The sequence below is a fragment of the Schistocerca piceifrons genome, chromosome 1 (assembly GCF_021461385.2).
Source record: "Schistocerca piceifrons isolate TAMUIC-IGC-003096 chromosome 1, iqSchPice1.1, whole genome shotgun sequence".
Taxonomy (NCBI): Eukaryota; Metazoa; Arthropoda; class Insecta; order Orthoptera; family Acrididae; genus Schistocerca; species Schistocerca piceifrons.
The window spans coordinates 441,433,670-441,577,848 of NC_060138.1; the positions used below are offsets into that span (position 1 = coordinate 441,433,670).

Consider the following 144,179-nt stretch of genomic DNA (forward strand, 5'->3'; position numbering starts at 1 on the left):
AAATTCTCCATCATGCCAAAAGCTTCATCAGCCAGTATGACGTATGGCAAAACCGTTTGCCTATTTTGTATTAACAATGCCTTTGGCTCAGGGTGGTCTAATGGGCTTTCTGTCAGGTTCTTGTACAATGAAGAATTCTTGAATATACCTGAGTCACTGTTTTTACTTTAGGCACCTATGTCAACCCATACAAAACAATAGTTTGCATCCGCTAGCGCCAGTAAAACTAACGAAAAATAATTTTTGTAGTTATAGTACACCAAACCAGTGTGTTCAGGCTGGATTTACCGTATATGTTTCCCATCCAAGGTTCCCAAACAATTTGGAAACTTTGAGTTCATTTCAAATATCGTTGATATTTCATACCACTTTTCTTTCTTTGGTTCACTAATAACAATGGGTCTCGATTTTCTCCAAATAGTTTCACATACATGTGGTATTATAGTTGCTGCAGTAAATTTGTCAATTCTATAATCGTAGCTTAATGGCCCAAGTGAACATCCTGTGGTCAAATATCTGAAAAAATAAAACATTAATATAAATATTTGAACAGAAGCTAAGAGGGTAGTCTATTAATACTCTTTTTTTTTTTTTTTTTTTTTTTTTTTTTTTTTTTTTTTTTTTTTTCAACATGACCCCCGCAAAAGAAATGGAAGAGCTTACGAGATAATTGTATGAGAGAGGTTAGGAAAATGAAGACTGTTAAATCTGGATCAGGAGCTTCGAAAAATTCGTCACATATTCATTATAATAAATTACGATTTCTACTGGCATCTATAACCAAGAAAGATACAGAATCTAGTTTCGATGAAGATAACGCATCAGCTTCGTCAGAAGTTGCTGATGTAGAAGTAAGTCCTGCCTCTAAAAAGATTCCTAAATCTACTCCAAGAAAAAAACAAAAAATAAGTTCTGCTGACGAAAGATTTGCAAGCATATAGAGCAAAGTTTAGCACAAAAAAATGTTTCGGAACCAAAAGAAGATGACGACGAAGACAAGCTGTTTTGTTTGTCACTCGTTTAAAGAGATTAAAAAATCCCAGAATATAGACGACTTCATACTAAAATTAGAATTTATAATTTAATCTTGCAGAACCAAATTTTCCTTCAATTACCACAACATCAGTCATTTGAAAATCAAGATTATCATAACCCTTTACCATAATGAAGAAATTATTTGGCACAAGAGCAGCTTAGTCAAGCTTCTGTCGAAGGCTTTCAATATCATGATTACAGATCACAGCAGTCTTAGTGTACCAAATAGTTTAGCACATTATGGTTATACTACAGCAATGGGACCTCTACCGCCAGTAACACACACTCCATCGCCAGCACCAACCAATGCCAGCAATGAATCGGAGTTACAGTTATTCTGCGAATAACAAAACGTTCTTTTTATCTTTAAATTTTCTTCCCTAAACAAGTATTGATTTATAAATGTGTTGGTTAATTAAAAAAACTTACCTCAATGTACCTGCGAGTTTTTTCTTCTGGTGAAATACAAGGTGTTTATAAATGAATATCAGGAGTTTAACACTTTATAATATTTATTATATTAAATGTACAGTTATAAATGATATGTCAAATGAAAGAGCAACTCAAACAGTTTTACCAAGAATCTTATAAATGTTCAATGTGAGCACCATTTGTCACATGGTACACATCAAGTCCATAGCCGAGTTCTTCTCAAACGTTGATAAGTATGTCTTTAGTCATTGCAGCAACAGCTGCTTCAATCCGGTTTCTTAATTCAGGGAGGTCTGCTGGCAGCGGAGGCACGTACACAAGACCTTGATGAAGCCCCAAAGGAAAAAATCGCATGGCGTTAGGTCGGGTGAACGTGGAGGGCATGCAAAGCAAGCCCCATCATTGGGCCTCTTGCGGTCTATCCAGCGCTTGGGAAGAACTCGGCTATAGACTTGATGTGTGCCTTGTGACAAATGGTGCTTACATCGACTAAACAAAAATTTTGTGCCCGTTCCGTTGATGCTGAACGTATACAGTGAAGGTCAGCAAGAATGGTCACAGGTTTGTTTCACACACGCGAAAGTGTTGAAAGTTGAAAACACTGAACTAGCAGATACTTGAAGATAGGCGGATATTATCCCGAGAAATCCTATTTACAAAGTTTCAAGAACCAGCATTAAATGACGAACTCTAGGAATATTTTAACAACACCCTACATATCGCTCCCAACGGGACCGTGAAGATTAGATTAATTGTAGCTTATACAGGCCACTTAAAACCATTATTCCCGCGCTAAAAACGCGAAGAGAACGGGAAACGATCTTTACATCTGATATAATGGGGCATACTCTCCACCATGAACTTCGTAGTGGTTTGCAGAATACAGTTGTAAACAACTATACCTGTACTGCATATGGCAGCAAAATGAACAACAAAAACGTATGCTATTAAGAAAAATAAATGGAAAATTGCGAATAAAGAAGCAAACCTGTGGTTGTCCACGGCAGAATCCTTTGACAGGGTATTTTATTTGCTCTTGATCAAAAAGCTCTTGATCGAACGACCCATGCCATGTGAGCTCATTATCGACTACACGGCACACGTTAGTGACGTCACTCAACGCACGAGGCTGGCGTTTCTCTGAATTCTGTCGGTTGCAATGTTTTTTTCAGTGAAGTTATGGACGATTGTCTGAAACGCCTTGAAAGGCGCTTCTTGAACATGTATCCACTTAAGTTACTTTCACCTGATGTTGTAAGTGTGCTGTTTGGAAATCACCTGTAAACTGTCATATTTAAAGGAATGTATCACTGATGTGTACTTTATGTTTATATATGAAAAATAAACATGTAATTATATAGTTAAACTTGTTTCTTCTTCAGCTTGTGTGAATTATTAACTTTTTGTCCGTAATATGTTTACAAAAATGTGGTCCTGAAGAAAAATATAAGCTTTTCTACAGCATGTTATTACTATATGTACATCATAATATTTGCGGAAACTGATGGACAAGGGCGTTCGTTTTAGGATGCGATCATAGAAAAAGCCAATGAGATGGGTTCTGATTGGCAGAAGGATATTATTAACAGTACGGTGAAACATCCACTTAATATGAAGCACGAGATTGACCCGAAATATGAACACGCGTTCCTCAAGCTGTTTATATCAAGGGTAAGACTTCCAACATAGACAGGTAAACAGACGTGACATGAGATCGGAGCCGTGTATTTAGAATGTGTGCAAACCTGGCACTGACTGTGCAACGAAAAGGTGAATCTGTTTATGAACCAGACCTATGTTTAAGAGTTGATAACTTTGCACCAGAGTTTATGGATTTTTGATTGAGCTAAAACGAATGATAACGAATATTGCCCTCATTGATACATTGGAGTACTATGGACATATGTAAAAGGTAGGAAATTGTCTTCTGGTGTCCACTTACTGTTATTACAAAATAAACATTTCCATATTAGGTACGTTCATGGATTTATTTGAAATGAATTTTGCACTTTTACAAATTAGTAGTTGTAGATTGATAACAGTAAACATTGTTGTATATCCCATTTTCAGGGAAGATATTAAGGACGTTGCATTAATTTAAAATATAAATTACGATGGTGATGAATCATAATGCATCTGTTAATACACTAGTAGCTATCATTAAAGGCAAATGACCGGTGTTATGCCAAAGATAATTGGGCTAAGTAATCAGCAGAAAATCCCACTGCTATCAGAAGAGCTTCTGAACAGTTTGAGAACATTGATTGATGTTTAAGAAAAAAGTTAGCCTATTATGTAGTGCACAATACTGTAGCAATCTGTTTGCAATAAAGGCTGTTTTGTCAGTACATACAAGGAATTACAAAGCACAGATCAGTATCTTCAGATAATTTGTGTACGAAGTGGCTAATCTTGAGAGAGAGAGATATTCGTAAAAGTGTTCCAGCCAACAACATGGTGCGTACAGAAACCCAAGGGAGCTTCATTGCATTCGTATGGACTGAAAATCTTTAGTGGTACTTTAACAACCTTAGCATCTAGCTTACATATCTTTGAAACTTCCTGGCAGATTAAAACTGTGTGCCCGACCAAGACTCGAACTCGGGACCTTTGCCTTTTGCGGGCAAGTGCTCTACCATCTGAGCTACCGAAGCACGACTCACGCCCGGTACTCACAGCCTTACTTCTGCCAGTACCTCGTCTCCTACCTTCCAAACTTTACAGAAGCTCTCCTGCGAACCTTGCAGAACTAGCACTCCTGAAAGAAAGGATATTGCGGAGACATGGCTTAGCCACAGCCTGGGGGATGTTTCCATGTCTTTGATTATGCTAGTATTGCAGTTCAGGATAATGTTTTATCTTGTGTGTTCTGGTTGTGTGTTTGAGGGGATCCATGATTTCTGGTGCCTAATCCTGTCACCAAATTGTTATTTGGAATGAGAAGTCAATTATTTCCCCTAAATATGTTCTTGTATAAGAGGTTAGCACTTACTTTTAATATCTATTAATTGTCTTACCTTTAGATTCTTTTACTTTATGAACATATGCTTTTGTTGAAAATATATTTCTTAGGGTGAGATTTTCTGTTTTGTACATATGAAATTTAGGTCATATGTAGAGAGAAATGTTGCAGCAACTCTAAATCAAAGGGGAATTTACATTCCACTTTGTAAAATTTTTGAGATTATGGGTTTTGTAGTATATGTCTACCTTTTATTGTTCCTTTGTGCTGTTTCAAACTTAACAGTTCCATACATGACATGTATTTCTGTAGGAAAACCTACTGCTTTCTCCTCTATGGATATCACCCACATCTGACCCTGCTATCTTGACAAGCATGTGTTTCTTTGCATTGCCTGATTAATGGAGAAATACACATATTTGTAATGCTCGAAGATGCTATTTCATCTTTGTGTAAAACTGTCATCTGTAACTATCACACATTTTACTAGCTTCCAAATGGAAGTGACTGGCACAGCTTTGGCAGAGAGAAATTCAAAAACCCATCTAGGCCTATATATTGAAAAAGTTTCATGGAGAGAAAGATAGAAAGGATAAGATGCACGTGTTACCTCTCTGACTCAGCAGAAAAATGTTTCTTCAAATGAAACCCTTGGGAAAAAAAAAAAATCGTTGGCATTTTATTTGTGTGAATGTTTGCCATGGTCTACCAGTTCCTGTTTTTCACATACTAGGCATACTCCGTAAGGGGAACATAGTGACCAGCTTCCAAACAAAATTATTTTATTGTGCTTTTCAGCCTTGGGATACACAAATAGGATCATACCTGGTTTCTACTACTTGGAAAGTCAATATATGTGATTTGTGTAAAGATAGATAAAAAATAACAGACAAAAATACTAGGAAACTAAATCACAAAATCAAACGAGCCCCTGTACACAATTGCATGCACTTGGATATTTGCCGTAACACAGTAACTCAACCTATTGAGACGAAATAGTGTTTGCACCTTGTATAATACTCTTTACGTAATGTTTTGACTTCATTTCTTTTCATGAGCAGCAATGTGTCAGACATTTGCAGCACAAATTGTTGCCATTACTCAGTCCTGAAACCACCACATTATAGTGCTTTAATTCAGGATCTCAAAAAGGAGTAGTTCTTCCTGCGTTCTTGATGTTTGAGTTTTTTTTAAGCTGGTATGTAGGTTCATAAAAAAATGCTCTATCTACACCCCATGAATTGCTAAATGCACAAACTGTGAATGAATTGGTTCCCTGCACGTCCTAGACCACTTTAGCAGGTAGAGTAATGCTTCCTGCATCTGTAGTATTTGATATGCTACATTTCTCTAGGGGTCATAACAACCAGTTAGCAGTTCAGAGAGAGCAGTTTCCAGTATTTTATAATATTTTAACTGAGCACCAGAACTATATTGTGTATACAAGGTGTACATTTTAACTGAAGACTGAAATGTCACAAAAACTACACATCGCATCAAAAAAGTTAAGATTCCTATTTGTTTGTCTCGGGGGGGGGGGGGGGGGGGGGACACATCCAGTGACAGCATAATCAACCAACCACCCCATCCCGTGCGAGGGTGGTGATGACCAACTTTGAAATCTTCAATGGGAACCCTTAATTTTTATTGCAGATTACGATTCTATGGCAAAATCTACATACATTTTGTCTGAAGCATTTTCCTAGTTTCACCACAGAAGGCGCCGTTATCGGCGGAATAGAAATAGGACATACTTGTAATTTATGACATGTTACTCAATGGCTCTTGAATATCCAATGGCTTATGGGATGCCACCTCCATGCTGTGATGGTAGGACAGAACACTATTTCATAACTTCTAATTGGAAACACCATTCGCAGCATTGTAATCCTCTGACATCGAACAGGGGACTACCCGACTTGCCACTATGGCCGTGTAGCGAACTATGACATACACTGTGGCTGGAGCTCACGTATCGTGCAGACATAGAATGGATAGCAGTTCTGAACAGTACAACACTTGTGCAGTGTTTGCGCACCTACCTATCATTTTGGAAAACAGACGTGCAAGTGGATGATGAATGTGGCAACCACAGAAGAAAAAATTGAAATGATCCTGCTTTGCATAGACTTTAGGAGAAATGCCGAAGCTGCAAACCATGGATAAGTGCCTGGCCATTATGCCATGTGGCTGGTATGTCCATAGGTAGTACTGTAACAATACTGCATTGTCATAAGTATTATCCATATACTGTGTGTCCCTGGATCAAAAATTTCATTATGCTGACTTCCATAACCTGGTAGTGTTTTGTGAATATGCACATCAACATATGCAAACGACCTCCACATTCTTTACTGAGCTACGATTCACCGATGAATGTACATTCACAAACCATAGTAGCGTTAACCGGCATAACTTAAATTACTGGATGGTAGACAATCCCCACTGGTTATGGCAAGTTGATCATCAATGTCCTTGATTGGTTAGCGTATGGTGTGACATCATGGGGAACAAACTTATCAGTCTGTATTTTATCAGTGGCACAGTGAATGGATGCAAATAACAGATGTTTTTGGAACAATAATTGCTGGTACTATTGCAGGATGTTGTCGTGGACATTCGACAATTTACGTGGTTTCAGAATGACGGTTGCCCACCTCATTACACAATTTAAGCACGGAAGTATTAGACCATGTTCACACTGGTTGGTGGATCGGCAGAGGGTCCCAATTAATTGGCCCACTAGGTCATTGTCTTGGGACACACAGCTTCTTTGTTAGACAAGTGGACTAACCACTATACGGTGCTTGCAATGCTTGCTGCTCTGTACAATATGTTTGTTGCCAAGAGGGCAAAAGTAGTTTTCAGATTGTTAGTAAGGATACTTCGTATATTCAAGGTGGTTGGGTTACCCATTTGTTTATGAAGTGCTCCATTGTCTGATCAGGCATTGAAAGCCCAACGGTACCAACCGGCCACCATGTCATCCTCAGCCCTTAGGCGTCACTAGACGCGGATTGAAGGGTCACGTGGTTGGCACACAGTGCTGCTGGCCATTGTCAGTTTTCATGACCAGTGCCACTACTTCTCAGTCAAGTAGTTCCTCACTTGGCCTCACAAGGGTTGAGTGCACCCCACTTGCCAGCAGCACTCGGCAGACCTTGGTGGTGAAACATCCTGGTGCTAGTCAAGCCCGGCAGCACTTCACTTCTGTGATCTGACAGGAACCGATGTTACCACTGTGGCAAGACTGTTGGCATATTGTGTGCACAGTAGCTGAAAATTTCTTTAGGAAAGCACTCTTCTCATTAATGAGGGGAAAACCATGCTATGTGGAAAGAAAAGTAGTAACAAATGGCAAGGTGTGACCACATATCTAGCTACTTTACCAATGAGCAAATCCTCCTAAATTCAGAGATGGAAGGAAGTGACTCTGACCTGATTTTGAGGCCTTTGTCCTGTGACACGCAGCTTCTTTGTTAGACAAGAGGACCAACCGTTATGCGGTGCTTGCAATACGTGCTTCTCTGTACAGTATGTTTGTTGCCAGGAGGCAACTCTCATATATTAGGTTGACATGCCATCAATTTCATCTGATGACGGAATGCAAAGATTGTGTTGGACAGGCAGCCTTCCTGAATAATTAGCAGAAAATTTTGACTTAATAGTCCTAAAAATATTAAATTCCTAAAATTGTAGTGTGGGTGCAAACGAACTTTGCAGTATTCTGCATAAAAAAAAAAAAAAATTATTCACCACCAAATTTTGATGGTATAATTAACCGAAATAATCATAGGGTGGTATTATTATTATTATTATTATTATTATTATTATTATTATTATTATTATTGCTTCCCAATGCATTAAAAAGAAGCTGGAACAGTCTTTCTATTTTAAAAAGTGTGAATGAAATTATGCAACATATTCTCATTTGTCAGATGCATGCTGGATTCAGACTTACTATTTGACCATGGAAGTAAACACTGGCTGTAAAATCTTGCGGTGTATGAAAAGTTTTACTTCCCTGTCAACATAGTGACAAACCTGTATGATCAAAATGTTATGAGCTTAGATTACTAAGTAGCTGATCAAAAATAATGGTTGCTCGGGCTCTCTAAGAATAAGTATATAAAGATGCCTCTAATTTGCAGCTTATTAATCTCCCATTTCCTGCAGTCATTGTCAACGGTGACCTGGAGTTGCTTAAGACTGGTTTTTGAAACATTTAAAGCTAAACAGTTTGGCATGACCAATTTTGTACTTGTTTTCTAATTGGTTTGGTTATACCTAGAATTGTAACGGGTTGGTATGGTATATACAAAACTATTACAGAGTGTCTCAGAGAAAATAAATGGGAAATATTGGAAGAAAGTCAAAAAAGACTGTGGAAGAGTTATACAGTCTCCTTCACGTATTTTGTCTAGCGATCTTGAGAATAGATTAAGAGAAATTAGGATGCAGAGAGGGGCAGACCTGCACTCATTTTTCCCTTACTGCAGGTGGCATCATTGTATTTAACCATGAACGGCACCTGTGCAAGTATCAGCCATAGTCAGATCAGTGTTCTGTGTATTTGTGGGTGCAGTATGTTGGAGCTAAGTGAATTCAAAAGTGAGCAAATTGTTGGTGGTTGTATGGTGGGTGCTTCTGTAACAAAGATAGCCAAAGTGTTTGGTGCTTCAAGAAGCACAATAAAAAGATTTATTCTGCACACAGGGAAAGTGGGAAAACATCACCTGCTAAGTTACAACATGGACAAAACTGTGTGTTCAGTGATTGTGAGAGACAGTCATTGAAAAGAGGCTGACAGCTGCAAAAGTCACTGCAGACCTGATAGTAGCACTTGCAAATCATGTCAGCACCAAAAACAACATGGATTGCCATCAGCACAGAATTGCAGGGCAAGCTCGAATTCCAAAACCACTCATTAGTGATGCAAGTGCCCTTAACAGGAAGTTGTCATGTAGAAATTATTTTAATTTGTTTGCTTATTTGCCAGCACGTTTAATTCACAAAGGAAATGGTCAAATGTTTTTTAAAATTTTTTTATGGCCGGATACTTCTTTCTGTGCAAGAGTAATGTTAAGTTGTAGGTAATTGAGGCTATTTTTGTTCCTAGTGTTATACTTGTGAATGCTGCTGCTATTTTCAAATAGTATCTGGGTCTTCACAACAAATGTTACAAGAAATTAAGTGCATTGTGAAAGCTTTGTTAAAATGCCTATTTTTTTAAACAATTGCCTGTGTGAAGTTTGTGGTTGAATGCCAGATTATTATTCTTGTAGTGCATCTCTGTACAATGTGTGGAATTGCCCCATGAAATTATTCCATATGGCATCAGTGGATAGAAATGTGGAAAGTAAGCTAATTCTCCAATGCTTTAGTTCTGCAAGGTTCGCAGGAGAACTTCTGTAAAGTTTGGAAGGTAGGAGACGAGATACTGGCGGAAGTAAAGCTGTGAGGACGGGGCGTGAGTCGTGCTTGGGTAGATCAGTTGGTAGAGCACTTGCCCACAAAAGGCAAAGGTCCTGAGTTCGAGTCTCGGTCCGGCACACAGTTTTAATCTGCCAGGAAGTTTCATATCAGTGCACACTCCACTGTAGAGTGAAAATCTCATTCTGGAAACAAAACTAACACTTACACATAGAGCAAATGTTACTCAGCTCTGAGCATTTCAGAACATCTGTAATATATGATTTTCAGTTCAAATTCTGATCAACATGCACATTCAGGAATTTTGAGCAATAAGTTTGAGATATTGCCTTTCTCCATGCTGTATTATTATTGATGATGATGATGAATCTTGCCTAGTGCAGATTGAATGAACTGTGTTGTCTACATTACATGATACTTCTGTTGTTGCATCTTTGTTGGGTTTGATTATGGCTGCTTCACCAGTAAAGATCACTATTTGTGCTTTATCGGTGTATAATGGAAGGTCATTTATATGCAGCAAGAATAGTAGTGGTCCCTGAATTAAGGTCTGTGGAATGAGTAGTAAAGGGGACTCACTCAGAAGATTCATCACGAGAATTGTGTGAGCTACATAATGTGATCCCTTGGTTTTTTATCAGTTAAATATGAAGTGAACCACTTACTCATTGTACCTTGGAAGCATAAATTAAGTTTCTCTAAAATAAAGTTGCCATTTACAGAGTCAAAGGCTAGCGTATGAATCCAAAGATCTGGAGTTCAAACTCCTGTCAGTTGTAAGATTTTTGTCTATTGCTCATCACTTTGTACGTCTTTGGCAGTGTTTATTAATGTGAAAAATGCAGAGATGCACCATGTTTCACTGTCAACAGCTCTTTTATGGTTAGAAAGCCTTAGATAGAACTTCACTTGTAGATTTTAGTTGAAAATATCATAGTCATGGTGTAAGTCATCTCCACTTTATCCATCAAATTTTTATTTATTTTCTTTCAGTGTTTTGGTATTCACTTGTTTCACATTGATATTGTACTTCAACATCCCATCCCATGGCTCATTTTTTCCCCTTGATCTCATGCCCTGAGAGAGAGATTTTTATTGTAACTCTGCAAGCTTTCTGTTTCTACTTTGTTTTCTATAGGTTCAAAAGAGGGAATCCTTATCCTGTAAGCTTGATTTTCATGTCAACAGCGGATTAAAACTGTGCTGCATTATGTTTAATTATGTAATAAGTTTCTCAGCAAAAAATAACACGCATTAATAACAACATTTAGTGGGAGGGTAGGTAGTTTGTTTTGCATCCACTGAAAAAAATCCAGGATCAAGAATAAATGTTTTTAGTGAACCTTAAATCTTAGGACGCTCAGTTGTCCAGCCATGTCACGTCATAAGTTCTCCGCAATATTTTGGCAAATAGACTTGCTACTATCCTTAGCTGGTTCTTGATGAAAATGTGCTAGAAAAATACCAGATGTAAAATGACTGAGGAGCAGAAAATTCAACAAAGAGCTAGTGTCATTAATATCAGGTATGTAGTTCCATGCACCATGTCTAAGGAACAATGAAATGATGTAGGTGACAGCTTATTAGACATTCCATGCTTAATTTTAGTACACTTGATTTACAATGGTGTCCAAAATTAAAGCAACAAACTGCTATTTCCCTGTCCTGTGTCTAATTCCTGCTATAACTATACAAACTGTCAACCAGATGTATGTAAGTATGTGTTCTCTACGGAAGATGGCATTCTGGTCAGAGGACACAATTCCAACGATGACGTCAGGGAACCTACAAAACAAGTACTGTTTACCGGGTAGCCCCACAACCATAATTGCTTTGTATGCAGTTAGACAGTGCATTATGGCACAGAGAAGGTGCCTACCAGACTCTTTGTAGTGGAGGGCCATAGAAATAAAGGAAGCAGGACAGTCGCAAACTGATTTGGCCTGATGGCTTAATGTGAACTGTTCTGTTGTTTCTTGGATGTGGCAACAGTTTAGAGAGACCAAAACTGTTTCCTGAAGACCAGGGCAGGGCCAACCATGTGTGACTTCAGAAGAGAGGACCATAATTTGGCATGACATTACCGTCTTCTTGCTGCACAACAACTGGCATGTGAGCTCACAGCATCCACTGGATTTGTTGTAACAAGGCAAGTGGTGTGCAGAAGGCTACGGCAGAGTGGCCGTTTATGTCGGAGACACGCTGTATGTCTACCTCTGACATGTCTTCACAGAAGGGAGCATCTAGAGTGGAGTCATCAACATGCCACCTGGACAGTCGAACAGTGGGCAAATGTTGTTTTTATAGATGTGTTTCGATTTAGTCTGGAGGGTGATTCTCAATGGATTTGAATCTGGACAGAATGTGGAACATGATTTCGGAACCCATGTATTGTGGAAAGTGTGGGCAGGGATTGTGTTTACAACTCAAACCCTTCTTCATGAAATTGTGTGGGTGAATCAGCAACACGTAACTGCTGTCAGGTTTCATGATGAGATCTTGGGATTTCATTTGTGGTTGTTGCAAGGTGATGTGGGCCCAGACGTCATATTGATGGATGATAATGCTCAATCTAACTTAAGCTGGCTTAGCAGTCCCTGTTAAGATATTCATCTATAGAGTCAAAGGAGGTGCCCATCAGAAAATCTTTCAAACCCTGTTTGAACCATGTGTTATCCGAAACCAAGTTTTTAATGGATGCTGGCAATTTATTGAAAATGTGTGTTCCTGAATATTGGACCCCTTTTTGGACCAAGGTAAGTGATTTTAGGTCTTTATGTAGATTGTTCTTATTCCTAGTATTGACTATGTATTGAGCTATTGGTTGGAAATAAAGATATATTACTTGCAACAAATGTCAATAAGGAATAAATATACTGAGATGCAGTGGTTAGAATACCAAGTTCCTTGAACAGGTTTCTACAAGATGTTCTTGAGTTTACATGACAAATGATTCTTATCACGCCCCTTTTTGTGCCCTAAAAACTTTTGCTTGTTTTGATGAGTTACTCCAGAATATGATCCCGTACGACATAATAGAATATTTATATCTCCTACGTCTGACATCTTTCTCACTTTAAATACAGACTTGTTTATGCACTTAAGCAATTCTGTGGTATGCCCTTACCAACTGAATTTATTATCAAGTTGTAATCCCAGAAATTTAACACTGTCAGCGTCTTTCATCTGCATGTTTTCATTTTATACACATGCTGGAAGGAAATCTCTAACAGGTTCTGAACTGCATATAATGAGTCTTCTCAAAGTTCAATGACTGTGAATTAGCTTTAAACCATTTATTAATGTCAGTGAAAATTTGATTAGTAGCTATTTCTTAAGTCTGTACTTGACTTGCTACTTATTGCAATATTTGTATCATCTGCAAACAGAGCAACTTAGCATCTGGAAATATAACAGATGAGAGGTCATTAATCTGCACAAGAAAAAGCGGTGGACTCAAAATGGAACCTTCAGGAATACTGCATGTAATTAATTCCCAATCAGATGAAGACTGACTGCTTACTGCACAGGTATTTTGCAATAACACTCTTTGCTTCCTGTTCGATAAGACTCAAACCATGTTGCAGTATTGCTGGTGACACCATAATATTCTTATTTACGTAAGAGAATGCTGTGGTTCACTCAGTCAAAGGCTTTAACAGGTCACAGAAAATGTCATTAGCCTTTAATTTATTATTTAATGAATTAAGTACATTCTCACTGTAAGTGTAAATAGCTTTCTCTATATCAGAATCCTTAAGAAATCCAAACTGCGACTTGGACAATATATTACATGCAGAGTCAGATGCTTAAGGAGACGCTTGAACATAACCTTTTCAAATATTTTTGAGAAAGCCAGCAAAAATGAAATTTGGAAATTGGTTGATAGTTGGATGGTATCTCTTTATCCCGCTTCTTGTAGAGAGGCTTAACTTAACATATTTTAACCAGTCTGGAAATGTTCTGTTGATAAGAGCACTCGAATGATTAACTTCATTGATATGTTATCATACCCACTGGAATACTATATTTTTAAAGGTTTTATGATGGATGTTACTTCTGTGCAAGACATGAATGTCATTTCCATTTTACTGAAGTTATTTTTAAAGACTGGTCTCAGATACTCCTGATAACTCCAAGCTGTCAGTAACAGAAATGAAGTACCTGTTTAAGAGGTTTGCAACACTACATGCATTTGATACCAAAGTCTCATTTATTTTTACATCTACATCTACATGACTACTCTGCAATTCACATTTAAGTGCTTGGCAGAGGGTTTGTCAAACCACAATCATACTATCTCTGTACCATTCCACTCCCAAACAGCGCGCGGAAAAAATGAACACCTAAACCTTTCTGTTCGAGCTCTGATTTCTCTTATTTTATTTTGATGATCATTCCTACCTATGTAGGTTGGGCTCAACAAAATATTTTCGCATTCGGAAGAGAAAGTTGGTGACTGAAATTTCGTAAATAGATCTCGCCGTGACGAAAAACGTCTTTGCTGTAATGACTTCCATCCCAATTCGCGTATCATATCTGCCACACACTCTCCCCTACTACATGATAATACAAAACGAGCTGCCCTTTTTTGCACCCTTTCGATGTCCTCCGTCAATCCCACCTGGTACGGATCCCACACCGCGCAGCAATATTCTAACAGAGGACGAACGAGTGTAGTGTAAGCTGTCTCTTTAGTGGACTTGTTGCATCTTTTAAGTGTCGTGCCAATGAAACACAACCTTTGGCTTGCCTTCCCCACAATATTATCTATGTGGTCTTTCCAACTGAAGTTCGTAATTTTAACACCCAGGTACTTATTTGAATTGACAGCCTTGAGAATGTACTATTTATCGAGTAATCGAATTCCAACGGATTTCTTTTGGAACTCATGTGGATCACCTCACACTTTTCGTTATTTAGCGTCAGCTGCCACCTGCCACACCATACAGCAATCTTTTCTAAATCGCTTTGCAGCTGATACTGGTCTTCGGATGACCTTACTAGACGGTAAATTACAGCATCATCTGCGAACAACGTAAGAGAACTGCTCAGATTGTCACCCAGGTCATTTACATAGATCAGGAACAGCAGAGGTCCCAGGACGCTTCCCTGGGGAACACCTGATATCACTTCAATTTTACTCGATGATTTGCCGTCTATTACTACAAACTGCGACCTTCCTGACAGGAAATCACGAATCCAGTCGCACAACTGAGACGATACCCCGTAGGCCCGCAGCTTGATTAGAAGTCGCTTGTGAGGAACGGTGTCAAAAGCTTTCTGGAAATCTAGAAATACGGAATCAACTTGAGATCCCCTGTCGATAGCGGCCTCTTCCTTTTTAGCCCCATCTGTTTCTGTCTTCACTATATCCCATACAGTTTTTATTTTGTTGCCTGGTGTGATTATCTTTGTCTCAATAAACCTGCTTTGATTTCTGGATTACTTGCTTCAATACTTTGCAGTGTTCTTTGTAATGCAGTACAGTTCTGACATCTGTTGTCAGTGAAGTACAAAACTGTGGACTGAACACATGTTTATTATAATCAATGTACAGACAAAACAAAACTGCCTCCTGGGTGAAGTGTGCTGCTGTTTTTACAGACATTGAATGTTCCAGAATATGCAAACATTAGAAATTTTGAGAACCTTCTAGAAATGATAAATACTAAATAACAAATATTTGCTGGTGATCAGATTTGAACTGGAGAGCCTCAGCGTGCTAACCAGCAATGTTAACTGCTAAACAACCAATGTTAACTGCAAAACAACCAATGTTAACTGCAAAACAACCAATGTTAACTGCAAAACAACCAATGTTAACTGCTAAACAACCATGTATGCAGTGCAGGTCATGGTATTGCTCCCTCTCCTGGACAAACAGCAACATGCTATCTCAGTGGAGCTACATCATTTTAGATGTAGGTCTTGTCAGTGGTCTTCAGTATGGCAGCGGTGGAAGATCCTCACATTCAGGTAATGATGTCACATCCTGTTCACTTAGATGAGGATCAAAGGAAGCCTCTCTTGTGAAAGCTTTTCTGTCATTGATCTGGACTCCAGTTTTCTCGAATGAGAAGCTCCCACCATCGATCTGCACCTCAGGACTGCAGTAGGACTTCATATGGAAGGCATGGATGACGTCTATGTGCTTTTGTCTTCTTGACATTGGGTCCTAATCCTCAACTTCATGTATGATGTCCAACAAGCAACAAAGAGTATGAAATTCCCTAAAGTAGTGGTTAGGTAACTTTTCTGATAGTTTCATAGCTGTGTCGCACTAGACTGTGCTTGGCATTCTAGTGCTCTCAGTCCTCCTCTTGCATATACAGGAAACATGGGCAAGGCAGCTGTCTTGCTTTTTTGGTCCTGCTGATGAGGCGTTTCACTTAGTCATTCTGAACATTGTGCAACTGAAATGATAACACTGTGACCATTGTTTGTTTGTGACCATGGGGCAGAAAGAATGGTGTGAAGCCTGTAGTGCTTGCTTCACTATGCTATATGCGAATGTCGTGACAGGCATTATTGTATCCCAATCTCTCTGTCCGATATCAATTTATATTGAGAGCACATCTACCAACATCTCATTAAAGTGTTCTTTGAGGCCATTCATCTTTGGGTGCTTGGTAGTTGTCGTTCTGCGGGTGCTCTCAGAACTGAAATTACCTATATACTAGTTTCAACTGAAGACCTTTTCCTCAATCAGAGACAATCACAGAGGGTGCTCAGTCCCTCACAATGATGTTGTCTATAAGGAATTTAAATTTCCAGAGTGTTGGCAGTCAGCACAGCTTTGGTAACATCATAGGGGAGGTAGTCGGTGCAGACTATTATCCATCCATCCTGTTTGTTGACTTCTGGAACCTCCCCAATAAGTCAATTACAGTCCAATGGAATGGTGCTGCTTAGGCAAAATTGGTATCAGATGTCCTGGAGCTAATTGCAGCACATTGTTCCATTACTGGACATTCGCCCCATTAGATCATAATTCCTCTTATACAGTGTCCTGATTAATAATTGGAATTCTCCTTTGGTCAGTTCCTCCTCCTCCTCCAGTGTTTCTACAGTTTTCAGCAGTGCTGGATCTCCCAACTGTTCAGCAGCAATATTATTTAATGCAGTGATTACTAAGACTTCATCAACACTACTTGTTCCACCAAAGGATTCCTTGTGAAAGACAGTCAGCATTCTTTTGTTTGCAGTGGTTTTTGTATGACACTGTGACATCGTACTCCTGAAGCCTCAGCACCCATCTCGCCAGTTGACCCGACTGATCATTCTGGCTAGACAGCCACCATAGAGAATGGTTACCAAGCAGCTTATATGTTCTTCAAGTATCTTTTAAAAAATGAGTGTCATCCAGACAGCAAAGATATGTCATCCATTTAAGGTGTTGAAGCAGGTTGTCCATCATACACTCAGGGATGCCTGGAGTGTTACATAATCCAAACTGCATAACTTTGATCTCATAGAAACCACTATGTGTTATAAGGCTGTATTTTTCTGGTCTTTCTCTATTCGTCAGTAGACTGGCTCCACGTCCATAGTTGAGGAATGATGCTTTGCTCCACTCAAGTTATGAAGGAAGTTACCAGTGTGCAGCATTGATAGACAGATATTTTTTTTTTTTTTTTAGTAGTTGAGGCACAAATGCCATGTGCCATCCTCGTTATTCACAATGGCCACAGGAGAGTACCAAGGATACACTAAAGTTTCAGTGGTCTCATCTTGAAGCAGCAGCTTCTTCACTTCCTCCTGTACTATGTGTTGTTCAGCCAGCAACACACTATATTAGCACAGGGTAATTGGCAGATGACATTGGGTTTTACTGTGGACCTGGTCTGTCTATCTCTACCTTAAATTTTAAAGCATTCAAAAATTGGCACTGAATGGCTAACACTCACTGATGTCATTCATAGATCGTTGTCTGTAATGGTAGCAGAGCACAATTCTTTGTCCATGCACTGAGCTGCCCATCCTGGAGTGGTTCAGCTGTTCTGACACACATAAGTTTGGTGTTGATTGTGTCTGCTTGTGATAATTAGTAACCCAAAGAACTCCTTGACCATCTTTTATTTTGTGAGCTTATGTAGCTTTTTGCATTCAATGACAGCTTCACAGTTGAGCTAAGCATCTTGATTGATGACTAAATTCATCTCCTTGATGACAGTAGGATAACAATACTTCAATGGCAAACAAAGACCCAGAACAATCTTTGTTATGCGTGCTTGTTGGAATAATTTCATCAATCTGCAGCTTTGATCTTCCACAGTGTAAGACTGCTCTTCCACAGTCTGACTGCCCGTGATGCCTGCAGAAAGTCCCATCTGAGGATAACAATATGACTACATCTGTTAAAATGACAAATTTAAGTGGCTGTTGTCTGTCATTGATAGCTGTTCTTGCAGTACATGTTTCTGTCAGCTGCATGAATTTTCCATTTGCAACCTTCAGCACAATTACTTCCATATGTGGTGACGATAAGCAAAAAAGAAGCCCCTGAGATCACTAGGGGATGGACAGCTTGGCCGTCGGTGATGATGTCCATGAGATTCTCTGACTTGTAGGTAACTATCATCCATAGAAGATTTTCATTTTTGGTGGACACACCTGTGTAAATGGTCACCTCATCTAGTCTTCACTAGTTTTCCTGAATTTGACAGCTAGGGGTGAGTGGCCGGTATCTCTACACAGCGGCTGTCAATGGTTACGGCCTTTTGAGGAGTCACCTTGTCCAGGGTCCCACGTATGCAGTTGACTAGCTTGAATTGGACTGTTGTGATGGTTGAAGTCTTGTAGTGTAACAGTAGTTGAACACTCATCTTATTTCTGTGCAATAGTGTACAGTGTGTCCAGGGAAACATACCAGCATGTTGTCCTTCAGCCTCCAAATACCTGTTGTTTTGCAGAGCGCTATTCTTGACAGAGGAGTTGGTTGTACATGCGTTGGTTGGGTGCTGGGTTTTTATTTGATGGCTGCAGTATAATTCTCAATTCTGTGAGTCGATTCTTCATGGCATGCTTGACTGGTGGCATAAATTGGTGCTAAAGATTGATACTCTCCTCCTTCAACAGTTTCTGTTACTGTCTGAGATATGGGGGCAATGTTCATGGCTGCTATGTCTCCAATGTTCATGGCTGCTGTCTCTTGTGTCTGTCCCAAAATTTCTGACTGCCACAAATTGCTGTATCTCTTCTTTTACTAACAGGCATATGAGATAGGCAAGATCATAGTGGTCTCCCATAACTGCCATAGGGATCACACTCTGGAGTTGTTTATACCTCTTTCATCTAATTCCTTTTTATGTTGAATTTCCTTGATGTACTGGCACCAGCTGTTGTTGTCATACCCTTTAACAGAGAGCTTGGTATGTGTTTTCTCATGACACCTTCCATGAAATATGAAATTTGTCAGCTCTGTCACATTCAGATTTACAATGGTCCTACCAAAACATTCTGTTCATAGAATCTGTTGGGAATTTATCCCAGATGTAGACTTCTGTCTGTTGATCTTGAATAATTGCTGGGCTATGCTCACCTAGTAAAAGTACGTGTTTGCCAAACACATTTGTTGTATTTGGTGACTCAGACAAATCCTTTCAGCCATTTCACCAGGTCCTAGCCAGCATTTCCAGAAAATGCTGATGGATGCCTGAATTACTGCTGTTTTGGAATCCACTGGTCTCCTGACTATACAGACCTTGGAAATAATACACTGCTTGTATTCTGGTTCCTGTCTGTGTACCAAATGGTGTCACATTGTAACCACAATCAAGTCCAAGTCCGAAAGTGGGGTCATTAGTGAAGTACAACACTTAGCAATGAATATGGTTCATCACACTCAACAACATACAGACACATCAGAACTGCCCCCTGGATGGGGGATGCTGATATTTTTATAAAACACCAAGTATTCCAACATATGCAAACATTACAAACATAAGACTTTTGACAATCTTGTAGAAATTATAAAGTAATATCTTTGCTGGTGATTGGATTTGAACTGGCATGCAAGCTGTCTTTCCTCATCTCTTAAGTTGCTTCTTTGAGTCAGAAAAAAAAGAAAGATTGGGTTTAACATCCTGTCAACATTGAGGTTATTACAGATGGAGCACAAGCTCGGATTGTATCAAGGATGGGGAAGGAAATTGGCCGTGACCTTACAGAGAAACCATCATGGCATTTGCGTAGAGCGATTTAGGGAAATCGCAGAAAATCTAAATATGGATGGCGGGATGCGGGGTTGAACTGTTGTCACCCCAAATGCGAGTCCACTGTGCTAAGCACTATGCCACCTCACTCAGTCTTTGAGTCAGGATCTGTGGAACATGATGTATGAATGTACATTAACAGATACATATACTACAGTAGAATCTTGATTGGTTTTTTTTAAATGGAACCTTACATTAAATTTTAGCGTAACATGGTGGGCTTAAAAAGACGGTTTCAAATACGTGTATATCATAATATTTAGGCGAATGGTTTTTGAGACACAGATATGGTCTCGTATAGTGTTCGTCCTTCGAAGTGGAGTTGACCAATGCGATCTTACCTGTTGTGTAGAGTACATGGTAAATGTCGTGAGTCCATCCTTAGACAAACAGACCCATTTACCCGACAATAATAATACATACTGCGATATTTTGCGTAAAAATTAACTGATGATGTCACGCAAATATTATTGAGTTATTTGACAACTGTGATACCAAAATAGTAGACAACATAAAGTATTAAAATGCTACAAGATGTTAATACATTTTAAGTAACAGAAATACAAATGTAAATGAGGAGGCCCTTATTGGTCATAATTATTATGTAGGTATTTGTTTTTATTTGAAAATATTTACTATTGATCACAATACGAAGCAAATACACACAAAGTTGCAAAATACATACTGTACATGATACAAAACTTTACTGAAGCATGTGCTCAAAATACTTCCCCTCTGCTTCAATGCCCATTGTATTCACCGTTTGAATGATTTGTGAATGGCTGTGAGGGCGTCATGTCCGATATCAGCGCAGGCTTCAATGATACGTTGCTTCATATTATCTAGCGTAGTTGGTATTTGAGCATACACTTTATGTATGATTGATCCCCACAGAAAAAATCAAGAGGGGTCAAATCAGGAGACCGGGCTGGCCATTTCACTTCAACACGCCATCCTATCCAACAATTCGGGAACTTTTTATTTAAGAGTTCTGTAGGCACACAGGAAGAGTGAGCAGGACAGCCGTCATGTTGGAACCCCATGCACTGACACGTAGTTAGTGGTACCTCTTCCAGCAAAAGGGGTAGAACATTTTGCAGGAACTGTGCATAGTTATTGCCATTTAGTATACGCGGAATGACGTACGGACTCACAATGACATTTCCGACGATGCCGCACCACACGTTAACACTCCACGGTTGCTGATGCTGTACCTGTCAAAGCCAATGAGGGTTCTATATTGACCAGTAATGCATATTATGCAAATTCACATTACCGTGGTTGGTGAAAGTCGCTTCATCAGTAAAAAGCACCTGTTGAAAAAAACGTCGGATCATCTTGTAGGCGCTGCAGAGCAAACCGCCAAAATTCCTGGCGCTGTTCGAAATCCACACCAGGGAGTGCTTGATGTAATGAGAGGTGAAACCTATTCTGGTGCAATATGCGTAGAACACATCTCTGACTTATACCACATTCCGAGGCGATACGTCACGAAAAACAGGATGTTCGTTATGTGACACTCTTAGGACGCCCTCTTTGTGTACCTCGTCAGTTGCAGTTTTCTGCCTTGTCCTCTGTATGTCGCGATTCAAGTAGTTTCTTGCAAATACGCGCCAGAAGCTGGCGCATAGGATGCTCACGGTCAGGATACAGCTGTCCATATCGCTTTATTGCTCTAACAGCATTTCTTCTGCTTTCACCATACACTAGAAGCATATCTAACTTTTCTTCATTGGTGTACATGTCTGCTCCAAGAAACTGTGACGGAAATGCAATGACCTATTACCCCAGCAGCACATTTATACCCTTCTCTCCGGCTACCTTGTGTGTCACCTTGCGGCGTTATTGAGAAGCAGGAAAACAACACCTTCCCTGTTAAGTTCCTCAGTGGTCAACAGGAAAGGTCACATTGGACAACGCCGCTTCGAAGGACGAACACAATACAAGAAAATATCTGTGTTTGAAAAACTATTCACCTAAAAATTATGATATACACATATTTGAAACCATCTTTTTAAACCCATCATGTTACGCTAAAATTTAACATAGGGTTCCATTTAAAAAAAACAAAGATGAACTCGTATCTCTGTAATAAAAAATAGGACAAACATGAAATGTGATGCATTCAAGTAGCCCCTGTCCCTGCAATTCACTGTCCAAACTGCATCTTTGTATCTATTACGGTGGGGAGATACAAGGGGTGTTATGACTTAGCTGCCTCGCCCTGTATATTTCTAATAAAGAAAAAAGAACATTTTAGATGCTGAATATAGATTTAGAAAAGTCTAAAATGTTTTCTGTTTCAGTTTCTAAAACCTTGACTTTGTGGCTGCATCACACTGCTTCCTTGCCCATGATATGCCCGTAGCTGTAGCAGTTGCCTGTTGTGTCACATACCTGATCTTTCATCTTCTTCCTTTTCTTCATCATCCAGCTCCTCTTGCTCAGCACTATACTGTTGCAAAATGAAATCAATGAACTGATAATCTTCAGATTCTTCATTGGTAACAGCAGCAATGTCTCCTATACGTCAACAGGTTGGATAACGTTCTGAAGAGTTTGCAAATCAGTGACTTAATCTGCTGTATCTGACTCATTAGTTTATGGAAGTTCTTGCTCTTGGGTTAGGCTAGAACATACCTTCTTTCATGATTATTGTAGAGTGATTTTCTCAAGTTCTTTCCAAGTGTGAGCAACGGTGTAAATTGCATCTTTTATGTTGATGCTCTTCATTGCTTCAAAAAGATTACAGCCCTCTTCTGTTTACTGTCACAAAGCACTGATGATGTACTTCCTCCTGTAAGGTCATTTTAACCAGTCGATAATACCCTGGTCCATTGGTGGGATTATTGAAGTCACATGGTGAGGGGAGGAGGGGGCAAAGACATAGCTTTTGCTTCGCCTTCTTGAAGTTCAGACTCAGAGGGGTGGCTTGATGCATTTTCTAGCAATACAATTGGACAGGATGGTAGGTTTTGGGATTTTGAGTATTTTTTTAACAGTCAGAACAGATATGTCACAAACCATTCTTTAAAGAAATTACCGTTAATCCAAGTGCATTTTTTAGCTTTGCAATTAACAGTAAGGGCTGACATGTTTAGTTTTTGAAGGTTCTTGACTTCTTAGATCTGAGGTTACAAACATCAATTTTTGGTTGCCATATGCTTTACTGCATGTTGCAGTAGTCAGCCTGTCCTTTGCTAGTGATGTGCCTGTGCTTCAAAAAGCTTAAAAAGATTCTTTGAGGCAAGAGTTTTGAGGAAGCATTTTATTGTTTAGCCCAGTCTCATCAACATTTTATACTGGGTCAGCTGGCAGTTCATTTTCTGACCTGTTTTTTTTTTAAAAAAAACTTCAACAAACTCTCTACCAGCACTATCATCAGCAAACAGGTATTCTCCTGAAATAGCAACTTGCCTAACGTCATGACAATTTTTCCACCAGTGAAGCCAACTTTCACTTGCTTGTAATTCATGACAGGACTAAAAGCGATTGAAATCGCTGGCACACTGTTTGGCGCGGAGCACAGACAGATGGTCATATAATCAGAGTAGTCGGTTAATCAAAGGTCAGATAATTGATGTTTTACTGTATTCATTGATATTAGAAGATGTACATACAAATTGCCCAATATATTGATCCCCAGTCTTTGGTTTGTTTTTCAGCTGGAAAGTGAAGGGATAGAAGTCTGTGATGAACTGTATGAAAATCTTTGTAATCTTTTGTCTAACCAAAAGGAACAAGACACTGTTTTTAAACATTACATATTGGATGATACTTCCAGTACCTGCATTAGTCTGAAAGAGAGCAGAAATATAATTTCTCAAGGAACAACTGGTCTGCACAGCTGGCAGGTGAATTTTTTTTAAGTTTGAAAAATTGATCACTTTGGAGCCTTTTTTGAATAATTAATTGTTTGCTTCCACAATATTTTTGAAACAGTACCAAATATTTTCTGCTTGTAACCTTGAAGCAAAACAATGGTATACAGATTTCACATAGGTTGTTTGATTACTATAAACTAAAAAGAGTGTAATTCTTGTTTTCAGCATACTCTATCTCAAATATTATTTGTGTCAAATAGCCCACATTGTATTTTGAATTACTGTTATAGCATTGCCTGGTATGTATTCTATGAAAGCCATTATAAATTATTCCCTCTATCAGATAGTCATACAGATTCTTGTGTACTATGGATTTTTATTGCTCAAACAGAATTTTTGTGGTTTTTCAAAATTTTCTTGACAGAAAACCATTTGAAGAGTTTTTGGAGAGCAGGCAGATCATCAGTTCCTAGACTAGTATTTTGGCTAGGAATTAATGACAATAGAACCATCTTCAGAAAGAGTTAGAGAGTAACACTTGAATTTAATTATGCAATTTGCCCAGGAAATAATGGCAGTCTGGCTGCTCTCTTAAAAACTTCTTTTCTGTCACAGAAGTGTCATAAATAGCACTAATATGTACAAAGTGAGACTGCACACACAAAATAACTGGAAATGCAAATGCACATACGTATTAGATGGACTTCTTTGAGATAGATGTCAGAAACAAAACGCAAGTCATAAAATGGACGAAGCCAAACTACATTCAGTCATCCTAGGTACTTTTATACAACTGTGTCTCATTTCAGGTAGAGGTGTATTTTTTCCTCTCTTCAAAGTTCATAAAACTTCCACTCAGCTCTGTATGTAATACCTTAGTCATTTAAGCTGTTGGATGATAAACTTTGAAAATGGCAGCGCCAACAGTTACATCACCTGCCAAACACACTGTCATTTTCGTACGTTTGGAAACTGGCTACCTTTTTCAGCTCTCCCAGAAAATTACAAAGATACTGCAAAACACATCTACATTATACCCACCATACTGCTAGTATCATAAATGCAACTGCAAGCTATCCTGCGCTAGCCAATGTAACTTGCAATAAGTGTCATACATTTTGAATAATACAGAATCTATCACTTCACTGCTTACATAAAGTTCCAATTATGTGTATAAAGAACTTTCCGGATTACTATTACTGTATCTGAAATACCTTCTTAAAACATCAAGATAAAAAACTGAGCAGTCCTTCAAATTGATAGTAAAAATAAAATAATATAAAACATTTCTCTATACTGCAAGTTGTCATTGTGCTTAGGCTGTACCAAAAATCTTTGTTGTTTACATTTCACGATTGTGATTTCGACATTTTGTCATCATCAGGTGGCGAGGGACAATGATACTCATTTAACAACAAGAAATATCATGTATGGCAACATGGTACTGAACATTATAAAATCAAAAACATACGGTGGTACAAATCCATCTACATTTCCAAACACCACATCAATACACACATTACCACAGGTTAAAAAGTGACAAGCATTTAACATAATCATAAAAGCCTAAGTTCATGATATATACAAAAGCCATGTCTCATGTAACCAGCATGGTATTTCTTCCATCATAGACATATAAACCTATTGCCATGTGACCAGCGTGGTGTTTCTTTCACTATGCTGGTTACATGGGACTTGTCTTATGCGTCTATTATGGACATATGGACAAATTCGGAGTAGGTATTAAAATCCATGGAGAAGAAATAAAAACTTTGAGGTTCACCGATGACATTTTAATTCTGTCAGAGACAGCAAAGGACTTGGAAGAGCAGTTTAATGGAATGGACAGTGCCTTGAAAGGAGGATATAAGATGAACATCAACAAAAGCAAAACAAGGATAATGGAATGTAGTCGAATTAAGTCAGGTGATGCTGAAGGAATTAGATTAGGAAATGAGACACTTAAAAAAGTAGTAAAGGAGTTTTGCTATTTGGGGAGCAAAATAACTGATGATGGTCGAAGTAGAGAGGATATAAAATGTAGACTGGCAATGGCAAGGAAAGCGTTTCTGAAGAAGAGAAATTTGTTAACATCGAGTATAGATTTAAGTGTCAGGACGTCATTTCTGAAAGTATTTGTATGGAGTGTAGCCATGTATGCAAGTGAAACATGGACGATAAATAGTTTGGACAAGAAGAGAATAGAAGCTTTCGAAATGTGGTGCTACAGAAGAATGTTGAAGATTAGATGGGTAGATCACATAACTAATGAGGAAGTATTGAATAGGATTGGGGAGAAGAGAAGTTTGTGGCACAACTTGACCAGAAGACGGGATCGGTTGGTATGACATGTTCTGGGGTATCAAGGTATCACCAATTTAGTATTGGAGGGCAGCGTGGAGGGTAAAAATCATAGAGGGAGACCAAGAGATGAATACACTAAGCAGATTCAGAAGGATGTAGGCTGCAGTAGGTACTGGGAGATGAAGAAGCTTGCACAGGATAGAGTAGCATGGAGAGCTGCATCAAACCAGTCTCAGGACTGAAGACCACAACAACAACATGGACATATGTTTTTTATCATTATGTCAAGTGTTTGTAACTTTTCAACCTGTATCACTAGGTGTTTTCATGTGGCATTTCAAACAACGGACGGATTTGTACTATCATATATTTTTGATTCAGTAATGTTTGGTACCATGTTGCTGAACATTACAACTTCATGTTGTTAAGTGGATACCATTGCCCGACATCACTTGATGACAAAATTTCAGATTTGATATAAAACCGATAAAGATTTTTGGAACAGTGAAGTGACAGCTTTTGGTCCCAGTTCTTACCAAAACATTTCTGTATGCCTATGTCTTGAACATGTCCCAGTTAATGAAGATGAAAGGTTACACACAGGTGGTGTCGACCTTATGTGCGGTAGAATCTACAGGAAGTATTTTGTAAGTGAGAGTGAAACAATATTTCATGTTTTTCTTTTTTGAAAGTTACACCACTATCTTGCCTATTCAGAACTTTTTCAACACAAATGGAAATGAGTACTAGATAAATTTAGCAGCTGTTTCTACTTTTGCTTTTAGAAAATGAGTCACATTGCAAGCATCACACTCAATGTAATTTTGAGTTGACATTGCTATTTTGAAATCATTTTGAGAACAACTGTGTCATATTTGATATCTGTTGACCATCATCATTTGGTTTTGCGTGTTCTGACAACATCTGTTTTAGCAAAGTTCTCATATGGTATCCGTTGAATTATGATTCATCTTCCAGGCATTAAAAGCAGCACTGGTGTGAAAGGAACTTTTCTTCAATTTGTCCTCATTTATCCTGCATCTTTGTTTTCTTGATAACTTCAAACTTTCTTTCTTATGATGCTACTGATGTACAGTTGCTGCAAATATTGTCTTAATGATAACATACTCAGGACCATAATTTCTTATTCATGATCTTTTTTAATTTTCTGAATAGAAATATTGGTTTTTCATTCCAGTTTCCAAAAACATTACTGTAGTAACCATTTGCAAGTCAACACTTGTGTGCCAATGTAGAGCCATCTAGAGTTGTCTAAGACAATAAGAAAACTGTTGTTTGTTCCTTCATTCTGCTAATGAGAGGTGTGCCCGTACAATTGTGACAGCATTTTGAGCGCTCTGACCTACTTAAAGGTATAGAATTCTTTCTGCACACTCCCCCTACCTTACCATATCCAGAAACAATTTTCACTCTGTAGTGGAGTGTCCAATGATTTGAAACTTCGTGGCAGATTATAACTAATTGTTAGGCAAGGTCTCAAACCTGGGACCTACGCCTTTTGCAGCCAATTTTTCCATCAACTAAAGGCTACACAAGCATGACTCACTAACTACGCTCACAGCTTTAATACTGTCAGTTATCATCCAAACTCACAGATGTTCTCCTGCATACCTTGTAGGACTAGCACTCCTGGAAGAAAGGGTATTATGGGGAAATGTCTTAACCAAAGTCTACGGGATTGTTATCAGAATGCATGTTCAGTCTGCAGCAGACAGTACAGTTTATTGTACATGGCACATTGTATAATTTCACACTTATGAGCTCAGTGTGATGATGATTTTTTTTTTGCAATTGTATTGACCAACTACGATCACATCAACTACTTCAGTTCCTCTTCTTCCTTTGTTGTTCATTCCTACTTTTCCACTATTCCCTCATTTTCTCCCCATGAAGTCTCTTCCTTTCTTCTGTCCATGTTGTTCCCGATTTTTTTTTCTTCTGCTTTGAAAGCCTTCCAAATTTAGTATTTTATTTTTAAAATGGTTTCTTTCTGCTATTTCTGATTCTTTGATGTTGTTTCTTTCTAGCTCTTTCCTTACTTCTGTAATCCATGCTATTGTCGATTTCTTCATCCAGAAATATAGGAGTATTTGTTTTATTATCTTTTTCCATCCATTCAGTAGAGGTGTCTGAAAAAGGTTAATCTTCGTTTGGCCATTACTTCAGATATTTTCTCTATATTTTTGTAGATCTCCTCATTACTTCTTATTTTCCAACCATTTGCAGTTTTTATTGTGCCCATTATTTTTCTAATAATCCTTCTTTCCAGTACCTCTAGTTTATCCATCTTATAGTTCATTGTTAGGCATTCAGATCCATATAAACATTCTGGTCGTACCAATGTGGTCTAGTGTTTTAGTTTCGTTTTTCTAGATATACATTTCTTGTTGTAAATATTTTTGTTCAGACCATTTGCCCTTTCCCTTTTGTTAATTCATACATCTATTTCAGATTTTTCTAGTCTATTCTGTTGTGTAGTTTCTCCAAGATATTTAAATTTATTTACCCACTCTATTTTCCGTATTTGTGTTTCTATAAATTTTGGCACATTTTTTATATTTGTCATGAATTTTGTTTTTTCAGCTGAAATTTTGAGACCAGTTATGTTTGCTATTTTTTCCAGATGGTTTATTTGAATAACTGCTTCTGTCAGGTTTTCTGAAAGTATTGCAAAATCATCCGCAGAAGCCAAGCAGTTTACCTCGATTCCATTTGTTTTCCTCCAGATCCTTACAATTTTTTCTAGAACACAATTAAACAGTAAAGGTGATAAACCATCACCTTGTCTAAAACCAGTTTTTATTTCAAATGGCTGAGATACTTCTCCCATAAATTTGACTTTAGATATTCTACCTGTTAGCGTTTCATGAATTATATTTGCTAATTTTGATTTAACACCAAATTCTCTAATGACCTTATCTATTGTTTCTCTGTCTATACAATCAAATGCTTTCTTGAAATCAATAAATGACACTATTATTGGGCTGCTGGTTAACATTCTATGGTGAATTATTGACTTTTAAGTTAAAAGTTTGTTCTGCACAGGATCTTCCATTTTGAAAACCACCCTGATACTCTCCCAGTTGTTTGTCTAAAGTATCTACCACTATGTTCAGGAGAATTTTTTATAATATTTTGTATGCCACTGGCAGAAGTGACACTCCTCTGTAATTATTGACATTTTGTTTGTCTCCCTTTTTATGTTTTCCATTCAACTGGAATCTTTTCGGTTTTCCAAATGTTCTCAAAAAGCAGCTGTAGATCCTTTATGATTTTTGGTTCTAACCACTTCAAATAATTCTGCTGTAAAGGAGTCTTCACCACTTGCTTTGCCAGCCGCTGTGGCCGAGCAGTTCTAGGTGCTTCAGTCCGGAACGGCGCTGCTGCTACGGTCACAGTTTCGAATCCTGCCTCAGGCATGGATATGTGTGATGTCCTTAGGTTAGTCAGGTTTAAGTAGTTCTAAGTCCTATAGTGCTTAGAGCCATTTGAACCATTTTTGAACCACTTGCTTTATTGTTTTTGAGTGTTTTGGTGGCTTCAAGAATTTCTAAATCTGTAGGTGGGAAATCTTCCTCTAGATTTTGAGGTACTGAAAATTCTAATTTATCTGTTGGAACTGGACAGTTTAACAGCTTCAAAAAATTTTGCTAAAATTTCACAATTTTCTTTCTTATTTAATCACATTTTGCCAGTTTAATCTTCGAAACAAATCCTTGGTGCCTGATATAATTTAAGTATGTTTGGTAAAAATTTCTAGTATTATTTTTTGTGAAATTTTAATATTAAGCAAACTTCTAAGAACTCTATAGCATACAATACCATATCAACTGCAATTAATCACAGGAAATATTGTGCAGAACTTTAATATCCTTGCTTCATATCTCAATATTAAAAAGAATTTGAGAAAAAGACATAGATAGTATGAAAAAAACTGTTTAATGTTACCGTCTCCAGTTTCTGCTGTTGGTAAAGATGTATAAAGTACTTACTCATTCTGATTATTCACCTTTGGGTGACTGTTGTTAAATATCATGATTAAATGTTTACAATGGTCTGAACTGTATTAGTGTTCAAAATCACAATATTGCCCCATTAATTCATTTTACCTTGTATAAAAGGCTGCACAAGCTCTCGCAGATTGGTGTGTCAGTCATTCAGAAGAACTACGTGATAAAGAAATACTGGAACTTGGAAGTGGAGTGGGCCTCACTGGAATAACAACAGTTTTGTGTTGCGAGCTGCAGAGTTACAGTTTTTCTGACTGCCATGCAGCTGTTCTGAGCACTTTGTGTGAAAATGTTTTGCTGAATTTAAGTACTCCAAATGAAAAAGACTGCCACAGGTTTGTGGATAATGTCACAAAAACAATGGATAATACATTGCTCAGAATTAAGCATAAAAATACTGATGTTGCGGTTATGAATCTCCCATGGGCAGATGTCACTAAAAATACAGTACCAGAAGTGGATTTTGTGCTGGCAGCAGGTGTGTATAGTGCACTTTTGTATAAATATATTTGCTGGGTTTCATGTTTGGCCACATTTTATATAATTATAACATAGTTAGCTACACAACAAAATACTTGTAAGAATTTTAGTGTTCAAATGAATAATTTGAATAATTTGCAAGTTATCAACTTGCTAACATATGAGGAATCCTTTGCTGAACAAAGATATAGTCATTGCATGTGTGTTCTACAGGGTGTACTTAAAGTCCAGGAACACTTTCAATTATTTATTACACAAGAACTAAAAATTGTACAGATGTCATACATATCGCATTTTGAAGAGAAACTCTGAAAGTTTTTGTACAAACATTCAACCCTGTGTGACCCAGCAGACATCAATACGGTAATCGAATTCTTGCCATACCTGTCCCAGCATGGCATCATCGACTGTGGCAATCGCTTCCCGTATTCTCTCCCGGAGCTCTGCTACTTCACATGGCAGAGGCAGTACATAAACCAGATCTTTAATGTGTCCCCACAGAAAAAAAGTCACATGGAGTGAGATCTGGCGATTGGGGAGGCCACTTCCAACTCCAACACACAGAAAGCTCCCTCCACACATGAACTCGCCATGTTTGCGACTAGTGCAGACTATTGGCAAATTACCAAACTAAGCTGTGGCGGTATATACGAAAAAAATGACATATGTATGATATCTGTACACTGTTTGGTTCTTGTGCAATAAATAATTGAAAGTGTACCCAGACTTTATGTACACCCTGTATAATTGTTCTTCAAAAATATGTGCCAAAGTGCTACTTATGCTAATAATAAACATAACTATCACTTGAGGCTTTAGAAAAAGTCCTACTTCAGGTTGCACACAGTGTGACATGGAAATTGTTTCACACGGTGCATTGCAAAGAGATGAGAGACGAGTGGGAAAATGCCCAGAAAGGGAAAAGATGAATGACCAGAAAAGATGATGGAAAAAAGGTAAAGAAACAAAGCATAAAACTTATGAGGTTACATGATTGACAGAGCAACTAGGAAGTATTTATTTTCCCTTGTGCCTCTCTTCCATTCTGCAACCAAGTACATTCCAATCTTTGTTGCCCTTGTGTTATTCCAAATTCCTTCGACATGTCCATAAATTTCCTGTCTTAACATTTTCTTCTCTTGTATCCCATCTCTCTGCAGAAACACACTGGCCAGTGCTTACCTTCAGGAAACAAAATTTCAGTATAAGTGAATTTAACTTCTGATACAGCACACAGTATACTATCAGTTGCAGTTCACATGTCTCATGACATAGCTTCTGTGACAACCGGAAACAAGACTGGAGAAGAACTTTATCCATAAGCTCAGATAGTATTTAGCTCATGAATTTGTTTTCAGTTGAACATCTTCACACAACTTGGACAGTCCATGCCAGGGAGTGTACCTGACAATTACAGATGCTTTTCAGCTAATTTTGTAACTCATGCAGCACAGCTCTACCATAAAACCTTTGAGTTTCACAGAAATTTTGGTTAGTCTGTTAGATTACTGTGTCACAGTTCATATTCATGATAAATATTATGATGCTGATTGTGTTATTTGAACAACAATTGCTGCAAATATAAGTAGACCTAAACATTCATCGACATAGTTGAGAGATCTTGCTCTTTCCGCTATTTCTTCTTGGTACATGACAATCAGATACGTGAACATTTTTAACAGTACAAAACTGTTTCAAAATGTATAGCAAATCTTGTTAGTAACTTTCATAAAATACAATTTATTACTTTTTGTTTATGCTTCGTTGCTTAGCATGACGGTACTTGGTCTTACCTGCAAAAATAGTTGATTATGTCTTTGATTTAAGTTATTGGATAGTTCTTTCATACAGAACAACAAAAGCAAAGGAATCAATCCCTGTGAAGGGCTCCTTATATCTTTCTGTCATATAAATGATATAACAACTGTCTGTGAATCAGATGTGAACACCTCAGTTTTAAAAATATGGACCAAAATGGCATGACTGGAGTCTAGTGTTTGACAGGTGGAGCAGATGAAAAGATCAAAGGGGACATGGAGGGTGAAGGGAATAGGGGGGACACAAGACCTAGTTAGCAAACGGGGAGATGATTATTGCAACAGAGGAAGCTCACATTGGTGCATGACACAAGACTGCTTACAGCTCAAGCTGTGCTGGCATGCTTAAACACAAAGCGTGTTTGACAGTCGCCCTGACACTATATTCTCCAGATCTGTCATCAATTGAAAACATCTGGTCATAGGGTGTTTTAAGACTGGAATGCCATCACTTGCCAGCAGATATGATTGATGAACTCTGGCTTAGAACTGAAAGCATGAAATAATGTACTGGCATCTGTCATCCAAGCTCAGTTCCACTCAAGGCTCATTTAGGTGCCACTGTTGCTGTCACAGGGGGCAGCTGCTCTATGACACCCCCAAAAACAAACATTTTTCATATTAAGTGCATCATGCTGCCATCTACTGCCAGGTATGAGTGACCTCAGTAGTCATTAGACATCGTGAGAAAGCAGAATGGGCGCTCCGCGGAACTTATGGACTTCAAATGTGGTCAGTGATTGGCTGTCACTTGTCATACATCTTTATGCGAGATTTCCTCATTCCTAAACATCCCTAGGTCCACTGTTTCTGATGTGACAGAGAAGTGGAAACATGAAGGGACACGTACAGCACAAAAGCGTACAGGGCGACCTCATCTGTTGATTGACAGAGATCGCCTAGAGTTGAAGAGGGTCGTAATGTCCAGACCATCACACAGGAATTCCAAACTGCATCAGGACTCACTGCAAGTACTGTGACAGTTAGGTGGGAGGTGAGAAAATTTGTATTTCGTGGTTGAGGCTACTCATAAGCCACACATCACGTCAGTAAGTGCCAAACGACACCTCGCTTGGTGTAAGGAGCGTAAACATTGAATTAATAGTGGAAAAACATTGTGTGGAGCAACAAATCACAGTACACAATGTGGAAATTCAAAAGAAGGGCGTGGTATGGCGAATGCCCAGTGAACGTCATCTGCCAGTGTGTGTAGTGCAAACGGTAAAATTTGGAGGCCGTAGTATTATGGCGCTGTCATGTTTTTCATGGAGGGTCTTGCATCCCTTGTTGTTTTGCATGACACTATCACAGCATAGGCCTACGTGGATGTTTAAAGCACCTTCTTGCTTCTCACTGTTGAAGACTAATTCAGGGGTGGCGATTGCATCTTTCAACACAATCGAGCAACTGTTCATAATGCATAGCCTGTGGCAGAGTTGTTACATGACAATAACATTCCTGTAATGAGCTCTGAATCCTATAGAACACCTTTGGGATATTTTAGAATGCCGACTTCATGCCAGGCCTCACCGTCTGACATCAATACCTCTCCTCAGTGCAGCACTCCATGTAGAATGGGCTGCCATTCCCCAAGAAACATTCCAGCACCTGATTGAATGTATGCCTGCAAGAGTGGAAGCTGTCAACAAGGCTAAGGGTGGGTCAACACAAACTGAATTCCCATAATACCAATGGAGGGCGCCATGAACTTGTAAGTCTTTTTTTGCCAGGTGTCTGGATACGTTTGATCACTTAGTGTATATATACTTAATTTCATGCTGTATATACCCCCAAATCACCCATAAATACAGGGTATTCCAGGAGGAATGCTCAGTACTCAGGGATATGTCAGGAATGATTATTTGAAACAAAAATATCGTATCGACATATGTTATTCACCATAAAGATCACACATTAATTTGCAGACAGGTTGATGAAAAGACTGTTACAGATTAGTTTTCAGCCAAAGCCTTCATCAGAAAAGAGAAGCATGCACACACATTTATACAAGCACACATGGTCACTACCTCTGGTCACTCCAGCCAGACTGTGACAGAAAAGCATTGAATATGAGCAACGATCTGGAGTGGAATGGGGAAGTGGGGAGGGATAGCAGTGTACAGTTGAGGGAAGAGGAATTGGTACTGCCTGGTGGAAAAGGAGAGGGGGAAGGAAGAATGGAAAGTGGAAAGAGAGAAGCAGAGAAATGGAAAAGACCAGTGGATGCAGTGGCAAAGAGCAGAGCACAATGAGGGTGAGTGGCGAATTGAGAGGTGGTGGTGACAGGACAGAGGGGCAGAAACAGTTGGGTGAAAGATGTGAGGGCAGTAGGTTACCGTTGGGTGAGGCTGGGATGATTTTGGGAGTGGAGAATGTGGTGTAAAGGTAACTCCTGCCTGCACAGTTCAGAAACATTGGTGGTAGAGGGGATGATCCACATGGCTAGATCAGGAAGCAGCCATTGAAATCAAGTATGTAATAGACAGCTCCAAGTTGTGCCACAGGGTGGTCTTGCCACAGTCTGATGGTGGCCATTCATCATTGTGGACAGCTTGCTTGTAGTCATGTCAATATGCAGCAGTGCCGGTACATAACATGACTGCTTGCACTGGTGGCCTCTGATGAGACAAAATAAGCCTGTGACAGGAATGGAATAGGAAGTGCTGGGTGGGTGGATTGGGCAAGTCTTACATCTGGGTCTTCCACAGGGGTATGATACCTGTGGCAAGGAATTGGAATTGGCATAGGGATGGACTAGGATATTGTGGAGGATGTGTGGATGACAGAACATCACTTTAGGAAATTGGGAAGGCTCTTGGGTAGGATGGCCCTAATTGTGCACTGCTTACTGTCAGAGCAACCACCAGTCTTTTGTCCTTCTCTGCTCGTCTCCTTTCCATGCCCCATTTTTTTCCCTGTCACACAACCTCCCAACACTGTCAGTCCTGTCCGGCCACCTCTAATTCCTGCAAGCTCGCTAGACAGTGGTGATTCCTCTTCCCCCACCCATACCCATGTATTCCTCCTCCATCACTGTCCTATTCCGGATTCCTACTTCCGTTCAATACATTTCTGTTGCAGTCTGGCTAGAGTGACGAGAGGTAGTGGTTTTTTTTTGTGTGTGTGTGTGTGTGTGAGTGTGAGAGAGAGAGCGGGGGGGGGGGGGGGGGGGGGGGGTGAGAGGTGTGTGCTTGCTTGTGTGAATGTGTGTGTTCTTCTCTTTTCTGACAAAGGTTTTGGGCGAAAGCTAATGTGTAACACCCTTTTCCTCACGCCTGTCTACAACTCAATGTGTGATCTTTATGGTGAGTAGCAACCTGTCCCTTTTATAATATTGTTGATACTCCAACTTGGACTTTCCGTTGTTGATACGGACATATGCCCAGTTCCAAATGTTTCCAAGGTCGAACACTTTTAATGAGCTTGGTTATTTTCTGTGTTATTCGAAACACTGTCAGATTTGCACATGTACAACAGTTAATAAACATTACAACATGCATTTTACAAAATATCTATTGAAAAATACATTTTTATAACGCATTCATTCTAAGTATGCATGTATTCTTTGACAGCAGCAGGAGCACTATCTTCACCGAAGCCCTAAATATGCACCATATCTGCAGTTCTTCATTATTATAGCTGTGTGGCTTTATGGCTATCTGCTGTCTGGCTTCCTGCCAGAAATACTGCATGTAAAACTAAAGCCTCATAATGTCCACAAATTAATATAACTAGTTGTGCATCATGCTACATCCATGAGAGGTAGTTGACATTTGTTCATAGGAGTCCCCTTCCCTGAAGAAGATGGGAAGCTTTCTCAGCTCTTATAAAGGTGCTGCTTCCTCTGGAAGTAGAAAAAGCTGCACCCAGCTCTTTTCAAAATCTTTCAACAGTATTTAAGAGTACTTCTTTTTCCTGTGGTTTAGGGTTCAGGTACTTATTCAAAGGACAAACAGATATATACGAATACTTAAATCATGTTTGCCATCTTTGAGCACAGTAAAAAAATGCTGATTTTTCTCCTACTGCTCTAGGCATCATCCCAGAAAAAGACTATTATATGAGCTGAGGCGTCACTTTGAACTGCAAAATTTCTCCCCCACAAAATAAACAGAAAATAGCTGCTAAATGTCTTCTGTGAGAATAACTTGGGTTTCCTTGTCAATGTGAAAAATGTGTTCATTTTATCCACAGCTCTCTCTATTGACTGTTGGTAATTACTGAGAATTAAGTAATAAAAGTCTGTAGAGTTTCATTAACTTTGTACGTGAAACTGTGCGAACAGTGTTATCTATGTGAACCTGACTACCTGTTTATAACATATGAGTATCGCTGCAATTTCATTTTTATTAATCAGGGAATGCCCAGTGTAAGTCTTTACATTATATCATCATACTGTAAGTTACTTTTCATGTATTATGATGCTAAGGAGGGAATAGTAATGTATAATGGAACAGATGGCCACCACATTGTGCCGGACTAAACCCAATAGAGGCCTGAGACTGTGAAACTAAACGAGGCCCATGGTCTGCTTAGAAATTGATGCATTTGTAGAATACATTTTTAAAAAAAATGAATAATATAGATGTAATGGCCAAGAAAAAAAATCAAGTATTTATAATTGCATGACTCTACTCTCTAGCCATTGTAACAAACATACATAAAAATATAGGTGAGAAACTTAGAATATGAATCAGCATTTAGCACAGCAACCATCAGGTAGAGTGCAAAGGAATAATAAAGGATATAATAATGAAATTAGCTTTTATTTTATACATCTGGGATAAGGCTTGTGCAATTAAAATACCAGTTAGCTTTGTAACATCAGCATGAGGTGGTAATTCTTGTGGGTCTCGAGATTTGGAGGGTCACCAGGACCAGAGGCACAGGGCAGGATGCCACCTCCACCCCTCTCTTATTCTGCCACTGCATCACATATAGATAAATGTAGAAATCCAGTAGATACATATTTAGAGGGTACCAAATATCTGCTCTAAGCACATTTCCTATTGTCTTTGAGATATTCAGCACTTCTACTGTGTGTCTACTTCTTGGATTCCTTCCCCTGTGTGTTTCTTAATGGTATTTCAGTTCATTCTCAAAAGTGAGTAATGAGTAGAATTATTGTAGTCAGTCATTTTTGTTTGCTGCAGTATGCTTTTTCTCTGTGATTTTAATTCCCATGTTGTTTGCTCCAGATGTTGTGTATGACACAAGCACATTTACTGAGCTTTGTCAAGCATTAAAGAATCTTTTACACTATCAAAAAACAGTAGCCATTATTGCATGTACTGTACGAGATCAAAATACACTACAGCAGTTTCTGCTCACACTTGGTAAGACCATTTTTACCTTGAATTTTTCCTAATTACACAGTTGCAATTATATAGTTCTGTTTAGTTTTTTAATTACTTATGTACCACTAAATATGTTAATTCTTTGTGGTACTTTCACAGGTTCATTTCTTGTTAAACTTACTATAGAATTCGAATAATCCATTAATGTACATTTTAATAATTCTTTAATCTATATTTATCTTTATTGCAGCACAGTATGAGATCAAAATAGTACAGATCGATGTTCCTTCTAGTAGACCTACCCACTTTTTGCTGCCTCAAGATGTGTTGGTGAATATCTACAGACTCCAAAGCTCAGGCCAGTAGACACATAATTGGGCACAGGGAATAGTTTCATGGAAGACTCAGACATCAAAAGCTGTGATGCAGGCTGCAACACTTACCTGTATGATGATAACAAATATTAAAATGTGTTTCATACGAACTGTGAAAGTACTGCATGTTATTTTTTTGCACACTGCAGTAACCTAGATAATTGTTCGTATTTCATATAAATAAATCAAGGGCCACACTTAAAAATACATTAACACTCGACTGTTACTAGCCGTGCTGGTATGGGAAGTACATCCTGTACAGCAAGTTAGGCAATTTTATATACTTATTTGTGTATTACAATATACGAAACTGAAAGGAAGGTTTTGCTTCACTAAAAACTGTAATGACCTTCACTCGAACGGAAGGTTTTGGGTTCAGATCAATTAATAATAAAACGCATTACAAGTATTCCTCTTGACGTGTGGTGATAGTGTTCTTGGTCAAATTTCCTATGTGTTTACGACGTTATTTTATTTACAAAATTACGGTACGGAAGATTCCCAAGAGAACTTACTTAATACTCAGCAGTTTACTGTGGAGATTTACTAAACAATTTGAATATGGAACTGTCAGTTTCTCACTCCTTATAAGTAAATTGCCAAACCTTTCTTTGTACTTATTCAACGCAACTCAGCCCTGCGAGAATACGTGTCAACAAGGAATTTCTTCACCGTGAGTCACGTACTGTCAGGACCGACTGTTGGCAGCATTGCTCTCGTTCGTATCGTGTGTTTAGCAGACGCTTGTTTACTTTGTACTCGTGGTTAACGCGACATACGGCGTTTTCGTTTCATCGTACGATCGGCGTAAAATATTGTGTCGGAGATTTCAGCAATCTCGACAGTCAGCAAAATCGAAGAAGAGAGGTAATGATGCTCTGTTATTTAAAATTATACTCATATGCTTCGATTTACCTGAAGCATATGCCTCATGCTACATCATCAAATTGCTCTAATAATTCGAGTTCTCTGAAGGACGATTTTCTGTAACATGTATAAGACCAGCCGTCTTAGCGTCTTTCTAATCCAGTTTCGCAGTGCTAGTCGTGAGTCAGTTTTAGGTTTCTGTCATATATCCGTACTTGTTTGTTGACGTTCAGCTAAAGTAGCATTGATCACCGAGTAAGAATGACTTCTTCTTGTTTAGGTGTATGTTTTACTACTTTTATCGGATTAGCAAAATCATTGTTTGATTCTGCTGTGTTTAATATGAAGCACTTTCTCAATGAAAGGCGCTTGAATATTTTGACAACCACGTGGTTGAATTAGCGAAGCGTCGTTGAAGAACCTAGAACATTTATTCACAAAGAAAAAAAAAATCTGAGGCCAAATAAATTACAGCAGACCTAATAAAGTACGTATGAGTTCCTTACTTGTCATAGTGCAATGAGATGGAAATACGGTGCTCCTGCAGAGGACTGAGGTGGCGAGATGTTAAGCTTTTGTTTTTTCCCCCTCCCAGATTTCAAAAGTCACAGTATTTGTAGCAAGCGCGTTTGCGTATTTGCTACAAGTTTCTTCTGTGTTTCTGTGATCTCAACAAATATAGGCAATACGAAACGTTCCACAACGTAAAGTTTTTCATAGTTATTGCATTAAACTGCAGTTGTCGGCATTACATGAAGCATTTCCGGCAGGCAACACTATTTAAAAACGTTCGTGGTTGCCTTAAATCGTTTCAGGTGAATGCCGGGATGCACCCTTAACCAGTCCAATGTCAGTTCCATCCACAGTCTAGTTAGACTGTGGTTCCATCCTCCATGCTTTAAAAATCGGAATTATTCCTTCGTCTCAATGACTTCCATGTTGATGAGATGTAAAACTCCAGTTTTTCGTTAAAAAATTTGTATCGTTAATTTGTATTTTTAGAGTAAGAAAACACGTCAAAAAGAGGAAAAAATACCAGGGTAATGATTTATTTGTTTGAAATCGAATGGTTGCTGTTAGCTTGTTCCCGAGAACTGGTGCTACTTTCTGATACGTGAAGACGTCACCGCAAGGTACAAATTGAAAATAAAAAGTAGTACTTGTGCGTTCAATTAAAGCGGTAGTTGTATCTGTCACATTATTGAACTGCTTGTTCCGTACTTCTGTTTCGGCAGAGAAAAAAATATGATTTAGTTTATGCTCATGTGTAACCTTTCCATTGAATGGTTAGGACGCTGCGTTTACAGCATTGATTTGTACAGAGATGTGCAGAGTGTTCCGAGAATCTAACTCGTAGACCGTGGGTCAGATGCAAACCACGTGTCACAAAACAACATAACAAACAAATAACGTAGCCTATAAAGCACTGTTAATGTACCGGGAGAAACAAACAGCTCATTTTCGGTATTTCATGAATGAAAAATCTGAGGGTAAATGAATCTCCGTAGAAGCATAATGACGCCAGGTTGAGGCCCCTGCCACAAACGAAAAGGAATAAACAATATACAAAGAGAGAATGAAGTTAATCAAGTACAGAGAATATCCGATCTAGATATCTGGTATTCATTGGCCAAACATCGACTTAAAAACGTGTCATGATATCAAGCAGAAATGGACGTCCGGTTCAGTGTCCAGCTGAAATATTAACTTGTTTGTAGTACAAGAAAGTATCATATCCGTAGTCTTCACGGCTACGGGCTCGAAGCCCACCTGCGCTTCCGTATAAGAGCCAAGGTCGAAACGGATGGTGCCAAATAAATTAAAATGTCGCTGCTAGACTTGACTCTCATTTTTCATTTTTGGGCCTTATTACAAGAAGACTAAGCTGAATACAGAATCCAATACGTTGTCTAAACTATTGCTACGGAAATTCCATTAGAACGCAGAGAAGCGCAAACGTTTTTTCCTCACTCGGAAAGGCTTTTGAGTTTATTTCACAGCACGTAGTTCAAAGAGCACCAAAAGAGTTTATTTTCTTAATCAGGAACTTACACAAAAACAAATCTAAGAGATTTCTTATGCATAAATCCCAGACATTTACGACCAATGAAAAATCTATACGCATTATACGATCACCTTTTGGACGCCAGTCATTGGCAGTAGACACACGAAACATTTACGTCAATGCCCCCAGTTTTTAAGCGCCAGAGAAATAATATACGCTCAGGACCGTATGTAAACTAATATTAATAGTACAATAAAATACATTTCAATGAGTGACTGCATCAAGGTGGGAACAAAGGAAGCTGAAACGCTGCTAGTTTCATTTACATCATAATGTTACACTCAGAACTGATATATTTTGCTCCTGCAGATTTTGAGAAATAAAGTTATTTTCCGTATTACACGTATGATAAGTCCGAGGCTAAATGAATCCCCCCTACAATATCCACATGTGTATCCTACTTTTCAAAACAAAAATTAAACATATGACATTTTGAAATTGGAGACACATTCGGGGGAACATGTTTCAAATGCTTATCTATCATTATTAACTGTCGTGTTGGCGCCAGTGGCCACAGCTTAGCTTCAGGCCTTCAATGCTGTGGGTTTGGTCTACTGGTGAAGCATAATCTCTTGGCGTGTGACAGCCAACACGGTAAGGTTTGTCATCATTTCTGCAAATCACTAAGGAGAGTAGCTGATAGTATCTCTAACAAGGCCATTTTTTCGTCCATCCTTCTCCATCTGAACTGACGCTACGGCTCCAATAGCCTGAAAAGAATAGAATTAAGCATATAGTCCACGGCGTGGTCATTCGAGACGGAACATACGCTCGAATTTTACAGTAATGAGGATGATACCCTCCGTATCCTTTTCCAGAGGAACTATTCCCAGTAATTAATTGTAGAGGTTCACGGAGACTATAAATCTTTATGGCATTTAAGGGTTTTGAACTCCACTCCCCCATAATCGGAGTCCAGCGTAAATGGTTCGCAGGTAAGTGTTGAACACTACTGACGATGAATTCGGTTATAGCAGTTTTCCATTTAATCTGCATTATTCACAAGCTAGGGCCACATCATCACCAGGAAAACAATGCACAATAAGAAATGCTATGTTGGAAACAACCACTGAGTGATGAAAAGTTCTCTCCAGTTGCTCTACAGAATTTTATTTAGTCCTCTACTGGTTTCAGTTTTTTGTTAATTAATTAAACAGTTGTGCAGCACATGGAGAAATTGATAACAAACGTTGACTGCCTATCTTCTCTTGCATAGCATTTCAGCAGATCATTGTTTACTTACAATGTGTTAAGGAAAGTGGACACTCAGTGGGCTCATACTGACGAATAGTGGGTCACAAATGCTAGCCTATGGAATATAAAACTTAGGTATAACTACATACAAAATTAGTGTTAAAACATATTTTACATTTATTCACCACTGATATGTGGCTTAACGAACTTCAACATTGTGCTAATTACAGAACATCCCACTAATTTGCCCCCAGTTATAATGGGAAAAGCGATATTGAGGATATTCAGCCCAGATGGCAATCGTATGATTATTGCCACAACGTATCTTGCGATAACATACCCCATTTTCAAGTGCTAAAAACAAGGAAACCAGATAAAGCAACCCTCCTTACACCGACAGACATATAAGGATTACAGACGTCCTCAGATATAACAAAAATTGTGCCATTAGGCATCACAACTTAAAAACAAGCTGTACCCGTGCTGCCGGCGGTGTGGCTGTACGGTTCTAGGCGCTTCAGTCTGGAACCGCGTGACCGCTACGGTCGCAGGTTCGAATCCTGCCTCGGGCATGGATGTGTGTGATGTCCTTAGGTTAGTTAGGTTTAATTAGTTCTAAGTTCTAGGCGACTGATGACCTCAGCAGTTAAGTCGCATAGTGCTCAGAGCCATTTGGATCATTTTGTACCCGTGCTCTGTCAACTAAAAACATCAGAAGCCGGTGCACCCATTGTTCCCGAGGTACAGCCTCAAATCTCAGGAATGATGGATGCACCGGCTTGTGATGTTATTAGTTTTGAGTTAACAGAGCACGGGTGCAGCTTGTTTCTAAGTTGTGACGAGCCCTAATGACATTTTTAAGGTAGGTTATAACACAGGACGTTTGTAATCATATGACTGTAGGTTTGAGGAGGATTGTTTCCTTGTTTTTAACACTTGAAAATGGAATAATGTTGTCCCGAGACATGTTGTGCCAATAAACACACGATTGACATCTGGGCTGAATATCCTCATTATTGCTAGAATGACAGTTGTATGTACGATGAGAAAAGTCTATCCTGATTTACATATTCTGTGGTATCCATGAATCACTTAAGACGAATGCTGGGATACACCCTTCCTTCCTTTCTCATCCTTATGCAATTACAGCTGTGATCAGTTCGTTGTCGACAACAATTACACTCTCATGGCAGAATGCAGTTGCAGGAACATCTTCCGACCTATGAAAGGACTCGCTCACACTATTTGACACAGTTTTATATTTGTAGTAGTAGTAGTAGTAGTAGTAGCAGCAGCAAAATTCTGATACGTAAGACGCAACAACCAGATCATATAGGGCAGTGGTCAGCAACCCGTAGGCCGCATAGTCTAACAAGGTCATTTTGTGCAGCTCGCAAGTCGTCATAGTTTTGCTCACGATAAACGGAATAAAATTCCCGAGATTTTCTTACAAGAGAATATATTTAATAACAACCTGTTAGAAAGTGGAGACTGTATTTATTCCATTCTCGATCAGAGCGCAGCATGGAAATACAGAGCTGCCGTGATCTGCACAGTGACAGGACTTCAAAAGGTACCCTTCTTTTAACGTTGTTCGATTTTTGTCGTGCAACACAGGGTTTGTCGCAAAGGAACCTTCAAAAACGTCCATTCGTTGGATAGATGTGTATTTACGCTAATTGCCCTGAAGTTGAAAACAACTAGAAAAGTTTCAATCATAACTATTCTTATTTTACACTGATGAGCCGGAACGCTATGTCCACCTACTTAAGTGTGTTGGTCCACTGTCGGAACACAATACAGCAGCGATTCTGCGTGGCACGGATTCAACGAGTCCTTAGTATGTTTCCAGAGGTATGTGGCATGACATGTCTACGGAACAGGTCACATAATTCCTGTAAATTACTGGTTGGTTATTTGTGGCGCGGAACTGGGACCAAGTAGCGCACTAGATTTGTTCCATAGTATTCGGATCGGGCGATTTTGGTGGCCAAGGCATTAATTTGAGTTCACTGTCATGCTCCTCGAATCACTGTAGAAGGATTCTGATTTGGTGACACCGCAGGTATCTTGCTGGAAGAAATCAAGCATGAAGGGATGTAGGAGGTTCGCAATAATGTTTACATAGTCCACAGTTGTCACGATGACTTCCATTACAACAGCAGGCCCCATGGAAGCTACAGTGAATGTCCTTCACAGCGTAAACTGTCTCCCCGGCCGGCGTTAGTGACGTGGTGCACGTTTCACGTGGCCTATCACCTGGATGGCGGTGTATCCGGCCACGATCACCAACCTGGTGTAGCAGGAAACACGATTCATCCCGCCAGACGACGCGTTTCTGATGGTCCACGATCCAGTCTCGATGATCTCGTACCCATTGCAGTCGTAATTGACGATGCCGTTGGATCAACGTAACACGTCTGCTACGTAGTTTTCAAACATGTGCGCTTAACGGCGTGCTCCGAAATACTTGCCGTGTGTTCACCATGCCAGAGGGGTATGCAGGCAGAAGGGAGCGGAGGAAGCAAGCCACGCCTGCACCCAAGTGCAGGCACATCAGCCGGTGCTTCATGCTTCTGCTAAAGCAGTAGTCACACAAAGAGGTAGAAACAGTTTAAATGTTGTTCTCAATCGAAACTAAAATCGTCATATGGACTGGAATATTAAATAAGAGCAGCAGTTAAGTACATTTATCACAAGGAAAGTAAACAATACGAAACACAGTGAAGCCAACAATGACTACCTCACAGTACTGTCAACTAGCTATCGTTGACTGCAATTTAAAAAAATGACCCGATTCAAGACTACGGAGTTGATTGGCCAATTTACAGTTAACACATTATCATTTGTACCAGAATTGTACTGTCTCTCCAAATCTGTCATAGATATAGTATTCTTCACAGAGCAGACAAGCCGCCTTCCTCCGAGTTTTGTGGTGAGTCGTGGAGGTTTAATCCGTTGTAGCGTTCGTGTCGTTTCACCTTCCTTAAATCACTGCCCGTAAATGCTCGCGAACAACCGTTTCCAAGCGTCGGACCATGACAATGTGCCCTTTGTCAAAGTTGCGTATGACAGCGAATTTTCACATTCGCGGCCTGTGCCGTCAACAGAAAGATCACCATTCGTAACTGCTCAGATTTTATGCTCCCTTACTGTGTTCACAACGCAACCAGGCGACATTCAGTTTCGCAGTGGTTTTAATGTTTTGGCTCATCTGTGCATCGGAAAAGTTACAGCGAGCAGTGACTACACCAGTACTACAGGCCCCGATCTAGTGAGAGGGGGGGGAGGGAGGGAGGAGGGCAAACGGGGTATCTGCCCCGGGCGGCAATTTCAATTTCAGGAGGCGTCAAATTCATAATTTTGAAGGAAGCGCCCAGCATCCAGCGCACGTTGGTTTATTGATTACACAGGCCTACTAAAAATTTTTTTGGAAAATGTTTTTCTACTTTGATATCTGATCATCAGAGATTTTTATGAGCTGAATCCAACCCATAGTTTTCGGCCAATATGCTTTTTATTATTTAGTATAAAAATCCTATGCCATATGGTAAACGGGGAAATTAATGAAACGTTTTGTTACAACATAAGCATGGTTTGTATTTACAGTAAGCTACTTAAAACAATGGTATATGTTAATAGTGGTTTCATTTGTCAGCAGGGATTGGTTTGCATTTTCTTTCTATTTTTTCTTTGAAGCTTCTTGTTTAGCTTTTTCTACGATGAGTCGCTTGCTGAACTTCTCGGTGAAGTGACGATCAGTAGTCCCCCATCACGTTGGTGTTCCAGCGGCCTTGGTAGCGTTTTTCCATCACTTTAATGTCCTGGTGAAAACGCTCTCCTTGATCCTTAGTAATATCTTCCATATTGTCTGGGAAGTAATCAAGGTGACTGTTCAAAAAGTGAACTTTCATGCTCATTAAACATCCTAAAGTTTTAAACTTCTTTAACATTGTAGCTGTAATAGTAACGTATTCTGGGACATTTTCATGTCCTAAGAACTTTGAAACGACTTGCTTGAATGATAGTCATGCTTCTTTCTCATTTAAGGTCATTGTGGATTCGAAGTTAATATCAAACATCAATTTTCTAATGTCACATCCGACAAAGACGCCTTCTTTTAGTTTAGTTTCTGAAAGTTGTCTAAACGTTTGGCAGAAATACTTAAAACATGGTCCAACTTTAGGCAAAGTCTTTAAAAACTATCTCATTAGGCCTAACTTTATATGTAGAAGTGGTAGGAGGGCGTTATTTGAATCTACAAGGTTTTTGCGTAGAATCTTGTTCTCAAGAGGTTTTAAAGACTCCCTCACAGGCCAGTTCTTTCTGCGCCAGAGTTGATCCCTAGCTCTACTGCCCCATTCACTGAAGAAACATGGAAATTTGGTGAAGCCACCTTGCTGCTCAAGGAACATGCGTGTTACTTTTAGATCGCGACGTATCATCCAACCATGAGCAGAATAGCCTATTTTATTTAGCACTATTTCTAGGTTTTCATAGCGTTCTTTCATATGTACAGAATGTCCAACAGGTATAGATGCATACATGTTGTCATTGTGTAATGAAACAGCATTTAAACTAGTTTTGGATAAATCAATAAACAGCCTCCAGTCTTCCTTTTTGTATTCAATACCAAACTCATTCCTCAGACTGGGAATGTAACTGCCAATAAGTTCTTTTCTTTTAAACTAGAGCCAAGCTATTCAGCTTTTTCTTTCGTTAAGCCCAGATCTCTAACCAAATTGTTAATCTCGGTCTGAGTAAAGAATTTGGGCTCTAGAATTTCTGTATTACAATGGAATTCATCATCATCTGGTTCATCTAAATCACATTGTACATCAGAAAATACTTCTGTTGGAATAGAATTTAAATCATCTGGTGGTTCCGGAACCAGCAAATCTACACCATGCCCTACTGGTCGGGTGGTGGACGGAAGGTTAGACCAGTAATATCAACACTGCAAAAGTAGCAAACATTGGAATTATTTCTTGGCCCCCTTCATATCATAGGAACAGCAAATCTAAAGGCTTTTTTCCTCCTTTTTTGGACCGTTTTCTCAAATCTTCGACACACACTTAACACACCTTATGCAGCGCCCAAGATTTATCTTCATCACCAAGTTTAGATACAAAGTAGGCCTGTGATAGATAAACCTTTTTCGCAAAGTGTGTAATGTTTCTTTGGTGTTTTTTAATCACAAATTCACCACAAATGTAACAAAAACGGTCAACAGAGTTTTTGCAACCACGATTAGAGATTGTTCTGAGCACATGTACAAGAAACGGAAAAGTGAGGTTAGATTGACAGTAAACAAAACACCATCTGTTAGTGCAAAAATAGAAACGACCCTTTTTTGCCAGCAAATGTTTTCAGCAGTGCCATCAACGTCATCTACATTAATTACGCCTCCTTTTTAAGTTATTTTAACTATTTAAAAGCTGTTACATTCTTTGAAAATCGCTTACTTTAATAAATTTAGCTCTAAAATGTGAAGACATGGTGGGTGATACAGTTTTTTAAGTATCATATTTGGATTTCCCACCCTAAAGAGCAAAAGAATAAGGTATTTTCAGCAGAAATGTTTTTCCATAGTTGGCCTGTGTTATTCATATGACTGAAGTGCATCCCTGTCGGTTTTTGGCCTTTTTTTATTGTAAGTTGATTTCTGAACTGACCATAAGTTGATTTTTGAATGCTTGCATAATTTACGTGATGTCTCTGCCAGTGGAATCCTCGTCGCATATAGAAATAAGACTTTCCCGCAGACAAAAGGGCGCAGTGCTATATGAGCCGAGCCGAATAAATCCGAACGGGTGAATGCCAGTCGCTGTTAGTTTATGTGGTTGATTGGGTGTGCGAATGATAAGCGTTGTTACAAGTATTAGCGAAATCCATAGGTTCAGATTACCTAAGTGGAAGTAAAGGACTAACAGGCAACAGAAAGATTACATATTATCTTCTCGGTGTATCTTAGAAATTGAAATTTCGACAGAAAATTTGTACCAGAACGCTGCACTACTACAGTTCTCGGTTAGCAGATTCCAAGTTATATTCAAGGAATAGCGCGGAAAACGCATTGTACGAACAAACAATAACGTCTAACCAGAGAATAAACACGGGATAACTGAACCGGTGAGTCTGGCAGGGGTAGTGAAGTCGACCGGAGAATAAGTTTTGACAATGGCAGGAATTTTTATAGAATTGTGATAAGATTTTTTGTTAGAACTATTATGGAAGAATATAAAGATTCCAAATGGTTCAAATGGCTCTGAGCACTATGGGACTCAACTGCTGAGGTCATTAGTCCCCTATAACTTAGAACTAGTTAAACCTAACTAACCTAAGGAAATCACAAACAGCCATGCCCGAGGCAGGATTCGAACCTGCGACCGTAGCTAAAGATTCCAGATCTATATAAAAATTTCATACTACTACTTTCCGAACTCATGCTTGAGAAACTGGAGCGTATGAATGAAATGTAAAACAATTTCCTAACACAAAGCTTTTTGCTTGTAGTAGGCCTAATAGGCATTAGACACTGGCACTTCGTGAATTATATTATATCGCGTTACTTATATAGATGTAGATAAAAATGAAAATTTATGCGAAAACAGTCTCGTTTATTTGGCATGTGTTACAATTGCTGAAATACTAGAAAGTTCTATTTCGTTTTGTCTAGCAGACAGTGACAAAATAGACGTAATCAAATAGAGAAACAACACCAGTCTTGGATACTATTCGTATTAACAGCTTTTTCGGTATTAAACAACGACATTTTGATTTTTCACGTAGCAATAAGCTCGATGAACTCTTATATAGTAATAGATACTTTCGCAAAAAGGAATGCGCGCCGTAGAGCTGTATCAACATTAGAGAGAAAAATTGATTGGCCCTAAAAATTGAAGAAAGCAGAAGAGGCACCATAGGACATTCTAATTTCCACTGTCCTGAATATAGGTTTTATGGCTTCCCCTACAAAATGTACACCTTTGAATCCGACAGAGCGAAATATAGTGACATGCGATAGAAGAAAGCTGTTTGAAGAGATATGGCACTGCACTTTGGCACACACAAGACCAAATAACATGTCATACATTTCATCGAACATGTATGTTTTATATATCAAATTCTTCAGAAAGATATGCGCGACAAAAAAAATGAACATATTTTTGAAAAAAAATTAAAATTTTTGGCGTCCCCTCTCAAACGCTCGAGGGGAAGGGAGCGGAGTCCGCAATATCAAGTTTTTGCCCCAGTTCGAAAATGTCGTAGATCCGGGGCTGCAGAACTGATACTTGAAGTAGTAGACGTGTTCGTTAGATGTAGGATTACACAGTCGGTGTGCAGATAAACCGCCAATAGTGGCCTTTGGTTTGGTTTAGTTGACTGGTTTCACTCTTCAGACTCGAGCACCGTCAGATATTCATTGTCCCGGTGGCAACACTTTCGTGGTTTTGAGCAGCGCTCCCAACCTTTTTAGCTATGCGGTCCACCTAATTTGTTAACAAAGGTTAGAAGTAAAAAATACGTGTTTGCATTTTTGTCTGAAAGCTTAAAATCATGTGGTCAATGTTAAAAAGTAGTCAATACGACTCTTGACATTGATTGTCGCCCCGAGAGAATCAATATCTGGATTAAAACTCATTAATTTTAGTCTCAAATCACTATCTACATTCAGTCTATTTATTTTTCAAAAAAAGTAAAGTTTAAAATGATTGTTCATTAAGGAAGGTTGTTGAAATTCCCATAAAGTGTTTCAGTGCAGATTTGGCAATTGCTGAAAACTCTTGCCAAACTGTTAGCCAGAACGGGATCGATGGTGATGTGTTTAAAAAACCATTTTAGAATGTAGTTACATGATGGTTCAGTTAAAGAGTCTTCTTCACTCGATGACATTTTCAGTTTTTTAAAGTAATTTCTTTAAAGTGATTACTGATCAATTGGATTAGCCTTGAATTTTAAGGAATTAGTTCCTAAAAGAAACATAAAAAGGCTTAGATACTGCTCTAGTAAGGCCAATTAGTATATTCTCTTTCATTTAAGTCCACAGCTCGTGATGTAGCGGCTAGCGTTGCTGCCTCTGGATCACTGACTCCCGGGTTCGATTCCCGCTCGGGTCGGGGATTTTCTCCGCCCGGGGACTGGGTTTTTGTGTTGTCCTTATATCATCATTCATGCAAATGAAGCATTAAGTGTATAATCAGTATAAGACAAGTAAATAAAATAAATTATTATTAGTTTTAAAAATCACAATGTTCGAAAAATTAACTGTTTTAGATAAAGTTACTATTTAAAGAAAATTAGTATTTCCAGATAGGCTTATTAAAAATATTTGGATAGAGTTGTCTTGCAAAAAATTTCTCGCCGTCCTTACCCTGCAGAGTTAAGAATGTTGACGGCACCGAAAATATCCGCCATATAAGCCAACCATGTCAACCAGTTTTCGTCAGTCACACAATCTAAGTAGGAACTTTGAATTTTCTTATTTTGGGAGTACTGTAAGGCGATCTTTTAATTATTAAAAACCACTCAACATCCAAGATCGCATAAAATATTTCTTTATGTAAAACAACCAGTTCCAACAGACTATGCTGTCATCTTCATATCTCAAAATATTTTCATTGTAAAATATGTTTATTTTACGCTGACTTCACGCAGAAGACGCCAAGTAGAAAAAAATAGCATATTACAAAATGTTTTCCATCGCTAAAATATATAAAAACATAAAGCACCTTGTGCAAAAGATCATGTCCATATACATATTGCTCGGAATTGTTTATTGGTAGAATCCTGAAGCGATGCAGTCCTTCAACAAAGGAAATAGCTTACAATACATTAGTTCGTCCAGTCTTGGAGTATTGGTCTTCTTTTGGGATCCTTACCGGTTGGGTCTGATTCAAGAGATTGAGAAGGTCCAAAGAAGAGCGGCAAGATTCGTGACTGGTACATTTAGCCATCGCGAGAGCGTTACAAATCTCATAGAAAGTTTGAATTGGGACACACTTGCAGATAGACGGCGCGGTAAACAGAAGGGGCTGCTCACTAAATTCCGAAATCCGATCTTCACCGAGGATGTAGAGCATATATTATTATCACCAACTTTCAAATCGTGCAATGATCACCATTCAAAGATAAGGGAAATAAGAGCTTGTACTGAGGCGTTCAGACAGTCGTTTTTCCCTCGCGCGGTACGCGAGTGGAACAGAGGGGGAGGAGGGGGGGGGGAGAATATGACTTTGGCGCGAATTGTGCCCTCCGCCACACACCGCTTGGTGGCTAGCAGAGTATAAATGTAGATGTAGATATAAACACAGTACGCAATGTTTACAATGCTGGCCATATTCGAAACAATGCGAATCCACTTTAAAGTGGGAGCATGACCCCGTCCTAAACCAAGCATCCGTATTGACGTAAAGCAGCAGTAAATAACAGCAGGCACAACCCTACGATACAACACAATCTCTGACTGAAGGTATATTTTACACGCATAAGGGACACCAACAGTGCCGTGATTCCTGCGACGTTGTTAGAATTATTCTCTTTGGTTTCATATTAACATATTCCTTCTTTGAAGAGTATACTAACATAAAAACTTTGTATCATTGTTAGATGCATTTTGACATACTGGGAAACTATAAAGTTAAATTCTAATTATACAACTTTTGTGAGAGATTTTTTTTTTGCCTCTATGGTTAGTGATTTATCCGTCGGAGCTAGGCATTTTTAAGGAAATTAACAGAGGAAAATAGTACATAGTTACAAATTATTACCACCTCACTCACTGAAGTCATTCATACAATTTCCGTTATGTCTCTGCAGATTCCCGAACTGATGAAAACCGCGTCCGCACACGGAATATGTCGGCTTTAATGCTTCCTCTGTTGCAGTTTTGTATTAAACTGCTTAGGGCACAGGTGTCGGATGTCTGCCAACGGCCTTGCCGCGGTGGTAACACCGGTTCCCGTCAAATCACCGAAGTTAAGCGCTGTCGGGCTGGGCTAGCACTTGGCTGGGTGACCATCTGGTTTGCCGAGCGCTGTTGGCAAGCGGTGTGCACTCAAACCTTGTGAGGCAAACTGAGGAGCTACTTGATTGAGAAGTAGCGACTCCGGTCTCGGAAACTGACTGGGAGAGTGGTGTGCTGACCACTTCCCCTCTGTATCCGCATCCAGTGACGCCTGTGCGCTGAGGATGACACGACGGCCAGTCGGTACCTTGGGGCCTTCATGGCCTGTGCGGGAGGAGTTTAGTTTTTTTAGTTGTCGGTTGTCTGTAATATATATACTGACCTATTAACGTATTCTGAAATATTACCTGTGAAAGTTACAGACAAGATTTCAGTAACAGTTTCCTCCCCCCCCCCCCCCTCTCTCTCTCTCTCTCTCTCTCTCTCTCTCTCTCTCTCTCTCTCTCTCTGTGTGTGTGTGTGTGTGTGTGTGTGTGTGTGTGTGTGTGTGTGTGTGTGTGTGTACCTGCACAAATAAAAATTCTGTTAGCAGCAAATATGAAGAAAACTGAGAGAATACTAACTCAGCGTTATGTCCATGGATACTGAGCGAGATGGGGCAGTGGCTGACACCCTCAAATCGCATTCGAGAGACCGGGTTTAATACTCGAGCCGACCATCCAGATATCGATTTTTTGCGATCACCCAGATCACTGCAAGCAAACGCTGGTAATGTTCCTTGAAAGGGCCATTACCGCTATCCAATGCAGATCCCACTCACATCACTTTGTGTTCACGATGGCACCGGACACTGCTGTAACCCTCACCAGGACAATGAGTATCTGATGATGCTCGGGTCTAAGGAGCGAAAGTAGTCGAATAAATCAAATAATAGGCCCCCCTCTGGTGGTCTACCTTTACATTAATTATAATCATGTGGTTCCTGCCAGGCGATGCCAGTCTTTGGTAGGATATAAATTAAGCTCATCCATTGGTAGATGCAGCCTGTCACCTGTCATAGACGAAAGATTTATTTGTTGCCACTACCTAGTTTTCATGCTCTTTCAAGCTCATGTTAAGAAGACCCTCGTAGAAGATACATTTTCTGGTTTTCAGCTTTATTCTGGGTACTGGATATCTGTGGCCATAAGGTATGTGGCACTTTAATGTATCGCCTTGCCTGTTAGCTACGTGGAAAATTGTATACATTACACTTAAGTTTTTGGTGTCCAGCAGTTGTAAGCACATGCTAAACGCTGGCCAGTTTCTCTGTGTTTACAACATTATAGTAACGAATAGTGAATAGTGCTTAACTTTTCGACTGATAGGCAATGACGAAGGATAGTAAAAAACAATCCATACTTCAGCAGTAAAAATTGGTTTTTCGACATAACGTGACATGTAACTAACACTAAAGACGACATTAGACAGACGAAGTTGCAATATAACAAATCCACAACGCGATACATTAAACTACTTCTTATCTTATCGTGACCGGAAAGCAATCTCCAATACCCAGCATCAAGCTACAAACATGGTTAAGTAACTTTTACATGACTTACCTGAAGATAAGTCTCAAAATGTTCAAAAACTAGTTAATGGAAATAAACAAACACGCTGCTCACAAGAAGCAGGGAAACGTGACCTCGAGCGTCCCTCATACTGCACTGAAGTGGTTATATTGTCAAATTATACCTTTACCTCTCACATATTAAATACATAACAAAAAGTCATTACATCCTCCTTCATTTACATAGTAAGAACTGAAATGGCCAACAGGTGTCGAAAACACAGTGGAAACAATCATTCATCCTGCGTGCTTTTCATCGGACATTGAGAGCTTCAATAACGTGTACGCCCTCCGTGAGTTTTTGTCACCGCCTGTCACCTAGAAGCATGTTCTGCATAAGTCTACAGAGGTCATCCTGTGGTATCCGATCCAGTTCTTCTGTGAGAACGCTTGAGAGTCCTTTAAGAACCTGTGATGGAACAAGACGATCACGTCTGTCAGGCATGTCTCACACATATTCTTTTAGGTCTAGGTCAAGACTCACCAATGGCCATTCCACTACTTCAATGTCCAGACTTTGCAATACATCCCTGGCGACGCCCGTCATTTGCGCCCTGGCGATATCGTGGGTGAAGAGGAATTTAGGTCCACTACCCCTTTACAGCAGCCACCACATGATCCACCGAGGATCTGTTTGATGTACTGCCTGGCGGTAAGGCTCCTGCCCACACCGTCAGAGAACCTTTGCCGAATCTTTCAGTTTCCAGGACAGCATATGACATGGCCGCTCACCGCGTATCTCCGCGATCACTTTGCATCAGAAGACATTTTGACTAGTCTATTAATAACATGTTTATCCAGTGACGAATAACCAGTTGACTTGGGGATAGTAGAACTGAATGAGAGCGACTTGCGAGATGATGTGTCAAATGGGGTACTCGAACAGGATGTGTGGATCGTAAGATCCTTTCTCGTAACCTGTTCCCTACAGTCTAATAGGACATGGCGGCTCCAGTGGCCCTTCTGAGATCGACTTGCAGTGTTCTGACGGTACCCGTTCGACGCCGCAAGGCAGCGATGGCCAGATATTGATCTCACGTGACGTTGTCATGCGTGGGCGACCTTGTCCAATTCGCCTTGTGTACTGACTTGTGTCCATGTAGTAAGTCTGCAACCTAGGGATGACACATGAAGACGCATTGGCATTTGCAGCAACACATCGGAAGCCGATCCTTTTTGGACCAAACACATCGCCCTTGCAACCTGCACTGCATTAATATGTCGCATTGCATGTGCTTGGCTGAATACACCATCCACAAATGACAACTGCCATTTGTGTACTTCACTAAAAGCACTGGGACACCGCTACTCACTTTCCCATGAGGTGAGACCTGACACTGTAATGCATTACACAGTCAACAGATGAGTGAGCTTAATTGTTGCCTACACTAAAAGGGAAGATCTCAAGCCATGCACACAGGTACCACCTATATAAAAACAGATTTAACATACTGGACGTTGATACACATACTCCCCTAGAATCAGTATTCAGGCTTCCTGTTTTGAAGGAAATGAAAATAAAAGAAGAGCCCCACAAAATGCTTAATAATGCACAGAAAAGTAAGGTTAGCTTATTCTGTCAAAATATTAGAAAATTGAGTGAGAAGGAAGAAGAGCTTCTTGTCTGTCTGGAAAATTTTGAGAACTCTGAAAAGATAGACATCCTGTGCATATCTGAGCAACTCATAACAACAGGATTAGATAAGTTACGTATAAAAGATTACGCTATTGCAGCTTACTCATGCAGAAATAACATTGGCGAAGGAGAAGTTGTTACACACTTTAAGACACAAGTTCAAAAACACTGAGACAAGTAAATTTGTAGTGATCAGCACATAGAAGTGTGAATTAATGCTGAAAAACAGTTCACTTTTAGTTGTAACTGAATATGTATATCTCCACAGGGAAGTTTTGAGCTATTTATGAGGAATATGGATTATGTACTATACTATCTGTCATACAGCAGCAAGAGTTAATGGTCTATGGTGACTTCAGTGTATTTTTTATAAAGGATTCTGGTAGGAAAAGTGGTCTGGAAACCTTATTTGGATCCTACAATTTTATCTCAGTAATTAACTTTCCAACACAGGTGATAAAAACAGTAGGACCCTAACTCATAACGTTTGCTTTGAGAAAATAACTGTTTGCCCAGGAACAGATGCTCTCTCTGATCATGATGCACCGATAGTTAGGATAAATAACATAGTGCCTTACAGTATGCTTACTCCTCAGTGCAAATCAGTTAGAATAATTAATGACTCCACGACAAATGTTTTTAAGAATAGTTTACAGATGACGAGGTAGGATGTAATTTATAATGAACCAAATGCTAACATAAAATTAATCTATTCCGTGATACCATTATTTGACAACAGCTTTCGTATAAGATAAACAGAAAAGACACCAAACCGCCATGTTAAAAAAACCATGGATCACTAGAATGGTTAAAGTATGTCGTGAAAGGAAAAGGGAAATGCATCTTTTGGCAAGAGCAAGTTGGGATCCTGCAGTGGTTGCACACTTCAAAAACAGTTCAAAATTACTAAGAAATATTATTAAAAAATCAAGGAACATGCATGTAATGTCATAAATCAGCACTTCCAACAACAGAATTAAGGGTATATGAAATCTAGTGGAACGAGAGACAGGACAACGAGCCACAGAACAAGACAACTTCACTATTGAACTGAATGGGCGGGCTACAAGTGGTGAGTTACAGGTTGCATATGCATTTAATAATCATTTTTTAAATATAAGGACAAACAGTTAAAAGGAGCAAAATCACAGTAGTGTGTTGAAAATGTAACTTCCATAACATTCAGTCATATGAATGTATCACCAACTACTACTTCTGAAATTAAGAAAATTATACAGTCTCTCAAAAACAAAAGCTTATCTGGTTTTGATGGTGTTTCCAATGGGGTACTACAAATTTGTTCCCATGTAGTAAGTCCAGACTTATCTGAAATACGAAATGCATCACTAGCTCCATCATTGCCGTAAGGTATTTTTTCCGAGAGACTGTAATATGCCCTTATGAAACATCTCTTTAAGAAACGTGATAAGACAGATGTTAACAACTACCGATCTGCTTCTCTACTGACATCATTCTCCAAAATTTTTGATAAGATGAAATATTCTAGAATAGTATCTCACCTTAGCACAAACAGTATCCTTTGCAAATCACAGTCCAGGTTTCAGAAGGGTTGCTCGACTGAGAATGCCATTCACACATTCACTCACCAGATCATACAAGATTAAATAATAAAATAACGCCAGCTGGTATATTCTGTGACTTCTGTAAGACTGTGTGAATCATAGTATCCTCCAAGATAAATATCTACCCAAAAGAATGCAGGAAGTTGAACTTTGTAATTTAAGCAATATAGTCCAGGAATATAATTCAGACTGGGGAGAAATAGCGTATGGGGTTCCCCAAGGTTCAATCTTAGAAACACTACTGTTCCTCATTTATGTAAAGGGTCTTCTGTCTAGTATACGTCAAACAGAATTAGTTGTTTTTGTAGATTACACAAGTACTATAATCAGTACAGAGACAGAAGAAATAGTAAACAAAGTTTTTAAAACTATCACTGACTGGTTTTCTACGAGTGGTCTCATCCTCAATTTTAAGAAGACACAACATACTAATTAATGATTATCTAGAGGTACTACACCAATGATAAGTGTAACACATAGTGAAGAAATAATAAATAGGGTGGAAACTTCAAAATTCTTAGGGATCCACATCGATGAAAATTTAAATTTGAAAAAAAAAAAAAAGCCATTTTGTAACGTGTAACAGTGCTTAGTTTAGTCGCATTTGCGCTTAGAATCATTGCAAATCTTGTGGTAAGACAAGTAAGTTAACCTATTTTGCATATTTTCATTCAATAATGTCATACGGAAAATCTTCTGGGGTAATTCATCTTTAAGAAAGAAAGTCTTCATTGCATATAAACGCGATGTAAAAATAATATGCGGTGATCACCCACGATCATCTTGTAAACATCTGTTTAAGGAGCTGGGCGTTTTGGCTACTGTTTCTCAGTATTCATTCCCTCATGAAGTTTTCTGTAAATAATCCACTACAGTTCAGTAGGAACAAGAGGTATATAATTACAATACCAGAAGGAAAATGACATTCATTACTTCACATTAAGGTTGTCTTTAGCACAAGAAGGGGCGCACAATGCTAAAACGAAATTTTGATCACTTACCAAGTGATAAAAAATGTCTGACAGACGGCAAAGTAAAATTTGATTATAAACTCTCCCCTGTTCCGTAAAAGAATTTCTGTTGTTGTAATGTGTAAAAATTGGTAATGCGATTGGTAGGAGTTGCTAACTTATATCAGTATATCTTTTTTTCTTTTTGAAAAAAAAAACCTAGAAATGTTCAGAATGTTACTCTGTGTACAAATTAATTTGCGATGTGAATGTAGAATGACTCGTTCCACATCGTTACGATCTATCGTGGAAAATGATCCATGGAACATGTAACAAACTAACCAATCAACCAACCCTAATTCTTTTGAACAGTGTACTTCGTAAATGACATGTTAAAGCCATCTATTCCTGCATTCCATACAATTACATAGTTTGTGTTGGGATTAACAGTGATCAGAACACGTGACCTTTCGACTTATCTTAGAAGAAAGATTAAGGAAAGGCAAACCTACGTTTCTAGCATTTGTAGACTTAGAGAAAGCTTTTGACAATGTTGACTGGAATACTCTCGTTCAAATTCTGAAGGTAGCAGGGATCAAATACAGAGCGCGAAAGGCTATTTACAATTTGTACAAGAACCAGATGGCAGTTATAAAAATAGAGGGGCATGAAAGGCAAGCAGCGGTTGGGAAGGGAGTGAGACAGGGTTGTAGCCTATCTCCGATGTTATTCAATATGTATATTGAGAAAGCAGAAAAGGAAACAAAAGAAAAATTCGGAGTAGGTATTAAAATCCACGGAGAAGAAATAAAAACTTTGAGGTTCTCCGATGACATTGTAATTCTGTCAGAGACAGCAAAGGACGTGGAAGAGCAGTTGAACCGAATGGACAGTGTCTTGAAAGGAGGATATAAGATGAACATCAACAAAAGCAAAACGAGGATAATGGAATGTAGTCGAATTAAGTCGGGTGATGCTGAGGGAATTAGATTAGGAAATGAGACACTTAAAGTAGTAAAGGAGTTTTGCTATTTGGGGAGCAAAATAACTAATGATGGTCGAAGTAGAGAGGATATAAAATGTAGACTGGCAATGGGAAAGAAAGCGTTTCTGAAGAAGAGAAATTTGTTAACATCGAGTATAGATTTAAGTGTCAGGAAGTCGTTTCTGAAAGTATTTGTATGGAGTGTAGCCATGTATGCAAGTGAAACATGGACGATAAATAGTTTGGACAAGAAGCGAATAGAAGCTTTCGAAATGTGGTGCTACAGAAGAATGCTGAAGATTAGATGGGTAGATCACATAACTAATGACGAAGTATTGAATAGAATTGGGGGAAAAGAGGAGTTTGTGGCACAACTTGACAAAAAGAAGGGACCGGTTAGTAGGACATTTTCTGTGGCATCAAGGGATCACAAATTTAGCATTGGAGGGCAGCGTGGAGGGCAAAAATCGTAGAGGGAGACAAAGAGATGAACACATTAAACAGATTGAGAAGGATGTAGGTTGCAGTAAGTACTGGGAGATGAAGAAGCTTGCACAGGATAGGGTAGCATGGAGAGCTGCATCAAACCAGTCTCAGGACTGAAGACCACAACAACAACAGACTTTGCAATTTGGCAGTCTTTAGTATCTGTGTGCCTGTTCGATAACTTTATACCCAGGCCCAGCTGTTGATGTCCTACTTGCTTGCTCCGTCACTCACTCACTCGCTCATTCTTTCGTCACTTTAATTCTGGCTTAATGTAAGTTCAGTTCTGGGAGCCGCCAGTTTTGCAGGAGACAGCTGCAGGGGCCAGTTACGCAGACCCGGAAGGGCTGGTGGCAGGCTCGCAGTGCGTTTCTGATTTCTTCCTGCAGTCGCTGCGCGCCGCTCCCAATGCGGAGCCGGTCCAGCACAGCTGGACTGGATTGTGCTGGAGCTGGAGCGACCGGCTGGCCGGCCATCGGGCCAGCTGTGTTGTCGGCAGACTGGGTCAGACCGGTCCCGCCCGCTCTTTGCTTTCTCCGGCTTCCGGTCGCCTCGGTAGACACCACTGACGCAACGCAGACGTCGCTTTCGTCCGCCGCTTCCTTCCCGTCTGCCGCGGCATGGGTTGTTGCCCTGCGGTACCAGCAGCAGGCGGCGCATTCGGAGGGGAGGCTGTGGCCTACGATGGAATGACCTTTTCGGTGGCGAAACGTGACTCCGGTCGTCGTGGGAGCGTTTAACAGTGATATCCCCTGCACGTGGCAAAATCACCTGCGACTTAAAAGGTGCAACCGCTAGGATGTAGAAGTACGTATGGGAAAAGGAGACTAACCAATCCTTAAAAAAAGGGTAAAAACAGAGTAAAAGGGCAAGAAAAGAGGATCTCGGACAGGGAGGTGTCGGGAATCTCTAAACACGGCTTACAGTGGGAGATACCCCAATACTCACCACCCTGCCCTCAACAACATTAGCATGTAAGCAAACCTTAGAACGAAAAATAATTTCATTTGAACACTTTTATTTTTAAAACAACGAAAAATAAATAATATTTAGTTTTTGTAGGTATTTTATCGCATCACGAAGTACACTGAGGTGACAAAAAGTCAGGGGATAGCGATATGTACATACACAGATGGCGGCAGTATCGCGTGCAGAAGGTACAAAAGAGCAGTGCATTGGCGGAGCTGTCGTTTGTACTCAGGTGATTCATGAGGAAAGGTTTCCGACATGATTGGGCTGCACGGTGGGAATTAACATATTTTGAACGCGGGATGGTAATTGGAGCTAGACGCTTGGGACATTGCATTTCGGAAACCGTTAGGGAATTCAGAATTCCGAGATCAGCAGTGTCAAGAGTGTGTCGAGAATACCAAATTTCAGGCAGTACCTCTCACCACGGACAACGCAGTGGTCGACGGCATTCACATAACGATCGAGAGCAGCGACGTTTGCGTAGAGTCGTCAGTGGTAACACAAATAACTCTTCGTGAAATAACTGCAGAAATCATTGTGGGATGTACGACGAACATATATGTTACGACAGTGCCGGGAAATTTACCGCTAATAGGCTATGGCAACAGACCACCGATGAGGGCCTTTGCTAACAGCACGAAATCGCCTGCTGTGCCTGCCCTGGGCTCGTGACCATATCGTTTGGAGCCAAGACGACTAGAGAAACGTGGCTTGGTCAGATGAGTCCCGACTTCAGTTGGTGACAGCTGATGGTAGGGTTCGAGTGTGGGGCAGACCCCACGAAGCCATGGACCCAGGTTCTCAACCATGCACTGTGCAAGTTGGTGATGGCTCCATAATGTTGTGGGCTGTGTTTAGATGGGGTGGACCTGGTTCTCTGGATTTTCGGCTACTTGGAGACAATTTGCAGCCATTCATGGACGCCATGTTCCCAAACACCGATGCAATTTTTGTGGATGACAATGTGCCATGTCACTGGGCCACAATTGTTCACGATTGATTTGAAGAACACTCTGGACAGTTCGAGAGAATGGTTTGCTCACACAGATCATCCGACATGAATCCCAACGAATATTTATGTGACATAAATGAGATAAGTTCATTTACAAAATCATGCAATAGAGGCAGCATTGCTCAATATTTCGCAGGGGACTTCGAACGACTTGTGGAATCCATGCCACGTCGAGTCGCTGCACTACCACGGGCAAGAGGAGGTTCTACACGATATGAGGAGATATCCCATGACTTTTATCACGTCAGTGTAATAAGTTCAAAATGGTTCAAATGGCTCTGATCACTATGGGACTTTACATCAGAGGTCATCGGTCCCCTACGACTTAGAACTACTTAAACCTAACTAGCCTAACAACATCACACACATCCATGCCCGAGGCAGGATTAGAACCTGCGACCGTAGCAGCAGCGCGGTTCCGGACTGAAGCGCCTAGAACCGCTCGGCCACAGCGGTTGGCAGTGTAATGAGTCAGTGAGACAATTGGTACGGCTTATTTCAAACAACTTTCCTTTATAGAATGATGAATCAGTTCTCATTGTTCAACTCCTCATTATAAAAGAGAGCTAATTATCCACACACTGGACTCGCATTCGGGAGGACGACGGTTCAATCCCGCATCCGACCATCCTGATTTAGGTTTTCCGCGATTTCCCTAAATCACTTCAGGTAAATGCCGGGATGGTTCTCCTGAAAGGGCACGGCCGTCTTCCTTCCCCATCCTTCCCTAATCCGATGAGACCGATGACCACGCTGTCTGGTCTCCTTCCCCAAACAACCAACCAACCTAAGTATCCACAACTGGGGCAGACACTTATTGCAAAACGTATTTCCGCTGTCCCACTCCTCTCCCTGGCGACATTTACTTCACCCACGCCCTGCACCCACGTTTTCAATTAGCCAAGTTAAAATGTGTGCAATATACTTCTTGTTGTTACTGGACACACTACTTCTGAGCTGACACAAATTACGAGTCTTCAGGCTGCCAATACTTTGTGTCTGTCAGTGACACTAATAGTAGTAGCAGTAATAATAATAATGATAATAATAATAATAATAACAATAAAGCAAGTATTCTGGTCTAGACTGTATACCAATTAGGTTCCTTTCGGAGTATACTGATGCATTAGCTCCATACTTAACAATCATATACAACCGTTCGCTCGACGAAACAACCGCACCCAAAGACTGGAAAGTTGCACAGGTCACACGAATATTCAAGAAAGGTAGTAGGAGTAATCCACTAAATTACAGGGCCATATCGTTAACGTCGATATGCAGCAGAATTTTAGAACAGTATGAATTACCTCGATGAAAACGGTCTATTGACACACAGTCAACATGGGTTTAGGAAACATCGTTCCCGTGAAACACAACTAGCTCTTTATTCACATGAAGTGTTGAGTGTTATTGACAAGGGATTTCAGATCGATTCCGTATTTCTGGATTTCCGGAAGGCTTTTGACACTTTACCACACAAGTGGCTCATAGTGAAATTGCGTGCTTATGGAATATCGTCTCAGTTATGTGAATGGATTTGTGATTTCCTGTCAGAGAGGTCACAGTTCGCAGTAACTGACGGAAAGTCATCGCGTAAAACAGAAGTGATTTCTGGCGATCCCCAAGGTAGTGTTACAGGCCCTTTGCTGTTCCCTATCTATATAAACGATTCGGGAGACAATCTGAGCAGCCGTCTTCGGTTGTTTGCAGATGACGCTGTCGTTTATCGACTAATAAAGTCATCAGAAGACCAAAACAAACTGCAAAACGATTTAGAAAAAATAACTGAATGGTGCGTAAAGTTGCAGTTGACTCTAAATAACGAAAAGTGTGAGGTCATCCACTTGAATGCTAAAAGGAACTCGTTAACTTCGGTTACACGATAATTCAGTCTAATCTAAAAGCCGTAAATTCAACTAAATACCTAGCTATCACAATTACGAACAACTTAAATTGGAAGGAACACACAGAAAATGTTGTGGGGAAGGCTAGCCAAGACTGCGTTCTAATGGCAGGACACTTAACAAGGGAACCTCCCCATCGCACCCCCTTCAGATTTAGTTATAAGTTGGCGCAGTGGATAGGCCTTGAAAAACTGAACACAGATCAATCGAGAAAACAGGAAGAAGTTCTGTGGAACTATGAAAAAATAAGCAAAATATACAAACTGAGTAGTCCATGTGTAAGATAGGCAACATCAAGGATAATGTGTGATTAGGAGCGCCGTGGTCCCGTGGTTAGCGTGAGCAGCTACGGAACGGGAGGTCCTTGGTTCAAGTCTTCTCTCGAGTGAAAATTTTACTTTATTTATTTTCGCAAAGTTATGGTCTGTCCGTTCGTTCATTGACGTCTCTGTTCACTGTAATAAGTTTGGTGTCTATGCTTTGCGAACGCACCGCAAAAGCGTGCGACCGTGCGATTAGTAGACGAAAGGACGTGCCTCTCCAATGGGAATCGAAAACATTTGATCGCAAGGTCATAGGTCAACCGATTCCTCCGCAGGAAAGCACGTCTGATACATTCTATACGACACTGGTGACGGCATGTGCGTCACATGAGAGGAATACGTTGTCGTCCCACCTAACTTGTACACTCGGCGAATGGGTAAAAAGATTCTTCTACCTTGCCCGATTTAGGTTTTCTTGTGGATGTGATAATCACTCCCAAAAAGTGACGAAAACATAAGAGTTTGTCACATAAACTGAAAATGAAGAATTAAACTTTTCACTCGAGGGCAGACTTGAACCAAGGACCTATCGTTCCGTAGCTGTTCACGCTAACTACGGGACCACGGCGCTCCTTGGCTGACATTCACCTGGATGTTGCCTATCTTTCACATGGACTACTCAGTTTGTATATTTTGCTTATTTTTTCATAGTTCTACACAACTTCTTCCTGTTTTCTCGATTGATCTGTGTTCAGTTTTTCAAGGCCTATCCACTGTGCCAACTTATAACTAAATCTGAGGGGGGTGTGATGGGGAGGTTCCCTTGTTAGAAAATGTAACAGACCTACAAAGGAGACTGCCTACACTACTCTTGTCCGTCCTCTTTTAGAATACTGCTGCGCGGTGTGGGATCCTTACCAGATAGGACTGACGGAGTACATTGATAAAGTTCAAAGAAGGGCAGCACGTTTTGTATTATCGCGAAATATGGGAGAGAGTGTCACAGAAATGATACAGGATTTGGGCTGTATATCATTAAAATAAAGGCGTTTTTCGTTGCAACGGTATCTTCTCACGAAATTTCAATCACCAACTTTCTCCTCCGAATGCGAAAATATTTTGTTGACACCGACCTACATAGGGAGAAACGATCACCACGATAAAATAAGGGAAATCAGAGCTCGTACGGGAAGATATAGGTGTTCGCGCGCTATACGAGATTGGAATAATAGAGAATTGTGAAGGTGGTTCGAAAAACCCTCTGCCGGGCACTTAAATGTGATTTGCAGAGTATCCATGTAGATGTAGATGAATAATAATAATAATATATAATAATAATAATAATAATAATAATAATAATGTGTAGCCCTTGCACCAATGTAATAGCCATTACGTACTTGCTGTTAGGCTGTGTACAACTGTTGCGAAATGCCTAATGAAGCAATTTATGGTCATTGCGGGAACTACCTACAACACTGAGATAGAATTATCATGAGATATTTAAGCATATGTGAAAATGACACGGATGCATGCTACAAAGTACAAAGTTGTGTGTGTGTGTGTGTGTGTGTGTGTGTGTCGGAAGTTGTTAATCTCCACCGCATTGATTCAACTGTTAATACAAGTAACAAAAAAGCTGATGATTGGTAACTTATGTAATGCGTAACAGTAATTTAGTTTTGTGACCAAAACACTATCTATCCCTTTCGTTTTTACCCTTCAGTAAATTTCGTTTTTCCCCTCAGGGGTAAACACTCTCAGGTTGAAACCACTGCTCTACATCGTATTTACTGTCTCAGCACATTTGAAAAAGTGATGGGGTAATTAAAAATATTGCGTCTCCGTAGAAGTGAGAAAAAGCCGTAGTTTAACCCTATGGAGATTCTTTGAGTTATAACCTGTTGATATGCGCACTCAAATCTTATGTGTGGAATTCTTTTCTGGGGAACAAATGTGCAGCATATGAACATAATTTTCAAACCAAAGAAAAAGACCACAAAATAATAACAAAAAATAATAATCGAGCTTATTGTAAAGATCTGTCAGGAGATTGGGGACTTTAACTACGCCATAAGTGTATATTAACGAATACGTCATGTACGTAAAGAAATAAGAACCTGAATAATTACAACACAAATAATTTTGTCCATGACCATAGAACGATATCCAGATTGAATTTAGAAAGAATAAACATAAAACTCAAAATAGCAGTTTCTGCAAAGGGATAAAATTGTACAATAAACTGTACAAGGATACTCAAGAGATTACTAATACAATCTCATTTAAAATGGTAGTTAAAAAGTACCTGTTAAGCCTTACATTATATATAGAGACGAATTACTTAGACGACTTAGAGTAGGGGTATGGTAAAACATGTAGCACAAGTAAGTAGTACTTAGGTAACACAGAGTAAGGGTTTGATGAAAGAGTAACACAGGCAAATAGTAGTAATAATAATAATAATAATAATAATGCTCTGTCATCTCATACCACACTTTCAAACTATAACGTTCCTTTTTTCTTTTCTGGAAAACCTTATACTATATCTGTACAGTCGGTAATACTGATATCTTATCCTCTTTCTGAGCTCAACATCTCAGCCATTTTGTAGGAATAGTGACTCTCATTTTCAGGCAAACAAATGGGAAGTTTTCCTAAATGTTAACCTAGAACTTGCTTGAATAGACTGATTCCAAAATTTGATGCAAGGTGAATGCCATTCTTTATGGCGATCATAGTCTTTATTACGAAAGCCACAGTCTCTAAAAAGCTACGTATGTAGCTGTTGACTCGAAGCAGCCCTATGTGCACTCTCATTGCTACCTATACAATAGGAAAGAAAATAACTTTTGTTTTGTACTCAATGCACAATTACTCTGATATCGCAAGTAAGAACAGGAACGTTCAGATCATGCATGCTAAGTGGGTTGGAAATCGATCAGGGTGTCTTTTCTTTATGTCATGGTTTTTCTAAATTTTGATGCACAGAGTGTTATGTTTGTATTTATTTAGCCATATCATGTTTTGTTTTTGATTAGAAAAAAAAGCAGTGCTGCACTGCATCATTAAATGCTATGAATTAGCGTAGTCCGTAATATGCACAGATGTTCTGCTATAAATTCCGTCACTAATTAATATTTGAAGCTACATCATTACATCGCTCTTCCATGTAAGTTAGTTATGCTGTTATACATCTTAATGACGTTGTTGCTGTCACAACGTATGACGGCCCAATCGTACTGCGTTATGCTGTTCACAGTTTTCAATGGCCGTGTGCAGTTCATGTTGTTTTTCCTTTCTTTCCTTTTTTCCTCCAGCTTACTTTTCTCTGGAATCCCAATGGCCTGATGTTCTGCATGCTGGCTGTTGCTGAACATTTGCTGTTGCTGTCTGCTGAAGAGGCCTCCAGGTGACTCACGATACACACCTATAGCGATAACGTATTATCTAAACCGAACGTGTATCTGAGAATAAGATTACACGAGGAACGCTGATACGTATATTAACAGGGAAATAAATCGACGAAAGCAAGAAAATCCTGTTACGTCAACTTTAATTCTTCGAGTCAAAATCAAGGGACTGTTTCGAGAGAAGATGTGAAATACGTTAACTTTTTGCCATAATTTGCTGTGTCGACCCGGTTCTCTGCCCAAGTAGAATACCACCACTGCTGTTACAGTTTTCTTGCATCTTAGTTCTGGTGTAGTTTCGTGGCTGTTAACTTCGTGCATGGAATTATCTTCCGTAATTGAACGGCGTTCTTATTGTAAAATTTACGTAGCTAGAGAACTGCTAAGGAGGAAGCAAGGTTAGGTTTTACCGTTCAGTCGATCCCGAGAAAGTGGCACTATTAGTGCGGATGTGACAGGGATGGGAAAAGAAAAGGGCTGTCTTTTTCAAGGAACCATGTCGACCTTTACCTGAAGCTTTTTGTTACCAAAGACCTGAACGTAGACAATCAGCTGGGTTTTCAACCGCGCTCCTTTCGTATACGTGTCTACTCAAAATTTTAACTATTCATTCTACCGCTTAAAAACTTAACTTTACTCTGTGATGTTCGTCTATGAAGAAGGAACACAGCGACGATAGTGGCGCAAATTGAACAACTCACGCCATGTTTTATGTTGTTGGTTGGTTGCTTTGGGGGAGGGAACCAAACAGAGTTGTCATTGATCCCACCGGACTAGGGAAGGCTGGGGAAGGAAATCGGCCGTGCCCTTTCAGGGGAACCATCCCAGCATTTGCGTGGAGCTATTTAGGGAAATCTCGGAAAACCTAAATCAGGATGGCCGGGCGCGGGTTCGACCGTTTTCTGTTGCCAAAACAAATGGGTGAGGTATAGGGTAGCGGTAGATAATGTGTCAAGTACCTGCGAAATAGAATCCAACTATTAATGTTCAATAGAAGCGAATTTACCCTGATTATGACGAACACTTAATATACATCGTCTTTCAACAAAGACTGTAACACGTACGTACAAATACTCCATTACCAGACAGTCTATTGCTTGACTTTCAGAACAAGAATACACGAGCCGGAAAATTCAGTTTAGGACCAGTCTTCGCCTTTAGTACACATAAGCTACATCCAATACATAAACATCCGAAAATCAACTGGAGATATGTGTGCCTCACCAAGTTTCGGAGAACAAGAGAGAAACGTTCTAGAAACAGTTTAGCTTTGTATAATTGTATGTAGGATAGGATTAAATTTGTATCTGAATTAGAAATAAGTGAAATAAACTCTATGTAACGTGGGTCAAATAGGGAAACGCCCTCTCACGGATCAATACGTTACGACCAAACCCACTCAGGTAGTCGAAGATACAACGAAGTTGTTGGATAATCGTAAGTTTGTGAAATTAAGGCTTACGGCACTACATAGCTAAACTGTTTTTTTTTGCGGAATTGTTACATTATTATCTGATCATTAGATACATTTAAACTTGGCAAAATGACTACCCACGTACAAAAGGATCACAAAATTGTTTCATAGAGTAATTTACACATTTCACTTTGCGTACCAATGACTCCAGTTATAATTTGAATTTATAATCTAAAATAAATAACTATCTGCTCACAGGAAATTACAGACCTTTCTGTCTGTAATCCGTGTTTTCTAATGTGAAAACGTACTTCATTTACAGTTTCCAGAAAGCAATAAAAACAACTATTGGAGTAATATCTATTACAACTGTCAGAAACTGAATCAGTTACTTTATAATACTCATACAAAAAAAGAAGTAACTTAACCATACTTGCAGCCAGCAGCTAAGTTTCCAGTCATAACAAAAACCCACGAACTTATGGTCCTGACGCTTCGGAAATGTTACAGAGTATGATGCAAACCCTTGGGAAGATTCTCCATTGTCACAGAAATCTCGAAATATCATATAGCTTAAGGTATATGACAAGGAGAACTTGTATGAAACATGCTTTATTACACAGATAAACAAAGACATCAATAGACACAAAATACAGCACATTTACAGAACCTATGTAAAAAATATGTGCTACAATGTTTAATCCATTTTTCTAGATGTGTGCGTGCATTTATAACCTGAGCACATGTCAGGCAAGATTCCGAAAAAAAAAAAAATTGCTTCACCGGCGTGAAACGTTTGAAAGAAAACATCCTGCAACAAACGTCGGAAGGGCGCAGGCTGGAAGAGCGAGCGTTGTGGTCTGGGTAATGTTTTCGTGGCATTCCGTGAGTGATCTCGTCATTCTGGAAGGCATAAGCAAGCATGCATCTGTCCTTGAATACCAGGTCCACGGCTACATGAAGTTGGTTTTCCTCTGCACGATGGCATCTACCAGCAGGACAATGCAACGTGTCACGCAGCTCGCAGTGTACGTACTTGGTTCCAAGAGCACCAGGATTAGCTTACTGTACTTCACTGGCTACCAAACTACTCGGATGTATACCCAATCGAGAACCTGTGTGACCACATCGATCGGGCTGTCGCGCCATGAATCTTCAGCCGAAAAATTTAGCGCAGCTGAAGTCGGCATGGCTCCACATCTCTGTCGGTATCTTCCAGAAGGTCATCGACTCTTCTTCCTGTACGCCCCGCTGCGGTCCGTAACAGGTTCAGGCTTCTGACAGGTTGGCACATTAATGCCACTGAATGGCATAGTACGGCGTGACACCGTAGGGAGCGCTGAATGACGATCCACAGCCTTTCTATGTATTCAGTGTCTCTCTAGTTTAATTTCAGTATTGTAGGGTCCGCTTTCCGCGCAGCAGCGTTAGATTAGTTCTACGTTCCTTGAATTGTCCCTCCGCGATGTCATGCAACAATTCACGCTCGTCTATGGCCAGAATTCTCTCTCTCTCTCTCTCTCTCTCTCTCTCGTGTGGCGGCTCGCCGACGGGTACAAGTCTTTTTATGTGACCCATTTAGGCGACTTGCGCGTCATTGAGTATGGGGACAACACAATACCCAATCTCCGAGCGGAGAAAATCTCCGACCCGGCTGGGTATCGAACCCTGGCTCCTTCGGTTGGCGTTCAGCCACGCTGACCCCACAGCTACCGAGGTGGACTGTGTTGTTTCACTGACCAGCGGAGAAACGTTTACCGATGGATTCAGATCTGGATTTTCGACACTACTTCTCTTGTAAAATAGCCTCACTTTGACCCGCGAGACAGGTTTAAAATATCCACTGCTCCTGTACTTTTGCGAGACAGTATTAATGTAAATGCACCAATGAAATAGCCGTATAACAATCCAGTTACTCTCAGTAACTAGTCCTTGCAACTTCCACAAAAAATCTGCACTTAAGATAAAACAAGATTACTGCGTCACACCAAAACATTTCAACTTCCTTCAGAAACAAATGGAGTTCATTAGCTTTTATTAAACTTCCCCAAATTTGTTTCTTTCGTCTAGCTAACTACCAGCGCCACTGTCTTGTATGGGGCGTGTACTGACCATTCATATACGCGCACGAGATTCTGCAAAACTTAGATAGAAAATGGACGAAAAAGATCAGAATGCCACGGACGCGCACTAGAAAATTCTCGTAAACTTTTCGTGCTGGAGGGAAAAAATCTTTAACGCTGACAAACGTTACCTCCAGCTCAGAGTGTCTACTTCCTCGCTTCTGACACTGAGGGGAGGGGAGGGGGGGGCTGTAGGACTGTTGACGGATTACCAGATTAAGGCAAGCTCCAAACAACCACCTAAATTGTTCTACATTAAAGCTTTTCAGCCAATCAGCCCACAGGTGCAGAATGATTTGCTTTTGACTCTATCGTGGATGTTCGGTGTCCTCATTGGACATCTCCCTCACACGTAACACTTCTCCGGTAGGTGCTACCTTCTGGCAGAAGTACTCCCACTAATATTTCTATGTTAGGGAAAAACCAACCCATCAGCTGCAGACTATAGCAAGCATTCGCAACCTATGAGGCTTGGAAACTGTCGTTTTCGAGTTTTGCTACGCCAGCAGAAAAGATCGCGCCCATAGGCAGATAATTACTCCTCTGAACACTTGTCTCTGCAGGTTGTGGAGTACCATGTTACTACGTTTGCGCCTTCTAACAACCTGTCCCCCCCCCCCCCCCCCCCCCCCCCATGAACCATGAACCATGGACCTTGCCGTTGGTGGGGCGGCTTGAGTGCCTCAACGAAACGATACAGCTAGCCCGTACCGTAGGTGCAACCACAACGAAGGGGTATTTGTTGAGAGGCCAGACAAACGTGTGGTTCCTGAAGAGGGGCAGCAGCCTTTTCAGTAGTTGCAGGGGCAACAGTTTGGATGATTGACTGATCTGGCCTTGTAATACTAACCAAAATGGCCTTGCTGTTCTGGTACTGCGAACGGCTGAAAGCAAGGGGAAACTACAGCCGTAATTTTTCCCAAGGGCATGCAGCTTTACTATATGATTAAATAATGATGGCGTCCTCTTGGGTAAAATATTCCGGAGGTAAAATAGTCCCCATTCGGATCTTCGGGCAGGGACTACTCTGGAGGACGTTGTTATCAGGAGAAATAAAACTGGCGTGGAAAGTCACATCCCTTCATCGGTCAGATAGGTTAGAAAATTTAAAAAGGGAAATGGATAGGTTAAAGTTAGATATAGTGGGAATTAGTGAAGTTCGGTGGCAGGAGGAACAAGACTTTTGGTCAGGGTTATAAATAGAAAATCAACTAGGGGTAATGCAGGAGTAGGTTTAATAATGAATAAAAAAAATAGGAGTGCGGGCAAGCTACTACAAACAGCATAGTGAACGCATTATTGTGGCCAAGATAGATACGAAGCCCACACCTACTACAGTAGTACAAGTTTATATGCCAACCAGCTCTGCAGATGACGAAGAAATTGATGAAATGTATGATGAGATAAAAGAAATTATTCAGGTAGTAAAGGGAGACGAAAATTTAATAGTCATGGGTAACTGGATTTCGAGAGTAGGAAAGGGGAGAGAAGGAAACATAGTAGGTGAATATGGATTGGGGCTAAGAAATGAAAGAAGAAGCCGCCTGGTAGAATTTTGCGCAGAGCATAACTTACCAGGTTTTAAATTGTAAGACATTTCCAGGGGCAGATGTGGACTCTGACCACAATCTATTGGTTATGAACTGTAGATTAAAACTGAAGAAACTGCAAAAAGGTGGGAATTTAAGGAGATGGGGCCTGGATAAACTGAAAGAACCAGAGGTTGTACAGAGTTTCAGGGAGAGCATAAGGGAACAATTGACAGGAATGGGGGAAAGAAATACAGTAGAAGAAGAATGGGTAGCTTTGAGGGATGAAATAGTGAAGGCAGTAGAGGATCAAATAGGTAAAAAGACGAGGGCTAGTAGAAACCCTTGGGTAACAGAAGAAATATTGAATTTAATTGATGAAAGGAGAAAATATAAAAATGCAGTAAATGAAGCAGGCAAAAAGGAATACAAACGTCTCAAAAATGAGATCGACAGGAAGTTTAAAATGGCTAAGCAGGGATGGCTAGAGGACAAATGTAAGGATGTAGAGACTTATCTCGGGGTAAGATAGATACCGTCTACAGGAAAGTTAAAGAGACCTTTGGAGAGATGAGAGCCACTTGTATGAATATCAAGAGCTCCGATGGAAACCCAGTTCTGAGCAAAGAAGGGAAAGCAGAAAGGTGGAAGGAGTATATAGAGGGTCTATACAAGGGCGATGTACTTGAGGACAATGTTATGGAAATGGAAGAGGATGTAGATGAAGATGAAATGGGAGATACGATACTGCGTGAAGAGTTTGACAAAGCACTGAAAGACCTGAGTCGAAACAAGGCCCCGGGAGTAGACAACATCCCATTAGAACTACTGACGGCCTTGGGAGAGCCAGTCCTGACAAAACTCTACCATATGGTGAAGAAGATATATGAGACAGGCGAAATACCCTCAGACTTCAAGAAGAATATAGTAATTCCAATCCCAAAGAAAGCAGGTGTTGACAGATGTGAAAATTACCGTTCTATCAGTTTAATAAGTCACAGGTGCAAAATGCTAACGCGAATTCTTTACAGACGAATGGAAAAAGTGATAGAAGCCGACCTCGGGAAAGATCAGTTTGGATTCCGTAGAAATGTTGGAACACGTGAGGCAATACTGACCCTACGACTTATCTTAGAAGAAAGATTAAGGAAAGGCAAACCTACGTTTCTAGCATTTGTAGACTTAGAGAAAGCTTTTGACAATGTTGTTTGGAATACTCTCTTTCAAATTTTGAAGGTGGCTGGGGTAAAATACAGGGAGCGAAAGGCTATTTACAATTTGTACAGAAACCAGATGGCAGTTATAAGAGTCGAGGGGTATGAAAAGGAAGCAGTGGTTGGGAAGGGAGTGAGACAGGGTTGTAGCCTATCCCCGATGTTATTCAATCTGTATATTGAGCAAGCAATAAAGGAAACAAAAGAAAAGTTCGGAGTAGGTATTAAAACCCATGGAGAAGAAATAAAAAGTTTGAGGTTCGCCGATGACATTGTAATTCTGTCAGAGACAGCAAAGGACTTGGAAGAGCAGTTGAACGTAATGGAAAGTGTCTTGAAAAGAGGGTATAAGATGAACATCAACAAAAGCAAAACGAGGATAATGGAATGTAATCGAATTAAGTAGAATGATGTTGAGGGATTTAGATTAGGAAATGAGACACTTAAAGTAGTAAAGGAGTTTTGCTATTTGGAGAGGAAAATAACTGATGATGGTCGAAGTAGAGAGGATATAAAATGTAGACTGGCAATGGCAAGGAAAGCGTTTCTGAAGAAGAAGAATTTGTTAACATCGAGTATAGATGTAAATGTCAGGAAGTCGTTTCTGAAAGTATTTGTATGGAGTGTAGCCGTGTATGGAAGTGAAACGTGGACGATAAATAGTTTAGATAAAAAGAGAATAGAAGATTTTGAAGTGTGGTGCTACAGAAGAATGCTGAAGATTAGATGGGTAGATCACATAACTAATGAGGAGGTATTGAACAGAACTGGGGAGAAGAGGAGCTTGTGGCACAACTTGACTAGAAGAAGGGCTCTAGGCGAACGATGCGACGTTTCTTTGAACAAAAGGCTTCCTACCCTACCTAGCGCATCATATGGTTTCGATGTCGATGATACGTAACACTATACCTCCTTCCCTTATTATCTTTCCTGGGTTTTATCTTCACTGATTTATCCTCAAGACATCGTTCGGTATGCTGCAGTAATAACATAAGATGCCTATGAGCACTTAATTAGCAGTTGAGTTTCAGTGTTGATGGAACCACCATATAAACAAACAAGGAATATTTTGTCACGTGGATATCGTTGAGATGTAAAATAGTTTATTTTACGCAGTTCACAATGCGATCGGCTGGGAAATGTTAACCGTACATGTTTTGAGACTCGTCAATTAGCAGCAAATCATAAGGGGATTTGCTGACAGTTGTATAGTCTAGAAATTGGGGTTGTGTCGGTACATATACCACCTGACAAAATAAGTGAAGCACCCAGAAGACATCGTCGGATGTCAATGTAACGTCGTACACGTAAATAACATCAGCGGGTAGATAAACGAAAAGAGTTGCGGTTCCCAGTGACAGCCGTGCGGTTTGAGGCGTCATGTCACGGACTGGGCGCCCCCCCCGCCGGAGGTTCGAATCCTCTCTCGGGCATGGGTGTTTGTGTTGTTCTTAGCATTAGTTAGGTGAAGTAGTGTGTAAGTCTAGGGACCGATGACCTCAGCAGTTTGGTCCCTTAGGAATTCGCACACATTTGAACATTTTCTCTGTGACAGAACAACCCTCAGGATGCGTTAGTGTTGTTCGTGTTAAGTGTTCTTACTAGGCCAGATAGGTATTTAAGGGTCGTGAACTGTGTCAGATGTTGAAAGATCACTGTGAAGGACACGGAGATGCTGCGTTATCGTGTGAGACAGCGTTATCAGCACCTTTCAGTTTGAAAGAGGCTTCATCGCGGGCCTCCACATGGCCGTCTGGTCGAATCATGCAATATCCAGATTTGTGGGTCATTCAAATGTGTCGATCACATCTGAGTAAATGGACTCCGTGCAAAACACGTTTTCATCCCTCACCGTTGGTCAGAGACTAGCAGCAGCTCCGTTTTTTTAAACTCTATCTTCACCTACAGTGTTTCCCTACTACAGCTTCCTCTAGTACATGAAATTTATTTTAATTCTCACTTCCACAGCTAACCGGCGTTTCGATTTTGTCGTACCTCCCTGCTGGCCATGTTTCACTTGAGCAATGTATTGTGGCGTTCGAAATCGTTCCAGATAGTTTTCTGATGATTTCCTTGCTGCTTCGATTACTTTGTTACGAATTAACGAAAACATTTTTCGAACCAGCTTTTATTTTGGCCACCCTATCTACGGCTGTCTCAATCAAAGCTACATCCGTTCACATATACTTACTCCACTGCTACCGTACATGCAACTCAGAAGATTGCGGGGCTCAAGCTCGGTATCATCTGCTAACTAAGCAAGCGTTAGTACCATTACCATGATCTACCGCTCTCTCTAGGAGGCGACTGCATAATTAATGTTAACGTGAAGAAAATCGTAATACAAAAATTGAGCACATCAGTTTCTTTACACTAAAACGAAGTGCCCTTATATATACAATACTATGATGTAATGCAATCACCACGACACAAGTGTCGAAAGTGACTCATTCTATATCGTAAACGCCAATTTTCACTGTTACAGTTCGTCATCCACAGTGGTTGAATGAACTTTCCTCGGTGATGTACAAATACGTTTACATATAAGTTTATATTCCGGAAGACACCTAACGGTGTGTGGCGCAGGATACCTCGTGTATTACTGTTATTTCCTGCCCTTTGCTATTGTAGCCGTGATAGGTGCGCGGGAAGAACGAATTTTGAATTTTATGTGTGAGCTTCACTCCGTCTAACTACTTGGTATTTACGCGAGAATTACGGCCTCTTGTAGGAACGGAATTTAAACTTCTCCGGGGCATGCAAGTCGTTTGGCAGCAACTGAAGATACATGTCACCAGTCAACCTGATTGGCAATATGTAACGTCCTGTTAGTCTTGCAGTAGAAGAGATGTGTTTCATAGTAGCGCTTACGGAATGCATTATAAAACTCATGCTTAATGCACACTTTTTTCCTTGTTTTAGTCCATACTACCACCTCTAAAAATATGAAATATTGTTTTTAACACCGTTTGTAGGTGATAACTATTTAATTATTTGCGTGTTGATATAAAAATATCGCTTTGCACCATATTTGCTACGAAGGAAAGTTAAATACAAGGAATTCGTACTGTCATTTACACCAAAGATTTTAAAAATATTCAATTCAGTTGTGGATACAGTTTTTTTGCCGTAATTTGGGTACCAAATTTCTTGTTATTTTTTTATCGCGTTCATATGACCTTTCTCAGAAATTTATTTGAAGAAAGGTTCCTGACAAACTACTTAAAAAATTAAATTGGCGTGGCAGAAGAATTGCGAAGGAGGAACATTTGTCAAAATGACCTGTGGGTAAGCACGTAATGAATGTAATTTTAGTTAGCATATCTGCTGTAATCTGATAGTGGTGTGCAACACGATATTATGAAATACGTGGAAGTCGGACGTAAAAACGTCTCATTATTCCGTTCTTGTGACGTTAAATGGTGCTGCTACCTAATATTCAGAAAGTGTGCTCGCTGTCGTTGTACTTAAATTTCCTCCTCGTACGTGCGCCCATTTAGTTTCTAGGAGGCCGTGAACTCAAATTACACCTTAGTTAACTACAACAGACGTCTTCGTTCCTTCACGCCTGTCCTTTTTAACCTCTGCTCTCAAATGTGGGCTCCAATTATCCTTGTCTCTTTGCTGTCATCTGCTACGACTTGATTAATCCTTGCGGCACCTTGATGAATAGTAGCGATGCATGTAAGAAATCGGTTTGCACAAACTAGACAGCATCATGAAAAATGACTTTTAAAAAGTGCGGAAACGCTTTATTCACAATAGCACCGTGAAAATAATTTTCTACAACCGAGCGAGGTGGCGCAGTGGTTAGCACACTAGACTCGCATTCGGGAGGACGACGGTCCGGCCATCCTGATTTAGGTTTTCCGTGATTTCCCTAAATCGCTTCAGGAAAATGCGGGGATTGTTCCTTCGAAAAGGGCACGGCCGACTTCCTTCCCCATCCTTCCCTAATCCGATGCGACCGATGACCTCGCTGTTTGATCTCCTCCCGCAAAACAACCGAACTCACCCCATATTCCACAGAAGGAAACAAGAACTGATAAAGTCGTGAGGCGTAGTGGAGTGATCGGTTTTGATCGACAGTTGTCTGAGGTGCTCCTCCCGCAGGTGGCATTTGCAGGACTGCAGTGAGCATGGAACATCAGGAATATGGTTCAAATGGCTCCGAGCACTATGGGACTTAACTTCTAAGGTCATCAGTCCCCTAGAACTTAGAACTACTTAAACGTAACTAACCTAAGGACATCACACCCATCCATGCCCGAGACAGGATTCGAACCTACGACCGTAGTGGTCGTACGGTTCCAGACTGTAGCGCCTAGAACAGCTCGGCCACCCCGGCCGGCACATCAGGAAGAAAAAATTACACAGTGCTGCAGCAAGCTGGTTAATCTAAAGTTTTCATTTAAAGTATTTAAAGTCTTTTGAGTTTTCGAATCTATGGTGAGATTCTGATTAAATGATAGTATCAACATCGACCTTCCGCATCAGCGCTTGACATGATTATGTTACTGTGTGCCGAGTAATATGATTGTTTCGGATCACTTATATCTTGAGTATTCGCAGAAGTTTTACATGAGTAGTACACTGGCCAAAATCGGGGGTGGGGGGCGGGGGGAGGAAGGTTTGGCAAACCGGGTATCTGCCCCGGGCGGCAATTTCAGGGTGCGCCATATGAAGGAGTGAGAATGATATAATCCAAAACCACAAAATGTAAATTTTTCAGGAGAGCGTTTTAAAACTTTGAATGAATCCATAAGTCATATTTCAACTTTTCTGGGTATCTAACAAACGTAGTTTATGTCTCCAATGTGTTAATATACATGTGTGCAGAGTTGTCTTGTCAGCAAATTTAAATATTATAAATAAAAAAATATTTTATCCCTGGGTGACATGACACTGGGCTTTGGCCTGTCTCATGCTAAATGAATGCAAGGTTTACAAAAATTTAAACATCAGCATACAACGTAACTTACAATGATAGTGACTACAATATTTCAAACAATATAGCCAATATCTATCACCTCTGTGTCATTTTCATCACTTTCTTCCTTCGTATCACTCGGGCTCTGAAGTATCCCTTCGAAACATCTGGTACATATGGCATTAATGATATAACATCTTTGAGTTCTTTGTCGCAATTTCCTTGATAGCCGGAGTGGATTAAGCTCCTGAAATGCTCGTCCTTTTCTAGTGTATTTACAGTTCCGAATTCTTCAAAATCAGTGGACTGATACTTCACTTTTAAATGTCATGGCATTTCTTCATCAAAACGAAAAGCTGTCTCTTCAAAAAATCGGATCTGTGATCCATCATCATGTTTGTCCCATTGCAATATTTATCTGCAAAGGTGTCAGATCTATAAAGTCTGCTTGCGTCATTTTAACAACTGAAAACGGCTCCTTCTTGCACGATTCTCTGATAGCTGTAATCCAATCATCAGTGGTGTACACAGTGGGGTTTCTATTCTTAACGTGCTTCTCAATTCGACCGATATCTCGGTCACAGGGCAATCGTGTATGTCCAACTGTGGAAACCAATGTCCAAAGGCCTTAAATTATCCTGAACGCACGAGTGATGTCTCTAGTGCAACAGTTGTCCTGTTTTTGCCTTGGCCTCTGCAATTATCACTAATAATGTGAAGAATGTTTGCTTGAGACTTTTCTGTTTCAAGGAATACAGCTTCCTATCTCATCAGACCCACGCTTTGCTTCATCTTCACTCCACACGAAAAAATGTCAGTTTTCAGACTCACAATCATGAATACCACGTCCACAACTTCCTCTTATAGAATGCAGGTCCAGACATCAGCCTTGGTGTTGGGAACGTTTGTTGTAGATCAAAGGCGATTGTAAGATGTTTCACAGGATTTTCCCATGCTAACTTGGAAAGCTGTGTAATTATATTTTGTTCAGCAGATGCTGTGGTATGATGTAGGTACCTTTCAATTTTTTATCTTCTAATCATATTATCAGACACATCAGATGAATTCGCAATAGCGTTTAATGAGTACCATCAGCTGGACGACAATGAAAATTTGTGCCGGACTGGGACTCGAACCCGGATTTCCCGCTTATCGCGAGCGGTCGTCTTACAATTTGGCAGAATAACACAATCACTGCAATATCGTATTTATCTTCCGACACCGGGAATGCGACCTCCAAGCACAATGTCTGATCTTACGGGAGTACACATAATGGATGTGCGAGTACAGATCGTAGACGTATGGTTGACGACAAGTTCGGGTGTGGACGTGAGTCGTGCACGGGTTGCCAAATTGTAAGACGACCGCTCGCGATAAGCGGGAAATCCGGGTTCGAGTCACTGTCCGGCACAAATTTTCATCGTCGTCCAGCTGATGGTACTCATTATACGCTATTGCGAACTCATCTGATGTGTTTCGTAACTGCTATGGTCGCCGCAGTGCATCGTCATCAGAATAACACAAGCACTGCAATAAAGTGCATATTATCAGAGTTCGTCAACTGTGCATTTTTTATTTGAATTTCAAATTCATCACATACATGACATGTGTCTGAACGAGGCAATTTGAAAGTAGTATTAAAATAGTATTAAATATATCTCGAAATTTCGGAACTTTTACTTGTGGTGCATTATATTCTTCACAATGTTTCGAATAATATTCTTGATATAATGAAGAAATCGACATGTCATGGACGAAGTACACTTTATTGAGCATCTATGAGTGGCTGTAATAAGTAACATACTTAGGTATATTATTTATGAAATTGTGAACTGTCTCAACTGCTTCTGGTGAAATTTTCCGTGATGGATTCCCTTTTTTCTTGGAAACAAAGGATAAGAATAAAAGTAATTTTAAAGGTAAATGCCAAAGTCAGAGAAATTTACTGAATTTATCTTTGAATATGAGACTTAGGGAAAAACACTGGATAAATGGGCAGAATAGAAGCAACATTAATTTAATCTTTAAATACCTCTTCTGTCTTTTGGAGAAGTGGAGCGTCCATCACACAAGGGTTTTTGTAAGTTCTTAAGACGTCATTGATTGTTTTGAAGCTTATGCACACTTAAAAATGCTTCTCTGCATACCAAAATATTGCAGCCATTAACCTTAACCTGGTACAAAAAAGTAACCATTCGCCACGAAACTGTGCATTTCCTTTTCTTTGAGTACTTAAAAAAGTAAGATATATTAATCAAAATAATAATATTTTATTTATAAAAAGTACATGATATAAAAAATTAATTTCAGATTTTTATTGTTCAAAGTTACCGAGATTTTCATTATTCAAAGTTACCTCTTTTGCGCTTGATTCATTTTAATATTACTCCGAGGATAATTATTTTGGCAATTGAAATCACGCATATCTGAAAAATAATGGAATATCTGATCTACACATTCATGAATTATGTTCCAACACTTGTTTTAAAATTAACATACAAGACTATGCATTTTAGCACCAACCGTTTGTCGTGTTTCATCAGATGTTACTCACTGCCAGAATTTCTACGACGTTTACATTCCGGCCTTTTCCAGTTGCACATATTTCTTCTTTTTTTCTGCCTTCAGGTTCTTTAGCATGTGATGCATTGGCAGACCTTTTACATTCTTGAGCATCCTAAACCAAACAAAGTATTCAGAATGAGAAAGATCAAAGTCACTTTAACACATATAACATACCTACCTTAATATACTATACTAATAGCCTTATAATGTTAAAATTATTACCAATAATGTAGTAATTAATAGGAAAAGAATAATTTGTTCATGATTCATAAATACATATTTTAATTAGCGAGTATATAATACCAGGGCCGTTCAGAAAGTAACCTCCGGTTGATTTAAAAAAATACACCAAGTTAAATAAAAATATTTTAATATATACATCTTACAACTACATCTTTGCACTATTTTTCTACATAGTCTCCATAGCGATTGAGGCACTTATCGTATCTCTTCACAAGCTTTGAAATTCCTTCTGCATAAAAATCACCCGCTTGTGCCTGGAGCCAGCCTGTGACCGCATCTTTGAGCTCTTCGTCGTCATCAAACCGCTGTGACCCGAGCCATTTCTTCAAATGCATGAAGAGGTGATAATCATTTGGCGCCAGGTCTGGGCTGTAAGGTGGATGGTTGATAACGTCCCACTTGAAGGACTCAAGAAGGGCCGTTGTTCTGCGAGCAGAGTGAGGACGGGCGTTATCGTGCAAAAAAACGATACCGGAAGTCAGCATACCACGGCGTTTGTTCTGTATAGCCCGTCGTAACTTTTTTATTGTTTCACAGTACACGTCTTGATTAATGGTCGTACCACGTTCCATGAATTCAACCAACAACACCCCTTTGGCATCCCAAAACACCGTTGCCATCAGTTTTCTGGCAGAAAAATCTTGCGAGGCTTTTCTTGGTTTGGTAGGCGAATTTGAATGTGCCCACATCTTTGATTGTTCTTTTGTCTCAGGGTTCACGTACTTAATCCAGGTTTCGTCACCAGTCACGATTCTGTTTAACAATGGTTCTCCTTCGTCCTCATAACGTGACAGAAAGTCTAATGCAGAGGCCATTCTTTGAGTTTTGTGGTGGTCGGTAAGAATTTTGGGCACCCATCGTGCACAGAACTTACGGTAACCCAATCTTGCTGTCACTATCTCGTACAAGAGAGTCTTAGAAATCTGTGGAAAACCAGTAGACAACTCCGACATTGAGAAACGTCGATTTTCACGAACTTTTGCATCAACTGTCTGAACGAGTTCGTCAGTCACCAATGATGGTCTACCACTCCTCTCTTCATCATGAACGTTTTCTCGTCCACTTTTAAATAAACGTACCCATTCACGGACAACTCCTTCACTCATAACTCTTGGTCCGTACACGGCACAAAGCTCACGATGAATAGCTGCTGCAGAATATCCTTTGGCTGTAAAAAACCTTATGACAGCACGCACTTCACATTTGGCGGGGTTTTCTATTGCAGCACACATTTCAAACTGCCACAAAAACTAAACTAGCGCAGGTACGACGTTCACTCGACCACGGCTTGATGCCGACTGACCTGTTGAGTGCGTGAACGCACAGATGGCGTCGCTACTCCCCCCACAACCCGCACTGTGACCAATCGGAGGTTACTTTCTGAACCGCCCTCGTAGTTACATTTAAGCAATAATATTTTACTCCGATACAGACCTAAGCCTCAATGTTTTAAATGTTTAAAAAAGTAAGTATTTTCCATTGACCATGTCATTTTCGGATGAGTATTCCTTAGAGGGACAAAAACAGCTTTCACTGGGCAAATAATATTCTTCAGGACTGGCCATTTCTGCCTCGGAATCTTCTTTTTCGATTACGCATGGAAATAACCTCTTCCTATGCAATCGCCATTTTACTGTGGCTTTGGGTTGACAAAAAGTGTGAACTGCTCTGCCATCTAGTGAGTGAAAGTTAAAATATTTTTGCAGTAGCTTCCTCTGTTGCACAGAAGTTGAACTAAGACAAAAAACGTATTTTGAGAAAAGCGTCACTTTGGACTATATTATTCTCATCCCTTCATATTCTTGAAGAAAAAAACCTTATTTCACAAGGCGCCTAGCATCCAGCGCACTTTGGTCTACCGATTATTCACATGATTTTGAAACGCATCCCTGTTGGTTTTTGAACATTTTTGAACACATTCTATGTTGATTTCAGAACGAATTGTAAGTTGATTTTTGAATTCGTGCGTAGTGTACGTGATATCTCTGCCAGGGGAATCCCTGTCGCATCAAGAAATAAAAAACTTCCGGCAGACGAAAGGAGACGGGGCTATTTTAGTTGAGTCGAATAAACCCGAACTGGTGAATACCAATTGCTGTTTTTTATGTGGCTGACTGGATGCGCGAATGATAAGCGTTTTTTATAATTACAGTGTTAGCAAAGTCCGTTGATTCAGACTACCAGAGTGGAAATAAACGCATGACAGCTGAGAAAGATTGCATATTATCTTTTCGGTATACCCAAGAAAATGAAATTTTGACAGAAAATTTTTGCCAGATCGCTACACTACTAAAAGCCAGGTGTACAGTCCCCGGCTAGCAGCCGCCTAAGTTGGAATTCAAGGAATTGCGCGGAAAACGCATGTAAGAACACGTAATAACTTTTAACAGGAGAACAAACGTGGGATAACTATACCGGTGATTCTGGCAGGGTTAGTGAAGTTAACTAGAGAATATGTTTTGACAATGGCAGGAATAGCCACAGAATTAGTGATGACAAGATTGTTTATTAGAAAGAGGAAGGAGAAGAAACGAGTATTTCACACAAATTATATGGAAGAATATGACGATTCCAAATTTGGATAGAAATTTCGTACTACTACTACTTTTAGATCATATGCTTGAGAAACTGGAGCATATGAATGAAATGTGAAACTATTTCCTGACATAAATCTTTTTGGTTGTAACACGCCTAATAGGCATTTGATTTTGGTACTTCATGAATCATATTCTGTCGTGTTATGTATGTAAATGAGGTAGATAAAAATGACCATTTGTGCCAAAACAGTCTCCTTTATTTGGCGCGTGTTACAATTGCGGAAATAGTAGAAAAACTTATATGGTTTTATCTAGCAGACAGTGATAAAATAGAAGTAATCAAATCGAGAAACCACAGCTCTCTTGGGTACTATTCGTGGTAACACCTCTTTCAGTATTAGACAACGACGTTTTAATTTTTCATGTAGCAAAATGTTTGGCAAGCTTTGATGAGGTAGTAGATTCTTCCGCAGAAAGGAAAGCACGCCGTGTAAAGCTGTAGCACGAAAGTTGTTAGCTCATAGGCAGTAAACAGTTCAAATTTTCTGAAGAGTTTTTATTCTTCCGGTCACAGATAGTCTCATCCAGTATTAATTGTGAGGTTTTTTAAAAAAAGAAGTGGGGGCAGGATGTCACACCGGCCCTCTGGGAGTGAGAGAGACAGCACAGGACATTTTAATTTCCATTGTCCTGAATATAGATTTGATGCCTTCCATTTCAAAATATACACGTTTGAATTCCACAGTGACGTGCGACAGAAGAATGCTGTGTGAAGAAGCGTGGCACTGCAATTTAGCACACTTCGGACCAAATAACATGCCTTAAATATCCTGTAACATACATGTTTTACATGTTAAACTCTTCAGAAAGGTGTGCATCACAAAATGAACATATTTTTGAAAAATTGATTCTTTTGCTAAATTTTTGCCCGTCCTATCTCAAACGCTCGATTGGCAGGGGTGGTGGGTGATTTGCGGGGGGGGGGGGGGGGGGGGGGCGACGGAGTGGGGGGGGGGGGGGGACGCCTCTGACGCCTCTAAGTTTGTGCCCCGGTCCGGAAATATCGTAGATTCGGGGATAGTAGTACATGCCGCAAAATAACAACATCCTAAGATGCACACGTTTAAATGATAATGATATTAAAATACAACTCCAGGTAGGATAACAAGTAACGAACTTCATCGTAGTAGGATTAAATTTATAAGTGATTTGGGGGTATACAGCGATCGAAATTTAGCACACACACTGCCACATAACGCGGCAAAGTGATTAACGCTGCTGTGCACTGAGTCGGATTGAGCTTCACTGACATCATTGTTCGCCAGAGTTCATCAATGGTTTTCGACCAGTGGTGCGCCAGTCTCTCGACAACCCATGACCAGATGAATTTTGTCCATAGTGGATGCTGTTGAACTCTGTGACTGTTCCTTTATAGGGTGTAGAAAAATTTCCGCTACCAGTCACAATAAAAGGTTATTTATTTGTCGCACGACCGGTTTCGGGCTTGTGCCCATCCTCAGATGTTTATACATTCATGTACATGTTTATATTTCTGGAGATCAGTAAAGATGAAGCATCATTATTATAGTTACGCTGTGGTGACAGTATAGTGGTTTACAATGCAGTGCAACGTTTGTGTCTGTGAAAATACAAACATCGTTGAGAATTTCATTGCAAGAAGACTGATAGTACAAATGCGCTAGATGAACATTTAACGTAAGTTGCATTCAAACACAAATATATAGCGCAACCATTTCGGTTACACGTTTGCAATTTGTAAATTATTGTTTATCCTAGGGCAACTTACAGGAAAGCAATATATGATCTGTATTAATGAAGGCACGAAAAAACCGTCTGATGATGAATTGTAAGAAATTCGAAACCGGTACCGGTACTTTGTGAATAAAGTAACCTAAAACCTATTTGTGGCTGGTTGCTGTACGCTAAGAGTTCCACACGCGAGTATCGGATCGCAGCAGTCTGTCGCCAGGTATCGTATGTTCGTAGCGGCGAGCAGACTGCAGCGATGGATCGCTGACCGCTCGCAATGCGCAAGCAGTCTGAAAAACCGCATGTGACGAATCGACTGTGGCAATATGGCTGCGACTCATTAGTCTAGCTGTTAGGTGTGGTTGCACAGGTATGTTTCGTTTCGCTGTGCTCATATGGAGTGAGATCTTTACATTGTAATTAATTTTCGTTCAGGGAGGACGAACCACTCAGAAAAGTGAAGCTAAAGGCGGAATTGACGCTTATGTCAAAAAGGACTGTAAATCTAGACGACATTGATACCATTAGATTGAGCAGTGAGGAGCTATACAGGGTGTTTCAAAAGTCTAGCGACAATCGTCTAGCGGGGATAGATCATGGGAAACAACTTTTTTCTGTGACAATATGTTTGAAAGCTACATGAGAAGAAGACATGCATCGGTGAAGAGGACACATCCGCGAATTTTGAATTGTAGTACACATTGTGACGTACTTGCAGAATGCAGAACTCTGTGGCAGGTATGTCAAAAAATATAAACAAGTCTATTACTCCGTATTGCGCATTGAATTCTTTGCGCCTCAGATAGGCTACCCAATTAACAGATTTCCCAAGCGGGCTGCGGTCGTTCCGCCTTCCCAGGCAACAGCAACACCGAGTTCAATACACTGCATACACAAATTGGCACTTGCTGCGTCACAAAAAGTTCTGATATTGCAACTGAAATGAGAGTTAAAAACTTGGAGAGATTCTCTATACATTGACTCGTATGTGTCTATTTCATTTATGTCTCGTGGTTTCCACACAGTTATCTTCTGAAATCCCATAAACACTGTACTTTCGATTAATTTTGCAGTTCGCGGTCTGTCATTATGTGTTAAAGTGCTACTGCATACTGTAAATTTTGCGCTAAAATTGCGCTATTTCTCTTCGCATGCGAGCCGAAATCTCACTAAAATTAGACAATTTCTCTTCGAATGCATGGTAATATGCTAAAAAATGGACGAAAATATGTTATATACGGCACTCTTCGCAATAACTAGAAACCAGTGTCGAGTGATATTCAGCCATGCTACGATCAACCCAGAGAAGGGACATAGCCGTCTTTTTGACTATGCATGCTCTGATCTGACATCATCCTTTCCGGCACAATGAGTGCTACATTGCTTACAGCACCAGGCCAGTATTTTCCTTTGAAACTGCATGTAACATACTGTCCAAATGAAGAACGTGAGGGGTTTTTGAGGGTCAGTTGCAGTATTGGGTCCGTGGGTGAGTGATTAGGTGCTCTGACTAGTAATTCATTAACCAGGGTTTGATTCCAGCTATTGCCAACATTTTTTGCTGTTGAACATAGCAGTTCATTTTGTGTAGCGTACCTTTATGACACAGTGGCATTCGAAATACTGTCCAAAATTGTTTGGTAAATCGTTTCCGAATGATGGGGTCAAGGCGAAGAACCGCGTGCAGACAATATCGATCTCGATATTACCAGCGACGGGGCTCTTGAGGATGCAGTGAAATGCCTCACCACAAGTATTTGAAGTCTGAGCTTTATTAGTTAGTTAGGGATTTAGTACACAGACTTGGCCGTGATTTTCTACTAACGTTTCGATTCCTGCTGAGGAGGCACATTTTCGGAGGGTGTGGAGATATATGTTTGAATTCTATGAAAGTATTCAAACCAGAAAAAGTTTTAATAACTCTGTTCCAATACAGCGATATAAATCCCAAAACTTTTATCGCCAAGAAAGTAGATAGCCTCTGCGAAAACTTGTATTTTTTTTAAGAGCGTCATATTTCGACTCTCACTGATAAATAATTTTTCATCTATAGCCGCCTTCTGATTCCAGATCATCTTCACGTTGTTTCATCTTACCTTTACTTATAACAGCTCAGTTGCTAATATTAAAAGAATAAAACGTTAAGGTACCCGAAAATGATGTAAAACTGGAAAATGTTTGTTTCATTCATCAACAACTCTTGGCGATTGAAATACGCCGTTTTTCACATACTTATGGGCTTTGGGTATCACTAGAACAAGTTATAATTTCTATTGTGTTTGACATCAGCACGAAGGTTGGTTTGAATACCACAGTGCTTAGTTAGGCATGGTTCTGTTGGAGGATATGCCCTCGCCAGGCGCTCACCTTTGAACTACCCTATCCTCTCATTTATATGTAGGGAAATTCCAGTACTATTAAAGTATCGATACCTACTCAAATGAATAGTACTCAAGTTGTCCTGCGATTATTCTCATATCGACGTTTCCTTAAGTGTTTTATGCAGATGAATTATTGATGTGCATATATGATATTTTAACTGATTACTTACTTTATGTAGTCTAATAAAACACGTTAAATACCTTTATTTCTTTATTAATGATAATCTTTAAACAAAGAAGTCATCTTGTGGAAAATTTTCCAAAAAGAACAATTGCTGCACATATTTAAGAGACAACTTGTTTCTGTTCTGAGTCACAGTTGCACCAGCTTTAGAAAGTAAACACTCACTAGACACAGATGTTGTAAACGACGATAAGATATTGATGAGCATATTTGTACAAACACGGAAAAATGAATGTCATGTCTCCCCATTCTGCAAATGGTTTGCTTTTTAAAGACATTACAGGCGCTAGTACCTGACAAATAAAGAGCGATTTCGTCACTTTTTTTATGTTTCCTTTTTATAGCGTGTTCTCCCTCTTTACGATGTTTCCAAATGTATTATTGTGTTACAGTAGACGAAGCAACGACTTCCTCCGATTCACTCGGGCTACTTCGTTGCTCACAGACAAAACTTGTGAGTTTTTGTATTGTTCGCCCGTATGCTGCTGGATCTTGGGAATTCTCCAGAGGCCCAACGGTACCGACCGACCGACATGTCATCATCAGCCGATAGGCGTCACTGAATGCAGGTGAGGAGCCTGTGTCTGTTTTCGTGACCAGAGCTGCTACTTCTCTGTCAGGTAGCTCCTCAATTGGCCTCACAGTTGCTGTGTGCACCTACTTACCAACAGCTCTCGGCCGCCCCAGGAGGTCATCCATCGAAGTGATAGCCAAGCCCGACAGCTCTGAACTTCGCTGATCTGACGGGAACCGGTGTTACCACTGTGGCAAGGCTGGTGGCATACCTTTTCTTTAGCTCTCTCTCGCATTCTTTGACAGTTGGTGAGACGATTAAGCTCTGTTGAAAAACAAGTAATCATTGGTATACTTCTGTGTATTCTAACATACTTTCGTGCAGACACTTCTCTTGTAACATATTCTTGTTGGTTGAGTAGTTCCATCTCTACAGCAGTTAGCTGAAACGCTATTAATTACGATTTCAGATATCACTTTTCTCTAATGTAAATCGATACAAGTACTTTTCTTTCGATACCGAAGGAATGATTCGGATTCTAAAAGCACTCTGCACGAAACAAAAGTATCGAACACTTACTTGCGTTTATTTGCATCGGAACAGCCATAGCTGTAAGCGGATCTACGGTTTGACGTGGACTCCACGGTGAAACTCGGAATTCTTCGTATCAGCAAACTTTGGCAGACATGGAGAATGTGATAAATGACAGACAAAACTCCTAGGACTGACTGGGAATCGAACACCAGGCGTTTTCATCGGTATTCTGTCACTTAACCATTGAGCCAGTTTCTTTTCTAAATGTCTTTGACTGTGCATAAATATAGTGTACTACAACGCTGTATAGATGACGACGCAAATGTCGACATTACGAAACATATCCTTCCAAATATTTATGTTAAGGCACGATAAAGTAAAAAGTTGACAAAAAATAAGTGGCAATATCGACGTACATTTTATATCCAGAGGAATATTTTTGACAATATGAATCTATTTTAATTCCTGCTTTCACAACATTTTCTCTGTGCTCGTTGATGTATTGTTTGAATCGGTTTTAGATATAAGTTAGAGAAGTTGAACAACAGAACTACACAAATTGCTGCAGAATACATGTTGTCCTAATGGGAATTTTAGGCGCATTGCAAGAAAGTGAAAATTTACGTTAAGGGTATGAATGACTTGTTCATTTTTGTTGTACATAAAATTGTCCATATTTTTGCTAAGGAAACTATATACACAATAAAATTACGACGTGAAATACAGCACACAAATTTTTTTCGTCGCCATGCTTACAGTATTTTAAAAGGGGAAGTCACCGAGTCATTCGAATTTATATTTTTGTGTAAATACAATCCGTTTAAACAGGAATACATTTTGAACTGTTGCTAGTGAAAGGAGAGCCTTTATTTCGTCAGAATCTTCCTGTACTGTAGGTAAGAAATATACACGGCGCATTAGCCCCTGTTTCGTAATGCGTGGCAACGCCTGTAACAGCAGAGGCTGTGCGGGCCTTGTAGCTCGTTACGTTAGACACGCTCACTTTGCGTCGGAAGCGCCTGCTGTGATAGAGCTCGGCGTCACGCCGTGATGTGCTGCGCGCCGCGGCGTGCTATCTGCGAGGCGTGCCGCCTATAAATTGCTGCACGGAGCGCCGGCCGGCTGCACTCACTTTCGCTTCGGCGTCCCGCTCAGCTTCCGTTGCGGAGTTTGGTTTCTGCGCCCTTAGCTGCGACTTACCTCCGTAGCAGAGATCGTTATATTGCCGTGACGCTCTGTCCGTGAGTAACCGGTTCGGAACAAGTCGGCAGAAAATGTCTCATCACTGCGATGATGAACGGCAGACAAGGCATGTTGTTACGAATACGTATGGTTCGCCGCTGTCAGATGAAAGTATAAGGTGATGTAAACCATTTGCTGTTCTCCTGCAGTTTCTTCGATGCACAACATAACTGTTTATTGCCAAACCCTGTGAAATTGAAGGTGCCCCTCCAAACAAGTGCTCGTGGTTTATTGTGTCATGAAGAGGCTAAAAAATGCAAAATCTTTTTTTTATTTTATACAAGATACAGTACCTGATCCAAAGTATCTGGTCACCCCTATGTGCAGCAGAACCGACCAGTAGATGTCACGGGACACGGACTCCTCAGTAGAAAAGGAGGCAGGAAGTATTGTGTTGTCAATACCAGTAAAGTAACACTAGAATGGGTCGGTCAGTAGAGCTCTGTGACTTCGAACGTGGGCCAATCATTGGGTGTCAACTGGGTTACAGATCCATCAAGTCCATTCCAACCACTCTAAAGGTGCCCAAGTCGACGCTGATGTGGTTGTGAAGTGGCAATGCCGAGCGACAACCACAGCTAAACCAGTAGCAGGCAGATCTCATGTAACGATGGACAGGGACCTTGGGGTACAATGGTCGGGCAGTTCCCCATAAACCACACATTCATTAGTCAGTGCTAAGAGACGCTTGAGCTGGTGTAAAGAGCGACGCCGCTGACAGCGGATGACTGGAATCGAGTTGTTTGGAGTGATGAATCACGCTATTTCCTGTGTAAATCCGATGGAAGGGTTTGGGTTTGGGTCTGGCGAATGCCTGGAAAAAGTTCCCTCCCATCATGTGTACTGCCACTTAAGACGTAGTGCTATAATATGGGGGGGGGGGGGGGCGTTTTGTGTGGTCCCATTTTTGCGCTCAAGAAAACGCTAAATACGGAAGGATACAAACATTTTATAGCATAATGTACTGCATAAAATAAAGGAACGGTTCTGAGATGATGACTGTACCAGCACGACAGTCCTCCCAGCATGAAGCAGCATCTGCGACATAATGGTTTGTGGTCGACAACGACCTTGAAATTTACTGGCTTGACCAGAGCCCAGATCTGAAGCCGATGGAACACTTTAGGATGAGTTTGGACGTCGACTTCGCTTCAGACCACAGCGTCCGACATCATTACCTTGTCTGGTCTCAACTCTTGAGGAGGAATTGGCTGTCGTTCCTCCGCAGATATTCTGAAACGACATGTAAAGGAGAAAAGTGTTCGGATACTTTTGATTAGACAGTGTACTAACGTGTGTATGTGAAATCTAGTGTACTATCTATGGGTGTATAAACAGTCCTGTCTCCATGACACAGGCAACAAGAGCTTGTGTCCTAGGAGGACACCAACCAACATGTCCTAAAGGAAGGGCTGGGGAAAACTATTGAACAGCGATTGTTACCAAGTACTCTTTAAAACAATTTATTAATCAGCAATACAAGCACCAAATAAAAAAAAACAGATTGAAGATTAAGCTTGAAGTTTCACCCTTAAAAGTGACATTAAATGTGAAACATCAGAAGTGAAACAATTTAGATATTCTTTATTTTTTCGCCAAAAGTTACTACTCATTGAAACATTAAATATTATTAATTTAGTTTGAAAGTCACTCCGACACACACCATAACCTGAAAATTACAAGACAACACAACAGACCGCAGACGTAGACATCGAGACCCAGCCCCAGACAAATTTCGAGTAGGAATCAAAATCCAGCGGGAAGAAATGAAAACTTTGAGGTTTGCCGATGACATTGCAATTTTGGCAGAGACAGCAAAGGACTTGGAAGAGCAGTTGAACGGAATGGACAGTATCTTGAAGGTTAAGGCGCTCAGTCCGGAACCGTGCAACTGCTACGGTCGCAGGTTCGAATCCTGCCTCGGGCATGGATGTGTGTGATGTCCTTAGGTTAGTTAGGTTTAAGTAGTTCTAAGTTCTAGGGGACTGATGACCACAGATGTTAAGTCCCATAGTGCTCAGAGCCATAAGGTGAACGTCAACAAAGGCAAAACGAGGATAATGGAATGTAGTCGAATTAAATCAGATGACACTGAGGAATTAGATTAGGAAATCAGACAGTTAAAGTAGCAAAATAACTGATGATGGTCGAGGTAGGGAGGATATAAAATGCAAACTGTCAATGGCAAAAAATGGTTCAAATGGCTCTGAGCACTATGGGACTCAACTGCTGAGGTCATTAGTCCCCTAGAACTTAGAACTAGTTAAACATAACTAACCTAAGGACATCACAAACATCCATGCCCGAGGCAGGATTCGAACCTACGACCGTAGCGGCCTTGCGGTTCCAGACTGCAGCGCCTTTAACCGCACGGCCACGTCGGCCGGCGTCAATGGCAAGAAAAGCGTTTCTGAAGAAGAGAAATTCGTTAACGTCGAGTATAGATTTAAGTGTCAGGAAGTCCTTTCTTAAAGTATTTGTATGGAGTGTAGCCTTGTATGGAAGTGAAACACGGACGATAAATAGATTAGACAAGGAGAGAATAGAAACTTTTGAACTGAGTTGCTACGGAAGAATGCTGAAGATTAGATGGGTAGATCACCTAACTAATGAGGAGGTACTGAATAGAACTGCAGAGAAGAGAAATTTCTGGTACAACTTGATAAGAAGAAGGGATTTGTTGGCAGGACACGTTCTGAGGCATCAAGGGATCACCAATTTAGTACTGGAGGGAAGCGTGTGGGGTAAAAAACGTAGAGGGAGACCAAGAGATGAATACACTAAGCAGATTCAGAGGGATGTAGTTACTCGGAAATGGAGAGGCTTGCACAGGATTGAGTAGCATGGAGAGCTGCACCAAACCAGTCTTCGGTCTGAAGACCACAACAGCAACAACAACAACAACAACAACAACGAGAACAACAAGTTTGGATGCATCTAATCCTTCATATTTTCCAGTTGTGAAACTGGGCATGAAGCGATTTCCGTTTTAGATCGTACGCTGACGAAAAAAAATCACAACACCAAACGATAATTAATCTAGAGTAATGAAATATATGGAATACATTTATCTAGATAACACATGTAAGTGATTAACAAAGCAAGATCACAGGTTAACGTAAGCGCTAGATAAACCATTGCAGATGTGAAATTCTGGTACACTAATAAAGAATGTTGAATGCGAGCATGCAGACGTGCTTGCAGTGTGTTGTACAGGGTCCACACCTCGTGGTCGTGCGGTAGCGTTCTTGCTTCCCACGCCCGGGTTCCCGGGTTCGATTCCCGGCGGGGTCAGGGATTTTCTTTGCCTCGTGATGACTGGGTGTTGTGTGCTGTCGTTAGGTTTAAGTAGTTCTAAGTTCTAGGGGACTGATGACCATAGATGTTAAGTCCCAGAGTGCTCAGAGCCATTTGTTGTACAGGTGCCGGATGTCAGGTTTTAGGACAGAGCTCCTTGTGTGTTGCACTTGTCAATCAATACAGGGGCGATTATTCTGGTTGTGGATGACGCTGAAGTTGTCGTCCGATGAGGTCCCATATGTACTTGATTGGAGACAGATCTGGTGATCGAGCAACATGTCGACTCTCTGACACTCTATAGAGCGCATTGGGTTGTGGCAGCGGTATGTGGGCAAGCGTTGTCCTATTGGAAAACACAGCCTGGGAAGTTGTTTACGAATGGCAGCAGAACAGGTCGAATCACCACACTGATGTACAAATTTGCAGTCGTGGTGCGTGGGATAAGCATGGGAGTGCTCCTGCTGTCATACGAAATCGCACACTATATCATAACTCCAGGTTCAACAATGGGTTCAAATGGCTCTGAGCACTATGGGACTGAACATCTGAGGTCATCAGTCCTCTAAAACTTAGAACTACTTAAACTTAACTAACCTAAGGACATCACACACATCCAAGCCCGAGGCAGGATTCGAACCTGCGACCGTAGCGATCGCGCGGTTCTAGACTGTAGTGCCTAGAACCGCTCGGCCACTCCGGCCGGCTAACTCCAGGTGTAGCACGCAGACAGGTTGGTTGCAGGCCCTCAACTGACCTCCTATCCAATTCACAGCCGTCACTGGCGTAGAGGCAGAACCAGCTTTCATCAGAAAACAGCAGACCTCCCCTCTTCCCTACAATGAACTCTCGTTGAAGTCGTAAATGGCGGTTGTTTGAGGTCAGTGGAATGTATGCTACAGGGCGTCTGGCTCGGATCTGACCTTGAAGTAACCGATTTAAAACAGTTCGTTGCGACACTGTGGTGTCAACTGCTGCTTGAATTGCTGCTGCAGATGCAGACGATGTGCCAGAGCCAAACGCGGACCACGATGGTATTCGCTCTCGGTAGTGCCATGTGGCCGTCCGGGGCACGGTCTTCTTGCGACCGCACATTCTCGGGCTCCACTGCTGCCAGAATTCTTGTATTGTGGCTAAATTCCTGCCAAGTCTTTCTGCAGTACCGCAGAAGGAACATCCAGGTTCTCGTAGCCCTATTATACGACTTCGTTCAAACTCAGTGAGGTGTTAGTAATAGATCCTTTGTCGCCTCAAAGGCATTTTTGACTAACATCAACTCACAATGTCCAATCTCAAAGGTAACGAACGATCACGATCGTTATAGCGTGGACTTAAAGCAAATCTGACTTGTATCCTCACAGTGGCGCTACTCACGCCACTCTTATGCCACTGGCACGAAATTTGAGTATACAAAATTTTTTTCTTTGGTAGGTGGGTTAGGAGAGGAGAGGTTGCGGGCAGGTGAGAGCAACTGCCATCGCTGTCCCCCCACTGACATCGAATGACGTGCGCGTTAGCCACTACAACCGCCAAGCCCGAGTCTTTTCCGCTCTTGTGTTCCTCCTGACGGATGCCAGAAAGCTGCCATAAGGGTCTTTCACGGCGCAGCCAAATTAGGGGTATCAGGTGGTGAGTGCAGCGGTAAACGGAAGAGTGGAGTACGCGGGAGCGCTGCTTACGGAGGGCGCGGCGCGCCGCCAAGTAGCGGGCAGGGGAATTAAGCGGTAACGGACGGAACGGGGTACAGTACAGTACGGCACAGCACAGCACAGCACAGCGTGTTCTGCCCAGGCCGTTACGGCTGGCTGCGACACACGAGTGTCGGGTTGTTGTCGCTGCGGGCACCAGGACACGGTCGTCCTATCTCCAGCTCACATTAAGACTGTTTATGAACGCACTTCTATGCCACAGTGGGTAATTTCCCATAGCGCCGGCTGACGCAATCGCGCCACGTGCCTTGCCCACTCATTGAACATTTCTGTGGTTTTAGTAGACGGATGAAAACCAAGGCGAATTGGGACAAAGTGAATTGGGACGGAAATGAACGTATAGGATCCTTCAAAACGCGCGCAGATTTTAATAAATCAAATTATGAACTTTTTTTTTTAAAAACACATTAAGAAAATACATAAACATGTTCATCACAACTTCCCATTTGAGGCACGGAAAATGATGTTTACTATAAACTCTGCCCGTGAATTTTGCTGTGACTGCCTGACGAGCCTTCACTTGCATTCGCCAACGAAACGTCGAATGTATGTGTAGCAACAGTAACATCGTCAGCTATATGCGTTAGTTTTATTTTGCTGTAGTAGATTTCGATCATACAGTCCACCATCTTTAGGCCCCTGTGCAACATAGCCCTTTCCACCCGAGCCCACGCCGGTCGGTGTGGTCGAGCGGTTCAAGGCGCTTCAGTCTGGAACAGCGCGACCGCTACGGTCGCAGGTTCGAATCCTGCCTCGGGCGTGGATGTGTGTGATGTCCTTATGTTAGTTAGATTTAAGTAGTTCTAAGTTCTAGGGGATTGGTGACCTCAGATGTTAAGTCCGATGGTGATCAGAGCCATTTGAACCATTTGAACCCTAGCCCACACGATCATGCCTGTTCGGTTTTTAATTTTGTATGCCGACCTGTTGCTTCTTCTTTGCTTCCAACAGGCCTGAAACGATCGTGCAACTCGCGCGCTACACGTTTCACTTGTTTTTGTTCCGATTCCGCGCCAACAGAGCACAGCAGCAACGTTGGAAGTGAGTGTAAACAGTAACGTCATGTGTTCTTCAGGTTTTCTTTGTGTTGTTTAAAGTCTTTTAACGTATAACCGCTTGTGTTTGTTTGATATTGTATATACAACAGATTGGCAATGAAAAACGTCAGAAATCTCATACTTCTTAACAATAAATTGGCACCAGAATTGTACCAGCACGATTGTGTCAGTTAGGTTTTATCTTGTGTAGCATCCGTTTTTACGGTGCAGGTTGTTACGTCACTATTTAGTTGGTTTTACTTCTGATTTCCATACAACAATAAAAATGACTTGATACATACAATTTGTTTATACATGCAGGTTTTACAGACTATCAGATTCTTCTCTGTTAGAGGATTCCTAATTAAGTGGCGTCTCTTCAGATGAAGATGAAGAATTTGTTGTAGTAGATTTCGATCGTACAGTCCACCATCTTTAGGCCCCTGTGCAACATAGGGCGACCGCGTTTTCATTGGACATCATCATCACGTCTCTATTAAATGAGGCATAACCACCGGGCGTCCGCGGAGCTCATGGTTTATGGTGCGTCTGGTTGCAGCTCATCAAATCAACTCAGTGCGTTGCAACCTAACGCACCATATACGGTAATTTCCTTTGATGCCGGTAGTTTCTGCGCCTTTTATTAGAGACGAGGCGATGATACACATTAAAACCGGTATCACATTATACTGCAGAAGGGCTTCAAGATGGTGGATTCCATCACCGAAACCGGCTGCAGTTAAATAAAACTAATACATACAGCTGATTGTTGCTATACTGATACTAAACAGATACTCTTCCATTATCCATTAAAAGACAGATGTACGGAAAACATCGAATTTCATTCTTTAACTCATGGATGTTTCGAGGTTCATTAGTATACATCAATGATTTAAAATAACCACTAGCAAAAATTCGCTAGGGCTTAAGTCACATGATCTTGGTGGGCATTATTCTTAATCGTTATGCGAGATGGGGCGATGTGGAAACCGGTCAGGGTGCAATCAGTTGGTCTGCGAAAGTGCAACAGGAGGCAGCACAACAAACCGTCACTCGCTCGGGATGCATTTCGCTTTCTTGAATCATGCAAGGAACTTCCGCCCCCCCCCCCCTCCCACATTCGGCAGTTGTGTTTATCCACAAATCCAATTGACGTGGAACAGCGCCTAATCACCAAAGATGATGATATTCGCAAAACGGTCGTCTTCTTAGAGCCAGTCCACAAAATGTCGCCTTTTATGGTGATCTGTTACGTTCAACTGCTGCGTTAGCTGAATTCTCTAAGGGTAGTAATGAAAATGTTACCGGCGAATTCGCCGTACTAAAGAATATCCTATGCCCAATTCTTGTGAACGGCGAAAAACCGACTTCTTGTGCTTAGACTAACAGCAACACTGTCACGAAACACTGCAATGTTTTTCACATACAGACCAGAAAGAGGGCGAACAGAACACTTGAATGTTCACTGCAAAAACTGAGATCTCTTGATCCATACCGTGGTTCATTGTGCCTTAGAACAGCATGAGGACGTCTCACAGTTGTTGCACAACTTTCTCCGTTCTGATAAAACTGTTTTCACTATTATCACATGGTGCACTGTAGTATACTGCTCCGTAAAATTGACACGGAGTGAAGAAATGTGAGAAATTCACACTGAAGCAGCGATCGGAATGATTTGGAAACAATTAATACACGCCAGTGTGATCAGCCGCACTTGCTGAAGAACCCTGTACGAAAGAAGAAAATGAAATTTCATTTTATCCTTGTTGGATCTTGTGAACTCCGCGGCCGTTCATGACAGTTGACGAATGACAAAACCAGCCACAAGTACTGTTTAAATGTTTTATTTTAGTGCTTTATCCGGTTTCAGGCTGCCATGCCCGTCTTCAGATGGCTCATATTTTTCGTTGAACAGATGTTTTGATTAACAGCACGTCGTCTGCTCCTCACTGCCCAACAATATTTGAGTATTTAGCCACTATATTTGAGTACTTAGCCACTTTATCAGTTGTTTCTTTAATAAAAATACGGAAAAGTCGCTTGCGCGCGCGCGCGCGCGCACACGCACACACACACACACACACACACACACACACACACACACACACACACACACAGCCTCGCGTAGTGGCTGCGTCGTTTGAGGCGCCTTGTCACAGAAGGTGCAGCCGGCCGCGGTGGTCTCGCGGTTCTAGGCGCGCAGTCCGGAACCGCGCGACTGCTCCGGTCGCAGGTTCGAATCCTGCCTCGGGCATGGATGTGTGTGATGTCCTTAGGTTAGTTAGGTTTAATTAGTTCTAAGTTCTAGGGGACTGATCACCACAGCTGTTGAGTCCCATAGTGCTCAGAGCCATTTGAACCATTTTGAACAGATGGTGCGGGTCCTCCCGCCGGAGGTTCGACTCTTCCGTCGGGCGTGAGGGTGTGTGTTTTCCTTAGCATAAGTTAGTTTGAGTGGTGTGTAAGTCTAGGGACCGATGACCTCAGCAGTGTGCTCCCTTAGGAATTGACACACATTTGAACACTTTTTAACACACAATCGATCTGTTTTATTGTGGTCCATGTGGTTTTCAAGCTCGATGTATATGCTCTTCAGTTCCACCATAGCACACATATTGTAAAGAAATCACTGTGTCACACTTCATAGTATTCTTGAAATACGTGTTTAGCATCGCACATGTATTATACAGTTCAAGTTTTTCTTTACAATCTAAAGATTGTCATTAAACAAAGATACCACTCATTCAATATTGACCAAGGATATAAACAGAGCAAAGATTATGTGTGGGAAATGCAACATGCAACATGTTAATAACAGAAAAATGTTTCACCTTAACTGTAAATTTATTATTAAAAAAGACAGGATTTTTTTTCCTGTCAGTGCAGATTACTTCAAAGCCAGCTGACTGCATGTTATAAAGTTGACATAAATGTCCATAAATTTATACACACACATCAAAAAACTGTTTTTCATCTCCTCGGTTCCGAGAGTTCCGGAACCTGTACAGAAAAGTGGAATAGAGATCAACATTTCCGACCTTTTTATTGCTTATGAAAACCACACATTGCTGTATACACCGGTACTTCTGATACCCAGTAGCACGTCCTCTTGCATTGATGCATGCCTGTGTTCGTCATGGCGTAATATCCACAAGTTCATCAAGGCATTGTTGGTCCAGATTGTCCCACTCCTCAACGGCGGTTCGGAGTAGATCCCTCAGAGTGGTTGGTGGGTCAAAAATGGTTCAAATGGCTTTGAGCACTATGGGACTTAACATCTGAGGTCATCATTCCCCTAGAACTCAGAACTACTTAAACCTAACTAACCTAAGGACAGCACACACATCCATGTCCGAGGCAGGATTCGAACCTGCAACCGTAGTGGTCGCGCGGTTCCAGACTGAACCGCCTAGAACCGCTCGGCCATATCGGCCGGCCTTGGTGGGTCACGTCGTCCACAAACAGCCCTTTTCAATCCATCCCAGGCATGTTCGATAGGGTTCATGTCTGGAAAACATCCTGGCCACTCTAGGCGAGCGATGTCGTTATCCTGAAGGAAGCCATTCACAAGCTGTGCACGATGAGGGTGCGAACTGTCGTCCATAAAGACGAATGCCTCGCCAATATGCTGCCGATATAGTTTCACTGTCGGTCGGAGGATGGAATTCACGTATTGTACAGCTGTTACGGGTCCTTCCATGACCACCAGCGCGTACGTCGGCCCCACATAATGTCACTCCAATGAAGACATATGCGACACTCATCGGTAAAGAGAACGTGATGACAATCCTAAGCGGTCCATTCGGCATGTTGTTGGGCCCATCTGTACCAGCCTTAATCCGTAGGTAGCGATCATCCACTGCAGTAGCAGCCCTTGGGGGCCTGAGCGAGGCATCTCATCGACAGTTCCTGTCTCTCTGTATCTCCTCCATGCCAGAACAACATCGCCTTGGTTCACTACGAGACGCCTGGACACTTTCCTTGTTGAGAGCCCTTCCTGGCACAAAATAACAATGCGGACGCGATCGAACCGCGGTATTGCCCGCCTAGGCATGGTTGAACTACAGACAACACGAGCCGTGTACATCCTTCCTGGTGGAATGACTGGAACTGATGGGCTGTCGGACCCCCTCCGTCTAATAGGCGCTGCTCATGCATGGTTGTTTGCATTTTTGGGCGGGTTTAGTGACTTCTGTGAACATTCAAAGGAACTGTTTCTGTGATACAATATCCTCAGTCAACGTCTATCTTCAGGAGTTCTGGGAACCGGGGTGATGCAGAACTTTTTTGGGTATATATATATATATATATATATATATATATATATATATATATATATATATACGCGCCCAGGTTCGATTCCCGGCGGGGTCAGGGATTTTCTCTGTCTCGTGATGACTGGGTGTTGTGTGATGTCCTTAGGTTAGTTAGGTTTAAGTAGTTCTAAGTTCTAGGGGACTGACGACCATAGATGTTGAGTCCCATAGTGCTCAGAGGCATTTGAACCATTTTTGAACCTTGTCACAGCTTTTGTGTTGTTTGAAAATGGTGTCCCTTGACCGCCGTTTTGACTCTTGGAAATAGAAAAAAGTCGCATGGAGCGATGTTTGGTAAATAAGGTGGCTGTGGTAGTACTGAAATTTGTTTTGAAGTTAAAAATTGCTGTCCTGATAGAGCAGTATGGGATGGCGCATTATCGTGATGCAGAATCCAATGATCAGCAATGTTGGCACGGACACGAAGAACTCTTTTACGAAGTATTTCTAAAAATTTTTTGTTGTAATATTGGTTAACTGTTTGTCCAGGAGGCACTCACTCTTTATGAAGAATTCCCTTGGTATCAAAGAAGCACACAAGCATGCATTTCACTTTTGACTTTGACGTGCGAGCTTTTTTTGGTCTGGGTGAACCCTTTGAGCACCATTGCGAACTTTGGCTTTTTGTCTCTGGATCGTACTGAAAAAACCAACTTTCACCAGTGATAACACGGCTCAACAATTCAGGATTGATTTCTGTTTGCTCTAACAGATCGGCTGCCACATTTTTCCGTGTTTCTCGCTGTTTGGTATGAGATTTTTGGGGACCATTTTCGCACACATCTTTCTCGTACCAAGATCTTCAGTTATTATTAGACAAACCGTTTCTCGATTGATGTTGAGTTCTTCTGCAATCATTTTCACGGATAATCTTCGATCAGATCATACGAGTTCACGCACCCTCGCCAAGTTGACATCCGTCCTGAGGTTGATGGTCGTCCACTGCGGTCTTCATCTTCAACGTTCGTTCTGCCTTCACTAAAAATTTTGTGCCAACGAAAAACTTGAGCTCTTGACATAATCTCTTCTCCAAAAGCCTTCTGAAGCTTACCATAAGTTGTCGTCGCGTTTTCACCCAATTTAACGCAAAAAGAAGTGATATATCATTGCGCAATATTATGCAGTTCCATTTCCGTGACGAGAGACACAAACACGTGTTAACGTATTACACCATAACTCACGACTGAGCAGTTGCATCGATGTGCCGCTTGGACTAAAAGCAGCTTATAGACCAAGGTCAAAGATATCGTGCCTCTGCAAGCCAGCTGGGTTGCCACATCTTGCAAAGATTACTTTATTGTCGCACCTCATATAATGTGGTGAATGTTCTTTTGGACAAATGGTTCAAATGGCTCTGAGTACTATGGGACTTAACATCTGAGGTCATCAGTCCCCTAGAACTTAGAATTACTTAAACCTAACTAACCTAAGGACATCACACACATCCATGCCCGAGGCAGGATTCGAACCTGCGACCGCAACAGCAGCAGCGCGGTTCCGGACTGAAGCGCCTAGAAACGCTCGGCCACCACGACCGGCTTCTTTTGGACAAATCCAAAAGATCAGGCACCATTATGATCCTGCGGCCAATATGAATCAAGATATGAAGGAATTAATGGCATTAGGTGCCAGTGAGCACTGATTTAAATCAACGGGGAAAGCTGAAAATTTGTGCCAGACTGGGATTGGAACCCGGGAGCCTTGCTCACTATGGAGATGCGCTGACAACTGCACCACCCAGACACAATGGTCTTCGCAACTGCACGGACTGCCCTAGTACGCCTCTGTGTCAGACCCAAATTCTCAATTTACTCACAACTATTGATGTGCCCCTTGCCCATTATAATCCTTACTCGCAGCATTTCACCGATGCCCGAAAGAGTTCGAACATGGTGTGCATCCGCACTGAACTGATCAACTGGTTGCTCTTGTCTTATATTTCCGTCTAGTAAGCAGCAGACTCAGGTTGAATATCAATCTGGCACAGATTTTCAACTTTCCCCACTGATATAAATATATGCTCATTAATGTCATTAATTCCTTTGTGTCTTGAATATTTGAGTTTACAATACAAATTTCTGGTTCTGAAGAAGTAGAAGATGAAATTATCTGGAAGTGGTTAACAGCGATGCCTACGAAGTGGGATCTGTGCAGCTAAAAGACGCGGTTATAGTGAACAAAGTGTTTTCTGCATAGGAAGAGAGCGAAAATAATGCTATCGTGGAACCCGTTATCACCGTCACCAAGGCTTTGGAAGTGGATTTATCTGTTGCTAGAGTGCGCAGGACAGAATTCGTTTGACTATATCGATGTTCTAACTCTTCAGAAAACCAGAACCTAATCAGGTACAAAGTGAACTAAAAACAGAAAAAGAAAGAAATGGACAGTTATCTTCCGAAAGTTAACTGAAAGCAAGCGATACGAAGTCCAGTACGTTTTAAGAGCAACTTTTGTAAATAACGTGTCTGTTTTCGGCGAGTAACCTAAAAAATGCAGTGAGCTTTCAAAAGTGACGTGTAACATGTTTTGAAACAGTACCGCAAGACGTGTATTTTAGATTATCTGTGTTACCTTCACTTAATATCAAAGTCGGGAGCTTGCTGTATATGCAAAATGTTATGTAGGTTTTACAATACCTGAAGTAAGAAAGAAGCCTTCACTGCGTATAAATACACTGGTGTCCAAAATTAAAGCAACAAACTGCTGTTTCCCCGTCCTGTGTCAAATAATCGACAAAAACATACATACTGTCAACAGATCAGAATGAGATTTTCACTCTGCAGCGGAGTGTGCGCTGATGTGAAACTTCCTGGCAGATTAAAACTGTGTGCCCGACCGAGACTCGAACTCGGGACCTTTGCCTTTCGCGGGCAAGTGCTCTACCATCTGAGCTACCGAAGCACGACTCACGCCCGGTCTCACAGCCTCACTTCTGCCAGTATCTCGTCTCCTACCTTCCAAACTTTACAGAAGCTCTCCTGCGAACCTTGCAGAACTAGCACTCCTGAAAGAAAGGATATTGCGGAGACATGGCTTAGCCACAGCCTGGGGGATGTTTCCAGAATGTTGTTACAATCGTGCTCTGTACGGAAGATGGCGTTTCGATCAACGTACAACAATACCAGCAATGACGTCAGGGCACCTATCAGGCGGGGTAGTGCTTGCACAGTAGTCCCACAGTCACAGACGGTGTAGTATGGCACAGAGAAGGCACCTACAGACTATCTGCTGTGGAGGGCCGCAGGAAGAATGGAAGTAGGAGGGTCGAACTGATGTGGGCCGATGGCTTAATGTTAATCGTTCTGTTGTTTCTCTGATGAGGCGACAGTTTATAGATACCGAAACTGTATCTGGAGACCAGGATAGGGCCGACCACGTGTGACCTCAGAAAGAGTGGACCGTTATTGGCTGTGAGAGCGCGACGGTACCGCCTTAGTGCTGCACTGCATCTGCAATCTGACCTCGCAGAATCCCCTGGACGTCTTGTGTCGAGGCAAACTGTGTACAGAAGGCGTCAGCAGAGAAGCTTTTATTGTTGGAGACCAGCTGTCTGTTTACCTCTGGCGTGTCTTCACAGAAGGGAACGTATAGAGTGGAGCTGTCAACTTGCCACCTGGACGGTTGAATGGTGGGCCAGTGTTCTTTTCACAGAAGAGCCCCAATTTGGTCTGGAGGGCGAATGTCGACGGATTCGCATCGGGAGGGCACATCGACACGACTTCGGGACTCACACATTGTGGAAAGAGACCGATGTCGAGGAGAATCCTTAATAGTGAGGACAGGGATTATGTTGATCACTCCTAATATCTCTTTATGAAATTTTACAGGTGAACCAGCAAGATTGAACTGCTGTCAGGTGACGTGAAGATATCTTGGGATCCCATGCGCAGTTGTTGCGAGGTGCTGTGGGCCTAGACACCGTATTGATGGACGATAATGTTCGATCTCATAGAGCATGCGGCACGCATGGCGTAGTCTGATTGCTCACCCGATTTGAATCCCATAGAGCATTTCTGGGATGCACGAGGGTGACGGCTTGCACCACGTCAGCATCCACCAACCAGCTCTGCAGGAAGAGTGGGCGGTATGAGACTGACATCATTCACAGCACGTCCGGTCGTTGTTAGGCCTGTATTGGTGCCAGAGGCGGTCACACATCATACTGAGCGCATTAACCAGTTGTCAGAATGTCTGATCAAATCCGTTAAGTAGAAAAAACAAACTGAGAACATTTTTGTGTACCGTTATGCATGTTGCAGTTGATCACGTTCTTTATTCTTTACATTGCTTCTACTTTACAATGACCTGTTCGTACTGTTTTGTGGCAATATAAACTCAACCTTGCAAAACAAGTGGAACACTGCAGATGGACATCTTGCACTGCTCACGACTAAAGACCGCATTTCAGCACACGAAAGGAATCGCCATATTCCAAGGGCTACGACTACAGTGCAGCGACACACAGAGGAAATATCTGGAAAACTGAGTCATTTTAGAGATTTTTATCCATGACCATTTCCACATTACAGAGAAAAAAGTAAATGTCTTTCCACTTTTCTAACAATACTCATGAACGAACGACTGGAGACACAGGAGTCACACTGTCAGCCTGGCGTCACTGTTTCCTTCTAATGCGGTATGTCTTGGAAAAACTCGGTAGCGTATAAACATGGAACAGTGTCTGCAATTATCACATTGTACAGGCCATATGTTTAGAGGACTCCGTGACAATTGCTCTTTTAAAGGACGTTTTTCCCAATCCTAAACTATGATGTTTTTAGCGTCAGTCAACAGAAAAATTTACACAGCTCCTCCTGATTTCAGTGAAAAATGCTCTCTTTTTCTTACATCAACAGTCAACCTTGATTGATTAATAGTGTAAGTGACACATCCTGTAAACGTCGTGGTTTATGTTCCATTTCGTAACAAGATTGCGTCAACTTCTCGAACTCGTAGAAGTAAAGATTTCGATTTAATCTTCATTTTCCCGTCAGTATGAAGGAACGTGTATTTACACATATTATCCAAACGTGACACGTAAAATAAAATCTTTTGTTTACTATCTGAGAATTAATTTTGTACAAATAAATCCAGGAGGAAAAGAAGCCACGCGTTGACATAGGTCACACCACACTAAGCAGAACCCACATAAATCTGTCAGCTTCTGGCTGAGAAAATAGATTAATTGGAGCGGTGAAGATAAAGATTCGTTTCAAATCTTACCGAAAGTGCTCTGCCATAATTATCTTCAATAACTCGTTAGACAGACCACTTGAGATGGGAACGTATCACATATTGTGACGTTCTGATTCAGTTAACGTGTCGAAAAGGCTGTTATAACACCGACGATTATTGGTGCTACTAAAATTTTTAAAACAAGCTGGAAGTTCCCCCTTTTATTTATAAAATTGGACAAAACTGATTTCAGGCTACCTGTCAGGTATATATGCAGTGCATGGCGAAGAAAATATAAAATATCTATAGCTTCAATTCTAAACAGTTATTTTACAAGAGCTATTTTAGTCTGTGCTGAACAGAATCTTTAGTGGTGACAAAATTCCATCATGCTGTAAAAAGTTAGTAGCGAAAGAAGTCCTACAGAACTGGCACCAATGTTGACAAATAAGAAAAAAAACTTCTTTTAGGCGACGATAAAAAGCAGAAACGTATCATAGGAAACGCACGACGCAGTGCTGTGTTGTCGATTCGCATTTAGTCTGACCGGTTTTGCTCTTTGACCATTATCCAGGAAGAAAGAAAGATAGTGAAGCTTTCACATGTTATACTTCCTGCAACATGCGATTGAAATCGACATTACTGTTACAATTATTGTGCGCAACAGAATAACAAAACTTCACAAGGAGATGATGTGGCCCATTGAGTGGTACAAGACAATTATCAAACAGTTCCCAGACGTAGCTGACGTGGCAGCTGATACAACAGCAGAAATCAACTCAGCCCTCAAATAACCGTCCTTCTGCAGAAACCGACATACTGGGTTGGAATTCAAGTCAGTAAGTGACATTGTTTCCAGATTTTCATTTACCACAGTCTCTATATCTGGACCGCTCATTGAACCACAACTGACTCATTTCAGACTGCTATTATTGAACTCTTATCATCAGTTGACTGCCGACAGATCGAAACATCTTAATGTCGGTGTAGCACATGACACAGAATACAGCGGTAGTAGTGAATGCTCGGCGGGGTAAAGTGGTGCAGTTCACTGAAATGGAGTGGCATCAACAGTGCATCCAGCTGAAATAAATTGAGGATTGCGTGGCAACCGACTGCAATCCGTTCCCTCGAGACATCAATATCATCAGCACCAGCAGTGCATCCATCGTCAACATGTTTGGGGGCTGAAGTTAACTCCTCAAGACCCAGCACAGTGTGTATATTTAAAGCGTCCAAGTATCCTGAACCAACATGGCTTGTACACTGCAATATGGATTGCAATGGACAGACTCAACCTACGGCAAGCACATGCCGATGATGTTGTCAAGTTTGTGGCGGAACATGAAGTTCACGAGGAAGAGGAGTCAGACAAGTGTTTTACAGAAGGCAGTGCTCTAATTGGTGTGAATGCAATACAAGTTGAATGTAAACCGTACAAAACAATTTTGTAAAATTTGTTGCAGAGTGATGGATTGGAATGACGATATGTGAACGATAGTGATTTATTTTCAACAGTAAACTTTTGCTGGTGCAGTATGTTTTGTTACATTACAAATATTTCCTATGAGACTTAACAGTTCAGCTGCTGGAGAGTGAGTCTTAGCAATTTACACATTTGTAATGTCAGAGAGACTTTACAGTCCAGTTGTTGCTATGTCGAAGAGACTAAGCACATTTTTACAAGAGATTAAACTGAAATGTTCAGCTGTTGCAATGTCAGACAATGAGATTTATCGGTTCATTTGTTTTTCAACTGACGTTAGGCTTAGGAGTTCATTATTAGAAGAGAGAAAATGGTGAATAAACATTTTATATTTGAAAACAGCTTATTGCGACAAAAGTGCTCATACTGCAGCTACAATAGGATTCTAACACACAGCACATGGGTAAAGAGAAGGTGCACGTTTAAAGCAAACAGCAATGTGTCTGCAGTGAGAGTAACTTCCATCTCATCAAGGAAGCAAATTTTACACAGGCGAACATTGTCGATAATCCCCAGTCACATGCTGTTCAGATGAAGAAGCACTTGGTGCTTTAGGACTAACAACCGTTGCAGCTTTCTCAAAGTTTGGGGTGAGTTTAATATTAGCTGCGTTCGTTGCTGTAAATAATGCGTCTTTGTTCCAACATACAGTATCTGTACCCTTCACAAGAATGACAAACAAACACACAGAAGACCACAGCACAAGGATCGTTTCTTCCCAAACCTTGATGCCTCCACCACAATGGAAACACAGGGGCGTCTTCACCCCACAGAAATCTTGTATGGTTAACCTGTATCAGATTGTATTCCATTCTAAACCGATTGGAGCTCTAATAGACCCCGATATTCCATCTGTAAACTCCGCTTATACTAGCAGACTTGGTTATAACACACTTAGGCACATTTATTCACTTGTATAACTCCTCCTCCCCCACCTTTATGTTATAACACATATTTGCACAAGCTTGACAATATCTTTAGAGAGTGCAGTAACAGTTGCTTGCTTTTGACTAAGTTGCAGCTCAGTGAATGATGCGTATATCGGAAATAGTGGGAACTCAGTGTCTGGAAATAGTTTTGCATGCTAACATCATTTGAATTCCAAAGTATCAGGAGCTGCATTAGGGAAAGTATCTGTATGTAGAGTTGATTTCTGCTACCATTCAGACGTATTGGGCACTGCATCGTCTCCGCCAGGTAGCTGTCTTGCTGAGAGAAAAATATTTGAAAACCATGAGATCACAATGATAATAATAATAATAAACATTTAGAGAGATGGGAATGGATTAATACAGTCAACTGAGAGAGTCTGTTTCTTTTCTGTCTGGAGGTGGCAGATCTCTGATGACACTTGATGATGATCACCCTTTCACTATGGTGTACAGAGCATCAGTGCCAAATCCACCTGATGGCTAGTAAGCTTACATGCTGAGGATGAATAGTGGGGCTAGGATACTGCAGCATGACAGAAATTGGAACGACAGGCTGTGCCTGTATATTTGGGTCAGCCATCCTGGACCTCTATCTTGGATTCTGACGTCATCAGAAATCTGAAAACCCTTTAGGTTGTTTCAGTATTCTCTTGTCTTTTTATCTTGGATTTGACAAGTGAAGCTTTTGGACTCTCTGCTTAGCATAAGTGGTCTGTGATGGCAGAGGAGTGATTTAAGGTATGCCATCTTGTATTGTGACATCTGAGAGCTGTGCTAAGGTCTACTATCTTGGATTTTATATTTAGTGGCCACCTTGTAATTTTACAAGTATCTGTCATGGATTCTATACTTAACACAAGTGTCCTACTTCCACTTTGAAGTCAGGGACAAACGCCTTAGGATATGAGAGAACTGACAACTGATGGGGGCAGGAAAAGAATATGCTTGACAACAGGCATCTGTTGGATAAAGCTACAAGAATCTGTGTCAGAAAATCTATCTCTTAGACCTTTCTTGTCCATATTTAGACATGTTAATAATACAGTCTAAGACAAAAAAAAAAAGACTCAACATGAAGAAGTTGTGCAAATTAGTCACAAACTGATATTCATACAGGCATCGACGGAGATGCAAAATTGTAAACTTTGATGGCATATGGCTGAATATGTGACGCTGTAAGGATAGTAGCCAATTTCCCAACCAAAATAAATGAAGTTGTATAATTACGACCGATCTTTAAGATTAATTACATAATTGGAACAAATCTTTACTTCAGTTTCCCAACCAAAATAAATAATGTACACTAATCTAATCTTCCTCTCCTGCATCTGGGCAGTTTCCATGTGTTTGGGGGGGAGGCGGGGTGCACTTGTGTTTTCTTCGAGTTGGAACAGTGTTTGAATCCCAGTAAGTGCACAGCCATTTTGAATTTCCTACCTTTTCTCAGGGGGTGGGGTGGTGGCTGGGACATGTAACACAACCTTGGGACAAAGAAAGAAAAATTCGAAATTCCTGCCAAAATTAAAAATTCCCACCAATAGGTTAGGTTTGGAAGGGGATGAGGAGGGAGGTGGAGGAGGCTGGCACCTATGAGCAGGCTGAGGTAAACACGTGACATCATCTGGGGATGGGGTTTGGGGTGAGTGTGGTGTTGGGTAATTAGTTGACCATTTTAATTAATTTTAATGTCAGTTTGATATCAAAATTGTCCTCATGCCAGCATTACCCTACTACTAATTTCTTCACTTCATCATTTCATTTAGTCTCAGGGGTAAAACAAGGTCTCCATGTATCATGACACATACCAGTTGACTATAGAGGAGCATCACCATCAACTCACAATATATTCAAAGGCTGTTGACTATTCTTAGGAGCACATTTCTGGCAGAGAGACATACCGTGGAAGAATGGATATTCTACAGTTTTCAGGAATACGTTGTTGAATACGCTCCATATTTACCGACTGACAACCGTTGCACGAGTGTCACCAAGCAGTTCGTTTGTCACCATTTTATACAGGCTGCAGCAGAAAGCCCGCACGCTGTCTCTTGACATAGTGTGTTCCCCATATTATGCTGCCAGTCTTTAGACATCAGTCTACAGCAAGATGCTCACTGCAGTAAAGTATCTCACATACCAGTGTTCAAGTCCATAAGCGACATTGCTTTTGGCTAGGTTTGTCTATGGTGCTGTGCATGCCAGTCATGGTGGAAATGTTGATCTTATAAAAGAACATTCACGGGCAGTTCTGTCATGCTCCATTGTGTTCTTTCGCACTGTAAAATTTGGTCAACGGTGAAAGGTCTTTGTAGAAGTACCGTGATCAATAATAAATTGTGAGTTACACGATGTTGCTTGGTCAACCGAACTATTTTTAGCCTCATGACATTTGAAACTGAAGCCCTATCCAGTGGGAAAACTGTTAAAAAAGCTTTTGACGAATTTCTTTAGGTCTTCATGGTTCCTCCAAACTGTTGCTTCATCGTCATGTATTGGATAAATGAGAAATATGTGACATTTGTCACATTAACTGACTTCTCTTAGGATTAATACATTACTACGATAATTCCATAGTATGGATAAACAGTTACTTCTTTTTATACAGCCATGTTTCTGGACTTTTGTCTTCAATTGTTGACTTGTTTCTTACATAAATTTCCAGTTATCTGTAAGACAGTGGTAAGTCGTATCGCAGATACGTAATTTTGTTAGTTAGGAGCTGAAGTAATCTGTTAAAAGGACTAAAAAATAAAATCCTGAAATTTGTGACAATCTGTTAAAATGTACGCTTAAAGACTCTTCACGGCCGCAGTGAATTTTTGGAATGTTAAAATAATTTTGCCACTTTCAGCTATTTGCAAATTTAGAATTGAATGTTCTCTTACTTCGTCTTTCATTTACGCACTATTGGTTTATTTCGGTGCGTGGCCGTTGTCAACACTTAAATGCAATTGGAAAAAACATGAAGGTGTAAACAAAACTCTCCAAATGAACACTGTGCGAGGTGGTGCACCGGTTAACACACTGAACTTGTGTTCAAGAGAGCGACGCTTCAAATTCACGTCCGGCGATCCACCTTAGATTTTCAGTGTTTTTCCTAAGTCTTTTAAGCCAATTGCCTGGAAGGCTTCTTTTTGAAAAGGACACGGCCGGTTTCCTTTCCCAGTCCAAACTTATTTCGTCTATAGTGACCTCCTCGTCGACAGGATCTCCCTTTCTTACAAGATGAGCCAACATCATAACGAGTACAAGCAAACACTGTGTGACAAGGAAGAAACTGGTAAGTCCATTTAACTTCATTATATACATCATTTCACAAATAATGTATGCTCCATCTGAGCACTGCAATGTCTCGCGCTATTTGCTTTCATGAAGCACCGGACAATTTCCAAGGGCCTAAATCGGCCGATAATACGTAACTGAATAACGACACAACGAGAGTCATCTTAAAAATAGTTTTAGTCTTCTAAAAGTAAATAACTATCATGCATAAGGCAAAATTTTCGTGCTCAATCATTTTCTTGCAAGTACGGAAACGATGCGTTTCTACAATATTAGAAGAATTATCAGTTACAGTTATTTACTTCCTATTGATCTCTCAAGATTCACTTCGATATTCGGCATTCCGCCTGATACTTCACCTGAGTCGCTGACTGTTTCAGATGCCTTGATTGTTTATGCGGTTCAGCGGAATTATCCGTTAAGACTGATGACGATGCTATGCTGATAGTACTGCACTTTAATAATAATAATAAAATAATAATAATAATAATGTAAGAAAAGGAAAAAGACAAGAACTTGGGTAGGTAACTTGTTTGCTGTATTGGACAGTAGAGGTATGCCGTATTTTCTCTCTCATTGCTTCAGTTTTCTCTCTTGATGTGTATTTCATCTTAATGAAGAATTACTGCTGTTGGCAGGCACCCGAGCATGAAACCACTTCTTAACACTCCTTTTAGAAGTAGGTTTCAGATAGCATCAAATCACTTGTACGTGAGTGACGCCTTTTAGATATCGCATTTCATCTTGAGATTTCATAGTGAGTATCGTTCTTTAATTACGGTGTAATTAATTTCGCCTTTTCCATTTTACGTAACGCTTTATTGACAGGCGCTTTAGTTGCGAGTGGGTATCTGGGTAGTTCTGAGTTCTTCCATTTGCGTCAGCACGCAAGAGCAGATTACAGATGAGATAACATTGTCCCCCACTTGGACACATTGGTGTCTTTGCTTGGATTCGTGTCATTTATTTGCCTTGCGATGACGAATGCAAACCGCTGTTGTTGAAAGCCACAGAATGAGTCATATAGCTTCCAAGTGTTACCTCTTCCGGCAACGAGGCACACTCCTTTAAGAATTCTGTCGTCCGCTACTGCTCAGTTTTGGTGCTGGGTCTTTTACGGCAGCGTATTCGAAGCTACGACAGGAGAGCTTAATGAGTCGCGCTTAATTGGAAACATGTAATGAAGCCGATGCCGTCTGCAACGTAACGTCCAATAGCAATAATTTAGAAAAATAACAAAAGCTGTAATCCAAACAAGCAACAATCAATCTACAAATTTTGCATTTGCCGAAATCGTATGCGCAAATGCGCAATGGATTTATTCAAGTAAAAAATGAAATGAAATGTGCTGCGTTATTGCCTCGTTTTAAAGACTCTGTGTAGGAATACTGATGTCTACATTGACTCCTCTAAAAGTGTTGTAGCCTTACTATGTAGTTGGGGCTGCCTACGTTCCCATCGGACATCTGATTTCCTCTCTTGTGACAGTCTTTTTATTTCAGAGTAGCACTTACATTCACCATCATCTGTTATTTATTATATATACTGCAGCCCTGCCTTTGCCTACAGTTGTTACCCTTTACATTGATCAGCCAATATGGGAAGTAGTGGTTGGGAAGGGAGTAAGACAGGGTTGTAGCCTCTCCCCGATGTTGTTCAATCTGTATATTGAGCAAGCAGTAAAGGAAACAAAAGAAAAATTCGGGATAGGTATTAAAGTTCATGGAGAAGAAATAAAAACTTTGAGGTTCGCCGATGACATTGTAATTCTGTCAGAGACAGCAAAGGACTTGGAAAAGCAGTTGAATGGAATGGACAGTGTCTTGAAAGGAGGATATAAGATGAACATCAACAAAAGCAAAACAAGGATAATGGAATGTAGTCTAATTAAGTCGGGTGATGCTGAGGGAATTAGATTAGGAAATGAGGCACTTAAAGTAGTAAAGGAGTTTTGCTATTTGGGGAGCAAAATAACTGATGATGGTCGAAGTAGAGAGGATATAAAATGTAGGCTGGCAATGGCAAGGAAAGCGTTTCTGAAGAAGAGAAATTTGTTTAACATCCAGTATTGATTTGTCAGGAAGTCATTTCTGAAAGTATTCTTATGGAGTGTAGCCATGTATGCAAGTGAAACATGGACGATAAATAGTTTGGACAAGAAGAGAATAGAAGCTTTCGAAATGTGGTGCTACAGAAGAATGCTGAAGATTAGATGGGTAGATCACATAACTAATGAGGAAGTATTGAATAGGATTGGGGAGAAGAGAAGTTTGTGGCACAACTTGACCAGAAGAAGGGATCGGTTGGTAGGACATGTTCTGAGGCATCAAGGGATCACCAATTTAGTATTGGAGGGCAGCGTGGAGGGTAAAAATCGTAGAGGGAGACCAAGAGATGAATACACTAAGCAGATTCAGAAGGATGTAGGTTGCAGTAGGTACTGGGAGATGAAAAAGCTTGCACAGGATAGAGTAGCATGGAGAGCTGCATCAAACCAGTCTCAGGACTGAAGACCACAACAACAACAAACAACCTAATAGCCGACCACCTACCTAATACCCAGCATGTCCCCTTTGAAACGGATAACAGTGACGACGCGTCGTGACATGGAAGTAGCAAGGGACGCTGGAGGGATTTGGCACTACATCTGCACACACAAGTCACCTAATTTCCGTAAATTTCGGGGAGGGGGTCGATGAGCTCTGACGCCACATCCCAGGCCTGTTCGTTCGGGCACCGATTTGGAGAGTCATGGCCAGCACATCAACTGGAACTCGCCACTGTGTTCATTGGACCATTCCATCACACTCCTGGCCTTGTCGAAGAATGCCACAGTTGTCAGGAAACATGATCGTCAGGAAGGGGTGTACGTGGTCTGCAACCAGTGTACTATCATCCTTGGTGGAGGGTAAAAATCGTAGAGGGAGACCAAGAGATGAATACACTAAGCAGATTCAGAAGGATGTAGGTTGCAGTAGGTACTGGGAGATGAAAAAGCTTGCACAGGATAGAGTAGCATGGAGAGCTGCATCAAACCAGTCTCAGGACTGAAGACCACAACAACAACAAACAACCTAATAGCCGACCACCTACCTAATACCCAGCATGTCCCCTTTGAAACGGATAACAGTGACGACGCGTCGTGACATGGAAGTAGCAAGGGACGCTGGAGGGATTTGGCACTACATCTGCACACACAAGTCACCTAATTTCCGTAAATTTCGGGGAGGGGGTCGATGAGCTCTGACGCCACATCCCAGGCCTGTTCGTTCGGGCACCGATTTGGAAAGTCATGGCCAGCACATCAACTGGAACTCGCCACTGTGTTCATTGGACCATTCCATCACACTCCTGGCCTTGTCGAAGAATGCCACAGTTGTCAGGAAACATGATCGTCAGGAAGGGGTGTACGTGGTCTGCAACCAGTGTACTATCATCCTTGGTCATTATGGTACCTTGCACGAGCTCCACTGGACCCATGGATGCTCACGTGAACGTTCCCCAGAGCATAATGGAGCCGCCGCCAGCTTGTCTCCATCCCTTGTTGGAAAAAGACGGATTCGCGCCCTCCCATCGGCATGAGGAAGAAGGTATTGGGATTCATCAGACCATGCAACGGTCTGCCACTGCGCCGACGTCCAGTGCCGATAGTCATGTGCCCATTTCAGTCGTAGCTGCTGATGTCGTAGTGTTAACATTGGCACATGCATGGGTCGTCAGCTGCGTAGGCCCATCGTTGGTAGTGTTCAGTGCACTGTGTGTACAAACACACATGTACTATGCCCAGCACTAAAGTCTGCTGTTAGTTTCGCCACAGTTCGCCGCCTGACCTTAATGTTTAATGGCTCTAAGCACTATGGTACTTAACATCTGAGGTCATCAGTCCCCTACTTAGAACTACTTAAACCTAACTAACCTAAGAACATCACACACATCCATGCCCGAGGCAGGAATCGAACCTGCGATCGTAGCAGCAGCGCGGTTCCGGACTGAAGCGCCTAGAACCGCTCGACCACAACGGCCTGCTGCTGCCCGTCCTGTTTCACCAGTTTGCTCAGGATACGACGTCCGACATCTGAAATGAGGGATGGCCGCCCTACCCCACAATATCTGGATATGGTTTCACCTTGGTTTTGCTACGTGTTGGAGACACTCATCTCGGTACTCCTCGAACACCCGACAAGTCGTGCAGTTTCCGAAATACTCGTGCCGAGCATCACAGTGTGCCCTCGGACAAACTCAGAGAGATCGCACGTCTTTCAAATTCCACACTCGGACAGCATGCCCACTGGTACTACATTCGCCGTGCATGTGTCTGAGTAGCAGTCATTCCTCGCCAGGTGACGCTGCTATCGCGTGAACGGGTTTATATCGATAGGAGGTCGGTGGTCATGATGTTCTGGCTAATCAATGTACTACTGTCTTGGGGTCTAAATATTTATCCAATCTTTTCTCTTGTCCTCTGGTTGGTGTTCTTTACAGTAATTCTCCAGATAACCTACTCATTTCTTATTCGATCAGTCCACTTAATTTTCAGCAACCTTATAAAACTCCACATCTCAAACGCACCGATTGTCGTCTTTTCCATTTTCCCCAAAGTCTGTGATTCACTCTCATACAATGGCGTGCTCCAGAAGTACACTTGCAGAAATATCTTTTTCTAAGTAAAGGCTATGTCTGATACTACTTAACTCCTTTTGTCGAGGACTGCTCTCTTTCCATGTCCTTCTGCTACTTCTGTCCTCCTTGCTCCATCCATTGTGTCGCATTTTGCAGCCAAGGCAGCAGAATTCTTTTCCTTCATTTATTACATGATCATTAGTTTTTATGTTAAATTGGTCGATAATCTCATTTCTCAAGTACCGGACAAGATACCGTGCGGTTGAGGAATGAAAATGTTCTCTGAGACAACCAGTACCACACCGGATCAACGTGACGTTACCGAAAAAAACATGAATGTAACACACACATGAATGTAGCACACATTGCTAGCCTAATGTAACCTATGAAATAACTGCGAACGACTAGACATGTGGCATGGGCTTAACAAAACAAAATGAAGGCGTATAAGCCTTAGAAATCCAATTTGCCAAACCTGAAAAATAGCTTACCATATAACTGTCCAGCCCGCCGCATATCGTGAAAGCCCAGCAACACTACTCTGTAGAGTGCCGCGCAGACTGCAATGAGACTCCTGTGTGCACATGTACGTCAGAGAGTCGCCGTCACTGGAACGCGGGAGGAAACACCGAAGAAATCGTAGCTAACAACATGGCCGCAGCCCCACGTTTCCTCCCAAACTCCACACACTACTAATAGCACTGATACCACTTTATTTATGCAAGGCAGTGGCTAAGATAGGCCTAGTACAGAGCAAACATTAAAAGCGAGACATGCAATATATAATGTAATTGTCAAGAAATAAAAATAATAAAAAGTTATAATGAAATGGTGAAGAAATAAAATTAATAAGAAGATAGTGCAAAATGTAAAATTAATAAAGCCATAATATAAAATGTGAAAGGGGCCAGACCAAACATACCACAAATAAAATATGATAGTGGACGATATGTCAATGTACGTAATGCGTCATATTAAGAATGCAAGGCTATACATGCAGATAGTGCAACAACACGTATAGCATAGCATATACAGGGTAAACATTAATGAAACCGACAAGGTGCAGAGACGGATTCCTGACACGAAATGGAGAGAAAAAAGGTCCTACGAACATGTGTTTAGAAATGGATCGTGTGCATGCAACGACGACAAATCGTCCGGAACACAGTACAGAGCTGCATCACATCCAAATTACAAAACAAAGTGGCCTCCACGGGATTTCAGGTGATAGGGATAGAAGCGGTTGTCATGCAGGATACACATAATCGTTCTTTAGCTTACACCATGTTGGCGCGCCACTTGCCTGGGAATTGTACTAGGGTTCATCTCAGTATCCTGCAGAACCGGGTCCTCAAAATCTGGTGTACGTACAGTCCTGGTGCAGTGCAGTGATGCTGTGCTAAGACTCACTGTCGCACTTCTTTGTCGCGGACTCTTCATGGCAAACTTCTTGGACGTGTCACGCAAAGAATCCTGTTCACATCTAGGTTTGATTCAAGGAAAGCTGAAAGTTTAGTCATCTGCTGTGCTGCTGAAAGAACTTGTAGCATAAAAAATGAAACATAAAAATCGTATCAAAATCTCTACAGTTGTTACTAAGATTAACCCGAATAAATGAAAATAAAAAAGAGCAAGAGACTTTAAATTATATATGTAGAGAAGTCTACATCCACATCTACATCCATACTCCGCAAGCCACCTGACGGTGTGTGGCGGAGGGTACCTTGAGTACCTCTATCGGTTCTCCCTCCTATTCCAGTCTCGTATTGTTCGTGGAAAGAAGGATTGTCGGTATGCTTCTGTGTGGGCTCTAATCTCTCTGATTTTATCCTCATACTCTCTTCGCGAGATATACGTAGGAGGGAGCAATATACTGCTTGACTCTTCGGTGAAGGTATGTTCTCGAAACTTTGACAAAAGCCCGTACCGAGCTACTGAGCGTCTCTCCTGCAGAGTCTTCCACTGGAGTTTATCTATCATCTCCGTAACGCTTTCGCGATTACTAAATGATCCTGTAACGAAGCGCGCTGCTCTCCGTTGGATCTTCTCTCTCTCTTCTATCAACCCTATCTGGTACGGATCCCACACTGCCGAGCAGTATTCATGCAGTGGGCGAACAAGCGTACTGTAACCTACTTCCTTTGTTTTCGGATTGCATTTCCTTAGGATTCTTCCAATGAATCTCAGTCTGGCATCTGCTTTACCAACGATCAACTTTACGTGATCATTCCATTGTAAATCACTCCCAATGCGTACTCCCAGATAATTTATGGAATTAACTGCTTCCAGTTGCTGACCTGCTATTTTGTAGCTAAATGATAAGGGATCTATCTTTCTATGTATTCTCAGCACATTACACTTGTCTACATTGAAATTCAATTGCCATTCCCTGCACCATGCGTCAATTCGCTGGAGATCCTCCTGCATTTCAGTACAATTTTCCGTTGTTACAACCTCTCGATACACCACAGCATCATCTGCAAAAAGCCTCAGTGAACTTCCGATGTCATTCACAAGGTCATTTATGTATATTGTGAATAGCAACGGTTCTATGACACTCCCCTGCGGCACGCCTGAATTCACTCTTACTTCGGAAGACTTCTCTCCATTGAGAATGACATGCTGCGTTCTGTTATCTATGAACTCTTCAATCCAATCACACAATTGGTCTGATAGTCCATATGCTCTTCCTTTGTTCAATAAACTACTGTGGGGAACTGTATCGAACGCCTTGCGGAAGTCAAGAAACACGGCATCTACCCGTGAACCCGTGTCTATGGCCCTCTGAGTCTCGTGGACGAATAGCGGGAGCTGGGTTCCACGCGACCGTCTTTTTCGAAACCCATGCTGATTCCTACAGAGTAGATTTCTAGTCTCTAGAAAAGTCATTATACTCGAACATAATACATGTTCCAAAATTCTACAACTGATCGACGTTAGAGATATAGGTCTATAGTTCTGCACATCTGTTCGACGTCGCTTCTTGAAAACGGGGATGACCTGTGCCCTTTTCCAATCCTTTGGAACGCTACGCTTTTCTAGAGACCTACGGTACACCGCTGCAAGAAGGAGGGCAAGTTCCTTCGCGTACTCTGTGTAAAATCGAACTGGTATCCCATCAGGTCCAGCGGCCTTTCCTCTTTTGAGCGATTTTAATTGTTTCTCTACCCCTCTGTCGTCTATTTCGATATCTACCATTTTGTCATCTGTGCGACAATCTAGAGAAGGAACTACAGTGCAGTCTTCCTCTGTGAAACAGCTTTGGAAAAAGACATTTAGTATTTCGGCCTTTAGTCTGTCATCCTCTGTTTCAGTACCATTTTGGTCACAGAGTGTCTGGACATTTTGTTTTGATCCACCTACCGCTTTGACATAAGACCAAAATTTCTTACGATTTTCTGCCAAGTCAGTACATAGAACTTTACTCTCGAATTCATTGAACGCCTCTCGCATAGCCCTCCTCACACTACATTTCGCTTCGCGTAATTTTTGTTTGCCTGCAAGGCTTTGGCTCCTCTGTACTTGAGACAAAACTTTTGTGTTGAGCCGTCAGGTACTCTGTAATCGGCTTTTTGTCACTTTTGCTAAACAGAAAAATCTTCCTACCTTTTTTAATATTTCTATTTACGGCTGAAATCATCGATGCAGTAACCGCTTTATGATCGCTGATTCCCTGTTCTGCGTTAACTGTTTCAAATAGTTCGGGTCTGTTTGTCACCAGAAGGTCTAATATGTTATCGCCACGAGTCGGTTCTCTGTTTAACTGCTCAAGGTAGTTTTCAGATAAAGCACTTCACTGGATTCTTTGTCCCTGCCACACGTTATGAACGTTTGAGTCTCCCAGTCTATATCCGGCAAATTAAAATCTCCACCCAGAATTATAACATGGTGGGGAGATCTACTCAAAATATTTTCCAAATTATCCTTCAGGTGCTCAGCCACAACAGCTGCTGAGCCAGGGAGCCTATAGAGACATCCAATTACCATGTCTGAGCCTGGTTTAACCGTGACCTTCACCCAAATTATTTCACATTTCGAATCTCCGTGAATTTCCTTCGATACTATTGCACTTCTTATTGCTATAAACACGCCTCCCCCTTCACTGTCCAGCCTGTCTCTGCGGTATACATTCCAATCTGAGTTTATGATTTCATTACTGTTTACGTCTGGTTTCAGCCAACTTTCTGTCCCTATGCCTATGGGCATTGTGATTTATTAATGAGAGCAGTTCTGGGACCTTTCTATAGACGCTCCTGCAGTTTACTATTAGCACATTAATATTGTTATTCCCTGTTGCATTTTGCCTACTCCTACCTTGCCGCGTCTCAGGAGGCGTCATGTCGGGCCTAAGGAGGGAATTCTCTAACCTAAAAAACCCACATGTGCACTCCACACGTACTCCGCTACCCTTGTAGCCGCTTCCGGCCTGTAGTGCACGCCTGACCTATTCAGGGGGACCCTACATTTCTCCACCCGATAGCGGAGATCGAGAAATTTGCACCCCAGATCTCCGCAGAATCGTCTGAGCCTCTGGTTTAAGCCTTCTATTCGGCTCCAAACTAGAGGACCGCGATCGCTTCTGGGAACGATAGTTAGTTCAGATTCCACCCCGCGAGCGAGGCTTTCCGCCTTCACCAATTCCGCCAACGGCCTGTACGAACTGAGAATGACCTCTGAACCCAGACTGCAGGAGTCATTGGTGCCGACATGAGCAACAATTTGCAGTCGGGTGTACCCAGTGCTCTCTATCGCCGCCGGCAGGGCCTCTTCCACATCTCGGATGAGACCCCCCGGCGAGCAGACAGAGTGAACACTGGCCTTCTTCCCCGACCTTTCCGCTATTTCCCTAAGGGGCTCCTTCACCCGCCTAACGTTGGAGCTCCACCTCCACCTCCCTACCCGTTTGTCTGTCTGAAAGGACCGATGATCACACAAACGCCCGAAAAGGGATGGAAATGTTGTGTGATGTGGTTGGTTTCTGTGAGGGTACTTGTTTTGGTGTAGCTGTGCTGGCTCTCGACCGTTTCTATCTGCTTGGCCATACACAAATCTGATCTTGGATTGTTTCCGCCATGAATACCTAACCATTCAGCTGCTTACAGCACGCTATGTCTATTACACAATCTGCAACACAGAAAGGATGCACGGCAGGTCTAGAGAAGTAAAGATTGGTCCAACTGACAAAACTAAATATATTTATTGACCGCGTGCCATTTTAATCGCCTCTTATTCAACAGAATATGTAAGTAAACAAAACATGCGGTACTCATGTATTATCTTATTCTGTATAACTGAATGCACTCGGATTCTTTTCCATTTTAGTGCTGTCACATACGTGGTTGTTTCCAGAACATACTCTGTCTTATGTGGTAAAGGTGACACAATTAGGAACGACTAAGCTGAAGCGGATAGCATCAAATTCCGAGTTAGTGTTAGTGAGGGAGAATGGATCCCTTCAAATACAAGAACAATTACAAAACAAGGTCCAAAATCAAATATAGATAAATTGTGTAATGTTTTACACCGAAGCTTAGAAATTAGGGAAGAGTACAGGACATCATCGTCTGATGAGGATAATCTTTTTTATTATCTTTTGTAAAAGATTTGGCGGCTACTCCAGAACACAGCAAGCTTGAGGCAAAATTTGAAATAATGCAAGTGGTTGCTAAATATGAGATACAGACTTCTACGAATGTGCATCAGCCAGATAATGCAAACATTGAAATACACATAGCACAACTGTGTGATGTTTGCCTTGTTCCTTTTTACGCACCCCTAGCGGTTTTCCACAAACGCCTTAAAAATAAATCACCCAACCATTTCCCCCACCCCTCCACCCCACCCCATCCTTCCTCAGTCATGGTAATTAGCATTGACACACAACAGTCCACTCAGTCATCTCCAGAAATCGAAAACAAATTGATAATTCGTCAATTCTGAGGCTTTGAAGAAACTTCTTGCTTCCTTAATACGTGCAATACTTAAGTTGTCGCACAATTCCGAAGAATTTCCATGATACTGGGTTCTATTATGTTGATTGACATAATTGTATCTATAACAAACAACTTGTTACAATTCTGATAAAATGTGCCATGTTCCTGCAACGAAGAAGTTTGTTTTGCATCCACCTCAGAGTTCAAACGTGTGTGAAATCTTACGAGACTTAACTGCTAAGGTCATCAGTCCCTAAGCTTACACACTACTTAACTTAAATTATCTTAAGGACAAACACACACACACCCATGCTCACGGGAGGACTCGAAACTCCGTCGGGAACAGCCGCAGAGTCCATGACTGCAGCTCCTTATACTGCTCGGCTAATCCCGCGCGGCCTAAGAGTAACAGCTACCTTCTCGCCCACTGTTATGGACTTTCTCCTGGTAGTGTGTCTACCAACCGAAGGAATGAATAGAGTATTGCACACAGTTCATCAATGAAGCTATTGATATGACAGAAATTGGAAAAAAAATTTTTTTCTCAAGATCTGCTGGAAGTGTCCCGTGGAGGCACTGAAAAGCTCCTAAGCTTAATCGAGAATTAGTTACTGGGTGACACCAGTGCTTTCTTTTCTGCCTTTGCGTTTCTTCATAATAACAGCAGCAGCAGTAGCAAAGACAACAACTACTTCATCTACAGGAAGCATTTTGTTACTGAGTGGTCCTAGAAACGAAACGCCAACAGGCAGCAGTTCTTTTTAGGTGCCACGTGACAGCCACAGTGGTCAGAGCCGACGACAGGCTGCAGTGAACGGGACTTCGGCTTTGTGCACCGAAGACTGGCGACAAAAAGCGGCTGACTGTATCCAGGTGCACGGGAGTGTGCGCTGTGATGCAATGCTAACACTCATTGCCGCACTTCTTTGTCGTGGGCTCTTTATGGCAAACTTCTTGGACGTGCTACGCAAACAATCCTGTCCACATCTAGGTTTGATTCAAGGAAAGCAGAAAGCTGAAAGTTTAGTCATCTGCTCTGCTGCTGAAAACACTGGTAGCATAAAAAATGAAACAGAAAAATGGTATCAAAATCTTTACAGTTGTTACTAAGATTAGCCCGAATAAATAAAAATAAAAAAAGAGCAGGAGACTTCAAATTATATATGTAGAGAAGTTGTTTCTTACATGCGGCGCATCACTTAGTAAAAAAAAAAAAAAAAAAAAAAAAAAAAAAAAAAAAAAAAAAAATGAACAGATAAGGAACAGGAGAAAATCAATCTGGTAGAGAGGTTAAAACAGACGTGGACAGAGTCCGTATCTTCGAACAAAAGGCTTGTAAGACAAATATGCTAGGGCTTCCATGACAGACGACCCGGATCGCCAATGTGAAGCTCTTTGCTAGAGTCATGCTGACCAGAAGCTCTAACTGTTGTAAAGCGATATGTAATGGATAAGAAAGTCTCACGGAGTAATAAACGTCTCGCATAATAATTAGAAACGAAATAAAGGAAATCCTGAGAAAATTTTCGCGTCTGGTGACGGAATGACGGACTATTAGCGTTTAATATCCTGTCGACAAGGATGTCATCAGAGACGGAGCACATGCTCGGTTTATCGAATGATGAGGACGGGAGTCGGCTGCACCTTTTCAGAGGAACCATCCCGCCGTTTCCCTTAAGCGATTTAGGAAAATCACGTAAAACCTAAATGTAGTTGGCCGGACGGGGATTTGAACCGCTGCCCTTCCGAATGCGAGTCCATTATTCTACGCACTACTCCATGGCGCTCGGTTCTGATCACAAAAATTAGGGACTGCAAAAGAACACACAACCTTGTACTACATTTAGATGTCGATGGCAGGGGCTTAACATTAGTGTTGTCGCTTTCAGTCCAAAGACTGGCTTGACTCAGCTCACCATGCAAGTCTGATCTGTGGAAATCCCTACAGACGTCATAGCCGATTCAATATTTGTGTAACTATTTTTAAATGATAAAATCAGACGAGTAGAATTCAGAAGAGGAGAAAGAAATTACAACATCTCAGCATTACATACAATTCTCCCTTGAACTGTGATTAGAGAGAAAACGTGATGGACAACAACCGAAACGTAAACAAAATTTAGGCAAGGCGTGGATCTAAAAACGGAAGGATATTATCCGACGCACAGAAGCAGAATGCTGTAGTTTCGCAGATCAAGGAGAAAAGCTTTCGTAGTAGCGTTGTTCGTAGCTTAGTGTAGGCTTACAGAGTGGTGACAGAAAAAAAATTAATTATAAAGCGGAACACAATTTCCAGGCATATCGAATTGTGTGTTAGCGTTGGCAGCTAAATCTTTAACTATATATACATGGGTACCGCGCCTATACGTCATCGATTTCATCCAAATTCTTGGCATATGGTGGGCTTAGCCAGAAATAAAAATGAGAGAAGCGGGAGATCTAGATGGCAAATAAACCGAAATAACTGCAAATAAACCGAAATAATAATCACTGTATCAGATTTATTAATTATTTTCGTCGAAGACATGAAAAGGAAAGATCAATGACAGCTCTGAATTGCGAATAAATTTTCACGAAAGAATTGTGAGGCGTACACGACAATTTCATACATAAAATTTGGTGTTTCTATTATCTTACAGTTGATGATTTACGCGCGCTGGGGTGAAATTCATCCTAAAAATAGGGAAAGCAGTAACTTTTTGGCATCTTGTACACGGCATAAACGCCGCATTTTTAATTATATGTTGGTTTTAAAATTTCCATAGGAAAACGTACTTGGTTTACATTAATGAAAGGTTCTCACTCATCGCACAGTATCACAACTAACCTCCTCGGAAAGTGATTTCTTTTTATCTATCGATGAGATAAGAGCACTTTCGAAGATTTTTGATCAAATTCTTCAAGTGACAATAAAAACAGGCATTGCAGGATTGCGTTAGCGAGTCCATTTGTGAGGAATAACTTTATACTGGATCATGGCAGTCCTTCATCTTGAGAAATCACGTCGTATAATCGTGGAATTGTTTGCCCTGCCCACGAGTCAATTAACAGAAGAAATCTTTTCTCCTGCAAATAAGGCTTTAACACATCGGTCAGAAAATTTTTGTGTAAGATCGTAGGTTTCCCAGATTTTGATGAAGTAATGACGCCATTCCTCTATTTTGCCACGTACTCATCCACCAAATTTTCCTTTGCCTTTCCTTTTCACGCATTTTATGAAAATCTTTATAGTATTTATGAATACAGTATAATGAACATCATTCCGGGTTTTTTGCAGTGTAACTGAAAAAAAAGAAAAAGAAGTTTCTGCATAGGGGCCCAATCTACAACCCTTGGATTACCGTTATGTACTCTTCCCGCTGCTCCATCCTTTGGCTGGAAGCTATGCTAACGCAAAAGGCTTATGTCTCGCCCGCTTCGCGCCAGAAATCCTATTTTTCCTAAACGCTGGCCATCTGGTGCTCCCATTTCTGTCGCTTTCAGTTCTTGCCAGGCCCTGCATGTACTGGAAATTAGAACAATATCGATGATGATGAGTAGGTGCGGTCTCCTTGTTAGTCGTCTGCAGCGCATTTGAGTTCTTAACCCAGTATAACTCTTTGGGATGACAGTACTCAATATCCAGTCTTACGTTCGTTTAAGCTACTGGCAACACGACGAAACGAAAGCTTACAGGCTTATTAATGTGCGGATATAAAGCCACAGGTCGCTAATAATTTGATTTATTTGACTCGGCTTGCTCGTCAGACGCTAGTATCATCAGATATTCTTTGCCTCGATGGCAACACGTTACAGGTTGAAAGCCCCGCTAGGAACCATCGCCAGCACAACTACCACCAGCGCATTGAGTATCTAAGATGATCGCGCTTACTTAGAGGAACTACGAATAACTATGCTGCCAAGAGAATACCAACAGCACAGCGGTACGAGTTTTTCATTAGAGCATATCGGGATATAAATGATGATGTACACCGTCTTGTGGTTCTAAGGCAGGTCGTTATGTTCCATACCCTTCAGTTTGGCATTGAATATATAGTATTAATATCTATAACTGTAAGAAAAGGAAGAAAGGCAAGAAGAGAGAACTAAGTGGAAGTGAAAGGAGAAACCACCACCATTCATTCAAGATTAATGAAGTTTTGGAGCGTATGAGCTTAAGAACAACTGCAGCAGGACAAGCTCGAGAAGGTCAGCAATGGGACTCTGAGGAGGAAAGGACGTCAGTTTTTCTCAGTTCGGAAGGAGACGACGTCGAATGGGAATGAGATGCCGATGAGTAGGCTGATTAATGAAGTAAAGTGTTAATTGAGAATTCTTAATTATTTAAACTTCATTTAAAATGCCCAAATTAATGCTGTAATGTTTTCATTTATAGTGCACAGTAGTCTAAATTGCATTGAAAAAATTATTTATGGGAAGCCAAATGGTAACAAGAAGACTCAGGGGCTGCCAAGCCACGCTTAATCATTTAGCAGTAGTTTAACATGAGGACGAACCTAAATATAGCAAACTGCATTTCAGCACTCTTGAACGATTCCAAGATTGCTAATTTCCCGTGTAACGGTTTAGAGACGGAGTGTCATGTAGTTGTTGGTTTTTGTTTTACTTTCACTTCACTCTTCTTGGTTTCTTTCTTTTCTACTTTTTTCTATTAATATAGCTGCCAAGGAGGAAGTAACCATGAGAAAAAGACTGAATAACCAACGAAAATGTAACGTTTATGAGTCAGAACGTGGGCTGTCAGAAGTTTGAAGGTTGTAGGGATGCTAGAAAATCTGAAAGTGGAAATTCTAAGGCTCAATCTAGATATTGTGAGTGTCAGTTAAGTGAAATGGAAACAAGACAAGATTTCTGGTCAGATGAATATAGGGCAATATCGACAGCAGCAGGAAATGTTATGAGACGAGTAGGTTTCGTTATGAATAGCAAGGTAGGACAAAGAGTGAGCTATTGTGAACGGTTCAGTGATAGGGTCGTTCTCATTAGAATCGACTGCAGACCAACAATGACAACGGTAGTTCAAGTATAAATTCCGAAATCACAAGCTGAAGATGAAGAGATAGAAAAAATATATGAGGATATTGTACAGGTAGTTCAGTATGTAAAGGGATATGAAAATAATCATAGGGGACTGGAATGCCGTTGTGGAGGAATGAGTAGAAGAAAGGACTACAGGAGAATATGGACTGAGTACTAGTGATGAGAGAGGAGAAAGACTAATTGAGTTCTGCAATAAATTTCAGCTAGTATTGGCGAATATTCTCTTGAAGAACCACGAGAAGAGGAGGTGTATTTGGAAAAGGCTGGGGGATAGGGAAGATTTCAATTAGATCACATCATGGTCAGGCATAGATTCTGGAATCAGACACTGGATTGCAAGGCTACCCAGGAGCATACATAGACTAAGATCACAATTTAATAATAATGAAGAGCAGGCTGAAGTTTAAGAGACTGATCAGGAAGTTTTAACCCAAAAAGAAATGGGATACGGAAATACTAAGGAATGAAGTTCTCCAAGGTTATACACTCCTGGAAATTGAAATAAGAACACCGTGAATTCATTGTCCCAGGAAGGGGAAACTTTATTGACACATTCCTGGGGTCAGATACATCACATGATCACACTGACAGAACCGCAGGCACATAGACACAGGCAACAGAGCATGCACAATGTCGGCACTAGTACAGTGTATATCCACCTTTCGCAGCAATGCAGGCTGCTATTCTCCCATGGAGACGATCGTAGAGATGCTGGATGTAGTCCTGTGGAACGGCTTGCCATGCCATTTCCACCTGGCGCCTCAGTTGGACCAGCGTTCGTGCTGGACGTGCAGACCGCGTGAGACGACGCTTCATCCAGTCCCAAACATGCTCAATGGGGGACAGATCCGGAGATCTTGCTGGCCAGGGTAGTTGACTTACACCTTCTAGAGCACGTTGGGTGGCACGGGATACATGCGGACGTGCATTGTCCTGTTGGAACAGCAAGTTCCCTTGCCGGTCTAGGAATGGTAGAACGATGGGTTCGATGACGGTTTGGATGTACCGTGCACTATTCAGTGTCCCCTCGACGATCACCAGTGGTGTACGGCCAGTGTAGGAGATCGCTCCCCACACCATGATGCCGGGTGTTGGCCCTGTGTGCCTCGGTCGTATGCAGTCCTGACTGTGGCGCTCACCTGCACGGCGCCAAACACGCATACGACCATCATTGGCACCAAGGCAGAAGCGACTCTCATCGCTGAAGACGACACGTCTCCATTCGTCCCTCCATTCACGCCTGTCGCGACACCACTGGAGGCGGGCTGCACGATGTTGGGGCGTGAGCGGAAGACGGCCTAACGGTGGGGTGGACCGTAGCCCAGCTTCATGGAGACGGTTGCGAATGGTCCTCGCCGATACCCCAGGAGCAACAGTGTCCCTAATTTGCTGGGAAGTGGCGGTGCGGTCCCCTACGGCACTGCGTAGGATCCTACGGTCTTGGCGTGCATCCGTGCGTCGCTGCGGTCCGGTCCCAGGTCGACGGGCACGTGCACCTTCCGCCGACCACTGGCGACAACATCGATGTACTGTGGAGACCTCACGCCCCACGTGTTGAGCAATTCGGCGGTACGTCCACCCGGCCTCCCGCATGCCCACTATATGCCCTCGCTCAAAGTCCGTCAACTGCACATACGGTTCACGTCCACGCTGTCGCGGCATGCTACCAGTGTTAAAGACTGCGATGGACCTCCGTATGCTACGGCAAACTGGCTGACACTGACGGCGGCGGTGCACAAATGCTGCGCAGCTAGCGCCATTCGACGGCCAACACCGCGGTTCCTGGTGTGTCCGCTGTGCCGTGCGTGTGATCATTGCTTGTACAGCCCTCTCGCAGTGTCCGGAGCAAGTATGGTGGGTCTGACACACCGGTGTCAATGTGTTCTTTTTTCCATTTCCAGGAGTGTATATAGATCAGGGATGGCCAACATTTCGGCTCGCGGATCATGTCAGGACCCGAGTGCCAAAGTACTCGTTCTCAGCCTCGCTTCACATGTCCCCCATCCCCACGCCATGCTATCTGGGTGCGAGGATAGGGAAGAGGGGAAACAGCAAACGTTTAATGACAGTACAGTCGCACTGGGTGCGACTTGGTTTTATTTTCACATTTCTCAAATACGTAGATCACAAACCAAACAAATTTTCAGCATAAATTAAATATTTTTGGCGCACTGAAGCCGTTATATAATTTTTATCTGGTACAAACTGTCGGTGTATGGACAGACGCAGACAATTTCATTGAGTTTCGTACTCGGGTTGCCACTAAATCGTGATTTATTTCGTTTCATTATCGAAGAAACGTCTTTCACACTTCGATCGAAGTATTGTAGCACTTTTGCAGCGTCGTTATGGGGGCTTGCAGCTTCATTATGGGGGCTTGGAAAATCTAGCTGAGGAAAGCAATGTAGACGTCCTGTACAGTTTTTACGTAAAAAAATTTGTCATTGAAACCGGAATTGCCTTGCAGGTCAATCAGTTACGTCTGCACATACACAGGACGCTTTCAACTGAAACGGCAAACGTCTCGAAAACCCTCCGCCACACACCGTTGGGTGGCTTGCGTAGTATAAATGTAGATGAAATGTAGAAAACAGCTCGAAAAGAGATCTAAGACTGACAGTGCCTCAAAACCTTATCCTCTTAATTCTTGCGAGGCCATAATGAATTCTTCACACCTCACACTTTCTTTAACGCCAGACTGGCTTTATCAGAATGTGTCCCTTCTACAATGCGATTTTCTTTTTAAATGCATCCCTATCAAATTAGAAATGAGTTACCTTGCAGTGTTTCAGTGTGAACAGCATGCACTCAAGTCCACTTAAAATGCCAAGTCTGTAGTCAATTCCGCATGTTTTAATTTTCGTTCCTGCTCTCTTTTTCCTTCATAAATTCGACAATAGCAAGTTTTAAATCGAAAAATCGTTCCAGGCTTGCCCCTCGACTTAAACAACGTATTTTTTTAAACTATTATATGAAGTCTCCTTACTCTTCGCTCATTTCCATTGAAAACTGTTGCAACTGACAATGGAATAATGGGTGCGACTCCAGAAATTTTATTATTCGTACCACCAATTTCATTTAGTGCTCCATGCGTGCAATTTAGCACAAAGTAATTCTTGATGTACGGGACAATGAATCCCCTCTGTCGATCGTTGTAATATTTTGCTCTTTCATTTTCCTCTAAGTGTTTAAATTCTCACTGCATGGTACCGCAATGTCGCTCCAAAGCAAATAAACAGTTCCCGTCGGTTATGCGAATTGAGAATTCTCATCCCTCTCTTCTATCAATCCCATTCGTTTTAAAGGATTGTGACGGTAGATAAACGAAACTTTGCATTGTGCTACGTACTTCCGAAAAGGACCGAGCAAACCGAGTGACAGGGCAGGCCTCGCCACGCCCATGGCTCGCACTCAACGCACGTGGGAAGCTTGGCACGCCGGTGTCGGCCCTTCTATAGATATTGAGAGGAAAACAGCCCAATAGGCACTTCCCTTGAAGAGGAACGGACCTCTATAAGAAGGGCAATCACAGAAGGTACAAAGAAGATAAGTGTGAAGAAACCATGGGTAACAGAAGAAATACTTCAGTTCATCGATGAAGGAATGAATTCAAAAATATTCAGCGAAAGTCAGGGAAGTGCAGGGAAGCTAAGACGAAGTGGCCGCATGAAAGATGTGACGAAATCGAAAAAGAACTGATCGTCGGAAGGACTGACTCAGAATATAGAAAAGTCAGAACAACCGTTGTTGAAATTAAAAGCAAGGGTGGTAACATTAAGAGTGCAATGGGAATGCCACTGTTACATGCAGTGGAGAGAGCAGACAGGTGGAAAGACTACATTTAAGGCCTCTGTGAGCGTGAAGACTCAGTGATGACGCGATAAAAGAAGAAACAGGAGTCGATATAGAAGAGATATGGGTTCCAGTACTAGAATCAGGACTTAGAAGAGCTTTGGAAGACTTAAGATCGAATAAGGCAGAAGGGGTAGCTAACATTCCATCAGGTTTTCTGAAAACAATGGGGGAAGTGGCGACAAAGCTACTAATCGCGTTGGTGTGTAGAATGCATGAATATGGCGATACACCATCTGACTTTCGGATAAACATCATCCATACAATTTCCGAAGACTGCAAGAGCTGACAAGTACGAGGATTATCGCACAACCAGTTTAACAGCTCATGCATCCTAGTTTCTGACAAGAATGATATGGAGAAGAATGGAAAATAAATTGGAGAATGTGTTAGATGGTAATAAGTTTGGCTATAGGAAAGGAAAAAAAAGGCTAGACACGTTCACAGAATTTGTTGACTTGGAAAAAATCGTTCGAGAATGTAAAATGGTGCAAGATATTCGAAATTCCGAGAAAAATAACGACGGTTAACTGTACAATATGTACAAGAGAGAAGGTTGTAAACATGGAAGAGCCCTGGAGATACTAAATAGTATCAGATAGATTATATAATGGTAAGACAGAGATTTAGGAACCAGGTTTTAAATTGTAAGACATTTCCAGGGGCAGATGTGGACTCTGACCACAATCTATTGGTTATGACCTGTAGATTAAAACTGAAGAAACTGCAAAAAGGTGGGAACTTAAGGAGATGGGACCTGGATAAACTGACTAAACCAGAGGTTGTACAGAGTTTCAGGGAGAGCATAAGGGAACAATTGACAGGAATGGGGGAAAGAAATACAGTAGAACAAGAATGGGTAGCTTTGAGGGATGAAGTAGTGAAGGCAGCAGAGGATCAAGTAGGTAAAAAGACGAGGTCTAGTAGAAATCCTTGGGTAACAGAAGAAGTATTAAATTTAATTGATGAAAGGAGAAAATATAAAAATGCAGTAAATGAAGCAGGCAAAAAGGAATACAAACGTCTCAAAAAAGAGATCGACGGGAAGTGCAAAATGGCTAAGCAGGGATGGCTAGAGGACAAATGTAAGGATGTAGAGGCTTATCTCACTGGGGGTAAGATAGATACTGCCTACAGGAAAATTAAAGATACCTTTGGAGATAAGAGAACCACTTGTATGAACATCATGAGCTCAGATGGAAACCCAGTTCTAAGCAAAGAAGGGAAAGCAGAACGGTGGAAGGAGTATATAGAGGGTCTATACAAGGGCGATGTACTTGAGGACAATATTATGAAAATGGAAGAGGATGTAGATGAAGATGAAATGGGAGATACGATACTGCGTGAAGAGTTTGACAGAGCACTGAAAGACCTGAGTCGAAACAAGGCCCCCGCAGTAGACAACATTCCATTGGAACTACTGACGGCCTTGGGAGAGCCAGTGCTGACAAAACTCTACCATCTGGTGAGCAAGATGTATGGAACATGCGAAATACCCTCAGACTTCAAGAAGAATATAATAATTCCAATCCCAAAGAAAGCAGGTGATGACAGATGTGAAAATCGCCGTTCTATCAGTTTAATAAGCCACAGCTGCAAAATACTAACACGAATTCTTTACAGACGAATGGAAAAACTAGTAGAAGCCGACCTCGGCGAAGATCAGTTTGGATTCCGTAGAAATACTGGAACACGTGAGGCAATACTTACCTTACGACTTATCTTAGAAGAAAGATTAAGGAAAGGCAAACCTACGTTTCTAGCATTTGTAGACTTAGAGAAAGCTTTTGACAATGTTGACTGGAATACTCTCTTTCAAATTCTAAAGGTGGCAGGGGTAAAATACAGGGAGCGAAAGGCTATTTACAATTTGTACAGAAACCAGATGGCAGTTATAAGAGTCTAGGGACATGAAAGGGAAGCAGTTGTTAGGAAGGGAGTAAGACAGGGTTGTAGCCTCTCCTCGATGTTATTCAATCTGTATATTGAGCAAGCAGTAAAGGAAACAAAAGAAAAATTCGGAGTAGGTATTAAAATCCATGGAGAAGAAATAAAAACGTTGAGGTTCGCCGATGACATTGTAATTCTGTCAGAGATAGCAAAGGACTTGGAAGAGCAGTTGAATGGAATGGATAGCGTCTTGAAAGGAGGATATAAGATGAACATCAACAAAAGCAAAACGAGGATAATGGAATGTAGTCGAATTAAGTCGGGTGATGCTGAGGGAATTAGATTAGAAAATGAGACACTTAAAGTAGTAAAGGAGTTTTGCTATTTGGGAAGCAAAATAACTGATGATTGTCGAAGTAGAGAGGATATAAAATGTAGACTGGCAATGGGAAGGAAATCGTTTCTGAAAAAGAGAAATTTGTTAACATCGAGTATAGATTTAAGTGTCAGGAAGTCGTTTCTGAAAGTATTTGTATGGAGTGTAGCCATGTATGGAAGTGAAACATGGACGATAAATAGTTTGGACAAGAAGAGAATAGAAGCTTTCGAAATGTGGTGCTACAGAAGAATGCTGAAGATTAGATGGGTAGATCACATAACTATTGAGGAAGTATTGAATAGGGTTGGGGAGAAGTTTGTGGCACAACTTGACCAGAAGAAGGGATCGTTTGGTATGACATGTTCTGGGGTATCAAGGGATCACCAATTTAGTATTGGAGGGCAGCGTGGAGGGTAAAAATCGTAGAGGGAGCCCAAGAGATGAATACACTAAGCAGATTCAGAAGGATGTAGGTTGCAGTAGGTACTGGGAGATGATGAAGCTTGCTCAGGATAGAGTAGCATGGAGAGCTGCATCAAACCAGTCTCAGGACTGAAGTCCACAACAACAACATGTACAAGAGCCGAGACGGAACAGTAAGAGTGGAGCGCCAAGAACGGATTAAAAAGGGTGCAAGACAGAGATGTAATCTTTCGTTCCTACTGTTCAATCTGTCCATCCAAGAAGCAATGACTGAACTAAAACAAAGGTTCAAGAGTGGAATTAAAATTAAAGGTGAAACAATATTAGTGATAAGATTCGCTGACTACATTGCTATCCTCAGTGAAAGAGAAGAATAGTTAGAGGAACTGCTGAATGCAATGAACTGTCTAATGAGCATATAATTGATTAAGAGTAAATCTAAGAAAGACGAAAGTAATGAGAAATAGCTGTAAAGAGAACAGCGAGAAACTTAACATCAGAGCTGGTGATCAAGAAGTAGATGAAGTTAAGGAATTCTGCTACCTAGGCAGCAAAATATCTCATGACGGATGGAGCAAGGAGGACATAAAAACAAACTAGCGTTGACAAAAAGGGCATTCCTGGCCAAGAGAATTCCACTAATGCCGAAGATAGGCTTTAACTTGAGAAGGATATTTCTGAGAACCTACTTTTGGAGCACAGCACTTTATGGCAGTGAATCATCGACTGTGGGAAAACAGGAGCAGAAGAGAATCGAAGAATTTGAAATATGGTGATACACAAGATTGTTGAAAATTAGGTGGACTGATAAAGTAAGTAATGAGGGTGTTTTCCGCAGAATCGGCGTGGAAAGGAATATATGTAAAACGCTGAGAAGAAGAAGGGACAGGATGGTAGCACATCTGTTAAGACATCACAGAATAATTTCCATGGCTCTAGAGAGAGCTGTAGAGGGCAAAAACCGTCGGGAAAGGCAGAGATTCGAATACATCCAGCAAATAATTGAGGACGTAGATTGCAAGTGCTACTCTGAGATAAAGAGGTTGAGGCGGGAGAGGAATTCGTAGCGGTAAGCATAAAAACCAATCAGAGGACTTAGGACTCAAAAAGCTGTACAATTTAGTGTATATAGTGAATATCAGTTCAAACTCGTGAATATAGAATCATAAGAGAGCGGAGTCAGATGTATGGCAGTAGATGAAACAGTAATTTTAAAAACTACATTAATTACACGGGCAGTTGGGTACTTATCAGGTTATGCCTGTGTTTGCTATTGTGTACCTATCAGGCTATGCCTGTGTTTGCTAAGTGCTGGATTATGTCCCCTGTGTGAAGCTTAAGGGTTCTAAATCCGGTCAGCATCGGATCCGAAGACAAGTCATTATTTTAGAGGAGTTATAATTACAGTGGTCAAAATAAATGTTGCCTATTGCTGAAAATTTAAAATTGAACCTTCTTATCCGCAAATACATTATGATAACAATACATTAATGTAATGTTATTCTAGCGGAAACAGTCCATGTGTCCACTTTGAGGGGGCATTATGTGCAGCCTCCGGCAACCAAGTGACATGTAAACAATGCAATAGTTGTGCTGTGTGTCACTACTAGAGTTATGTTGCTTCATGATAGGTCGGGCAACAGTAATGTACGATTAGACGCTCCGTATGGTCACTCTCAAGGAGCAGGGAGTGAGACAGATGGATGTCGCCTCGAATGTCGCTGTGAGTCAAAGCGTTGTGTCTAGAATGTGGAACAAGTTTCTGGCGAAATAATCAGTTGAGGATCGCCGTGGAAGTGGCCGCGAAAGAAACGTAACAGATGTATAGGTCCGATAGCTGCGTACAACAACAAACAGAAACCATCAACACAATGCTCCTGCTAAAAGGATGGACATACAAAAACGGTCCTACATGTCGAAGGCGGCAGTTCCAGACAGCCACAGGAGTGCAAGTGCCAACACAGATGATACAAAATAGGCTGCATTAGCAGAGATTACGTGCGGGAGACTCAGGGTTCGTAGGCTAAATCGGGTCCGGAGAATGGCTCGTATCGTATGGGCACTCTATGTGGCCGGCCAGTGTGGACGAGCGGTTCTAGGCGCTACAGTCTGGAACCGAGCGACTGATACGGTCGCTTGTTCGAATCCCGCCTCAGGCATGGATGTGTGTGCTGTCCTTAGGTTAGTTAGGTTTAAGTAGTTCTAAGTTCTAGGGGACTGATGACCTCAGAAGTTAAGTCCCATAGTGCTCAGAGCCATTTGAACAATTTGAACTCTATGTGGGCTGGGCAGCCGTATCAGTCTCCACCCTGACCTTACGGATATTCGAGAGTGGAGGCGACGACGACAGCGTTTACACCCGAACGGCATCATAGACTGCCACTCATATCAAGGCAATTTAGTCACGTTTTGGAGTGAAATCATGTATGGCCGCATAACGTCCCTTATGCCAGTGCACGGGAGGATGACCGGTGAAAAGTATCGAGACGAAATCCTCGCATGCTTTGTGGCTCCATTTGGCGAAAATATTGGAAGCGGGACTGACCCTGATAGACAACAACCCACGCTCCATCGTCAGAATCTTGTGAACACCACCCTAACGGAGCATTGAAAGTCAGATGGAATGGCCTCCATATTCTCTCCAAATCTGAACTGCATTGAAATGCAGGGGCCATGCTGAAACAGCGGATTGCAGTCGTCCTGCCCCACCACAGAACTTACAGATCATAATAGAGGCCGCTGGGGATAGGGAATACAACAGTGTCCCACAGGTTTATCTGGACAATGACACAGCAGTAGCTGTTCAGATTTCGCCTTAAATCCCACAAGAGTTTCCTTGCTAGGACGGTGCCACTGGAGGGAGTTCTTGTTGTTGTTGCCTTCGGTCCTGAGACTGGTTTGATGCAGCTCTCCGTGCTACTCTATCCTGTGCAAGCTTCTTCATCTCCCAGTACTTACTGCAACCTACAGCCTTCTGAATCTGCTTAGTGTATTCATCTCTTGGTCTCCCTCTACGATTTTTACCCTCCACGCTGCCCTCCAATGCTAAATTTGTGATCCCTTGATGCCTCAGAACATGTCCTACCAACCCATCCCTTCTTCTTGTCAAGTTGTGCCACAAACTCCTCTTCTCCCCAATTCTATTCAATACCTCCTCATTAGTTATGTGATCTACCCATCTAATCTTCAGCATTCTTCTGTAGCACCACATTTCGAAAGCTTCTATTCTCTTCTTGTCTAAACTATTTATCGTCCATGTTTCACTTCCATAAATGGCAACACTCCATACAAATACTTTCAGAAACGACTTCCTGACACTTAAATCTATACTCGATGTTAACAAATTTCTCTCCTTCAGAAACCCTTTCCTTGCCGTTGCCAGTCTACATTTTATATCCTCTCTACTTCGACCATCATCAGTTACTTTGCTCCCCAAATAGCAAAACTCCTTTACTACTGTGTCTCATTTCCTAATCTAATTCCCTCAGCATCACCCGACTTAATTCGACTACATTCCATTATCCTCGTTTTGCTTTTGTTGATGTTCATCTTATATCCTCCTTTCAAGACACTGTCAATTCCGTTCAACTGCTCTTCCAAGTCCTTTGCTGTCTCTGACAGAATTACAATGTCATCGGCGAACCTCAACGTTTTTATTTCTTCTCCATGGATTTTAATACCTACTCCGAATTTTTCTTTTGTTTCCTTTATTGCTTGCTCAATATACAGATTGAATAACATAGAGGAGAGGCTGCAACCCTGTCTCACTCCTTTCCCAACCACTGCTTCCCTTTCATGTCCCTCAACTCTTACAACTGCCATCTGGTTTCTGTACAAATTGTAAATAGCCTTTCGCTCCCTGTATTTTACCCCTGCCACCTTTAGAATTTGAAAGAGAATATTCCAGTCAACATTGTCAAAAGCTTTCTCTAAGTCTACAAATGCTAGAAACGTAGGTTTGCCTGTCCTTAATCTATTTTCTAAGATAAGTCGTAAGGTCAGTATTGCCTCACGTGTTCCAGTATTTCTACGGAATCCAAACTGATCTTCGTCGAGGTCGGCTTCTACCAGTTTTTCCATTCGTCTGTAAAAATTGGTGTTAGTATTTTGCACCTGTGACATATTAAACTGATAGTTCGGTAATTTTCACATCTGTCAACACCTGCTTTCTTTGGGATTGGAATTATTATATTCTTCTTGAAGTTTGAGGGTGTTTCGCCTGCCTCATACATCTTGCTCACCAGATGGTAGACTTTTGTCAGGACTGGCTCTCCCAAGGCCGTCAGTAGTTCCAATGGAATGTTGTCTACTCCCGGGGCCTTGTTTCGACTCGAGTCTTTCAGTGCTCTGTCAAACTCTTCACACAGTATCGTATCTCCCATTTCATCTTCATCTACATCCTCTTCCATTTCCATAATATCGTCCTCAAGTACATCGCTCTTGTGTAGACCCTCTATATACTCCTTCCACCTTTCTGCTTTGCTTTCTTTGCTTAGAACTGGGTTTCCACCTGATCTCTTGATATTCATACAAGCGGCTCTCTTTTCTCCAAAGGTCTCTTTAATTTTCCTGTAGGCAGTATCTATCTTACCCCCAGTGAGATAAGCCTATACATCCTTACATTTGCCCTCTAGCCATCCCTGCTTAGCCATTTTGCACTTCCTGTCGATCTTATTTTTGAGACGTTTGTATTCCTTTTTGCCTGCTTCATTTACTGCATTTTTATATTTTCTCCTTTCATCAATTAAATCCAGTATTTCTTCTGTTACCCAAGGATTTATACTACCCCTCGTCTTTATACCTACCTGATCCTCTGCTGCCTTCATTACTTCATCCCTCAGAGCTACCCATTCTTGTTCTACTGTATTTCTTTCTCCCATTCCTGTCAATTGTTCCCTTAAGCTCTCCCTGAAACTCTGTACAACCTCTGGTTTAGTCAGTTTATCCAGGTCCCATCTCCTTAAATTTCCACCTTTTTGCAGTTTCTTCAGTTTTAATCTAGAATTCATAACCAATAGATTGTAGTCAGGGTCGACATCTGCCCCTGGAAATGTCTTACAATTTAAAACCTGGTTCCTAAATCTCTGTCTTACTATTATATAATCTATCTGATACCTTCTAGTATCTCCAGGATTCTTCCATGTATACAACCTTCTGTTATGATTCTTGAACTGTTAGCTATGATTAAGTTGTGCTCTGTGCAAAATTCTACCAGACAGCTTCCTATTTCATTTCTCTTCCCCAATCCATTTTCACCCACTATGTTTCCTTCTCTCCCTTTTCCTACTCTCGAATTCCAGTCACCCATGACTATTAAATTTTCGTCTCCCTTCACTACCTGAATAATTTCTTTTATCTCATCATACATTTCATCAGTTTCTTCATTAACTGCAGAGCTAGTTGCCATATAAACTTGTACTACTGTAGTAGGCATGGGCTTCGTGTCTACCTTGGCCACAATAATGCGTTCACTATGCTGTTTGTAGTAGCTTACCCGCACTCCTATTTTTTTATTCATTATTAAACCTACTCCTGCATTACCCCTATTTGATTTTGTATGTATAACCCTGCATTCACCTGACCAAAAGTCTTGTTCCTCTTGCCACCGAACTTCACTAATTCCCACTATATCCAACTTCAACCTATCCATTTCCCTTTTTAAATTTTCTAACCTACCTGCCCGACTAAGGGATCTGACATTGCACGCTCCGATCCGTAGAACGCCAGTTTTCTTTCTCCTGATAACGACGTCCTCTTGAGTAGTCCCCGCCCGGAGATCCGAATGGGGGACTATTTTACCTCCGGAATATTTTACCCTAGAGGACGCCGTCATCATTTAACCATACAGTAAAGCTGCATGCCCTCGGGAAAAATTACAGCTGTAGTTTCCCCTTGCTTTCAGCCGTTCGCAATACCAGCACAGCAAGGCCGGTTTGGTTAGTGTTGCAAGGCCAGATCAGTCAATCGTCCAGACTGTTGCTCCTGCAACTACTGAAAAGGCTGCTGCCCCTCTTCAGGAACCACACGTTTGTCTGGCCTCTCAACAGATACCCCTCCGTTGTGGTTGCACCTACGGTACGGCCATCTGTATCGCTGAGGCACGCAAGCCTCCCCACCAACGGCAAGGTCCATGGTTCATGGGGGTAGGCTGGAGGGAGTACCAGAGGCAATTCGTCTTGCAACATGGAAGAGCTCACTGCCCACAGACGTATCACCAAAAGAAGAACTAGCTCCTGGAGCAAACCTGCAGTACCTTGTACGGAGGTCCCTCAACTGCCTAAGAGTGGGTGTACCCCGATACAAGACCAACCTGAAGAAATGGGGAATCCTTCCAGCGACCGCAGACATCTCTTGCGACTGCGGGCTGAAGAAGATCCAAGCCACCTACTTGTATGCCTCCTCCTGGACAACTCGTGCACAATACAAAATGTTTACGACGGAATTGACAAAGCTATCGCAGCTGCTGTCTTTTGGAAATGCTGACCGGACACGGAGATGAATGAATGATCTGGAGAATTTGGTAAGGAGTATGCCTAACTGAGTTCAAAAGTGTCTCCAAATACTAGGAGGGCCAATTGGCTCGTGAACAATGTGTTAGGCAAGATAACAATGAGAAGAAACTTTAATGTTCGCTGTGGAATCTTTTATAAGGATATTTTTTATGTTTACCTACATCTACACCTATATGTACTGAGGTACACCGCAACCCACCTTACGGTGCGTGGCGGAGGGGACCCTGCACCACTACTTGTCATTTCCTTTCCTGTTCCACTCACAAAGAGGGCGAGGGAAAAACGACTGTCCATATGCCTCCGTATGAGCCCTAATTTATCGTTTCTTCGTGGTCCTTATGCGCAGTGTGTGTGGCGGCAGCAGAATCGTTCGGCAGTCAGCTTCAAATGCTGGTTCTCTAAATTTTCTCAGAAGTGTTTCTCGAAAAGATAGTCGCCTTCCCTGCAGTGATTCCCATTTGAGTTCCCCGAAGCATCTCCGTAACATTTGCGTGTTGTTCGAACCTACTGGTAACAAATCTAGCAGCCCGCCTTTGAACATGTATTTATCTTGAAACTTCCTGGCAAATTAAAACTGTGTGCGGGACCGAGACTCGAACTCGGGAACTTTTCCTTTCGCGGGCAAGTGCTCTACCAACTGAGCTACTCAAGCACGACTCACGCCCCTTCCTCACAGCTTTAATTCCACCAATACCTCGTCTCCTACCTTCCTAACTTCACAGAAGCTCTCCTGAGAACCTGCAGAACTAGCACTCCTGGAAGAAAGGACATTGCGGAGACATGGCTCAGCTATAGCCTGGGGGATGTTTCTAGACTGAAATTTTCACTCTACAGTGGAGTGTGCGCTGATATGAAACTTCCTGGCAGATTAAAACTGTGTGCCGGACCGAGACTCGAACTCAGGACCTTTACCTTTCGCGGGCAAGCGTTTATCATCTTTATTTTTGATCTGATGGAACTGTATTTTTCCTGGAGGTGTATGAATGTCAACTTTGTCTTCAGTAAGGACGGAAGCTGAAGAGATGAATTTAAATTTGGGTGAGGGCCGGGACATGTAGTCGGGTCTCATGTTTACTTGGCAGACGTGAAAATCACTAATCCACCGTAGTCCAGCGCCATCCCAAACACAAGCTTCAGTTCACACCCTCAGCCCATTTTTCCCTTCGCAAATCGTCAGTATTGCCGAGGCTATGTCACATTTGAATAGCATCCCAACTTTGCACGTAATTGGAAACTCCTGCCTGTTTGTCAGGCATAGGTGATCTATTGATCCGATGGAATTTCATTTTCCTGGAGACGTACAAGTCTCAGCTTCATCCTCGATAAGGTTAGAGGTTGAAGCAGTGAATCGAAATTTGTACCAGCGTCCAAAATTTAACACGGACAGTTGCCTCGACAATACTGACGATTTAAGAAGGGGAAAATGGGCTGAAGGCTTGAAATGAAGTTTGTGTTAAGAAGGGCATTGGACTAGGGGTGCCCGTAAAGTTGTGGTGGCCACAATGCTACAGGGGTGTAGTGGTTAGCACATCGGCTTCATTAAGCAGGAGACTCGGGTCCAAGTCTCAGCCTTGGTACAAATTTTAATTCATTATTTGTATTCTTTATTTTTGTTTTCTTTGATTGTACCTGGCAGAAGAAGATAAGTTTTGTTTCCTATTATGTCCAGTATTAACAATAAAGCAATATCCAACACTTATTTTGACGTCTTAGAGTCCGGTTTCCAGGGCTCAGAATTCTGTCATTCCATTCCTTGACATCACGTCTTGTTCTCCTATACTGGATACGCATTAGCTAATCACAGCGCCGTCTTTCCGCCGTCTCTGAAAAACATGCAGCTATTGTGTACAGGGCGCAGCAGGGGCATTGAGGACTCGGCCACCTGGGAGGTCCGGACTGGCTTTACTGGCGTCTCGGCTGCCGCTTTTAAGTAGCTCTTGTGCGGCACTCGGAATAAAAACGTGCCCGCCACCAGCCCTTTAGCAGTCACGTTGCTCGACAAACCGTAAGCCCTAACGACCGAGCCGCGCTCTCCACTGCTGCCGGCCAGCGGAGAAACAGTCAGCGACGCGTAACTAATCAGAGAAACAATTGCTCTGAATCGTTATACCTTTGTGAACACACTCCACCGTCCGTTTCTTCTTACGCCATTGTTTGCCCCTTCGGCTTCTGTGGCTTCTCGGTCCCGAGACCCGGAATGCGGCGAAACAGTTGGTTGGCGGCTTGGCAAGATTTCGTTTCCGGTAAGGCGACGTCTGCAGTAGCTCATATGCTCTGTTTAAATGTGCCCTAGATTCACGACAGCTCAGGAATGAGGGACAAGAATGGGAGTACAGAAAGAAATAAGTGAACGTAGGTGGAAAAGTGTTAGGCAGCGACGTAATACACTGGTGTGCAAAACTTAAGGAAGAAAGTACACTACTGGCCATTAAAATTGCTACACCACGAAGATGACGTGCTACAGACGCGAAATTTAATCTACAGGAAGAACATGCTGAGATACGCAAATGATTAGCTTTTCAGAGCATTGACACAAGGTTGGCTCCGGTGGCGACACCTACAACGTGCTGACATGAGGAAAGTTTCCAACCGATTTGTCATACACAAACAACAGTTGACCGGCGTTGCCTGGTGAAACGTTGTTGTGATGCCTCGTGTAAGGAGGAGAAATGCGTATCATCACGTTTCCGACTTTGATAAAGGTCGGATTGTAGCCTATCGCGATTGCGGTTTATCGTATCGCGACATTGCTGCTCGCGTTGGTCGAGATCCAATGACTGTTAGCAGAATATGGAATCGGTGGGTTCAGGAGGGTAATACGGAACGCCGTGCTGGATCCCAACGGCCTCGTATCACTAGCAGTCGAGAGGACAGGCATCTTATCCTCACGGCTGTAACGGATCGTGCAGCCACGTCTCGATCCCTGAGTCAACAGATGGGGACGTTTGCAAGACAACAACCATCTTCACGAACAGTTCGACGACGTTTGCAGCAGCATGGACTATCAGCTCGGAGACAATGGCTGCGGTTACCCTTGACGCTGCATCACAGACAGGAGCGCCTGTGATGGTGTACTCAACGACAAACCTGGGTGCACGAATGGCAAAACGTCATTTTTTCGGATGAATGCAGGTTCTGTTTACAGCATCATGATGGTCGCATCCGTGTTTGGCGACATCGCGGAGAACGCACATTGGAAGCGTGTATTCGTCATCGCCATACTGGCGTATCACCCGGCGTGATGGTATGGGGTGCCATTGGTTACACGTCTCGGTCACCTCTTGTTCGCATTGACGGCACTTTGAACAGTGGACGTTACATTTCAGATGTGTTACGACCCGTGGCTCTACCCTTCATTCGATCCCTCGAAACCCTACATTTCAGCAGGATAATGCACGACCGCATGTTGCAGGTCCTGTACGGGCCTTTCTGGATACAGAAAATGTTCGACTGCTGCCCTGGCCAGCACATTCTCCAGATCTCTCACCAATTGAAAACGTCTGGTCAGTGGTGGCCGAGCAGCTGGCTCGTCACAATACGCCAGTCACTACTCTTGATGAACTGTGGTATCGTGTTGAAGCTGCATGGACAGCTGTAACTGTACACGCCATCCAAGCTCTGTTTGACTCAATGGCCAGGCGTATCAAGGCCGTTATTACGGCCAGAGGTGGTTGTTCTGGGTACTGATTTCTCAGGATCTGTGCACCCAAATTGCGTGAAAATGTAATCATGTGAGTTCTAATATAATATATTTGTCCATTGAATACCCGTTTATCATCTGCATTTCTTCTTAGTGTAGCAATTTTAATGGCCAGTAGTGTAAATTTCACATCATGTCTCACTGCCAACTAGCACGGCACGATAAAACTTAGATCATACATGACCGGAGCTGTTAAGTATAGAACAGAAGATAACTGGAAAAAATACGCAGTGAAATGAAGACTATGACGGCCTTATTGAAAGACAACAATTACACCCAAGTGTATGATGGTGCTCTGGTATTTACAAAAAAGGCCGGACTTGGTTCTGTGTGATAAACATGGACAGAAATGTGCCAGTCTTTGCAG

At 41.4% G+C, this 144,179-nt stretch overlaps 1 protein-coding gene and 1 pseudogene across 3 annotated transcripts; both read left to right on the forward strand.

Annotated features, from left to right (window-relative positions):
• The first annotated feature begins 2,506 nt into the window (after window positions 1–2,506).
• Window positions 2,507–38,599, forward strand: LOC124788325 (protein-lysine N-methyltransferase EEF2KMT). 3 transcript variants are annotated; one of them, XM_047255567.1, is made up of 6 exons: window positions 2,540–2,721; window positions 2,995–3,138; window positions 23,745–23,933; window positions 30,350–30,716; window positions 37,734–37,871; window positions 38,083–38,597. In XM_047255567.1, exons 1-6 carry the CDS (start codon window positions 2,647–2,649, stop codon window positions 38,196–38,198), a joined length of 1,029 nt encoding a protein of 342 aa, XP_047111523.1. In that variant the 5' UTR covers window positions 2,540–2,646; the 3' UTR covers window positions 38,199–38,597. The 3 variants fall into 3 exon arrangements, with proteins under 3 accessions (XP_047111532.1, XP_047111541.1, XP_047111523.1); XM_047255576.1 differs by lacking the exon at window positions 37,734–37,871 and having other exon boundaries at window positions 2,507–2,721; window positions 38,083–38,599; XM_047255585.1 differs by lacking the exon at window positions 2,995–3,138 and having other exon boundaries at window positions 2,515–2,721; window positions 38,083–38,599.
• Window positions 38,600–52,259: 13,660 nt separating this feature from the next.
• LOC124726212 lies at window positions 52,260–52,377 on the forward strand (annotated as a pseudogene).
• The last annotated feature ends 91,802 nt before the right edge of the window (window positions 52,378–144,179 follow it).

Excerpts from the sequence above, each read along its gene's own strand:
- LOC124788325 (XM_047255567.1), top strand. The coding sequence starts at position 2,647 with ATGGACGATTGTCTGAAACGCCTTGAAAGGCGCTTCTTGAACATGTAT. Across the intron at positions 23,934-30,349 it reads CTGGTCTGCACAGCTGGCAG|GCTGCACAAGCTCTCGCAGA; the intron begins GTGAATTTTTTT and ends CTTGTATAAAAG. Across the intron at positions 30,717-37,733 it reads GGATTTTGTGCTGGCAGCAG|ATGTTGTGTATGACACAAGC; the intron begins GTGTGTATAGTG and ends TGTTTGCTCCAG.